At 42.0% G+C, this 144179-nt stretch overlaps 2 protein-coding genes across 20 annotated transcripts; one reads left to right on the forward strand and one right to left on the reverse strand.

Annotated features, from left to right (window-relative positions):
- Positions 1–18195: 18195 nt before the first annotated feature.
- On the reverse strand, positions 18196–81346 carry CD86 (CD86 molecule). Of its 12 annotated transcripts, none has more exons than XM_070242727.1 (8): positions 81194–81277; positions 64374–64579; positions 48577–48626; positions 35021–35377; positions 32418–32729; positions 29583–29735; positions 22088–22133; positions 18196–19924 (listed from the first exon to the last, which is right to left on the reverse strand). In XM_070242727.1, the coding sequence occupies exons 2-8, from the start codon at positions 64382–64384 to the stop codon at positions 19852–19854; spliced, it is 1002 nt and encodes a 333-aa protein (XP_070098828.1). In that variant the 5' UTR covers positions 64385–64579; positions 81194–81277; the 3' UTR covers positions 18196–19851. The 12 variants fall into 12 exon arrangements, with proteins under 12 accessions (XP_070098828.1, XP_023479431.1, XP_070098832.1 ...); XM_023623663.2 differs by having other exon boundaries at positions 35021–35356; positions 81194–81254; XM_070242731.1 differs by lacking the exon at positions 64374–64579 and having other exon boundaries at positions 22088–22143; positions 35021–35356; positions 81194–81346.
- A 22941-nt stretch (positions 81347–104287) lies between these two features.
- On the forward strand, positions 104288–136867 carry ILDR1 (immunoglobulin like domain containing receptor 1). 8 transcript variants are annotated; one of them, XM_014732857.3, is made up of 10 exons: positions 104291–104708; positions 105262–105643; positions 118473–118643; positions 120037–120186; positions 123558–123677; positions 123953–124099; positions 130335–130466; positions 130678–131507; positions 133116–133255; positions 136088–136867. In XM_014732857.3, the coding sequence occupies exons 2-10, from the start codon at positions 105589–105591 to the stop codon at positions 136272–136274; spliced, it is 1932 nt and encodes a 643-aa protein (XP_014588343.2). In that variant the 5' UTR covers positions 104291–104708; positions 105262–105588; the 3' UTR covers positions 136275–136867. The 8 variants fall into 8 exon arrangements, 6 of the variants coding, with proteins under 6 accessions (XP_014588344.2, XP_014588345.2, XP_014588343.2 ...); XR_001378850.3 differs by lacking the exon at positions 133116–133255 and adding an exon at positions 132971–133087 and having other exon boundaries at positions 104293–104708; XM_014732858.3 differs by lacking the exon at positions 130335–130466 and having other exon boundaries at positions 104288–104708.
- The last annotated feature ends 7312 nt before the right edge of the window (positions 136868–144179 follow it).

Raw genomic sequence — 144179 nt, forward strand, 5'->3', positions numbered from 1 at the left:
ATTGCCCTCTGCTTCTATGACCATGTCTACCTAGGAACATGGAAGATAAATAGGTCCAACCAGGCACCTGGGCCAGGTGAGTGGAGGAAGTCTTCTCCCTTCCATGCTTAGGGGCCTTCGCTGGGCTCAGCTGCCTTGGAATGCCTCTGGGTCACTCTTTGCAGACCCATCGCTAGGCCTCTGAAAGCCTGTGTAGGGCTGTGGAGACCACCTATCTTATTTATCTATTATTTGTGAGATGCCCCAATAATAAAACCACAGCTAATCAAAGAATAAAACATTTACTGGGCACCTGATAGGTGCTCAGCACTAAGCTGGGTGCTGAAAAAATTATATAACATTATAATGCATATATATGAAGTATTTAAAAAAAAAAAAACCCTAGGAAGCCCATTATGCTTCATATGTTATGCATGAGGAAACTGAGCCACAGTGTTTGGTTGAACAACCTACCCAAGACCATGCAGCTGGTGGAGCAGAGACTTGATTGTCAACGCCAGGCCCTGAGCTCCAGGAAGACACTGCAAGGTCCTTTCCAGCCATGTTAGGACTTCTAAGATCCCGGAATCCTGAGGCTATAATGGTTTATTTTTTAGACGACGGTGATAGGGAAAATGTGGATTTATTGACTGCATGTTCTGTCTTCTGTTTTTTTCACAGTCCGTGCATTTGAGTTTGGTTCTGTGACAAGATCTCCTTTATTACTGTAAGGGCCTTTCTCAAGGTATAGGAGGTCTTTAGATGCCCCTGTTTCAAACGGTACTCAGTGTACTTTTATTTACTTCACTATCTGTTTGTTCATCTCAGCACAGAGTATTTTATCTGAATCAGGTTCATCTGACAACTCCAGGGTGATTTTTCCACCCCTACATGCTCCAAACCCCTTACGCCAGGAGTTTTATTTTTCTGTCACCTGATGGTTGGCTCAGTTTTCTCAGAACTTCGTTTCTCAGAGCAAGAGTGACTCATGCCATGCTAAGTCAGCAAGGCAGCCTGGAGGGAGAGAGGGAAGCAGTCGGACCTGGAGTCTCTCCCTGTCAGGGATGATGGCTCAGAGGGGAACGATGTCAGACAAAAGACTTGTTGGTGACCAAAGAACGGTACCCACAGGATCGGACAGTTCGAATAAGTCCTGATGAGAGCTGTTGTGAAGATAAGCCCGGCACAGTGGAAATCCAACCCCCATCTTCTCTCACAGCACCTTGTTTTTCTCTGTCATCATGTTTGCTACCATATGAAATGAATGTGCATATTTTTTTTGTTTCTTTGTGAGGAAGATTGGCTCAGAGCTGACATCTGTTGCCAATGTTCCTCTTTTTGCTTGAGGGAGATTGTCGCTGAGCTAACATCTGTGCCAGTCTTCCTCTACTTTACATGAGATGCTGCCACAGCATGGCTTGATGAGCAGTGCTAGGTCGGCACCCGGGGTGCAAACCTGCGAACCCAGGCTGCCGAAGTGGAGTGCACGAACCTAACCACTACGCCACCAGGCCAGCCCTGAGTGTGCGTATTTAATTACTTGTTTGATGTATGTTATTCCCACTAGACTGGGAGCTCCATGAGGGCGGGGGTCTTGTCTGCTTTATTCATCACTGTATATCCAAGGCCTAGTGCTCTGCCTAGCACATGGTAAGTAGTCAGGAAGTATTAATTGAATAAGCAAATGACTGAATGGCAACCATTCCATCTTAAGAAGGACCAGAGATTGCACCTCAGAGTAGATGCAATGTAGAAATGTTTAACAGCAAATTAGACATGAGTAAATATATAGTTAGTGAATTACAATATAAGACAGACAAAAAAATGTCTAGAGGAAAAAATGCTGGGAAATATGGATGAAAAGTTAAGAGACAAGGGGCCGGCCTGGTGGCGCAGCAGTTAAGTTCGCACGTTCTGCTTCAGCAGCACAGGGTTCACTGGTTCGGATCCGGGTGCAGACTTGGCACCGCTTGGCACACCATGCTGTGGTAGGCGTCCCACATATAAAGTAGAGGAAGATGGGCACGGATGTTAGCTCAGGGCCAGTCTTCCTCAGCAAAAAGAGGAGGATTGGCAGCAGTTAGCTCAGGGCTAATCTTCCTCAAAAAAAAAAAAAGTTAAGAGACAAGAAGGATGGTGTGGGAAGGCCTAAATCAGTTAATCAGAGTTGCACTAAGAGAAGAAAGAAATTTGGCGAAACACTATGTGAAGAGATAATGGATGATAATTTACTGGAAATGAAAAAGAGATGTCAATATACCAACTTAAGAAGCTTAATAAAACTCAAGCAACATAAATAAAAAGAAATCCATACCCACACACATCATAATGAAACTTTAGAACTCCAAGACAAACAAAAGATTTTAAAGGAAGCCAGAGGGGAAAAAAGACATTGCTTTCAAAGGAATGACACTTGTCAGTTGACTTCTCAACATAACAAAGGAAAGCTAGATGATAGTGAAATACTATCTTCAATGCACTGAGAAAATAATTACCAACATAGAATTTTATATCTGTCAAGAACAAGTGTAAATAAACAAAAATTGAGAGGTTTTTCAACAGTAGACCCTGACTAAAAGAAATTATTTTTTATTTTATTTTATCTTTTTTAAAGATTGGCACCTGCACTAACATCTGTTGCCAAGCTTTCTTTTTTTCTTCTTCTTCTTCTTCTCCCCAAAGCACCTGGTATATGGTTGTATATTGTAGTTGTGAGTGCCTCTGCTTGTGCTATGTGGGACACCGCCTCAACATGGCTGATGAGCAGTGCCATTTCCACGCCCAGGATCTGAACTAGCAAAACCCTGGGCCACCAAAGTGGAATGCGCAAAGTTAACTACTCGGCCAGGGGGACAGCCCCTCACTAAAAGAAATTTTAATGCATGTATTTCAGATAGACAGAAAATAATTCTAGAGGCATCCTAGAGAGAGGATTTACAACATAAGAAGAAATACAAAAACAGTAAGGGTAGTAAATATGTGAGTAAATTGACTATATAAAACAATAATGATATCTTGTGGTATTAAAAAATATATATGATTAAAATATATGACAAAATAATGCATAAGTTGGAAGTGGTTTAAATGGTATTAGAAGTGTTCTGTGGGGGGCTGGCCCGGTGGTGCAGTGGTTAAGTTCACACATTCCGCTTTGGTGGCTTGGGGTTCGCTGGTTCAGATCCCGGGTGTGGACATGGCACTGCTTGGCAAGCCATGCTGTGGTAGGCGTCCCACATATAAAGTGGAGGAAGATGGGCATGGGTGTTAGCTCAGGGCTGGTCTTCCTCAGCAAAAACAGGAGGATTGGCAGCAGATGTTAGCTCAGGGCTAATCTTCCTCAAAAAAAAAAAAAGTGTTCTGTGGGCCTTGTATTGTCCAGGAGGAGATAGTCATTAACTGTACACCTTAATAAGTTATGTTGTAATTTTTATAGTAGTCTTTAAGATAGTGGAAACAAAGTGTTTAATTTCATGATCAGGAGAGGGGAAAACTAGAGTGTGGGAAAATACTTAATCTAAGAGAAGGCAAGAAAGGAGAGAAAAATACACACAGAACAGGTGGGACAAATAAGCACAAAATAAAATGATATTTTTAAACTGAATATATCAGTAACTACATAAGTATAAAACAATTGACAAACTGGATTTATAAAAACTAAGAATAAATGTTTAGACGTATCTAAAACATAAAGTCACTGAGAGATTAAAAGTAAAAGGCCAAAAGAAAGACACAGCATGCAAATACTAACCAATAAAAGCTGGTGTGGTTAGTTAATATCACACAAAGTAGGCTTAAAGGCAAAAAGAATTACTGTATGTAATGAGACTAACTCTCTAACAATGAAATGCTCCATTCACCAGGAAGACATCACAATTGGAAATTTATAATTGCTTAGTTACATAGTCTCAAAGTATACAAAGCAAAAGTTGACTGAATTACAAGGAGAAATAGAAAGATGTACAAATATTGTGGGAGATTTAAGAAATTTCTTTCTATAATTGATAGGATAACAATACAATGACCCTGTCATGGTGGTGTTTTTGATTTGCTGTTTAAATGTCTTGCTCCCTTGGGCTCAGAGATGCTCCTGGGACGTGAGGGCCTCACTTCATGACTCCACACTAGCACAGGCATGAAACCACCAGCTGCTGGATGACCCCTCCCACCAGCTGCCAGACCTAGACTTGGAAAGTTGAGCCAGTCAGCTCAACAGTCAGGTACCCTTCCCATGGGCCACCACTCGAATCCACAGAGTATTGCAACCTGTGTCTAGATGTGGTAGGTTCCCGGACATGGTGGATGAGAGGCTCGCTCCCACCAAGTCACCTAGGAATTCACTGTGGACTGCCAGCATGGTGCAGGGACAGCTGCCACCATACCCTACCCAAGATACTGCAGGGCACAATCCTTACCCTCTCTGTGCCCTCACCCAGGCCCCCAACAGGGCATAGGGCAGCAGGGGTCACTGGATGGGGCCTGGAGGTGGAGGCTGGGGTTTCAGGGTGGGGAGCAGTTGGCTGAGAACCTATTCCAGGAAGATGGTAAAAGGTGGGGTCACTCTGAGCCGAGGCTCCAAGCCCCCAACACATGCTGCATCGTTCCGTTGGACTTCCCTTACGAAACTCAAATTCAATGATAAAATTATTAAGCTAAGAACAGGCCCTTCTGAGCATGGGACCCTGTCTGACTGCACTGGTTGCATGCCCCATGAAGCTGACTCTGTATAGGACATTCATACAACGGAATAACATGGAGCAATTAAAATGAAGATGCTATAGGCATACATACACTATATATAAATCTTACAAACATAATACTCAGTGAAAGAAGTTAGTCACCAAAAACCATTTATATAAAATTTATATAAAAAACATTTATACAAAATCTGGAAATTGGGCCAAATTAAACTATATTGTTTAGGGTGCATACATAGGCTGTACAACAATAAATCAAACAAGAAAGGATTTATCACCAAGGCAGGATAAAGATTACTTCTGGGAGGAATGGTGGGCTGTGACTTCTATTTTCTCCTCGTTCGTTCTTGATCCCTTTTGGTTATATATATTAAGCAGGATCCCTCATGGCAGCCCATCTCCTTGCCCCTAGGAATGCTCTATGAGCCGTCTCTAGGGATCTCGAGGTCCCCCTGGCTGCGGTTCCAAACTTGCTGCCCATCACATTAATTATGCCCTTTACCTCTAATGTTTAAGCGCTGCCCCTGCTCTTTATTTCCAGAGTCTTGTCATCCCCATTGATGTGTAAAGCCCACTTCTAGATGTAACAGCATCTTCTATTGTCAGTCCTGGCCTGCAGAGAATAGCTGTTACTGGACTTCCAACAAGGCGATGTCCCCCTCTCCCCCCACAGCATGTTTCTCACCACCTTGGTTATGAACTGTCTTCTAGGCCTTCCTGAGAAACGTAGACAGTGATAGGGTTTCCAGGTTTACATAGAAGGCATAGTCTAACATTCTACCTTCTCTAAGCCTTTGCTCCACAGTTTGCATCTACACCATGTACAATGGGCCAGGACTTTTTCAATCTTCAAGCACCAGCCCAGTAGTGCTGTCACCAAGGACCCTTTAACAGCCAGGTGTTAAATCCCTTACTTAGATTTTTAATCTGCCTCCCTTGATTCAGCACCTCCGGGAGTCACTCCCTGTCAAATGTTCCCAGTTCCTGCCAGTACATGTTAGCCAGGTCCTGTGGCTCTTTTGTTATATTTTCTCTCTCTTCCCTTTGCAAGCCTCGTACTTCTCCAGTCAGGTTTTGCTGAGACTTGATCTTAATTATGCATCCAGTGGCCAGAGGGAGGTGGGGGCAGACCCTGAAGAGGGCAAGGATCACCTTGAAAATAGAGTTGGCAGATTTAGCAAATAAAAATAGAGGATACAGATTAGGATACTAAAAAATTATTCATTGTGTATCTGAAATTCAAATTTAACTGGGCATCTTGTACTTGATCTGGCAAATCTACTTGTAAGCAGGGCCTCATCTGAGACCTCTTTATAGCCCTTAAGGAGCGGAAGGGCTCTATCTTCCAACAAGGGAGAGCTGGTCACTTCTGCAGGCCTGGAGGGTTCAGGCAATTCCACCTTCTCATTAAATCCTTAGCCTGATCTTCAGCTGTGCCTCCCCTCCGGCTACAGGAAATGAGTGTCTCTTTAAATGCTGTCGAGGAGATACTCTGACTCTTTCACTGCTCAAAGTTGTTGATTAATAGAGCTGAGCCTGTAATTTTCTCTGCGAAGAATCCATACTGATGACCAACAGCTATCCAATTCCACATCCTTCCTTACAGTTAGGATTGTTCCCATACCCCTCAACTGCCTGAGATAATTCTAAAAATTATCAGCACATTGGAATCACCTGGGAGCTCTAAAAACACTGGCACTTGTGTCTTATTCCCTGAAATTGTGGTGTAATTAGTCTTAGGTGTGGTCTGGGCTTAGGAATTTTTTTTTAAAGATTTTATTTTTCTTTTTTCTCCCCAAAGCCCCCCGGTACTTAGTTGTGGGTCCTTCTAGTTGTGGCATGTTGGATGCCACCTCTGCATGGCCTGACGAGTGGTGCCATGTCTGGGCCCAGGATCTGAACCAGCGAAACCCCAGGCTGCTGAAGCAGAGCATGCAAACCAACCGCTTGGCCACGGGGTTGACCCTGGGCTTAGGAATTTGTTTTTTTTAAAGATTTTATTTTTTTCCTTTTTCTCCCCAAAGCCCCCTGGTACATAGTTGTATATTCTTCGTTGTGGGTCCTTCTAGTTGTGGCATGTGGGACGCTGCCTCAGCGTGGTTTGATGAGCAGTGCCATGTCCACGCCCAGGATTCGAACCAACGAAACACTGGGCCACCTGTAGCGGGTCGCGCGAACTTAACCACTCAGCCATGGGGCCAGCCCCTGGGCTTAGGAATTTTTAAGAGATTTCCAGGTGACTTTAATACTAGAACACCGCACCAGTTAGTGCATCCCCTTGTACCTCTATCCCACGTAGCTCACTGTAGGTAAGCCTTAGTGATCCGCTACCAGAGCATCCAGGCGGTATCAAAACCTACTCCTCACTGTCATCCAGCTGGTGAGTAATCCAACTTCAAAATCTCACCCTTAGTGTTTTCTTCCTAGGACTCTTCCTGGTATCAACCGTCTTGGGCAGGGTTCCCTAGAAGCAGAGCTGAAGACAAGGAATCTTATCCAGCTGATTTGCCAGGAATGCTCCCAGAAGAGGGTGAGTAAGGCAGGAATAGGGCAGAAAGAAAACCCAGCAAGAACTGTGGTCCTAGCTGGAGGCTAGCTGTAGAATCCAATCCCGAGGGGAGCTCTAGAACACAAATTCAACTGCAGAGTTAACTCTGTCTTGAGTCCAGGGGGGCTGACCTTTTGTACCCCCACTTCAGTTAACCATTGGCTGAGGTCTGCCCCCAGAGGGGGTGACAAAAGTTTGGAGTGCAGCTTCTTATCCAGGGCAGGACAAGGGTGAAGTGAGTGGGGTAAAATTTGATGGGTGCCAAAAAACTCACTAACCAAGATGAATCCTATTTTAATGCAATATTTTAAATAAATCAAAATTCCAAAATATTCATGATGAACAAAATCCAATTTTATAAAAAGATAGAATTAGGGGAGGAGGTTCCTATTTAGCTAAAGGAAAGTCTCAGAAAGAGGGCAGCTGTGGGGTGTTATAAGCCAACATTCACAGCATCTGGGGGGTGGGTGCATTGGCCAGGTAAAGGAGACCTGGGTGGGGCACCAACCACAACAATCACACCTCTTTTCCATGTATTTAAGTTTGGGTTGACTCTGTTCCCCTAGGATTTGGGGGAGAGAGCAGAGCAGAACAATACTTGGGCCTGTTTAATAAGGTCAAAAGTCACTGGCCATGGGGATTGCTTCAGGGATGAACTTGTGACCTAAACAAGCCTAATCAGCATCCTCTCAAGGATGTTTCTGCTGGAGCTGACAGGGAAGATGCTCTGGACAACATTAGCTGGTGCTGCTTGTGGCCATCTTTCCCAGCTGCAGTGAAGGAATGTGTCTGTAACAGGAGAGGAGATCAACATGCAAAGAAAATGTGAGCCAAAAATGAAGCTGGAAAGAGAAAGAGATTGGCCTGAAAATATTGATTGTGCCTTTGGACTCAGCTGGGCCAGAGCTTTTCCCATGGTATGCTCATTCTACGATGTATCAATTAGGAATATTTATTGTATATAACAGAAAGTCTGACTTACGGAATAAAGCCAACTTGAGGAATAAAAAAAGGGGGAGAGGGAGAGAGAGAAAAACAATTTATTGGTTTATGAAACTGAAGAGCCCAGGAGTAGATTTGTCTTAGGTGTTGCTGGAAACATGCAACCTGCATGACATCACCATGATGGATCTCTTGGATCTGCTTTCTTCAGGTTAAACATGAATCAGATGATAAGCTGAGTGACAGATACTCTGGTTTCCCCCAAATCCATGATCCCTTTTGACAAGAGTTCCATGGTTCCTGAATCAAACATCCATGCTGGATTCTCTCTTTAGGATGAATGATTTCCCCACCAGTTCTCACCTCATGATCACTTATACCTGAGTCTCAGTGCAGGACAATTGGGCCCAAATTTCACCTCCCCATCCTGTCCCAATACAACAAAATACTTGATCACTGGTGTGCTGCTCTCATAATTTTTTTCATCTTCTCTAAATTCTTGTACGATCTTTCTTTACCACACTTTCATTTTGGTTCTCCCTTCTCTTCTTAAAATAAGTTCTTAAACTTCTACACAATGGTGCAGTCTTTCTTCCTTCCTCCCAAGATAATATAGGTAAGCTGTTTACCATAGCGCCTGGCACATGGTATGCTCGATAAATAGCTATGATGATAGCGATGATGATGACAATGATGCAGCATCACGCCCTTATGTAGGTTTGGGAAGATTTGACAATTGTTTTCAACGCTTAACAACCTGATACAAGATCTTCTTCATATATCATCTGTATTTCTTGCTGCAAATAAACTATTTCTAGTAAGTTCTGGGTATAAGCAATTACTCAGGAAGAATGAAAATTGTTAAAATTCTCACTGACCTGCTGTCTTATTTCTTTAAGTTTTGCTACAATATTTTCTTTTTCCAGACTCTTTAAACCCTGAGGACATTCACACATGTTAATATGCATGGCTGGTTTGGACACAGGAACAAGATTTATTTTTAACGTTAAAAAAAGCATTCCTTCTTTTTCCTTTCCTTTTAAAGTGATAATGAGAGTCTCAAATATAACTCTGAGATTCTGGCTCCAAGAGAGTTCAACTAACAAATTGAACACTGGAGGGAAAAAAAAAGCATGAAAGGACTGATTTAATTGTTTGGATTGGGTTTTTTTTTTTTTTTTTTTTTAAAGTGGAATGGGCTTGATGTTTTCCCAAGTGGACACAGCTCAACTATTATTACTGAGGTTGTGAGGCCTGAAGCTTGAGGGCAAATACTTGATGTGTGCAGTTAAAAAGTGGCTGGGGGACTGGTGGAAACAGCATGTAACTAGTTTGTGTTACCAGTCAGCACGCCAACCGTACCCTGGCATGTTGTATTAATAGCTTCAGGTATATGCTCCAGGTTGCAAATATGAGTTTGAGAGAGTTTTGATTATTTGGTAGCTCTTCATCTCTGATCTCTCATATCTGAAATTAACCTTTGCCTTAACCCCATGCTGGGTCTATGATACAGAAAAGGATCTTTTCACTGTGGAGACTAAATCAAAAACTGTGATTATAATACTATTGTCAGTCTGCTAGCTATGCCTAAATCATCTAACCTTTCCAACATCATATTTTAGGATTTCTTTCCCCCTGTTCTGATGGTCTATCTCTCTTAAAGCAACTCCCTTAAGTTTCCATTTCTCTGTCATTTGGGTCTGCTTCTGTAATGAAATCTTCTTGGTCCTGCCCCTGATCTGATGAGCCAGGGCACCGGGATCCAGTCTGAAACATCAGGAGGCTTCCCCTGGTGCAGCTCCTTAGAAAAGCCAAACTTGTGGGGGCTAATTGTGCCAGTTTCCTAACTCGTTTTCCAGCCTCCAATTTGCACAGCCCTCCCCCAGTGACCATCCTCTGCATGACAGCCTTCTGAGACACAGGTCTTCCAAAATCTTGGCTGGGAGGACCTGGCTCTTGAGAAATGCACCTTTTCTCTCAGCCTGACTGCTCCGAAGTTCATGTTATATTTGGTAAGGACAGAGCTCTCTGCCGCCTTGACAGAGAAGTAGATATTACTGAATGTCTGGAAATAATCTTGAAAAAGGGAAAATAAAGAAGGTCTTAGACAGATGGCTTTGGCCTCAGATAGTAAGGATGGAAAAGTCCCATGTGCATAAGGTGATTGTACCAATCATCTCCGTCCTTGGGCTGAGACGCTGAGAGAGAGACTTCAAGTGAGGCTGTTGTAGGAGCGTTTCTGGTTTTCAGCAGGGTGTGGAGGGACTTCTGGGCTGAGTGTTATATGAAAGACTCCATGCCCACCACTACTACTGCATGATGGCTTCCTGTTCCCATCTCTCCTCTCCTCTCCTCTCTTCTTTTCTCTTCTCCACTGTATAATCCTCATATCTTCTGGATTGCCCTTGATGCCAGGAGGTATGTAGGTCTTACTAATCCTGTTTTACACATAATAAAACTGAGGATCAGAGAGAGTAAGTAATTCGCCCAAGGTCACATGCCATCTACAGCAGTGTCAAGTCTCTCTGGCCCGAAGTCCATGCTCTTGCCCCATTACACTCTGTTGATACCCCTTTCCCAGCTTTTCCAGCTACAGGTAAGGTGGAAAACCCCCCAGTCTGAAGATTGGGAACCTGAGTTCTGGTCATGGCTTTCTCCGATGTTTGATAAATCCCTCTCCTCTCTGCCCTCATTTGTCACATAAAATGGAATGGCTCTACTCAATGCTTTCTACATTTCTTCCATTGCTAATAGCCAGTTAGGACAATTTAGTGACTTTTTAGTCTGTACTCTGTATGTTAAGGAAGCACATGAGTTCACAGTGTTTAATCTCAGAAACAATGATAAACAATCAGGGCGTGGGAAGAGAAGCCACTTTGCCACATGCTATGAGTAGTATCAAGCTGGCACTACTACTGGGATGGGGAGCTACTTTCTGAAATAAGTTCATGCATATTTTTAAAAAGCATTTTTTCACCATAAAAACATTTAAAAGGTACTGAACGCTCTAATCATTGTCAAGTTACACGTTTATAAGAAACACTTCATTGTTCTTGTATATATATGAATAAGGAACAACATAAGTGATGCCAGGATGAGGAAGAGTAGGGTACTTAGTTTTCTCTGAAAACATCAATAGTAGACAGCCTTGACCCAAGACACAGCATCTATGGTTTTCTCAACTCTGTGCTTCTGATTTACACTCTAGAGGTGTGGGGTCCTACACATACTGAGATGTATTCCTCTCTCCTCATCCACCAAAGACAATTTATTAATGACTGTAATCAAAGTGTAATTAATAGGAAATAATTTGAGAGATAGGAAATCTTATGTGCTTTTTCATAAGACGTGAAAACTGTTGATTCTGATCTCTTTTCTGTTTCGTTCATTATGCATGTCTTTTATCCTTAATGCTTGTTAATGCACTATTTGCAGAAGAATATTTTCTTAAGAAATGTTTAGGAAAAGACAGATAACTGGCTACATAATTAGAAATGTTCTGTTACATGCTGGCAAACAAAGTGTAGCAAGGTTTAGAAATGTTGCTGTAAATTGACTTTTTTCCTTTTCTATTCTACTTTAACCTTGTGACCACCCCACCCATCTCTGAGTGAGTGTTCATTTTCTATTTCCCATCTCTCTATAACCTGCTTCTCAATTCCTGTGGTATCCAGCCTCCATCTCCCATGAGGGTCAAGGACTGTTTGACTTCTTTTAAGCTCTAAAATTATACGATTCCATCAAATGAGAGGTTTTATTTTAGTTAATAAGGGTGTCTACTAAAATTGAGGGGTAGATACGGGGCACACCTTTACCTCCTGTGTAGGGCCATGTGACTCTGTAATCTTGTTTCCTGTTGGCTGGGAAGACCTGGTCTGGTGTGAATACTCTGAAATAATGGGTTCTGAAGGCTGAGATGGGTGGGAGGATGATTATCCTGGGTGGCCAGAGGAATCTTTTTTAGGGAGTGAATCCAAGCCATACTTAGCCTGGGAAACTAAGGTTCTAACCCAGGAGGAGAAGGTAGTTGTCAGATCCAAGTGATGTGGCAAGGACTGTAGGTAATTGGGTGGTTGAAGGCAAAGCCAGAATGATTGGGAAAAGTTGACAAGTAGAGCATGAAACTGCCCAGACCAAGAGGTTTAGGACTAAGGCTGTGCAGAACATAAGAACACTTGGTTATTTGGTGGCTTGCAGTTCCCCCTGGGAAGCCTGGAGCTCCTCTATATATTGGCCAATGGTCAGAATCATGGTGCTTGGTGGGGAAGGAAAGTTTTGGGACAGGAATACATTCTTGCTGGAAGGGGTATTCTGTGATCCAAGGATATAGTGTCAATTGTATGCAGCCTGGGTATTGGTGAGCTATGTGGCCCAACAGAAGTAATGGTATTTCAGCCAGGGTTTAATGATGACCAAGAGTCCAATAAACAGAGAGAGATGGGGATAAATATTCCAGAGATACAGAATAGCATAAGTGAAAACCACCCAGGTAATACAATCTATAATTCAGAAGTGATTAGTAGCTAAATCTAGCAGGATCATGGTTTTCCAATATGAGAAGAGGGAGAAATAAAGTTGGTAAAGAGTTGAGTTAATTTCGAGTTACATTGTTAACGACTCTGGATTTTAGGCTGAGTCAATGGAAGGCTGTTAATGGAAGAGCCCTTGAAAACTTTTAATAGTGGAGTTCCAGATAAGATGGTAGATTAAACACACACGTCTAATTCCATTACCCCTGAAATCCCACTAAACCTAAAGAAAAAATTATTTTTTAATTTAAATGGAAAAATTTAATGAGTACAAGAATAGGAAAGTTGACAACAGTTTGAATCTGAAAATTAGATGGATGAGTGGTAACTAACTTAGCAAGGCGGGACAGCCAAATCTTACCTGTCTGTGGAGAAACCCAAGAAACAACCCAATTTATACCCCAGAATCATCAAAAGCCTCAGGAACCAGCAGGACTGGGACCCAATTGAGGGTGAAAGCTGAGGGAAAAGATGAGGACCAAAATAAGGAAGGTTGAGTAAATGTTGTTTGAAAAGCAGTTAGAGCTAAGCTCTCCTTTCCCACTCCACACCACCCCCTCTCCCACCCTGGCAGAGGTCTGGAGTTTGGTTCTGTAGAGAGGCTAAAGCAGAAAGTGTTTGAATTGGGAGACATGTCACACATTTGAGGGTAGAGTTACCATACTGAAAACACATGGATTAAGTAAATTTATGCATGCTGAAAAAAGACTGCAGAGACCCCAGCACTACCACACACACACACACACACACACACACACACACGTGCACATACAAACTCCTCTTCTCTCACTTGGCTCCCAAAATGCTGACAGCCAGACTTCCACCTTCCAGGCAAGATACCAGAAAAATACCAGCCCAAGAAGAAAGACCTAAAGATGGTTTCCCAAAAAAGACCCACCCAGATCCCTTTCTGTAAAGCTAAAGTTAACAAGCCCGTCCATAGACTCAGATCCTCCAAACAGATTTTTAGTTCCTCACTCTTAATCATGAACAGACAATCAAGGATGATCAGACATCTGAGGAATCTTCCAACATGGATGATGTAGACCAAAGTGAACAAACAGAAAGAAACAACTGGAAGGATACAGAGACAAGGGAGGAAGTATTAATCTTAAACAAGCAACTTATCATTAACATCTTCAGAGACTTAAGAAATGATATTGCAACCATTAAGAACAGACTCCTTGCAAAAAGAAACATTCAGAGAACAGAAAAGAACTCTTAGAAATTAAAACATGATAGCAGAAATAAAGAAATACAACAGCAAGTTTGGAAGATAAAGTTGAGGAAATCTTCAAGAGATAGAACAAAAGACAAAAAGATGGAGAAGAGGAGGGAAAGATAAGGAAATAGGAGGATCAGTCTAGGAGATCCAGCATCAGAATCCAACATCCTAGAATGAGAGGTTAGAGAAATTGAGGGGAAAAAATAATCAATGAAATAATTCAGGAAAATTTCCCTAGAGTGAAGAATATAAATTTGCAGATAGAAAAGTCCACCTCAGTACAAATCACAGAATAGGCATTTTGTTACAACATTTGCAAATGCTAGAAATAAAGAGAAGATCCTAAAACCTTCCACAGAAAAAGATAAGGAGTCAGAATATCTATAGATTTCTCAAGAGCAACACTGGAAGCTAGAGGCAATGGAAACGATTTCTAACCCAAAATTCTATATCAAGCCAAATGATCAATTCAGCGGGAGAGTGGGATAAAGACATTTTCAGATACACAAAATCTTGTTAAATTTATTTCCCACATATCTTTTCTTAGAAGGCTACTCATGGATATGTACCACCAAAGGGAAGGATTAAATAAAAAAAGACAAATATATGAAATGCAGGAAACAGGAGATCCAGTTCAGGGTGACTGCTGTTCACCAGTCCTAGGGTGTAACTTGTTCAGATTGGAGCAGGTTCAAAAATCTGTTTTAAAGACCGCGCAGGACTCCATTATCTGTAAGTATTTTTTTCCTGGACTAACAGGCAGACATGGTGAAAGCCGATGGAAGCTCATTTTTATTATAAGATCCCCAATAACATTGGCATATGGCTGAGACTGAAAACTGATACAATAGAGAAGTATTTTTTAATAAACAAATGGGACTACATCAGACTAAAAATCTTCTGCACGGTAAAGGAAATCATCAACAGAACAAAAAGACAACCCACCAAATGCGAGAAAATATTTGCAAATTCTATATATGACAAGGGATTAATTTCCAAAATATTTTAAGAAATTGTACAATTCAACAACAACAAAATGAACAACTTGATCAAAAAGTGGGCAGAGGATATGAACAGACATTTTCCATACAGATGGCCAACAGGCACCTGAAAAAATGTTCATCATTAATTATTAGGGAAATGCAAGTCAAAACTACTGTGAGATATCACCTCCCACCCATTAGAATGACTATAATTAACAAGACAAGAAATAACAAGTGTTGGAGAGGATGTGGAAAAAGGGAACTCTCATACACTGCTGGTGGTGCAGCCACTATGGAAAACTGTACAGAGATTTCTGAAAAAATTGAAAATAGAAATACCATATGAACCAGTTATTCCACTACTGAGTACTTATCCAAAGAACATAAGATCAGTAATTCAAAAAGATTTACGCACCCCTATATTCATTGTAGCCTTATTCACAATAGCCAAGAAGTAGAAGCAACCCAAGTGCTCATCAATGAATGTATGGATAAAGAAGATGTTTTATATATATATACACACACACACACACACAATGGAATACTACTCAGCCATAAAAAGATAAAATCGTGCCATTTGCAATAACATGGATGGACCTTGAGAGTATTATGCTAAGTAAAATAAGTCAGACAGAGAAAGACAAACACCATATGATTTCACTCAGATGAGGAAGATAAACAAACAAAATGGAATACTACTCAGCCATAAAAAGATAAAATCGTGCCATTTGCAATAACGTGGATGGAGCTTGAGAGTATTATGCTAAGTAAAATAAGTCAGACAGAGAAAGACAAATACCATATGATTTCACTCATATGAGGAAGATAAACAAACACAGATAAGGAGAACAGATTCGTCATTCCCGGGGGGGAGGGCACGGGGGGAGGGCGAAAGGGGCAAAGGGGCATATATGAATGGCGATGGATAAAAACTAGACTATTGATGGTGAACACAATGTGGTCTATACAGAAAATGAAATGTTACAACGTACACCTGAAATTTACACAATGTTATAAGCCAATATGACCTCAATAAAGTCATTTAAAGAAAAAGTATGTTTTTAATAACAAGAATTACACAAAAGACTGGTGTCTCTCAATCGTCTTAGCAAGAGCCTTATGTTTAGGTTGCTTAGGTGTAGAACAAAACCAAATCTGCCTGAATAAGGGGAAAAATATGCACACACAGATATTTATCATGTGTGTATGTATATGTATGTATAAGTAGACACACATTATATGCATGTATCTAATGTATACACACACTGTGCAGTAGTATAGTAGACTCGACGGTAGACTGAGATCAGTTGGATGGTGATTATCACATTCTCGGAATGAAGAAATAAGGGCCTGAACGAGACAAGAAGGGGTGGATGCTAAAGCTGGAAGAATAGTTGCCTATTCTTCCAAATGTGGCAGGAGGGTGGGCCGGGGAGTGGGTGCTGCGGGGAAGGTCAGAGGGCAGTAGTCAGAGATGACTCTGCTTTCTAGCCTGGGTTAACGAATATGAGGATGCTGAGTGGACGAGACTGGCTTCAGGATGGCAGGGGCAGGAGGGTGGATTGCAAAAGAGTAAGCGTCGGGGGCACCGTGGGAGGAGCTGGAGGCAGCAAGTGTACTTCACTTTTCCTCTGACTGAAAACTCCTTTTCGCTGGTGATATCACATGCCTTATCTTCCACAGCTTCTGGCCTTATGAAACAACGGCATGGTTTCTGGAAAACTCATTGAGGGTCCTCTGGAGGCGCCAACTTGGAGGGCTGAGGTGGTGGAGTGCAAGATACAGTGTAGGCACTCAACCTGCAACCAACCGCAATGCTGGCTCTTCTATGGCCAGAAAATACCAGGCTGGGAAATGAAGGGGAGGAGGGGGTGATACTTCACAAAATTTTCCCCAGCTTTGCCACTTACAAAGTTAGCGGCCTTGGGTAAATCACTTTGACCTCTCTGTGCCTCAGTTTCCTCATCAGCAAAATGGGCGGAATATCCCAAGACCTACATCACAGGTTATTGTGAAGATTAAAGGGGATAATGAGGTAAAAGGTTTAGAAGAGTACCTGGTACAAAGTAAACACCAGTAATGTTAGCTAGTACTATTATTTTACCCAATGACCTATTTTAACTTTTCTTGGCTTTCTTTCCCCCAAATTTGGAATACAGAAATTTCAGAGAATTTAACATACAAAGGAAGGATGTTTTCACCAGAGGGCATGTTAATGTTTTATTCAATCTTTAAACAAATAATTTTGAGGGACTATCTTAGGTGCCTGGGATCCGTTGGTGAAGTAAGACACATCCCTGCCCTCACAGAGCCCAGACAGTTTTCTTTTTTCCAGAATTTCCCTGGCTCTCCTCACATGCTATCTATCTATCTATCCACATTTATTTTTTTGTTTTGTTTTGTTTTTTGTTTTTGAGGAAGATTAGCCCTAAGGTAACTACTCCCAGTCCTCTTTTTGCTGAGGAAGCCTGGCCCTGAGCTAACATCCATGCCCATCTTCCTCTACTTTATATGTGGGACGCCCACCACAGCGTGGCTTGCTAAGCAGTGCCATGTCTGCAACTGGGATCCGAACCAGCGAACCCCGGGCCGCTGAAGCGGAACGTGCGAACCTAACCACTGCGCCACCAGGCCGGCTCCTATACCCATTTATTTATTTACTTTTAATTGAGGTATAATTGACATACAACATTGTACTCATTCTAGGTGTACAACACAATGATTTGATATATGCATATATTGTGAAATGTTTACTACAATAAGTTTAGTTGATATTCATCACCAAACAGTTACAAATTCTTTTCCTTGTGATAAGAACTTTTAAGATCCATTCTCATAGCAACATTCAAATATATAAAACAGTTATATGCATTTACTTTATAATCAAGGTATTTTCAAGGAATATTTTTACATTAAGCTTTTGTTTATGTACAATCACATAATTTTAAAATTACACAGTATGAAAGATTACAAACTGAAAAAGCAAGATCCCTTCCTTAACACTAAATTTCCCAGTTTCCCCCAAAAATGATCTCTCTTACCTGACTTTTTTATCTCTCATTACTGAAGTAAACATATAGAATCATGTACGCCCCCTTTCTTATCTGATGGTCAGGGGAAAGGGAGGAGGAGAGGGCGTGGGATGAGTCAGAGGTTTCCAGCCAGGGGGACTGGGGAAAGGGGCCTCCCGAGAGACGTTAATAGGAAGGGAGTACATCAGGAGGACAGAGTAACATCAGACTACAAGAGTTAAGTAGTACTGTTGAAGTAGAAGCAGAAAATGTAGACTTCTAAATCAATTTAATAAAAATTTATTGAAAACTCTGTACAAAACACGTTAGGAACCAGCAAAGTGCTTAGAACCTAATGAAAGCAGGGGCAGGGCGGAACACATAAATGGCAATATTACAAGGATGAGCATGGCTAGCACAGCTGTCTACAACCCTCTAGGGTCCTTTGCGTGGAGTAAAAACTATTTCTGTAGCTTTGGCCTCCACAAGTTCTCTTTCGGTTTGAACTGAGGCTGCTCCATCCCTTAGTGATGCTGCGTTAGAGCCAGGGTCTCCTAACTCATTTCTCCTGGGCTGGTATGTTCCTGGCCTATGTCCAGTTTTCCCATCATTGAGAATGATACAAAAACGGTCCTCAGACACAAGTTCGCTAGTCCTGCTCTGGGCCAGCTGATACCTCCTTAGGACATCTGCAGGCTAAGTCAGCCTCTGGAGGGTTTGCATCCTGATCCTCCTAATGCCACTCCAGCTCTTTCTCTCTTAGCAATTAGTTGAAAGAGTCCTAAGCCTCCTTCCATGCATCCTATTCTCAGGATGATGGCTCATCCTCCCCAGCTCTGCTTCCAGACAGAAAAAACATCACAAGAACTTGGGTATCATCAAAACCTCTCACCAGCCACCAGGGAAACTGCTGTCTGTCTTAAGTCCATTTGGACAGATTGTCCATGTGTGCTTGTTCCAAGGCTTGTTGAAGGGCTGGACAGACTGGACATTCACATGTATTTCTGTTGGTCAAGATCTTTTTTTTTTTTCTCTTTTGAGTATCATGGTCTCTCTGTCGGCTCTTGCACACTTGCCCCAGGCCATCACCTCCGTCATTTTTCTCAAGAAGAGAAGTAGGGTTCATGATACATAGTGCTCTCCTGCTTTATCCAATGCTCTCTGCTAAGGCTTATCAATAGCTTGTTGGGCAGGTGGATCCTGCTCAATATTAGCAACAGCTCAGATAGAAATGGCTCCAGGATCCAGAGTTGGTTCCATCTCTGTCTCTCCTAATTTTCCAAATTTTGAGTTGGTCTGCTCATTGTTGAGCACAGTAGGCCACTGCTTTCCTTACTGACCCTCACAGAGGGACAAGAACTCCTTAGCAGGGGGTGGACTCTTCTCAGGGCATAGTAATTACATTATTATAGTACACATTTCTTTATATGTCAAAATATTAATATTAACACTATAAAGGTTTAAAATATATAACTCCCAGCCAGACTGAAGAGGTAGGTATTCAGTCACAGGTATACAAGATGGAAGGAGGCGCTAAGAGTTCAGAGTAGATGAAATCCACTCTTCTAGGATTTGGGAGTTCTACATAAAAGACAATTTATAAAAGTAAGAAAAGAGGCTGAATTGCAAACATGAGGTGTTAGTCTTAAACATTACTCCTGGGCCAGGAACCAGTAAGGTGGGCTAGGCCCACAAATATACTCGGAAATGAAAAGAAGCAGTTAAAATCCGCTCCGGCCTGGGGAGCAGAGCTGGTGTTATGGGCAGGATTTCTCTTAGCGGGAGTCCTGGAGCCCCCACTATTATTAATGGTCATATTTTCTTGCCTTCCGGGAAGGTTTAGAGACAAGAAAAACATCAGCCAAAAACTGGAAAAAGAAAGCATATAAAAAATGGATAGTCATACGAATTTTACTCTTTAATTAAAAATGTGCAGTACTTTAGTCGCCTGAAGTCGTCTTCAAAATATTACCACCACACTGAACTTCAGCGGATATTTCAGGATTTTCTACTCTGGAAAAATAGAAAAAGAATGGGGTGAGATTTCACAGCAGAGCCACTTTCTTTTTCTAGATTTCAATGGTAGGGCAGAATATAGGGGGCTGTTAGAACAGCAACGAATAGCAAGGAGAAGAAATGAACTATTGACAAGAGAGGCGTTGTCCATGCTTCCTTCAATAACTACCTTTTATTTTTGTCTGGGCCTGCCCCTGCCCTTTGCTAATTCCTTGCTGCCTTCCCTCTGCAGCCTCTTCCAGACCATTTCTGAGCTGGGTCTACCAGCACAGGCAAGATTTCAGCACTGGGCTCACCATCCATGATTCCTAGACTCTCAGCGGCTGGATTATCCAGATAAGTGCTGGGCACTCTGGGGGGCTATGCACCTTGGGGTCATGACTGTGTCTCTGTGACCAAGCTTTTGACTTAGGGTTGCGTTGACCCTACGACTGTGTGGCTAGAGCCTTGATATTCTTGAGAGCCCAGTTCCTCAGTGGGGGTTGGAGGTACAGACAATCTGATTGTATCATGTTGTGAAAGGACTGAGCACCAGGAATCTTCACGTATTCCTTCATGCACACATTCATTCTTTCAACAGATATTTATTACAGTAGCCAAGATATGGAAACAACCTAAGTGTCCATTGATGGATGAATAGATAAAGAAATTGTGGTATATATATATATATATATATATAATGGAATATTATTCAGCCATAAAAAGAATGAAATCTTGCCATTTGCAACAACGTGGATGGACCTTGAGGGCATTATGCTAAGTGAAATAAGTCAGGCAGAGAAAGATGAATACTGTATGATCTCTCTTATATATGGAATCTAAAAATTAAAAAAAAATTGATCTCATAGATATAGAGAACAGACTGGTAGCTGCCAGACACAGGGGAGGCAGGTGGCAAAAATGGGTGAACTGTTTTTGTTTTGTGTTTTTAGTTTAAATAAATTGATTTTGTTTTAAATCCTGAAAACTAGAACTCTTAAAAAAGACAAACTAAAGCACTGTCCCGCATTTTGCCTTCCATAGCTCTTAATATGTGAACAAAAGATAACGTAAAGAACAAGATATACCCATGTCTCCCTATGCCATATTGAGGGGTGCTTAAGTGCTGTTCTTATTTGGATTTGATTATTAAAGCATCTAGCAAGACAACCAAATAAATGAAAAATAAGTAAAAATCAAATAAACAACTTATAACATTTCTCAGCTGAAAGGAAATGTAAGAGAAACTAAAGCCCTGATGAATGGCGTTTACTTTTCCCTGCAACTTCTTTTAACATGGTATATATTTATCAAACCACTAGAGTGTAGATTCTATGAGTAAGTCCTATCATCTCTCAACCAGTAGACACCAGGAAAATGATAACTACAGAAAATTGTTAGGATTACAATAAAGGCTGCTTTCTGTAGATTCAAATATATCTGCTGCTGCGATTTCATAATAGAAAAAAATGTATTTATTGAGCAGCTACCAAATGTCAGGCATTGTGCGAGGTGCTGGCAGCACAATGCTGAGCTTAACTGACATGGTCCCTGCCCTCTGCAGGGTTCAGTTTAGTTCAGTTTATAGAGTTTAATCAGATAATTACACAAATATGTAAGTATAACCTGGTGAAGAAAAAGCACAGGGACCCACATGACACTCTAACAGGCTGACATAATCTACTTGGGGAAGGGTTTTTAAGAAAGTGCAGCTCGAGCTAAGGTCTGAACAATGAGGTGAAGGAGTGGCAGAAAAGCATTCCAAGTCTAGGGCACAGCAGATGCAAAGACACTGAGGCTAAAGGGAGCCTGTTCTCACTCCTCATTTATTCATTCTGCACATGTAGGACACCCCCTGGTCCAGGCACTGTACTAGGTACTGGGGTTACCATGGTAAATAAGATGCAGCCATGCATACCACATCAGATCCCTTTGGTACTGGTTTTTTACTTGACCATGACTGAGCTTGCCACGACCCTTGGGCAGTGTGCATTGGACACCCTGCCCTCCATTTACAGCTAGGACATTTCCCTCCAGGTCCTAACTAGTCTCACTTTCCTTTCCCTCTCCATTAGTTCGTGTTTGTTGGGATCTCAGCATGCCTCAGATTGAAGCCTATTCAAGCTTCTGACCCTCTAAGGATCGTACCTCTTTCAACAATGTTGTTGGGTCAGGACTCACCTTTCCTCAGTCTGTTCACTCTCTTTCTCCTCCACTCTGATGGTTTCTGAAAGAGACTAAAACAACATCAGAAAATATATTGCCCATAGATACTAAAAGAGGGAAAGTTTGAAGACGTTCCAAAGTCCTAAGGACTCAGAGAGAAATCACTGTGGCCTTAAATGGGAATAGATGGTTACTTGATGCGATTTCGGGGGGACTGAGAAGGGGCTCCTTGCATCCAAAAAGTAAATGCTTTCCTTTGCTCAGGGTGCCTTAAGTTCTAATGCTGGAAATATGTTTTTCACCTACAGCTCTATTCTTTGCTAAAATAAAAATACTGCTGGGAGGGGTAACGCATTTAGTTTCAGCTATCATTTAGTGATTGGAAAAGAGTTTCCAATCCTTTTCTGAAAGTAAGGTTTAGGAGGAGGAGGAAAAGGAAATCTTAAAGATGTTGACGCCTAAATGGCTTAGCCAGCTGGCGTTACCAGATACTACACAATATTGCATGGATGGGCCCAAGTGGGAAATCTCTGGCTGGCTAGACCTCCCAAGCCTGAGCTGCTATTGGTATGGACTTAAGTACTGATGCAGCCTGGGGTGGAAGTTCCTCAAGGCTGACTAATGTGACAGTGTTATTGTTCCATGCAGAGCCTCACAGCAAGGGTATCCATGGAGGCATTTAAGGACTACAGGAATCCACTCAACATCTCTGTTGGTTTTGAACACTTCCTATCATTGGCAGTTCTCGTTTGTGTGTATGTGTGTACATTTAAAAATAATCAGCTTTAGGGGCTGGCCCCGTGGCCGAGTGGTTAAGTTCGCGCGCTCCGCTGCAGGCGGCCCAGTGTTTCGTTGGTTCGAATCCTGGGCGCGGACATGGCACTGCTCATCAGACCACGCTGAGGCAGCGTCCCACATGCCACAACTAGAAGAACCCACAACGAAGAATATACAACTATGTACTGGGGGGCTTTGGGGAGAAAAAGGAAAAAATAAAATCTTTAAAAAATAAAAAAATAATCGGCTTTATTGAGCTATAATTAATACACAACAAAATCCAGTCATTTTCCATATAGATTTTGGTGAGTTTAACAAATGCATGTCATGTAACTACCACCATAACCATACATATGATGTAGAACTTTTATATTTAGAACATTTATGCAGATGTAGCACATTTATATAAGCCCAGAAATTTCACTCCTGCCCCTTTTCAATAAATCCCTTTCCCCAATCCCATCCCTTGGTAACCATTGACCTGCTTAATGTCGCCACAGTTTTGTTTTTTCTAGAATTCATTATAAATAGGACCATATGTTGTGTTGTCTTTTTGTGCCTGGCATCTTCCACTTAACATAATGCTTTGGAAATTCATCCATGTTGTTTTATGTCGCCAGCAGTCCATTCCTTTCTATAGCTCGGCAGTATTCCATTATATGAATATACTACCATTCATTTACCCACTCCCCAAGTCATGAAAATTCTGGATGCCAGGTTTTCAGTATTAGGAAGAAAGCTGCTATAGACATTTGTGTGTGTCTTTGTGCAGACATTTGTTTATATTTCTCATGGGTAAATATCTAGGATTGCTGGGTGGTATAGCAGGGCATGAGAATTTCATTTGCTTCACAGCCTCTCCAACACTTGATACTTATCAGGCCATGTTAGTGGGTGTGTAGTGGTATCTAATTTTAGCTTTAATTTGTTATTTCCCTAATGACTAATGATGCTGTGACTGTGTGACTGTGCTTATGGCCATTTGTGTATTTTCTTTTGTGTATTATCTGGTCAAGTCTTTTGCTCTCCACCTTTTGTTAAATGGATTGTCCTCTTATTACCGAGTAGTAATATATAATTATATATTCTGGATATAAGTCCTTTATCAGATATATATTTTGCAAACATTTTCTTTCAATCTGTGGCTTGACTTCATTTTCTTAAAAAAGTCACAGGACAAAAGTTTTTAATTTTGACGATGTCTGGTTTATCAATTTTATCTCTTTATGATATGGTTTGTGCTTACTGTGTCCTCTCTAAGATTTGCTTAACCTAAGTCACAAAGATTTTCTCCTGTTTTCTTTTGAAAGTCTTTTAATTTTAGCTCTTGTATTTAGGTCTATGATCCATTTCAAGTTATTGTTTTGTGTATTTAGATTCATATTTTTCTATGTGGATCTCTAACTGTTCCAACATCGTTTGTTGAAAAGACTATCCTTTCTGCGTGGAATTGCTTGGCACCTTTGTCAAAACCAGTTGACCAAGTGAGGTTATTTTTGACTCTCCATTTTGTTCCCTTGATTGATATGTCTGTGCTTTCATGAATACCACACTGTCTTGATTACTACACTGTCTTGATTACTACAACTGTATAGTAAATCTTGAAATTAGATAGTATAAGTCCTTCATCTTTGTTCTTATGTTTCAGAACGCTTTTGGCAAGCATAGCATTTAAATTTCCACATAACTTTTAGAATCAGCTTTTTAATTGCCACTAAAGAGCTTGCCAGAATTTTGATTGGTATTACATTGAACCAATAGATTAATTTGGAGAGATTAGGATCTTAATATCTAGTCTGCCGATCCATGAACATGGCCTATTTCTCCATTTATTTAGGTCTGCTTTAATTTCTGTCAGTAGTAACATTTTTTAGTTTTCAGTCTATAGGTCTTGTACTTGTTTTTAAAAACGTATGCCCAAGCCTTTAATGTTATTCGATGCTATTGTAAATGGTATTAAAAATTTCTCTTTGGTGTCCAGTTGTTTGCTGTTAGTATATGGAGGTATAATTGATTTTTGATTTTGTGTATTGACCTTGTAGCCTATGACTTTGCTACACTCAATTAGTTCTAATAGCTTTTAACGTATTCCTTAGGCTTGTCTACAAACATGATCATGTTATTTGTGAAAGAAAAAAAAAAGACAGTTTTCCAATATGTATGCCTTTTATTTCTTTTTTTAGCCTGGCTAGCACTAGCTAGGACCTCCACTGCAGTGTTGAACAAAAGTAGTGAGAGTGACATTCTTGCCTTATTCCTATCTTAGGGTGAAAGCAACCCGTCTTTTATCATTAAATATGATACTAACTAAAGGATTTTGGTAGATGTCCTTTGTCAGGTTTGGAATTTCCTTTGTATTCCTACTTTTATGAGAGTTTTTCTTTCTTTCTTTTTAAAAATTCTGAATGGGTATTAATCTTGCCAAATGCTTTTTCTGTGTCTGATGACCTGATCACATGGTTTTTCCTTTTAGTCTGTCAATTTGGTGAGTTTTACTGCTCGATTCTTGGATGCTGAACCTACCTTACATTCCTGAAATAAACCCCACTTGACCATGATGTATCATACTTTTAATATATTGCTAGATTTTAGTTGCTAATTTTGTTAAGGATTTTGGCATCTATGTTCACAAGGGATGTGTGTAGTTTTCTTTTCTTGTAATGACTTTCTCTGGGGCCAGCCCCATGGCCAAGTGGTTAAGTTTGCGAGCTCTGCTTCAATGGCCTGGTGTTTCACTGGTTCGGATCCTGGGCGGGGACATGGAACCGCTCATCAGGCCATGCTGAGGTGGCGTCCCACATGCCACAACTGGAAGGACCCACAACTAAAATATACAACTATGTACTGGGGCAGGGCAGTTGGGGAGAAAAAAAAGTAGGGGGAAAAAAGATTGGCAGCAATTGTTAGCTCAGGTGCCAATCTTTAAAACAAAAACAAAAACAAAAACAAAACCTTAGCATAATGACTTTTTCTAACTTTGGTATCAGGGCTCCCCCTGCCTTCAGAGCAGCCTGGAAACTGAGTTCAGGCAGTCAATTGGGGGCAATCATAGGGCTCACCTCATCTTTTCCCTTCCTCAGGGACTATAGTTTTCTGCAGCCTGTTGTCCAAAGTGTTTCATTTATTTTGTCTGATTTCTAGTTGTTTACAGCAGGAGGGCAATTTCTGTAGCAGTTAATGCTTCATGGGAGGAAGGAGAAGTCTATGTCTTCTATATAATTTTAAAAGAGTTTTAATTGTTAGAAAAGTCTCTCTTATTTCCTTATACCTTCTTATAACCATCATCCATTGAGATGCCCTTTGGAGCCACAGCTGACTGTGACGTTTGTACCCTATGGCAACTCATCAGATACTTGAAAGCAGCATGGTGTCCTCCCTAAGACTTTTTTCTGCCTAAGCATCCTCAGTTACTTAAGCTATTTCTTATCTGACTGAGCTTCCAGACACTTTATAAATCTGGTTATGTTCTATTTTTGTCAAAGTTCTTCTTAACTATAGTGGGGTTTATAGCTGAATACACTATTTCAGATGCCTGCAGACCAACACAGAATAATTATATTAGCCTTTCATCCTCATCCTCATCATTTCAAGAGAAAAAAAAAAACGCTTCTATTTTAAAATGAAAGCAGATAATAAAAAAAGCCGATTTTAAACTTTTGAACTCAATTACAAATTTAGCATTTTGAAGGGCAGATGTGATGATATCACCAACTTTCCGTTTTTAAGCCCCGTGAAGGTTTCTGTTTAAATGGTGGTTAAAAATGATTTATTTTGGAAAAGACATGTGACCTTTAAGAAATCATTCCTGAAAATGCTGAAACTCTTCCAAGTTTGGTGGAGTGGGGCAAGTTGTAAAAACTGTTGGTTGCTGGGGCACTATTACATTCAGATTTCAGTCACACAAGACCCATTGAGGAAGTAAAACTTCAGGAGGAGCTATTTTGGTCTTTCTCTCCAATGGGTGAGCTGATAGGGTAACTTCTGATTGGGAAAAGACCGTAATTCAAGATTACAATTTCTCATGCCTTAGCCGCCCTATTTGACATAACAAAAAAAGAGAAGAGAGATTAGAAACCAGCCAGAATAACCATGGCATTTCCCTTTTATTCATTTAACAGCCTAAGCAGGGTAAATATGTATGGTTGAGGCATAGAAAAACTATAATTACTGAACAAACACTGGAAAGGACTTTTTATGCCAAGTCAGTTAGTTTGAGGGCTATCTCCTCTGAGAAAAAGGACTAATATTGGGTCAGGAGGAATCTCCATTGTTGCAGAAATTCCTACTTGTGTCTCTGTGGCTGGATCCTGTCTGCTTCCATGTCTGTCTGTTGGCAGAATTTGGTTCCTTGTGGTTGAAGGACAGAGATCCCCATTTCTTTTCTGGCTCTCAGCTGAAGGCCATTCCCATTTCCTGGCTCGTGGCCCCTTCCTCCATCTTCAAAGCCAGCAATGGTGGGTTGAGCCTGTCTCAAGCTTTGGATCTCTCCTCCTTTCATCTCATCTTTCTAACCCAGCTGGCAAAGGGTCTCTGACTCATGTGATTAGATTGGTCCACCTGGATAATCCAATCATCTTAAAGTCAGTACATTAGGCACATATGCAAAGTCCGTTTTGCCAAGTAGGATAACATATTATAGATTCTGGAGTATAGGAGGTAGACATCTTGTTAGGGGCATTATTCTCCCTATCATATAGCCCATGCTGGAAGTATTCACAAAGCAAGTGCAGACATTGCTGAAGTTACAGAACCCAAATTTACAAACATTTCATATCTATGTGGCATGGTTATTTGGTACATCTCCCTCCCTCCAGTGATATCAAGGCTCTTCTCTTTGACCAAACTCACTGGCACAGGTAACTGACCAAATAACTTTTTCCCACCAATATTCTTTATCTCCTTTCTTGGGGGGGTCATACATATATACGCTATGATCTCTTGTTGTCTTCTGCCTTTTACTACTCATATCTCAGTTTGACCATCTCATATGCACACACATAGCTTTTTGAACCCCCTCCCAACTTCTCTTATGTGTATACACACATCCTCTTTAACTCCCTTATCTAGTCTCCTGAATTTTTCCGATTGCCTCTTGGGGGAAGAAACATTCTTACTCTCTTTTTCTCCATCCTTTCTTCTTTGTTTCATTTGTAAGATAATCATTCCAATGTGAAAGCAAATTTAGGAGACAGCTTATTCCCAAGCTGAAGGTTGCTTTTGCACATTTTTCTAAATGACAATGACATTCTAAATTCTAAATGACAATGAGATCAAAAGAAAGAGAAGCTCAAAACTCTCGCCTTGAAAAGTCAAAACCTCAACAAGCATGACATAGCCAAACATCTGACCCTGTGCTCTGAATTTACAGTTTTACATCATAGAAATCTCTCAGCACATCCTGCACTTTGGCAATTTGAATGGCTCTGCCATACACTTTGTATCAATTTATTGAAATATGAAATTTATTGGGTAATCATGCCCCAATTTCCTGTTTTTAAAATACAGCAGGATGAAATGAATGACTGCTAATGTCATCCATCTATTTTCTAGATAGATCTTAAAATCAGTACACTGAAATCTTAAATAAGATGCTGACCAGAAGCATTATTCATCTTGTGTTTTTATCATAAGTAAGAAGGTTACCTTAATCATTAGCACCAACCAAACTTCTACTGGAGGCAATTACTGAGGTAGAGTCCAACCTTGTCTTACAACTTCATCCAAACCAGCCCAACCCACAAATGGGCATGGGATTATTATAAAGTCAGAGACTACTTGGCCTCCCATTAAACACAATGCTACTTTTGCGACAGAATGAGGAGGCTGCTTGATGCAGTGCTACTCACAACAGCAAAACTAAGGGAACAACCCAAGCGTCCAACAATGTGGAGTTGGTTAAATAAATTAAAGTGTATCCACTTAATGGACTATCTTGCAGCCATTCAAAAATGATGCTGTAGAATGATAATTAATGACATTGAAATTTTTCTTGCTACATTTAGTATAAAAAAGTTAGAAGACGGTACATGTGATATTATCCAAATTGTGAAAAAGAGTCCTTATAATATTATCCCACTTATGGAAATGATACAGATTTATTTAGACATAGAAAAATCTTGAAGATATGCACCAAAATGTCATCTGCATAGTCATTTTTTTCTTACTGGTGGAACTATAGGTGATTTTTATTTTTTGTGCATTTGGTAATGGGTGTGTAATACTTGGTAATCAATAAAAGTTAAAATTACTTTTAAAAAGTCAGTGGGGAGCAATTCATTCAACTTATTTCTCGGGCAACCTAGACTTTTAGAGATGAGAAGATAAATCTGATGGCCATCAAATCTTCCCCTCCCCCCATCCAGTATCCCTGCTTGAATACCACTAGGTCCCTAATCATTAACATTTAGAAATGTTTTCACCGTTTTACTTCATGGAATTCTCACAGTAACCTCATGAAGTGAGGTAGGTAAAGCAAAGAATAATCAGCTTTGCCTGGAAACCCAAAGAACATTTGTAAACCTTAGGTTAGAAATGCCTTTTCTAGAAATCCCCAGCAATATTATCGTCAGTTGAGTCCCATCTATATAGGCTCCAAACCCTGAAGGAAAACCTTTTCCTCCAACCACTTGCTGACTTTTTGCCAGTCTGGACTCAGCCAACGAGCTCCAGAAGGCAGCTGATCAGGAAGCAAGCTGCAAGTGATGCTCTGCAAAGAGGACAAGCAATGACTCACCACACTCATGAGAGGGGCCAGGCTGCTTCTTCTTCCATTTCCTTCGTGTTAAAAGCAACACCATCCCGCACACAACGATCAATATTAGAAGTAGAGCTGTAATCCAGCGGATGTGGTCTTGTTCATGCCGGGCTTTCTCACGTGGCTTTGTACCTAGAAATGACAAGTTTTCAATCAGCCAAGAAGGTGGATTACAAAAGGTTTACAATTGCTGCTGTTCTCTTTATTTACATGCCAGCATCTCCCCAGGGTTCTACTGCCAGATGAGTCTGAAATCCACGATATGAGGCCATACAAAGTCCTAGTCTTAGGACCTCAGCAGCTAAGAACCAAGCCTGTGCCTCTGGCCAAATGCCTGGACTGAGCTGCCTTCCTTTCCCAAAGCGGGGATGACAATGACGGTGCTCTAGAAGAAGAGTGTCAACTTGGCCCTTAGTTCTGGAATCTGGGTGAGGTCCCCATGCTGAGGCTGTGAATGAGCCGTTTGTGTGCGGCCCCGCTTCCTCAGCCCCCTAATCCCTCCACCCACGGCCCTCTCTAGGTCAGGCTTGGACACCTCTCACCTGGACAAATATGACAGCCTCCTCACAGGCCTCCTCCCTCTAGTTTGGTTTCTTTTTCCTCCTGCACAGCTTTCATCAAGTCTCACCTACTTGAAAACCTTTGTCATCTCTTCATGCCCTGAGGCACCAGGGTCAGAATCAGCTCCAGGGAGGTCAGGACTTACTTCCTTGTATGGGGACTCCTAAGTTTCTAGGAAGTCGAAAAACAAGCTTCGGGGGGAAAACTTAGAACTGAGTGGCCCACTTTATAGACATTTACAGGAACAGTTCTAATAGTTAATCTCAAATTACAGGAAAATGGAACCAACTGACCTCCTATTAGCTTAGCTGCAACTTGTGGACACATACCCTGTTCCTGGCACATTAGGAAAAGGAGCTGTTGGCATGGCAGGCTATATTCAACACTTTTTGAATCTGTCCCAGTTTACCCACTTGAGCCTGTTTGGCATTCCCAGTGAGGGGGGTTAGACTTGTTAACATGGAGACTGTCACCTTTTGATACCCAAAAAGGTTCCTTGACTCAGACTCTAACCTATCACTGATCATCCCGTAGGGTAGGGACACAGAGAGGCAAGCCCTGTCTTCCTGAGGCAGCAAAAGCTGAAACGTTTCTGAATATGGTGGTAGCTGGGAAGGATTTGGCAGTAGTTGAGAAGCAGCAGAAAGGTGAGCCGTGATTAGGGTATCATGGTAGCCAGGTCTTGTTCATCTGTAGATTGTAGGAGCCATGGCAGAGGGCCCCAGGCCATGTCATGTGTGGTGATGTTGGTAGCTCCAAGGAGGAGCTGAACTTCAGGGGTAGCTTGCGAGAGGCTTCTATCAGGCTAAGAGAGGCTACAGGAGAAACAACCAGGATAGGCTGGGCAGCCTCACCACTTACTGGACTCTCAGAGGCAGAGGTGTCTGAGCAGAAGAAAATCGTACCAGAAAAGAGGATTGGCCCACTGGTAAAGCTGGCTGGTCGGGATTGGCCCCAGAGGCTGTCCATAAGAATATGTTCATAGGCTAAGGCTAAGTTATGTTTGAACGATGACATGCCAGGAGTGAGGAGGCAGCAAAGCCAGAGGATGAAACAAGGAGCTCGATGAATGCCTTAGAAGAGGGCACACCAAAGGGCCAGAGCTGGGGAGAGGCCAAGGCAAGCAGAAGGCTTGGGTGGGGAGAGTAGTCAGGATCAGAACAAGAAGTGATGGGGGCAGCATGGGTGCAGAGTGCCTTTATTCCACGAGAGAATCTTACAGTTACTGCTCCTCAAAAGTGGTGTCTCAAATATGGATGCATTCCCTCCAGGGCGAAGACTGGACTTTAAAATGGCAGGCTCATAGATACTGCCTAGTTTCAGCCCTTTGCTCCAGCTAGACTGGTCCCTGTGCTATGCTGTCAACATGCCACAAGCATTTCTGCTTCTGAGGCTTTCCTTGACACATGTGCACTGATGCCCACTACCACCGCCTGTGCCCACATCAGATCCTGCTAATTGATTCTGGTCCTCCCACCTTCTAAGCCTGGATGCTGTGTCAGAATTTTCTTTCTCTTCAGGAAGCCACCACAAGTTAGAGTCCCTGTCATCTCTTCACCACACTTGTTAAGCTCAATTATTTCTTCTCTGGTGTGAAAAGTTCTCACTTCCTTTAGGAAGCCCTCCCTGACCCATAAGGAACTTGCCCACTCCTGAATGCCTATAAAACTGATTCTCAGTCACTCTTGTTTTACATTTAGTCACATATTTCCATGGGATATAATTTATATTCGAATTCAATCTTTTTAAAATCCAGTTTTCCATGAGTGTACATCATGGAGTTCTGACTATTGGAAGGTCCTCAAAGGCAGAGAGCATCTCTTACACCTTTTAGTTTTCATCCCTGCAACCAACAATGTCTAGAATGGTTCTGAACTCATAACAAGTGCAGTATGCATGGGATATGTGTGTGTGCGTGTGTGTGTGTGTGTGTGTTAATCAATGGAAGGATTCTAGCCTGGAGGAATCCTGCATTTTCTGACCTAAACTTCAAAATCTTCTATCCAAAGGTGCCCTAAAACTGGGTCAGTTTCAGGGCTAAGAACACGCTTCCTCAAGTGCAGCATAGGTTCACAGCCTCCTGGACCTGAAGCACTCAGATGAAGCGGGAGCCTTTTGTCTGGGTCCTTCCTAACAGTATCATAAAATGGTCCAGTTGGAGGTTTCTTGGTAAGCAGGAGACATTGGATGATCTGCCTTAACCATTTGTACATGATACCTGATAAAAGAAAGAGTCTTGGGAAGCAGCTTTACCTATATTGTAAGGTGGAGAGAGAATCAGTGTCTCCGTTGGCTCAGGCTGCAGGACACAGGAGATGCTCACATTGTTTGTTTCAGGATGGAATGAATAAGACATGCTGATAGAAACGTTGTACAGTTCTGTGATATTATTTTGAGATTTATTCATGACAGCATCATATTTAGTCGTTGAATTCTCAGTTTGTACTGAAAAATACATCTTCTTAGGTTCTGGGTAACCTTGGGTAGATGAGCAGGTCAAATTTATGATGTCAGAATTTTCTGTTCTATTAGAAATTAGCATGATTTCAGGTTGACTGAAGTTAGCTGAAAGCAGAATAGAGATACCAAAAAAAAAAAAAAAAAAAAAAAGAAAGAAATCAGTCTAAATTTAGATGTATCTAGAATAGGACAGCAAATAACTAGGTACTTGATCTGGGAACTCACTTGGGGCACACCTGGGCCTCAGCCCATGGTGAGAGTCACATAATGATCTCATATTTAGTTTTCAAGAATGGAGTTTGGGGCTATGCTTACTTCCTGCTTACCCAAATCAAAGAGGTACTCTCTGAGCCACAGGAGAGCTGAAATTGAGTCACCAAAGATTTACAGTGAGGCCACTGTTCTAGGCAGTGGGGTCTTGGGAAGGAGAAGTGGTCTGACTTTAGGACCCAAGTGTCGCATGGGATACATTCCAGCTCACCAAACTAAGACAGCAGGAAGGAATTGAGACCAAAATCCCACCAGGAATTAACAGAGTTCATGGTACTGGTATCTTCTGGGCTGTATCTTCCAGGAACCCAAGCAGGGTGATAGTACGTGAATGGATGGGGGTTTTGGATTTAGAAATTCAGTACACTGGTTTTGGGTAGAACTGTCAAGGTGTCTTCATCATATACTATAAGATGAAGGCCAAACCCAACCATTTTCAGGGAAAATATATGATCTTGATAAACACAAAGCTTCTCTTGCCTTGCTTTGCCATTCAGATTATTATGGCTGTTGTGGATGCCTGGCACCTAGTCCTCTGCCAGCCGAATCCCTTGTTCTTCTTCCATCGTCACTAGGTGGTTTGGAGATGTCTACAGACTAATTTATAACTTAGCATATTATTTCTAGCACTTGAGTGATTTGCATGCCATCTTTACAAATTTTGCTATATCAACACACTACTTAAGCACTCTTCTTGTACGAGCAGAAATCACAGGTTGGATACGATAGTTATTGTTTTCCTAATACACATTAAAATATATTTAAAACTGCTAAAGTAAAAAAAGATTGTGTCCCACCTAAGACACACCATGTTCCTCAGTGGTGCCTGGCCACACTGTGTAAGCATCAATTAAGCGCTTGGTTAAATGTTCCCACAGCCCTGCAGCCTAGTTTGAATCACATAGGGCTTAAAGGGAGCAACTCTCCCTTCTATTTCTACTTGTGCCTCTGCTTTACTCTGTAGTTTCAGAATTGATGTTGATCTGCCTTTTCCAGTTTCAACAAAAGTTAATCTGGCTCTAGTAACCCCATACATGGGTATCTACCCTAGAGAAATGAAAACTAATGTTCACACAAAAACTGGTACATGAATGTTTACAGCAGTTCTATTCATCATAGCCTAACACTGAAAACAACCCAACGTCTTTCCATGGGTTGAGTGGATAAACAGTAGAATGCTAGTCAGTAATAAGAGGGAACAGACTTTTGATACATGTAACAGCTTGGATGAATCTCAAAGGCATTATATTGAATAAAAGGAGCCAGTCTTAAAAGGTGACGTATTGTATGGCTCCATTTATGTGATGTTCTCAAAAAGACAATACTGCAGGATGAAAAGACAATACTATGGATGAAAAACAGGGGTTATGGTTATGGAGAGGGTGTGACTATAAAGGGATAGGATGGGGAAATTCTTTTAGGCTGATGGAAATGATTTGTATCCTGTTTATTGTGGTGGTTACATAAATCTATGCATAAGTTAAAGTTAATAGAACTGTATACCAAAATAAAAATAATTAATTTTACTGCATTATAATTAAAAAAAAAACCTGTAGTGAGATCTAGGTTTTTTAAGGCCTGGAAAAACAGAGGAGCTGGTTTCCAGTTTTTGGATAGTGTGTGCTGGGTTATTTCCCTCCTGTCTACTGGGCTCATGGTTGGGCAGAATACAACTAATAAGTAACCATCAGGAGGTTGGAGGGAAAACCCAAATCAATCAGCTATCACCCTTGCTAGCAGCTCCAGGCAAAGTTTTAGTGGGTGAGAAATTGTGGACCAAAGGAGAAAATGAATGTAAAAGAGATTTGAGGCCTATATGGTTATTTAAACTTAGTAATTGCCAAATTATCCATGGTTTTCACTTAGCCACATTACCTTTGGTCAGTTAGCTCTATTTTGTCCCCAAGGCAGATTCTTTCTGATCCTTCAGAAGCAAACTATAAAAAGTACAAAGGACTTTCAGTTCCCTACTCCCAAACTCTGCATTCCCTTCAGATGGACTTCCCAGAAATGGCGGCCCTCTGCCTTCTCTCGACAGGTCCCCTCCTCCCAACACCAATATTTCTCTGCTCATTGCAGTCTCATTTGAGAAGGCCAGGGATCTGAACATGCCATTGACTACATACCAAGCACTGATAGATCAGAACTCATCTGGTGGGCGGGAACCAGTCCTTTGGGCCCTTTATGATGGATGTAACATTGATACAAGCCCTTGTCCTGGATCTGAACATTGTAGAGTTTCAGGGTCCAACTGTCCTGGTCAAAGCTTGTGCGGCCTTTATACTTGGGATGAACATTGTCAGGGTTCTCTTTGCCTAAGTATAGCTCATACAGAACCAACTTATCCTGGTTCTGCCAAAATAGTACCAGCTCATCCAGGCTTATGTTTTGCGAGTTTGGAAAGAGGCATGGCAGTTCTCCAGTCTGGTTGAAATACGCTTGGCTCTTTATCGAAGCAGCACCTAAAAAAGGAAAGGTGGAGACTGGGGAAGAAGAAACAAGAGGAACGAAAATAAAACAACTCCATTTCTCTTTATACAAGACCCCGATGCTATCTTATCAGTAATGATATTGAAGAACTAGATATTAAACTCTGCAACTGTGCTTACAGACTGGCACCTGGAGAACAGGACTTTTGTCCTCACTCTACTACTAACTAAATGTGTGGCCTTATAAGAACTGCTTCTCCTCAGTTTTCTTATCTGTTTAATGAAAGGATGGACTAAATGTTCTAAAGATCTTTCCAGTACTATGGTTCCATGAATTTCAATCCCAGAACAGGGAAAACCAACAGAGTTAGACAACTCATTCGCCCCTCTGTTACCCTCCTGTACCCTTCCATTCTCTTCACCGTAGCTGTTACAGGTCCATTACTTCTACACAGTCACCAAAAGCTCCCCTTGCCCCTCCCTTCCTCCTTATTCCTTAGGCTGCCATAGTGAAAAGTCTTCTGATAATGGTAACAAATTTGATATTGCTTCTTTCATTATGCCTCAGTAGTTGGGGATCACATTGAGTAATATTTTTGAAATTCAAATAGTTCCCTTTTAGAGCTTTCCTCATGACTGCTCTTCCCATGGCCAGCTCTCCCAAGGATATAAAACAGTTTGGAAGTGACACAAATAGTCAACCAATTCCTCTATTCTCAGTGACCTCTCTAAGCTCTTTCAGGGATCAGAAAGAGAACTGGGTAAATATAATGGCTGTTTTGGGATTGTGGTAGTCAAAGACCATTTAAAGTACATGAATGAAATTCTGGATATGAATCATAGATGGGAAGGTGAGGATGTGTTTTTGGAGTATTGGGGAAACCCCAGGTGTCACAAACTTGCTCTTTCCAGTATGCATTGCCCCTGGAAATTTTCACAACCCCTGGAGGACATGCTGGGAGAGTTCAGAGAAAAGCTTTCATCCTTGAGGGCATATTGGAATTTGTGGAAGGGATTTGGGCCACCAAACTCCTTAAATGTGATTGATTATAGGGTTTTTGTAGGACCTATTCTGGGTCACAGAATTACTTGATTCTTGGCCAAGAAAACAAGTAGTCATGGTGAGAAGTGCAGGGTGAGGGTGGAAATGCTGTTTCTTAGTTAATGTGAAGTTAGACGCCACCTTGGGGAGGAAGTGACGGTGGGTTCTAAACAAAGCTTCATCATTCAGGACTTCAGTAAAGGATGTTGACATTAAGGAGAAAAGGGGAAGTAGGCTGGTGAGAGAGGTGAGAGGGGTTTCATTTGAGGTGTTCTTTGAGGGGCGGTAGGAGAAATTAAATTGATCTAATCCATGGGTTTCTCCTCTAAGAGGGAGTAGATGGACAAATAGTGAGACGCACTTGGCAAAATTGAACTGTGTGCAGAGTGGCCCGGTGAGAACATATAATCAAGCGGGTTGGTAGCGGTCTTGAACTTTAGGGGACGAGGACTCCATGCATCAGTGAGTGTTGGCACAAGTTTGAATCACTGATTGTTACATTATGCTCACTAGAACCCTGTAAAACACTTGAAAGTATAAAATGCAGCATCTGTACAGGATGCATTCCCATATTGGAGGGCAGTGGGAAATCTACCTGGGTACCTGGAACAGTGAAAGGGGGACCTTAGGAAGCTTCACTGCATTCACTAATGACCTTACAAGGCAACCCTGGGGCTCTTGCTATGCCTTTGCTAAACTCTGAATGATAACGTAACAGTGCCACCTACTGTAAAAGCTTCTAGCAGCTAGCCCTGGGGAAACTCATTCTAGTTTTATGACTAATTTGCCATATGATATAGGGCAGATAACCTAATGGAGAAACCAAACATATAGTTGAAAATTCTGCCAGTTAACGGTCAACGTTATGTTATTACTCTGTGGTTAGTTGTGCCTTCTCGGCCTGGAAATGACTTTGCCTTTGGCTTTTTCTATCTTGTTGATCCCTTGTCTCCTTCCCACCCTCTCGCTCCACTCACATACTGGTCCAACTTATACACCCCAGGCTCCCCTCCCGAAGATTATAAGGGTTTTTTCTTCCATCCATCTAACTGCTCCCCTTCTTACCTACCAACTGAAAGTGTGGTCTGTGTTCTAAAGGCACCAGCATCCCCTAGGGGTTGGTCAGAAATGCAGAATCTCTGGCCCAATCCCAGCCCTATCATGGGAGGGTCTGCATTTTCACAAGAGCTCCAGGTGAGAAGCTGCAACAGAGGATCTCTCCCTCTGTCTCCAGAGTAGAACAGAGAAGCTAATGACCGGAAAACTTTGTTTCCATTCATCCCACCCAAACCCTTTCTCCTCACCCTAGGGAGGAAATCACTCTGATGCCTGTTCTAAGTGGAACTGAAAGTATTTCACAATTTATATTGCATAGCTCCTCACCAACCACTGGCTTCCATGATATCACTCAGAGCTACGCATGCTGATCCCCTCTCTGACGCTATGGGGAAGATTTAGCTCAAGGTCTATTTTCCCTAAGTGGCTTCAGCCTCCCCTGTTATGACCGCAGACCTTAGGCACCCGGCTGCTGGACTCAGTGGGACTTCATTGGTGCGTAAGCATTGAGATTCTCTCCTTTCCCCAGCACTTGGGTAATAGAAATGGTCTGGGTCTAGTTGAAAATGGTTAATATGATGATATCAGGAGCTAGGCACTCAATGATCCATCTAGACACTTCCCTAATCAGCTGGAGGAGTTTGTTTCAAAAATATATGATGGTGGGGCCGGCCCGATGGCATAATGGTTTAGGTTCACCCACTCTGCTTCAGCAGCCTGGGGTTCACCAGTTTGGATCCTGGGTGCGGACCTACACACTGCTCATCAGCCATGCTGTGGCAGCATCCCAGATCCAGGCAGAGACCTACACACTGCTCATCAAGCCATGCTGTAGCAGCATCCCACATACAAAATAGAGGAGGTCTGGCACAGATGTTAACTCAGCAACAATCTTCCTCAAGCAAAAAGAGGAAGATGGGCAACAGATGTTAGCTCAGGGCTAATCTTCCTCACCAAAAAAAAAAAAAAAAAAGGCGAGGACTTCCTCAGCAATATACTGCTTGAATGTTTCACAGAAACTATAGTCTTCTAACCTTTTGAGGTCTCGGACCCCACCTGGGACTTCAGTCTTCCCTGCCACTACCTCAAATGTGTCTCTTATATGCAGTTCTGTGCTGCATAACAATGTTTCAGTCAATGATGGACTGCATATGTGACAGTGGTCCCATAAAATGAGTACCACATAGCCAGGGTGTGTAGTAGGCTATACCATCTAGGTCTGTGTAAGTACACTCTTTGATGTTTGCACAATGATGAAATTACCTAATGGCACAATTCTCAGAACATATCTCTGTCATTAAGTGGTGAATGACTGTATTCAAAGATCGTCTCTTCCTCATGTTACTATGCTTATCTGTACTCATGAATTTTCCTTCTTTTACTAAACTTCCTCTAAAGCTTTACTAGGCCCTCTGGAGCCTCATTCCATTGTAATAAACTCTTCCATGTCTTCAACCTCTTCATCAAATATTTCCCCCAAGGTTGTGCTTTCCTTGAGATCTGCTCCTACTCAAAGAACGCCACTTGTCCTCAACTATTGCTTGTTTCATCACACTTCATGGAGACCTTGAGCAACACCTTTTCCCTTTTGAGGTGGCCCCCTCTCTCATTGCTTTTAGCTACCAATCATTTGTCACTACTTCCTTGCACACTGAGGATTTTGGCAGTAGATGCAAGGCCTTTCTTTCCAACCAATTATTGCTATCAATTTCGGAGACTCCAGCATGGATGAGTTCACCAACAACATCGCCTCAAAGTTCTTTGATCTTTTCCACTTCAAAGATCTTCATCGACAGGCTGTTTCAGCAGCCCCTCTCCCATGACATAACCCTGACCTTTATCACCAAGAACAGCTCTGCCCCTAGAATCTTAAACCTCAATGTTCCTATCTCTGTCCACAAGATATCTTCCTCCAAGATTTGCTCTTCATTACTCCTCCTATATCTGTTCTTTGATGTCAGCAAGACCTCAGCTCTATCTATTCTAGACCCTATGGTGCAGTGCTTTCCAAAAGAACTCTCTGCAATGATGGAAATGTTCTATATCTGTGCTGACCAATATGGTACTCATCAGTCCATACTGAGCACTTGATATGTCGTTAGAGTGACTGAGAAACTGAATTTTTAATCTTATTTAATTTGAATTTAAATAACCACAAGTGGTTAGCGGCTATCTCACTGGATAGCACAGTGACAGCATAACTTTTCAATCATTCTCTTGCCAGCAAATTCAATAAACTTGACCCTCTGTGCAGAATTCATCCCAAGAACACTTTACTTTTGATCTACATCTCTGTTCTTACAACTGAATGCTTGAGCACTCCTGGAGGAAATTATTCAATTTTCAGACTGGTGACATTACAAATCAATGTCTTCTGTCCCACTTAACTTGGCCTCTGGGCCTCTGGGCTGCTGACTCTGCTTACTACCCTCTCCCTTCCTCACAGCAGTTACTTCAGCAGTACCCTCTCCTACTGCTTTTAGTTTCTCTTTCTCTTACAGTCACACTCCCTGAAAGGGTAAGGAGGAATTTCTGCCTCCACCCCCAGCCTCTGTCCCCCACCTCTCTGATGAAACTTCTTGGGCAAAGGTGGGCACTGGCTTCCCACTACTGCCACATGCAGAGCTCTTTCAGACCTCATCTTATTGGACCACTCTGTTGAATGTCACCTTGTTGGCCATCTCCCCTGCTTGAAACTGTTCTTTCCATATCTCTGACCTCCTGGTCAGTTTTCTCTGATCACTCCTTAAACGGTGATTACCTTGAGTGCCTACTCTTGATCTTCTCTTTGCTCTCCACACTCTCTGGTTTTTCTCCTCCATCCTCCTGCATTCAACTGCCAAGTATAAGCTAGTAATTCACAGAGGTTTATCTCCAGCCAATAACTTTCACTAGAATTTGAGATCTCCATGTCCAACTGCCTGCTGAATACCGCTATTTAGATAGCAACAGATACTCTCCTCCTCCCTTTCAAACCTTCCTGTCCTCTGTCTCAGTGATGGTTCCCCCACTCGCTGCTGTCAGTAGTCATCTGAATCATGTGTGGAAAACACCCAAGGGAGGATCTGCACAGATGCGGCTGAAGAGCTCTAGAACTCCCACAGCCAGAGCTGAACTCTCATGTGTAAGAGAAGGGTGAGGAGCCAGTAGGAAGCAAAGGAAAGGGGCAAGCGGAGAAAAAGAATTTTGTATTATCAAGAGATCTTGGGGACACTCTCTTTTAGGTTATGACAAAGGTTCTTTGCTTGACGAAAATTTAGTCAGGCTCCTGACCTTCTCCTAGGCCCATCTATGCACTTCCTTGTAAAATCCAGTTTTAGCAAGAACCCTGCTAAGTTAGTTTAACCAGAATCCCCCACCCTCACCATCTGATCACCCTGAAATATCTGATCGGGTTCCTCATCCTCCAGCATCTCCCAGGTGATGTCTGATCACCCTGGCCCGTCTTCAGCAAGAATCCTATTAGGTCAGTTTAGCCAGAACCCCACTTACCCCTAATGTTTCCTCTTAGTAGTTTTCCGTCCACTGACCCCCCACCCTGCTCCTTGACTATAAATTCTCACCTGCCGGTGCTGCATTTGGAGTTGAGCCCAATATCTCTCCCTCACTGTAAAATCCCTTTGCAGAGGTCCCTATGCCTATCTCAGTAGCACCCCTGCCTCTTTAATAATGTCTTCCTCACTGTGCTTTAACAAATGTCATTGAATATTTGTTTCTTTCACAGTTACTAAAGAGACAGTCTCTGTTATAGGGCACACATGGTTCTCGAGGAGTTTTCATGGCCTAGATGATATTTCTGTTAAGACTAACTTTGCTTTGATTTCATGCATACCATGTATTCTATTATTTATATAAATTATATATATAATTATGTATATTTATATATTATATATCTGTCAGAAAATATATAGCATCTACTATATGTCATATGAAATATCTATTAAAATATATAAAACATCATATAAAGTAAAATGTAAGTGTAAAATGTAAAACACATCATTATATGTCAAAAAAAACCCAGCTTCTTTGACGTACAAACCATCAGACAACACTACCCACTACCCCTTGTTGTGCTGTTGTCCATCCTCCTCCTATGTGCCCCCTTATTCACTGAGTACTTGGCTTGCTGCTACCATCTTCTCCGTCACTGCCCCTGTCTAGGTGACTTTAGCCTCATGAACACAGTGTTCAGTATCTCACTTTCATGTCCTTCTCCTCTCTAGTGATCTTGTCATCCACTCTACTCCAGCCGTCTCCTCCCTGGATCAGATCCCAGACCAGACTGTCACCACTGTACTTCCTGAAAACTCTCAACATCAAGCATCTCACCTGGTGACCACTGCCCCCTGTCTTTTCATTTCATTCCTTCTCCTACCACCACTCCGTCAATTCTTCCACTTCACTGGGATATATTATGAATTGCAACACTTCTCACTGTATCCGCAGATACTACCCCAGGCCAAGCTCCATTACCTCTTGATTGGCTAATCTCAATTGCCTCCTAACCATATCCCTATTTCCTTCCTTACCTTCAAGTCTAGCTGCTCAAGTTCAAATGATCCTTAAAAAATATCTCAGATGACATAATTCTCCTTTTTGAAAGTCTCTGATGACTTCCCACCACAGTGAAAATTATATCCAAACCCTTTCCTCTCACACTGAGAACTATATCCAAAATCCTTCCCATGGCCTGCAAGGTCTTATGTAATCTGGTCCTTGGGATTTTTCAGAACTCTTTCCATCATCTACTCTGCCCCAGCCACACTGGCTTCCTTGCTATTCCTCCAAAAAACCAGGCACACTGTGTCTCAAGGCCTTTGCTCATGTTGATTCCTCTTCCTGGAAGGCTCTTCATCCAGACAGTCTCATAGCTATTTCTTTACTTCTTACGGATCTCTCATCTTCCTATAGCTACCCTCCTGGGAGATGTCTCTGAGTAACCTATTGAAGACAGCATCTTTATCACTCTCTATTTCTTACGCTGACTTATTTTTTAACATAGTACTTATCATGACCTGACATGATATGGTATGTTTGGTTATCTCCTGAGGAATCTGGCTCCTGGTTAAAACTTATGTGTGATTTTTCAGGCCTGACCCTGGGCAATTACAAAGGCTTTACCTGGCAGGCTTACGGGGAAAAGCTGCATTCCCGACACCAGACTTGGTGCACAGCCCATGCGTGGCAGTCTCTCAGGGGAGTTGCAGTCAAGGACTCTAGTGCCTCCAGCAAGTCTTGCTCTTTTGCATATTTACATTAGTAGCTCAGGTGTCTTTGTTCCTAGGTTTACTTATTTGAGACCTTGGAAAGAGGTCTTCAGGTGCCCCCGCTGAGGCCTCATGGTGGGGAGGAGGGAGAAGCTTGGAGACGCTTTTCCCCATGTTGACTCAGTATTTCTACTCCTAGTCCTTCCCCTGCATCCTTCTCCTCTACCCCTACACTAGTGCCCATAAAACTGTTGGAGCCTTTTGTTAAGGGCCCCGTCAATAAAGAGAAGATCTCCATGTCTGTACTGATCCACCCGACCCTTGACTCGTGTGCTGCACAGAGAGAGAGAGAATTAAAAATGTAGAAGAGGTTAAAGGTCATGAAGAGTTAGTCTGAGAAGCTCTAGTAGTTTCTAGAAGAAGAGAATGGAGTAAGTGGTAGCTAAACAATATTTGGAGAGATAAAGGTCATGAATATCCAAAATTGATAAAGACATGAGACCTCAGATCAAAAGTGCATTCTAAGTACCAGGCAAGATAAACAAAAATAAATCCACACCTATGGGGCCGGCCTGGTGGCTTAGTGATTAAGTTTGTGTGCTCTGCTTTGGCGGCCAGGGGTTTGCGGGGTTGGATCCGGGGCGCAGACCTACACACCATTCATCAAGCCATGCTGTCGCGGTCTCCCACATACAAAATAGAGGAAAACTGGCACAGATGTTAGCTCAGGGACAATCTTCCTCAAGCAAAAAGAGGAAGATTGGCAACAGATGTTAGCTCAGGGCCAATCTTCCACACAAATAAATGAATAAATAAAAATAGATCTGCACCTAGAAACATTGTGGTGAAGCTGCTAAACATAAAGCATGAAATGTTTTTTCCAAACTTACAAAGAAGAAGAATAAAATCAATTATCCTCATTCTTTAAAAAATGCAGAATGAATATCTACAAAATAATGACAATGAGACTGAAAGCTCCTTAGCTACCACAAACCAAAGAAGACAATGGAGCAATAACTTCTAAATGAATATAACACAAAAAAGAAAAAGAAAGCAAATTATAACATTTTAATTCAATGGACTAATACAGTTTCAAAAATTATAAAAATGAAAAGCGTTTAGAAATTTTAGAAAGCATGTATAAAACAACATTGAATAAAACATATTCAGAGATTTGCATATATGTTGTGATCACAACTATATATAACTATTTTTACTCTCTTGTCTGTTACTTCGTAGTAAGGACTAGAAAAGTGATTTTTAAATAGTAGAGGGAGTTGAGTCCTTTTCAATAGAGATGTCTGTAGGAAGAAGGAATGAAAGAAGGTGAAAATGAAACCAAGAATGGGTAAATACTCTTAGAGGGTGTTAAATGTATTCTTGTGATTTTGAGGTCCCTGTGGCCTGGAAATGTAAGAGCAGGCAGTTCTGTGGAACAGATCAGCTCTAGAGGTAAAATCTTGGCTATAAAGAAAGGGTTACAAGTGTTTCTGTTTCTGTAAATCTCAACAGTATTCAGGAGGACAAAATCCCCAGTTGCATATTCTGAAAATGGTATTAAGATCTCCTCACAAAGGAAAACTAAGCTACGGCCTCTCAAACTCTTGCTCCTTCCCAGAGGAGTCTGTCTGCCATTGGAGCCTCTACATTCCCTACCTATTTCACTCTTGCTCCCAAACAAGCCTACACTTACCCTATTCAGTGACTGACTTCCACTAAACTAACTTGTCATTAAATGAACTTGCCCATTCTCTCTGAAACTGACTAAACACTCTACTAAAATGATCAATTACTTTAGGGGTAAGATATTCCCTACTGGCTGTCATACATGTATTTCAAAAGACTCTGAAATAGTAGCTTAACACAGAAGAGTGGCTCCACTGGGAGAACTATTGGGCTCCAAGACAATTCTTTGGGAGTTTGGGAATTAGGTCTGAACTGTCACATCCAGGTGGTGATTTTAGTGACTACCCTCAATAGCAGTAGGAAATGGGAAGTCAAAGCAACCGTGGAAACATAATCCCTGTGCAACCACCCATGTGAGAACCTGTAAAAATCTGGGAGGAAACAGTGGATCTTTCCATAGGATGTGGAATGAGGGTTTGAGCCAACTTTATGTAAGTCTTGAAGTGGAGAAAGATGCCCGACTACACTCTCAGTACATTAACTGAACCAGAGGTATTGTTCAAGAGAAATGGAAAGTCCTAGGACCCAGAGAACCCCCAGACAATAAGAGAGCAACTATCAAAAGTCAAATTAGGGGCTGGCCCAGTGGCTTAGTGGTTAAGTTTGTATGCCTCGCTTCGGTGGCCCGGGGTTTGTGGGTTCGGATCCCAGGTGTGGACCTACACACCACTCATCAAGCCATGGTGCGTCCCAAATGCAAAATGGAGGAAGATTGGCACAGATGTCAGCTCAGCAACAATCTTCCTCACCAAAAAAAAAAAAAAAAAGGTCAAATTAGAAAGAAACTTCCTCCTGCTGTGTGAACTACTGATTTTCCAAATACCACTCTGGCTCCAGCTTTCAAGTGTTACAGAGGTACTCGGTAGCCACACACAGAGCTTGATAGTTAGAGGTGCCTCTGCAAGTGGCACTTAGAAATTCCTTTAGCTTTATAAATACAAAGCTCAAATTGTAATCTAATTCTGCAAGGTCACGGCTGCCCCTCCCATCCTTTTCAATGTTAAACTCTCATACAATTTTTACCTCAATGGCAGGGGCAGCAACTATAATGTCTAATTTCTATAACTAGGGGAGGACACAAAAGATATGGGGGAAAAAGGAAAACAACAGAATTATTTCACTGTACTGTTCTATCTTTGCCATCAAATAAATTATTCAGGGCTGCATTTTGATGTGGATTATCTTGGCCAATCCATCTCCTTTCTCCTTTTGGATGCCTGCCTATGGCCAGGTCACTGCTGACCAGCCCAGTAATCAGACATGTGTCCTGAGAAGAAAGACAGGTACAAATGCCCATTGATTCTTTTCCATCTTTAAAAGAATGGAATCTGTGTTGCTGCTGTTCTTGTTTTTAATCATGTGTGAAGTGTTGACAATGTCATCTTCTAATCAGGTGTCCCCATTTTCCTATCCTAGTTGAACTTTGTACTGCCAAAAACCTAGTCACTTGTTCTCTCACCACTGTAAAACTTAAACAGTTACCATTTTGGGGGAGTTATTTTTAAGGTTTCAATATTGATAACTCTCCTTTCAGAAGCTAAGAAGTGTCCAAGCTGTTTCAAAGGCAAAGCGAGGGTGAAAGTGACACCTGGACACAGTCTTGATAGGCTTTCTCGGCTTTCTTCTCACTTTCAGCGTGCAGAGTCAGAAAGTTTGGGGGAAAATGGTACTTTAGTTCAGACTTTTCTGAAAATTCGTTTTTCGGCAATTATTTTTTTCCTTCTCTTCCAAGTGTTAAGAGCCAGGGTGGTCATTGTGATGAGAAGGATCGGGGCCCAAGCTTTAGGGACAGCTGAGGGGTCCACCGCGGGGAGGTGGAAGGCATGCTGGTGGGGAGCTCGTGAGCTTGGCTGAAGCACAAGCCACATTATCCACCAAAGTTGTTTGGTTCCTCAAGGAGCAAATCCTACCATTTATGAATTGTTCACTAGCAAGAATTAGGAGAAGCAGCATAATGTCAAGGTTAAGTGACCAGATGCCGAATCTACACCGCTGGGCGTGAAGCCAAGCTCTGCCACTTATTGGCTATGTCGGTCTTCGGCAAATTACTTCACCTCTCTGGTCTTTAATTTCCACGACTGTAAAATGGGGAATCGTAACAAGACCTAAAGCAGAGAGTTATTGTGATATTTAAATGAGCTAATATTTATAGAATTCTTAGAACAGGACCTGGTACAAGGGAAGTGCTACATCTATGTATTTGTCAAATAAATAAAATAAATGGAATGGGAAGGAGTTCCTGCTGGATCATTTCTCCAGAGCCTGGTCTTACTTCGTTTCTCCCTTGCTCTTGCCCTCACATACCTTCTACCTCCCCAAGAGCTAAAGTAGCAGGTCATTGGGCCCAGGAGGTGGAAGCTGCTGTTATGACCTGAGTCAGTGAGGTGATCAGTTGACACATCGATAGACCTCACAGTCACGGACTCAACAAGCTCCAAGGTGCTAAGCAGAAAACAGAAATCACAAAGGGCCTGTCTGGGCCAGCACCAATGTGAGGGAGCCTCTCTGCCTAGATCCCTGGCTCCTGGACTCCCACAGCAGGCATGAGTGTCACTGACTAGTTGCCCCAGGAACTCAAAGGTGGGTTTGGAAGTGTTTAACTGTTCTTCCAAATTGTTTTTTTCCTTTTGTTATGGTAAGGAGATGCAGTCACCAACCATCCTGAACCAGACCAAGCCTCATTACAAGAGCTACGCCTATGACTTTTGCCTTATTTTTAATGCTAAGATCTCTCCAGGAGGAGCTTAGGCCTCATAACCATAACCTGCAGTGGAAGCGTGTTTTCCAGCTGAGCCTGTGCAATCAAATACCCACCTCTCCCATTTGAATATTCATTCCCCACCTGAAATAAGAGGTCTCTACTTTCCTTTGTTTGGGGACGCCATGACTCTGGAAATGATTCTTCAGGGTCCCTTATTTGCTGCAAATATGCCTTATTTTGTGAGACAACTACTTCTGGTAGAGAGTATGATTTAACTCCCCAGGAGGGAACTCACTTTGGTTTCGGTAACATGAGGACAGTGGCCAAGGGCCTGGTTTGTGGTCATCTGGAGGAGGTGAGCTCATGGCCAGGCCAGCTACTCGGGGGCAGCCTGTGTGCCTCTGTGGTCAAACTGCAGGTTCAGCTCCTCTCCCTGTCTGCCCCACACCAGGACTGGGGGGCATCCCTCTCCGTGCTGAGGGTGGGGGAAAATGAGAACCAGGAAGGGGTGGGACAGGAGAAACTAAAGACACCCAGTCACAGGACGTGTGACAGGAACCTCGGCCAACCCGGTTTACAGACAAAGAAACTGAAACTCAGAGAGGAGAAGCAAACAGGGAAGATGGGCGTTTTGTGAGGCCTGACACTGCAAAAATGCCTTTGGGGTAAGGGGAGGGGCTCTTCAAGGAAAAAATATACAGAATTCAAATGCAAAATGCCTACATTTTGCCTACAATGCCACCTAACTGGAGGAGAATGTGATAGAAAAGTTGCCGTGGAAAGAGACAGTGGTCTTAATTTATTGTGGTTAAAATAACTCACTTAGGAAATTTTACCAAAGCATAAGACGTGTGACCTCACTGCTCGGGCTCCTCATGGAGTCTTGGGGATCTTTGGGAAGAGCTTGTGCAAGTGAGGAATTCTGAGGCTCAGCTTCATTAGCTTCATGGTAAATCAGCTGATGTAACTAGCTGAAGGCCACTGAAGTGGGTGGCAGCAGGGCTGGGTTCCTTGATCCTCCCGGGTAAGCAGGGGCAACTATGACCTACGGATCTGGGCTGGTGGGGAAGGCAGTGGAGCAAGAGGGAGAAGGTAGGCAACATGGAAACCAATGCTCCTTAGCCCAAGAGTTGTTTCCTAAAAGCCTGAGAATGCCAGAAATGAGGACACAGAAGGCCAGAAGAGACTATGTGTGGAACAAAAGAGTTAAGCTTCAGAGATGTCAGAGCAGGGACCTTCCCTGGCTCCCCGGGTGTCACTGGACAGGCCCACCTAGCCTACTTGGTGCATCCAGTACCAGGGGTGTGAGATGGCAGAGGAGGAGGATGCACAGAAGGGCAGGGCTCCATCCCAGGCTGGGCCTGCCATCAGCTGAGATACCTGTTCTCAATCAGGATGCTTCCTTCTTCTCCAGGAAAGTCTTTTGTGCATATGGTATTGTGCAACACTGGATAGGAAGTGAGTAAAACCCACTGTGTCTCCGGCCCAGGCTTGCAGTGGTCAGACTCATTGAGAAACAGTGGAAGAATTCTAGGACTTTACAAAGCCAAAAGTTTCTTACCAGAGAGCAGGAAGGTCATCACAAAGAGAGTGTTGCTCAGTCCCATAGTGCTAGAGTTAAAAAAGAAAAGATAAAACTTGATTAGAAAATGAAACCAAAAACCAAACACGGCAAGTGGAGTCTGGGATTCCCTTAGGTCTGTGGGAGTGGCAGGGACCATGCTATGTGTTCATGAAAGACGGTTCCTTTTCCTCCTACCTCCACAGGAACACTGTATTTCCCAGCCTCCCCTGCAGTTAGATGGGCCATGAGATTGAGTTCCAGCCAATGGAATTGTGGGCAGGAAAGACCAGTGTTGCTTCCAGACCTGCCGCTAAAGCCTCCTCTCTCTTTCCTCCCTCCCCTGTCTCCTTGGACGCAGAGGATCCAGAGGAGGAGTCCAAGGGCCTAGAGGATGGCAAAGTCTCAGTATGAAAGGAAGCTGGTGTGCCGAACCAATTAATAAAACAGCTGTCTCCACCCCACAGTGATCCACACTGGACTGTGACATGAGCAAAATGTAAACTTTTATTGTGTTAAGCGAATGAAATTTTGGGGATAGTTTATTGCAGTAGTTTGCGTTACTTATCTTGATCAATACGATGGGTATGATGGTGCAAATGGAGAGTATTCATGTTTAGAAATCAACTTTCCTTTGGTTTCCCTGTGGTTCTCCAACTTTAATGTGCATCAAAATCGCCTGGGAGAGCGTGTTAGAGCAGTTTTCCGGGCCTTGTCCACAGAGATTCTTACTTAGTAGGCTGGGTGAAACACACAGCTTACAAACCCACAGGTGTTGATGATGGTGCTGGTCTAAGAACTCTGCTTTGAGAACCACTGCCCCAGAGTATTCACTTAATCTACAAGAGGGAGCCATGGAAAATGACAGGCATTGCTTTCCAACCTCTATCCTCTCTTTCCTCCCCTCCCTCCCTCCCTCTTTCTTCACTCACCCACTTACCCCAACTTAGACCAAAAAGGCTGTAGAGAGGCTTACAGGGAAGCACAGAACAAGGAAAGATGACCGACACTGGAAACAGGTGGAAAGCAAACCAAATGCAGGAAGATAAAGTGGAGCCAAGTACAAGGCCAGTGCTAGATGCTTACCCTAGACAATCTGCCCACCTCGCATGGTGTGGCTCACAAGTTTGGCTTGTAGCTTTTTAACAGCCAAAGTGAAAAGGAAAACCTAACTGGTGGATTAATTTACAGATCTGTCCATCAGATCAAAACAAACCACAGCTCAAGAGAAGATGCACAACTCTTCCTGATGAACAACAGAAATTTCTTCCTTGGAGTTGCTTGTCTAGAAGCCATCCCTGATCCTTTTGGGCTGTCCCAGACACCCTTCCTCTCTGCTCCCTGAGCACCCAGCACAGGGCTTTGGGCTAAATGTATCTGTTATGTTTCTTCCTTTCTAGACTATAACCTCTCTTTTTTCAGTTAAAAGTTTTTGAATAGATTGTACTTGCGCATGGTGCTAAATTTAAAAGGTAAAGGTGATCAATAGTAGAAAGCAAATCTCCCAATCCTGTCCCCTAGCTATCTATTTTTCCCCCATAGTCATAACTGGAGTGACCATGTTACCTGTTAATGGTTTCTTGCCTCTACTGGCAGTTATTTTAGGCAAAAAAAATGAAAACACAGACTCATATTCTTTTTTCATTTTATTTATTTATTTTTTTGAGGAAGATTAGCTCTGAGCTAACATTTGTGCCCATCTTCCTCCATTTTTTATATATGGGACATCTGTAACAGCATGGCTTGATAAGCGGTGCACATGTGCACACCTGGGATCTGAACGGCGAACCCTGGGCCGCCAAAGTGGAGCATACGAACTTAACCGCTAGGCCACTGGGCCGGCCCCTTTTCATTTTATTTTTAAAGACAAATTGTGGCATACAATACACAGTTTTGCACGCTTACCACTACGTTAGATATTGTTCTGTATCAGCATGTACTGAGTATTCTTGTTCTAACAGTTGCACATTATTCTGTTGTATACTGTTGGATGGCAATAATTTATTTCACCAGCCCATATCAATGGAAATTTAGGTTGTTTCTAATCTTTTGCTACAATGAAAAACCTTCATCATATGCCAAGTCACATATGTGGTAATAAGCTATCTTTCTAGAAGTAAAATCTCTTGACCAAAGGGTCAAAGAGTAATTGAGGTTTTAATCTTCACAGATATTGAAAGATTGTTCTCCCCTAAGATTACATGTTTATGCTTCCACCAACATAACATGAGCATACTTATTTTCATGTAGTTTTTGCCAACATAGCATGTTTTCTAACTTGTGATCTCTACCAACAGGGAAGGTTAAAGTGACACCTCATTGTAATTTAAAAAAATTTTTTTTGTTGTGGTAAAATACACATGACATAAAACTTACCATCTTACTCATTTTTTAAGTGTACAGTGGTATTAAATATATTCACATTGTTGTGCAAACACCACCGCAACCCATCTCCAGAACTCCTTTCATCTCGCAGAATTGAAACTCTATATCCATTAAACGTAGCTCCCTATTCTCCCTCCCCCCAGCCCCTGGAAAGCACCATTCCACCTTCTGTCTCCATGAATTTGACCACTCTAGGTACCTCATATAAGTGGAATCATACAGTGTTTGTATTTTTGTGTCTGGCTTATTTCACTTAGCATAAGGTATTCAAGATTCACCCATGTTGTAGCACTTGTGTCAGAATTTCCTTCCTTTTTAAGGTTGAATAATATTCCACTGTATGTATATGCCACATTTTGTTTATCCATTCACCTGTTGATAGACATTTGAATTATGTCCACCTTTTGGCTATAGTGGATAATACTATGAACGTGAATGCATAAATTCTCTCTTCAAGACCCTGCTTTCATTTCTTTTGGGTATATACTTAGAAGTGGATCATATGGTGATTCTATTTTTAATTTTTTGAGGCACTGCCATACTGTTTTGCATAGCAGCTGCACCATTTTACATTCCCATTAACAGTGCATAAGAGTTTCAATTTCTCCACATTCTTGCCAACACTTGCTATTTTCTGTTTTTTTAATTCTATAGAATCCTTCCTAATGGGTGTGCAGTGGTTCTCACTGTAATTTTAGAATGCATTTCTTTTATTATGAGTAAGAGCATCTTTTCAAATGTGTAAGAGAGAATATTTCCTGTTCCATGTGCTGTCTGTACATTTCTTTTACCTGCTTTTAACTTTGGTCTTTGGCCTTTTCTTCTTGATTTATAGGAACTCTTTTATGTTTAAAACCTCAGTGCTAATTAGTAACTAATTAGAAAGTTAGTGCCTTATGACAATGAGGTGCAAATGTATTCAGTTGCTGAAGCACACAGCAGGTGTTCACTAGATGAATCTCATGCTTGCTCCAACTGCTCTCTGCCTCCCTTGCAGTGATGTCAGTAGTTTCAGAGCCTGGGCATTATCTGTTGGGCCAAAGCTGACACCACTTAATGGTAGAGCCTGGAAAGAGACTTCTCTATATGATTCCTGTGCACTTCCTCATACTCCATTATCTCTAGAATCCTATTTATCACAGAATCTGAGGACTGGAACCTTTTGAGTCTGAACTCTCACCAAATACAGGACATACCCATTGTTCAAAAACCAAAAATCAGTATACTTGACCTAACCAAAGATTTTTTTTCCTGGAGTGATGTGTGGAACAGGGATACAAAATCAAATTATATTTTGCTATAAATTTAACAAATCACCTTTAATTCAAATAATTACATGAAATCAGTAAGGCCCTGGGAAATCTTGGACAAATGATCCCTGTAATTCATGCAGTGGGGAGGAGCACTGGGTATGGCACGGAAGTCAAGGCTATCTTTGACTTCTCCATTTGGAAACTCTCTTCCCTTGAGTGAGAAGCTGTCTCTTCTTCACTTCCTCTCGTTGATACTGGTGTTGTTCTCTGGAACTACCCAGAGTAAGCTCAATACACTTCTGTCAAAGCCCTTCAAGGATTTGGGGACAGCAATCATGTCCCTCCTCAAAACCCTGGCCCAGCAGGGACAGTCCTTGTAGTAAACTTCAGTGACATTAATTTGGAGACTGTACACTGTCCTGGACAACATTTCAGACACTTGGCTTGTCAGAGATCCTATTAAAATGTGTGTTAAAATACTTGAGATTAACATGATTCCCTTTTATAGAGCATAAATGCCCCATGTGAAGAATTTCTCTCCACTCTAGCCATGGTGTGTGGGTGTGGGCAGGGGAGAGGGGCACGGTTAGGAAGCCAGTTTCTTCAATGTTGTTGGCTCTGAAGAAGAACAGAAATGTCACAGCTCCCTCAGGAATGAACTCTCAGCCACAACCACGAGTCATTGCTTTCTCCAGAGGCCCCGAGAAGTAGAAACTTGCTCTTGGAAGGAGAGAGCGAAAAGGGGAATGGGAAAGGAAAGAACCTAAGAATTTCGGGGCGGGGGGCATTCTCTGAGAGGAGATCTCTGTCAGCTGTGAGCAAAATAAGGCCTGTAGGTGGGTGAACTGGTCAAAACCTAAAATGTGTAGCCTTCATGTGGCTGGAGGTTCACTTCAGAAACCAAAGAAGTGCACCTACCGTCCACCACTTTCCCCTACGTTATATGCCCAGCCCATCACAGAACATGAGCGAGAGTCAGCTGGATGAGTAATTAGACTGCTATTGCTCACAACAAGGTGGTATTATCGGCCCCATGTTACACATGAAGAAAGGGAGTCTCAGAGAGGTTAAGGAACTTGCCCTAGCCACCTGGCTAGTAAATGAGCTGAAATTTAAACCTACGCAGCCTCACTGTGTTCTTTCTAACGCTAGCGTAGTTCCTTTAAAAGTTCCAGCCAGTTCCAGCTGTGCTTTGGGAGCAAGTGCAAAGGATGCTGACTCTACCCACTCTCAGGGTCCCAGGGGAGCAGCACATCACCAGGGCCAGGTGTGATGGTGGCTCCTGGAATCAGAGTGTGACGCTCAAGGAAACAGGCTGGGATGGAGTGGGAGGGGGCCAAAAGCATCCCTTTGTATCAGGGGAGATTCTGTCCTGAGGTTCCATTCGTTCCACAAATATTGTTTGAGCGCCCTTTATGCACCAGACAGAGAAAGGTCCTCTCCACTTCAGCCCTGGACAGGTAATCAGTGTCCTGGCGTGGGCCTAGCTCCAGGCACATGGGTTACTGTGTTTCAGCTATGCCTCTCCTAGAAGAGCTCTGGGGAAATGTGAGTATTTGGGACGAAAAAGGAGGGGATAAAGAAGGGATTCTTTGTGTCTCAGGTCTGAAGGAGCGTGTGGGATCTAGTTCAGGCAAAAGGCAGTATGAAGGGATTTAGTCGGGGGCGGGGGGTGGCCAGAAATGGGGTGGGACAGGAAGTGCAGATATGATGACACAGGAAGTGAGAGAAAGATTCCAAGGCAGAAGCCGGGGAGCAAGAAGAAAAATGTTTCCTATTTCACAACTTTGTCTAGAATGTTAGTGGTGATCAAGGCAGTAGGAAAAATGCTGATAAGTTTGCTGTTGTCTAAGGAAAGTTGTTCATTGAGACCATCTCTCAGGCAAACATTTACTGAATTTCCTCAGTGTGGGGCCTGTTCTAGAGGTTGTGGGGGAGTATAAAGATGTGTAGGCCTTGGTCCCTCACCCAATACTAAAAAGAAAGACAGAGTGTCCACAGATAACTACAATTCAAGCTCCAGGACCAATGTGGAAGGTGGCAATGCTTATCCCCTCCCAGCACAGGCGAGAGTCTTTGCTCCAAACAAAGCAGGAGATGCCACAGCCTCTGGGGAGGGAGGCTTAGGTCCAGCTTAGTTCAGCGCTCAGGGCCTGGCCCTTTGCCTTCTGCCGGTTCATACTGTGACTGGAAAAGCCAGACTTGCTGGACCGTGCCCTGATGTCATTCATTCGTTCAACAAATGTTTATTGAGCCAGGCTTGGTGCTAGGTGCTGGGAATATAATGATGAGCAAAACCAGAAACAGCTCCTCTTCACGTGGTTGCTTCAGGTTTAGTAGAGGAGCAAGATAATGATCAAATAATCACACAAATAAGTGTAAAATTATAACGATGACAAGTGCTACAAAGGAGAGGTTCATAAAGGAGAGGTTGAGAGCCTATAATAGGACCAGTCTAAAGTGAGATTTGAAGAGTGATGTGGTAGATTGAAGATGGACACATATTCTTTGCTACTCCTCCCATGAAGAAGGGGCATCTCCTCTCGTCTCCTTGAATCTGGGCTGGCCTTACAGACTTGTGACCAATAGAACGCGGTAGAAGGGATGCTGGGACTTCTGAGGTTAGATCATAAGAAGCCTTACAGCTTCTGTCTTTTTTGGAATACTCTTTCTGGGGCTCTGAGCTACCACGGAAGATGTCTCACTCCCCTGAGACCATCATGCTAGAGAGGCCATGTGTAGGTGTTTGGGTCAATAGTCCCAGCTGAGCCAAGCCTTCCGGCCATCTCTGCCAAACCACCAGACATGTAAATAAAACCTTGGATCCTCTAGATCAGAGGTCAGCAAACTGCAGCCTTCAGACCAAATCTGGCCACCACCTATTTTTATAAAGACAGTTTTGTTGGCATGCAGCCATACCCATTTATTTACTTATTGTCTACGGCTGCTTTTGCACTTTGATGGAAGAGTTGTGTAGCTGTGACAGAGACCATATGGCCTACAAAGCAGAAAATATTTTCTATCTGGCCTTTTATAGAAAAAAATACTGACCCTTCCTCTAGAACAGCACTGTCCAGTAGAAATATAATGCAAACCACATACGTAATTTGAAAATTTCTAGCAGCCACGTTAAAAAAACTAAAAAGAAGTAGGTGAAATTAATTTTAATAATGTATTTAATCCAATATATCTAAAATATTATAATTTCAACATGTAATCAATATATAAATTATTAACAGATATTTTACATTCTTTTTTCTGTACTAAATCTTCAAAATCGTGTGCGTATTTTATACTTACAGCACGTCTCAATTAAGACAAGCTACATTGCAAGTGATCAGTAGCCACATGTGGTTAGTGGCTACTGAACTGCACAGTGTACCTCTAGACTAGCCCATTCATGAACTCAATATCAGCAAGTGACCTCAACTGATGCCACAAGGAACAGAAAAATCACTCAGAAGCATGCTCAAATTTCTGACTCAGGACATTGTGAGAAAGAGTAAAATATTCATTGTTTTAAGCTGCTAAGTTTGGAAGCAATTTGTTATGCACAATTTGTAAACAGAACAGATTGAATAGGCGCTAACTAGTGAAGGGTTAGGGGGTGGCTTGAAAAGATTCTAGGCAAAGGAAACTATGTGCAAAGGCAGTGAGGCAGGAGGGCACGTGAGAGAAGGTCAATGTGGCTAACGTGAATAGAGAGGTAGGAGAGGAGACTGGAGAGGTCAACAGGGGCCAGACCAGGCTCATCTTATGGCTCAGGTAAGGATTTTGGTCTTTGCTCTGAGAGCATGGCAACCACTGAAGAAATTAAAGCTGATGAGTGACATAATCAGGTTTGCACTTTGAAAAGATGACCGGCTACTGTGTAGCAAATGGATAGTAGGGAAGCCAGACCAGATACCAGAAGACCAATCAGTTGGCTACTGCAGACGTTTAAGTGAAAAAGGATGGCCATTTGGTCTAGGGTGGTAGTGGCAGAAACAGAAAGAAGTAGATACATTCAAGTAATATTTGGATTATAATCAACAGGATACAGAGAGGGATTAAATATGTGGGATGAGGACAAGGTATTGATTGATTCATTCATTCATTCAACAACTGAGTGCCAGGAATCATTCTTATTTAATAGACTGATCCCACAGTGGATGCTACAGGGTTCCTTTACTTTTTCAATTTCACATATTCAGTAAAACTATGAATGAAAGCACAGCAATCATACTTCTGCTTTCCAATGTGCAGATGACACAAAAAACAGTCAGATAGCTATTAAGCTGGTCAGCTGAGTTAGTATTCATAAAGCCTGAAAAGAGATCTGATAGTAGCATGATGAATCTCGTGAGGATAAGGGTAAAGACCTGTGCTTAAGTTTTAAAACAACAACTGTAAAGCAGGACGAGTAGACAGAGAAATAGCTTATCCACAGTAAATGTAACAATCACATTTATTGAGTGTGGCACGGCTACCTAAAAATTAATTCAGTCTTAGTGTAGACTTTGGTCCCTGTACTCTGTGCTAATCAGACCACATCACTTGTGGTATCACGTTCGGTGAGGTCGGTTATACTTGAATGACGCTGACAGATTAGTTTATCAAGAGAACGAGCAGCACAATTCACCAGGGAATAGTGAAAGTATGTCAAATGAGGAACAGTTGAAAGGAGGTGGGTAATGAACCTGGAGAAGAGGAGCCTGCAAGAGCATGATGGCTGTCTGCAAATATTTAAAGGGCCCCCGCGGGATGACACACGCACTGTTGCTGAAGGGCAAGGAGCTTCAATAATTGGAAGTTATAGGGAACCAGATTTCAGCTTCAGATAGTGAAGAACTTTGAATAGCGTGCTACAACCAAGGACTAGACTTTCTTGTGAGGTGATGAGCTCCTCATCACCAGAACTGCTCCAGCAGATGTGGGGTGATAATGCAGAGGAGACATTTTAGGAGGGATTCTTGAATTGGGTGGGTAGTTGAACTCCGTAACTTTTAAGTTTACCTTTAAGATTCTCATTACATACCCAGGAAGAAGGAAAAATAAAGGAGAAAATCTGGCCACACCACCTTTCTCTGTCTGCCATCTGGAGTCCATTCCTCTCATTTTTAGCATAGTGTAGGGTACGGTGCATTTAGAGGATTCCCCTGAATGTGCAGGGTCTGCTGAGCTGACTACAAGTGGTCCAGGGCTTCAGAAGAGAGGGAGAACAGCAAGCAATCCTATAGCCCCGAAGGGTAGGGTGAAGGTGGTGATATTTGGACTGGGCCTTAAAATCGAATCAAACTCGGTTTCAGAAGTGTACCCTGGTGACAGGAACAAAGTGAGCTACGCACATTAGTGCTTGCAGGAGAGAGTGTACTTCTGTTAGAGCGGATGAGGTTTTTACCCAGTATTGGCTCCAAATGAGCCCACTCATTGTGACACTCCCACTCTGGAGGGCTGTCAGCCTAGGCCACTGCATTGCTTAACAGAATCTTCCTCAGAGAACTGCTGTCTTCCTTTCACATTAGCAATGGTTGATGTTCTAGAACTCAGTGTGGTGACCATCTACCTCTGTCCTTGGAGGCTTCGCAAGGTTCCAGCAATTCTTCCCATGACCGCGCTTCAAACAGGTTCCTGAAGAGGTACCACCCTGCATCCTAGGCATCCAGTTAACATGTCTTAAAGAACTCCTGCCTCCCGAGGAGCCACTTTTAAATGTTTGGTTGAGTTTAACTGGATAAATACCTCAGTCATATTCTTGACACACACATACATGCATGCACATGTACAAGAGCAGAGGCATAACCATGTGTTCAAGCCTTCTTATTGGTATAATCTTCTTTGGCAACTTTCTGAGCCATAATCAAATGTAATAGTCTGTGAGGACACACAGAAATGGGGGAATGACTAGGGCCTTTTTAAAGGACAAAAGAAAAGATGAGTGGACTGGAAGAGAGGTTGACTTTGGACAAATAGTGGGAAAATAGCTTCTGTGAGAAGAGTAGGATAGTTTAATGGGGCCTGGAAAATCCGAGGAGTTTATTTTTGATTTGATAGAAAACAGAGAGTTTGGGATTAATAGTTTGGAAGCAGAAAAAGTGTATAATGACAGTTTAAAGAAAATAAGCCTGTCAATGGCCAGAAGAAGGAGGTGAGGGCTGGTATCAGGGTGATCAAGAAAGCCAATATCAAAGGCTCGTGGACCTAAGATGAAGAGGCTGAATCAGGATAGGGACAGTGGGCATGACAAGAAAGAGATGAGCAGGAGCGATGCCATGACGACGATATGAACACTTCCTGGTGTCTGGTGGCCAGAGGAGATGATTCCCTATGGATACGCGTCACCCATCCTGAGCTGCTTTCCTTGAACTCTCCTGCCAGCCACGTCTCTTTCTAGCTCAGGCTGGCTCACATGTCTGACTTGGTTTCCAATCTCTTCTTGGAGAAAATCCCCCTGAGCCCCATTTGTGGAGAATTTTCTTACTTAACACCGCCTTCCTTTCATTAGCTGTCCTTTCCCTCTCTCATTTTCGAGCACGGTGTTTCCACACAGATATGAGGGGAACAGTGTCAAAGATGCATAGGTACGAAGAAGAAATGTCTTCGCACACTCATAAGGAGGAGAAGCATGCTTTTACTCACTCCCCAGGATTGTAGGTAACTAAAGAATTAAAATTGAGGCCATTCCCCTCACTCACCCAAAGGAGCATAACACGGCCATAGCCTTTAGCTTTTCCCATCTCCTGACAGCAAGTTTGTGTGAACGAGAGAGGCCCAGCTCTAGTCATATGTAGAATTGGACCTTTCTGAGTCAAGGAGCACCACTTTTTCAAATTGTCAATGATTTGGGGAACCATTTTTTCCTTTGTGCCAAAAAGTGCCTTGGGTAAGCATCATGCAAAGTTTATAGGTACCCCTCTCTCAGTCTATGCACATCAGTCAAGGTCTCTGCCTGCCGTGAATAAGACCCATAGAACTAAGGAAAAGGCAGCCATGCCAATCCTGACCCCCTAAGGGAGCCCCTTCCTGTTCTCTCAGAACTAGAGTCATGGTCAAAGAGAAAGCCAATGTTTCAAGGGCACAATATGAGGGACGTCCCCCTCTCCCCATTCCGCATACCAGCCCTACTCTGGTTGGGATTCCCAAATTAGTCATTCCTTGGGTTAAGGCATTTTTGAAAGCCCCTGTTAAAATGCAAATGATAGCTGGAAGGGAGAAGTGTTTTTTGTCTTTAGCTATTAAGATTTAAGTTCAAGTTAATTTATCTAAATAGGAAATGGAACTCAGAAAGGAACCATACTCATGAAAGGAAGGAGAAGAACAGGGAATGGGACCTTTCCCACCTTGACAGGGAAATGCAAAGTGCTGAAGACACGCTTTTCTTCCTCTACACATTCAAAATGGCGTCTGTTTCCCCAGCCTCAGCCTGAGTGTACTCTGACGTGCAGCTCAGAAACAAGTCTCTATATTGTATTAGAGATGAGGACAAGTGTCCAACAAAGGCTTGTGTGCCCAGCCTATGACCCTTTCCTCCCTTCCTGTCTCCCAAATCCTTTTATCTGCCTGACCATGAAAGGTGAATTGTCAACATTTGCCTGGACTCTGGATAACTACTCAGGAACTGCACCTGCCCTCCCCTACCCCCTTGCTTGTTTCAGATGTGTTTTGCTCTATCTCTTCACATCTTCAGTCTCCTGGCCCAGTGACCCTTAAACCCAACTCTCACCTCTATCTGATTTTTGAAACATGATATCTGAACCTTCATTTTCTCCTAAAGAATCTGGCTTGGCTCACCTTTTCACATTTTGTGTTCCCTTCTCTCCTACCCTAGCCTAACTCCATAACATCCAATCCTCACATCCGCCAGCAAGGAACACCTAAGATCCAGGGATATTAGAATAACCAAAATATCAAGATCAAAGACATAGGTATTAAACAGTGAGCACAATCACAAAGCACCATTTCCTTCCCTACAAAGCACTGTTGCTTCATGGTCATTGTTAGTGTGACTAATAGTCTTCCCATGAGACTAGAAGCTTCGAGACCATGTATTTTATGCTCCCTGTTAAAAACCCAACAGCTAGGACATAGTAAGCATTCAATAAATATATTTAGAACATATGAATGAACAGAGATTTATAAAACCTTCCATTCTACACAGGATAGCCCATGTAAATAGCATCATTTGCGGTAGCAAAGAGAAGACATAATATAGAGCTGTGAACTGGTGCACATAATTAAATAGACTCATGTTGGTCCAGAGCCTTAGTCCCAAGATTGAGGTTGCATATCAGAGAAACAGGTCATCTCCTTCATTATTACGCTTTGAGTGAAGGGGGAAGTTCCCTTGGCCAAAAATTATTTTCACCTGTCTCTCCAGACCCTTAACTATTAGTGGAGGCACTATTTTAAGCCTATTTGCAAATGCAAATATGTTCATGGTATACAGAACACGATAAACCACCGCCTGGGCTCTTTTTTGACCTAAGACTATTTCTTTCCAAATGAGTTATTGGTCTCTGATGCCAAGAGGGGCCAATATTGGGATGGGGCACTTAGATGAGACGAAGAAATGGGGAAAGGTTTCTGATAGAAGCGAAAAGCCAAATAAGAAAGCAGAGGCTACTGCAGAGCTGTGGGTTTTGCCCCCAACGTCTGGAATTCCCACTGGCAGAAGGGGTTCAGGCAGGGCCATCAGCCTCCGATAGCTTCTCCGGGAGCAGAGCTACTTGGAGCCCCCAGCACTCCAAGGCCAAGAGCAGCTGCAAGTTCTCTGGTAAGTGGTGCCTTCTGTTTCCTGCGTGTCCTGTCTCCTAGCTCACCAGAGCAGATCAAGGGATTTGGCTGGCACAGACAGGATTTTTTAATGTCCCACCTCCAATGTAGCCAGCCTGAGAATAAAGCCTGACTAACGATCAAAGGTTTTAAGCATGTACTCCACACTCCCTCTTACCCACTCCCTTGCCGGCCGTTAGCCCCACCTCTGAACATCTGCCCGAGATGCAGCTTTTTCTCACACCATGCTCCCCCGGCACCCGAGTATGTAAGAACCTACCTGTCACAAATGCCCATCCACCGCAGCTTCTGGAGACCAGAGGCATAAGCCCAGTGGCATTCCCGAGGAACACAGAAGCAGGGTATTAAGGATAAATGAAGAGGAGCCTTTGTGAGCTCCCCATACCTCCTAACACTCCTTTGTAGAGAAAGAAAATAATGTTAGGGCTGAGGCTAGAACTCAAATGCAGAAAGGGGAACTGACTAGAGAGAAACAACACCGCAGACGGGGCAGTGTTCTTGCTGGTTCCAGATAACTTCTGCTGTCAGGTGGGCATTTCCACTGATGAGAATGACTACACATGCACTCTTGGAGAGTGAGTGAGTGTAAAGCCCTGAGGAAACCCCCCAAAGACAGCCCCAGCCACAAACAAGACAAAGACACCTTGCCTGACAGATTGACAGAGATCTGGGAGCGCAGCCTTTGAGGCCCGTAGGTAAAGATTCAGCTCAGTTCAACAAATGTTTTACTGAGCAGCCATGTGCAAGGCACTGCGTCTGGCTCGGCAGGGCGGCTGCAGACAGTCCGCAACGAGAGCGAGCATTGAGACCCGGGTTCCACCTCTCGCCTTCCCCCGAAACCATTCATTGAGTACCTCTCCATGGATCCTGCTGGAACCCAATTAACAAACACAGCCCTTATTTTCAGATTATTCTAATCTAATCCTAACTGTCCTAATCTAGAATGTTTCTATTACCTTGGTTTGCTATTACTGGAAGAGGGTGGTGCTCTTGCATCCGGGACAAGTCAGAGGCAGAAGTGTGAACGGGTTGTGAATGCCGAGTGGATTTTCCAAACCTAGTGCTTCAGCAGAGACAGGCGTCACTAGTATAACCCTGCCCCAAATGCATGGGTGCTTATTCTGAACCGATCAGGCCCTGCAAAGCCCTCTGCCCAACGTGCAAGCATTTACGTGCCTCTGAGGCTGCAGGATTTGAGCTCAGGAGAGAGGCAGCCCCCTCTCAGCAGGCCTTCCCTGCTGTTGTGGAGGCCAGCAGTGCCCTGAAGAAATTAAAAGTGACAAAGTGAAAGGCCTTCGTTGTTGTCTGGGTTGCGCAAGGACCTGAGGTGTGGGGGAAGTAACGCAGGTTTGGAACCGGTGGTCCAGGGTCAAATCCTGGCTCGAGCATTGGACCCCAGGCAAGTTATTGAACATCTCCCAGTCTCAGTCTTCTCACCTACAAAATGTAACTAGTAATAGCTTCCTTGCTCACTGTTGTGAAAAACAAATGAGATCGTACATGTAAATTACCCGCCACAGAGCACGCTACGCCCCTATTTAGTCTTCATATTTCTTTCCTATCTTCTTTTCTTCGGACTTTCCAGTTCTCAATTTGAGCTTTCTGCAAAGATCTTCCTTCTGTCACTGAAAAGGTGATGATCGTTCTTCCCCAAAAGGGTCTGTAAACCCCTCCACCTTCCATCCAGGGCTCAAACCCATCAGGCTCCTGTATCGTCCTGTTCTCTGACTTACAGAGTCCTCACTTCCCCTCAGCTACGCTATGTGCACACCTTGGAAACTTCATCCTTGATTCAGATAGGCTCCACCTGGGGTTTTCCTCTGGATTTTACAATCATCGTTTTTTTATTTAAGTGTGTCCATTTGGTTTCCTTATTGTAACACATGAAATTACCCACCTATCAGAGCACAGGAGTTAATTTACATTCCACTGAGTTTACAAGTTTGCTTTTTTTTTTCCCAGTGGTTTTTTTTTTGACTACTGTGTACTCAGCAGTCAAAATATAAAATAGACTGACTTGACAAGTCCTGCTTTGAAAATATTTGGAATAGTATTTCCCAACCTTCAGTCATTCTAGCTCCTAGCATCACTCAAGATCTATGTAAAATCTGTACCACTCTTCATAGGATATTTTTCTCTTAACTTACTTTATTTAAGTAAATTTATTCTAAAAGGAATCTTTATGTCCATACTAACATTTTTAGAAAGCAGTATCAGTTGCTATAAATGAAGGCTGAGTAAAAATAACATGTCACCCTGGGCTTTGGAATCACAGAGCTGTGTTCAAATCCTAGCTCCACTAGTTAACACCTGTGTGTTCTTGGGGAGCTTCCTTAACTTCTCTGGGCCTTAGTTTCCTCACACAAGTAATACTAAATATCTCATAAGCTTGCCTTGAGAATTAAATAGGATAACATACATATGGTGCCTAGCACAGATCCTGGCATTTAGTAGGTTGTTTAAAAAAAGTTGTTTTATCATTTTCTCGTTTCTATATCCCTTCTCTCACCTGCTTATGTCAGTTCCTGCCTACAGCAGCCTCCTCCAAGGCTGTAACATAGAAGTAAAGGCAGACAGGTGGTACGGCAGGCCACAGATATAAGGGACGATACGGTGTCGTGCGACCCTCTTACTCTACGACTTAATTAGACTTGCAAGGCTGTTTCAGGGACCTCAGAAGTCATTCCAGTCTCTCACTCAAGCAAAGACCCCCCTTCAATGTCACTTCTGATAGATGGATGTCCAGTCTTTGCTTTCTCACTTATGTTAGAAAATTCACTACTGGATAATATGGTTATAAGAGGAAAGTCTTCTTGATAATAACCCCAAATCTCCCACTCCTTACTCCCCACACCCATAAGTACCATTTAGTTGAACCTCTCCTGTTTTCTAGAACTACTAGAATACATATATATTTACCCCTTTATATAAACCCTTCCTAATAGTTGAAAGCAGTTATTAAATTTCCTTCATAGCCTCTTCTCTTGGCTAAATATTGTCAGTATCCTCAGCTGTTTCTCATATGAGGTGGTCTCCAGAACCCTAACTAACTTGGTAGCTCTCCCACTGGTACCTGTCTCCCTGAGTTTGTCAACACACCCCCTTGCAGAGAGGGACTGAATGGAACAGCCAGTGACACGATCACTTTCCTTAATGAGTCAGAGATCAAATTAGCCTGTAAACGACTACATTGGGAGGTTGGCTGACCGTGATGTTTTTTCACTTCTCAAGTCAGATCTTGAGTCCCTGGCCCCATCTTGTTTGTGTCAGTGTTTGGGGCCAGTGTATAGCCAATCAAAGTAACTCTGTAGCGCGTATACATTATCCACTGTATTAGCTATCCCTCCAAGCTTTGCACCACTCAAAGATCTGATAAGGAGGCCTTACCCAAGGGTCATCGGAGCCAAGGACAGGCAGAGTTCAATAGTGATGGTGGTCAACAGTATCACATGCCGAGAAGAGGTCAAGCAGAATAAAGAAGATCAGTTCCTTGGGTTTATTGAGGAGGAAGTTGCTGGTAAACTCAGAAAGCTGCTTTTGTGTGAGGCTGCTTCCTCGCTGCCTCCCTCCCGGATGTTCTCAGGTCTGAGAGGCTACAAGGAAAAGCAGCAGGAAGGGAGTGGCTGTAGATGGTAACTGGGTGGGGGAAACAGATACCTTCCTGATGGCTTTGCCCAACCTTGCCCAAGAGATATTCTCCTGGGACCACATAGTTAGGATCTACTCTGGGAGACAAAGCTGGAAACCTATGGGTGCTTAGAAACATCCAACACTTAGCCAAATTTTCCAATTCCAGCCATATATAGGTTGCTATACACAAATGGCTTCCTGTGACCAGTAGTCAAGAGACAGTCTAAAAGTATTCCGGGGATGGTGTTGGTGGTGATGGTGGTTCTGATATAGGATAAAATAGTTTCTACAAATAATTGTAGCAGCATTGTTTATTGAAAGGTTAGTTAGCGTTTATTTCCTGAGCTTTCTTGACACAGAGACTTTTGCAGGGAGAAAGCAGAAGAGACCTGAATTCAAAGGCATTTCTGGGCTTTTGCGAAAGTCCATAGAAGAAGCCCATAGAAGAGACAATACAGGTGTCCTAGAGGTTGAGAGAAAAGGGAGAAGAGCGCCTTTGAGATGCAAGAGGAAGGAAGGGAAGGGCAGAGGTGTGCGGGCCCTGTGAGCAGTGGGTCCCTCTCAGTGCTCCCAAGGGGGTAACAATCTCAGGGGTGATGGCTCATGCCTAGAGAGGTAGTGGCCTTGGCTCAGAGAGCCCAGCCTTAGCAGATAATCCATTCCCCACTGTGGCATGAAGGAAGAAAGCTGCCGGACTTCACAGACCACTGTAAGCTGGGTAGTGAGGCTGCCAATAGCAAACAGGACAGACTAGGACTTGAGGTGCTTCCAGCACTTTCTAGGTACCAAGTAAGCTTCCAGAATTCTGACTGGGCTTCAGGAGGGGAAGCGCACCCCTGTATGATCAAGATGGAGTCCCCTGTCCAACTGGCAGAACGGGGGCTTGGAGGTGGGATTAGGTTGAATTAAAGGAAATAAGGAAAGTGATAGTATCTTACACACTTGATTCATGGACAGCAATTCACACCCTATGCATAGTGTAATCCATGCAAGGGGGCCCAGGATTGGAGTGTAAACATGGTTCCTGAGTTGTTCTTAATTTAGAAGAGACGCAGCTCAGGGCTGGGTCCTGTTCTTATCCCCAGCTCTGCTGTACAAACTCTAACAGCACAGGACAGTCAGCCACAGCCCTCAGGACCTGACTCTCCTCCTGTTTTCGTTTTTGTTTTTTTAAAGATCTTATTTTTCCTTTTTCTCCCCAAAGCCTCTCCCCCCACCCCGGGTACATAGTTGTGTATTCTTTGTTGTGGGTCCTTCCAGCTGTGTCATGTGGGACTCTGCCCCAGCATGGCCTGATGAGTGGTGCTATGTCCGCACCCAGGACTCCAATCGGCGAAACCCTGGGCTGCCAAAGCGGAGCATACAAACTTAACCACTTGGCCACAGGACCGGCCCCTGACTCTCCCCTTTTAACGAATCTCTGCTGGGTCCACAGATAGGGTTCCCTGACACCACCCCAGAAAGAGCATAAAACATCTGCTATGAAGTTTTCCATTTACTGCTGTTATAAAATTGTATTTTTAGAACCCTTTCTCCTTAAAGCATAAACACGCTAACCACTAGGAGAATGAAAAGACCAGCCACAGACTCGGAGAAAATATTTACAAAACATATGTCTGATAAAGGACTGGTATCCAAAATGTACAAAGAACTCTTAAAACTCAAAGAGAAGAAAACAACTCAGTTTAAAAATGGTCAAAAGATCTGATCCTATACCTCACCAGAGAAGATATACAGATGGTAAATAAGCATATGAAAAGATGCTGAGTACCATACATCACTAGGGAAATGCAAATTAAAACAACAATGAGCTACTACTACACACCTATTAGAATGGCTAAAATCTGAAAAACTGACAACACCAAATGCTGATGAGGATGTTGAGTAACAGAGACTCTCATTCATTGCTGGTGGGAATGCAGAATGATGTAGGCACTTGGGAAAACATTCTGGCAGTTTCCTACAAAACTTAACAGAAGCCTACCATCTGATCTAGCTCCTAGGTATTTACTCAAATAAGTTGAAAACTTATGTCCACACAAAAACCTGCGCACGAATATTTATAACAGCTTTATTCATAATCACCAAAAACTGGAAGTAACTAAGATGCCCTTCAACAGGTGATGGATAAACAAACTATGATACATCCATACAATGCAATATTATCCAGTGATAAAAAGAAATGAGTTATCAAGCCATGAAAAGACACGGAGGAACTTTAAAAGCATATTGCTTGATGAAAGCAATATGAGTCTGAAAAGGCTGCATACTGTGTGATTCCAAATAGATGACAGTCTGGAAAAGGCAAAACCATGGAGACAGTCAAAAGATCAGCGGTTGCCAGGGCACATGAGGAGGGATGAACAGGTGGAGCACAGGGGATTTTTAGGGCATTGGAACTATTCTGTATGATCCTGTAATGGTGGATACATGATATTATAAATTTGTCAAAACCCATAGAACTGTACGACACAAAGAGGGAAACAATGTAAAGTATGGCCGCTAGTTAATAACAATATATCAACACTGGTTCATCAACTGTAACAAATATGCCACACTAATGCAAAATGGTAATAACAGGGGAAACTGTGCAGGGGAGAGGGTATATGGAAATTCTCTGTACTATCTTCTTAATTTTTCTGTAAGTCTAAATTGTTCTAAAAATAAAGTCTATTAATTTAAAAAAAAAAACAAAAAACCACACTCACTAACCACATGCACTGATTCCTGGTAAAGCAACTAAATTAATGATGTGACATTTTAGAGAGCTTCTAGACTAGTGGGTAAGAAAATTAGCACCAATTTCACAGTCCAAAGCTTCACTTCTCCACATTGCACGCTTGTAACCAAATGCCACACATAAAATGTTGCTGTGAAAAATCTCCAGTTTTGTATTTCTGGCCTCTGTTTTAACATTTTCTGCATTTTTCTGGTGCAGAACCATAGATTTTTTTAATGTCAATTCCTTAGGTAAATTAAAGAAAAAGCCCCATTGTTTTCTAAGGGCCAGATCAATAAAAAAAAATAGCTCTCAGTTCCATGTTTCTGGAGGAACATTCTTAGAAAAGTAGTACGTTTCTTTTTTCTTTGGGGGGGAGATACAATCTTGACCTCCACTTAAAAGCAAATTTTATACAGTTAATTGTTAGAGGTTGAGTCTTTTTCTTTGTCTGAGTCAAAATTTTTCAGCCTCAGTATTTATATCCTACAAGTGGGTTGCTGAGGTAGGGAGAGACCCTCATCCTTACAACCTCTAGCATAGACCCCCCTCTCATCCTAGGCTGGCTTGTTCCGTCTCCCCAGCTGCCCGGGGGTAGCTTCTTCTATTCACTTTCTCCTGATGCAAATTCATAGTCATCATTCATGCGTGCTAAGAAAGAGGCAATGTGCATTATTTCTTAAGTTGTATTGGGTCAACTTCTGAACACAGGACCTAGGACCCAGTGACACCCTTTTGCTTAGATGTCCTCTAAGAAGAAGACAGAAAGGCAAAGCAAGGGACTCCAACAGTTATTTGCAAGAGTCTATCAAGTGAATGCAAAAGATTCCTGTCTGCACTTTCTCTCAAAATCACATAGTGGTTTGATAAAACATACCCGAAATTCAGCAGCAAAATACATTTATTTGGATTGAAGATTACATTAGCATGTGCTAAAAGGTCCATTAAGGAAAAATTGTCAAAAGGGTAAGCATCAGGATGCATGCATTTCAGACAAAGATTTGTACCTGGGATGGGTGTGGCCTTTAGATGAGCTGCTGTTTTAGCAGTCTGGGCGAGCAGCGGGGGAGACGAGGAAGGTGGGGCTGAGTAGAGCTCAGGCGGGAGACAGCAACCTCAGCAGGTGAGCAGCCAGCCATCCCACACCCAGGGTCTGTGAGGGGCGGTGTTTGGGATGGCAGCTGGGGGTCAGGTGCTGCAGAACACAGAGTCAGGAGCTTCTGGGAAGCACGAGCTCTGCAGTGTGGTGGGTGGAGACACTTCAGCGTCTCTCCCCGTGGATTGAGGCCTATCCCAGGGGGATAGGCCCCATAGGACTGCACCACAGCTAAAGCCAAGGCCACGCCAGAGGAAAACCGTAGCTTGGGGAACCAAGGGACTCATGGTTTACCCCAAGGCCACTAGAGACAGGATTATAGCAGCAAGACCACATCCAGAGCACCCCTCCCAGCGTGCCTGCCTGCCATGTGTGCACACTTCAAGAAGGGGGCTAGGCAGAGTTTCAGGGGTAGTGCCAGGGTGTACATGGGTACTGATATAACTATAGATTCTAGTGACACACAAATACACATTTGGTGTTTTTTCAGTCAGGAATACATTGGGTTTTTTCAGTCAGGAAGATTGTCCCTGAGCTAACATCTGTGCCTGTCTTCCTCTATTTTGCACGTGGGATGCTGCCACAGCATAGCTTGATGAACAGTGCGTACGTCCATGCCCGGAATCCGAACCCGCGAACCTAAAGCTGCTGAAGCAGAGTGTGCAAACTTAACCACTACGCCACTAGGGCGGCCCCCAAATACACGCATTTTTATGCTCTACCTTTGTGCCTACCATCTTTGGATCTCGGTAATAATTCCCATTTTCCAACAATACTTTAAAATCCACAGATGTAATTGCACCATTTGGAATTTCTACTTTTTAATTTGCCTTCATTCATTCAACAAATGCTTAACCAGCCCTGATTGAGTGCAGGCCCTGGGCTGGTCCTAGGATCCAAGGTGAGCAAAAGCAGAGGGTCCCTGCCCTCCCAGAGCCTGCAGGTGAGTGCAGGAGACACCAATGTCATGATGTCAAGGTATGTCCTTGCCACCAAGTGATTTTCAACACGAACAACTTCACTTATGATGTCCTACTGATTAAATATCATCTTAAGAGCATGAAGTAGATTCTGATTAGATCGTGTAGGTCACAATATTTCCCCAAGCCCTCTGTCTCAGGAATAGGCTTCTCCAAGAGATATTGGTTCTCCTTCACTTCCTATTTTAAACGGCCACGGCGTCTGCATGGCCACCAGTCATGGACGGCACAGTAGAGAGCACTCACTTGAGGGGAGGGTAGACTAGGTATGCTTAACTTCTAATTTAATTCTATATTCTAGCTATTCAGTGAGGTTTACATTCTTCTTACAGTCTCAGGACTTCCTCTGACAGTTTACACAGAAGATGGCCGATTAGTTAACAAAGAACAAAACTACATAAAATCTTTCCAAGGCGGGTGAAATACACACAGTGGCAGGTCTAAAAATAGATCCCAATAAACTACCAGCATTGGTGATGGTGCTTTTCAGAATTCAACAAAGTATCTGACTCCAAACTCACTATCCTTTGGATCTCTAATGTTAGCTGTGAACATTAAACCCAAATTCAGAAGACTGCGATCACTGAATTTACAGGGGCCTATTTGCTTAAGGGTATACACTTACACATTCTGAGAAACTGTCATTTCTGTCACAAAAGCATCTGACATTTCCCATTTCCTTTACAACTTCAGTTAGAAGAAATAAAATGAGATAATATTCTGAATGTAAAGTTTGCTTGAAGAGTTAAGTCCGTATGTTTTTTTCCTCTGCGTGCTGAAGGATGCATATAGTACATAACAAAACTAACACATTTTAACAAATGGCAGCAGCTTTCAAATTTAGGGAAGCACGAAGATCTGCGAAACCACCTTTTTATGCAAAGTATTTATATAAGAGTATAAATAAAATGTTCACTACAAGGTACAATAAAATAGATTGGGGCATACAGAACACAGTCAATATGACTAAGCTTGTTTTAAAAAAAAACCACTGGATTTTTTAAAGCTTCCATTTCACAACAGGGTTGAAGGAGGGGGCATCGTACACCCAAAGGCTCACTTCCCTGTGGCATCTTTGTAACCAAAAGCAATGCACATAAGACTTCTGTGAACCCTTAAAATATGCATTTATTAAGCTGGATTTGTAATTTTCAAGCTGGTGGTGCAGAACGATAGAGGTGTAATTTTTGCAGCTCCCTTCGTACACCTTTAACTGGAAGATTCTAAAGGTCCACCACCACACAGAAATTTTGCTATTTGAAAGAAATTTCCCAGTAAATCAAGATATCGCTCTTCCTGCTCTTCAACAATATGAGTAAGGGATGCCCTCTTTTGAAAAATGCCTTAAATAACTTTCCTCAAATCTGGTTTAAAATTGAAAACAACCTCAAATAAGCCTTGCACTGGTTAGCTACAGTTTTAATGTGAGGAGTTGGAATTTTTAAGAAGGACAGCATTTGTAAGTCAATTCAATCTTTGTGTTTCATGGATTGGTAACAAAATATTGCAATTGTCATCACACTTGAGTTGCATTTTCACTGTGCATGGACTATTTGCATATAAACAAAAGAGATTATTTTTGAAAGAGGTCTTCTCTGTTTTTGTTTGGGTCCTTTGGGATGACTGTGGTAAGAAGGCACCGAGCCATTTTCATACCTTGGATTTCACACATTGTGTTTATGTCGTCCTTCCTTCCTCCTCCTCACCACCCGTTTCCAATTCACTGGCAGCCAGTTTTGGGGTCTCTGTCATCTCTTGTCTGGACTATTGCAACAGCCTCCTGGCTGGTTCCCTCTCACTATCCTTTACTCTATCATTATCTTTCTTCAAAGACAATCTGATTATGAAACTTCCTTGCTTTAAAGACTTGTCCTCTATTCCTCATGGGCTAGAAGTCACTCTTCTTAGCAAGACACATGAGGCCATTTGCAGCTTGAATCCTATTTTTCTCTTCTGCTTTTATCCATCAACCCATACAACTCACCGTCTAGTCACGCTGAACTGTTTGCTATCTCCTGACCCTCCCAGACCATTGTAAGGCTGTTTGCTTTCTTTGCCTTTGCACAAGCTGTTCCTTCTGCCTGGAACACTTTTCCTGCCTTCTTTGTCTGCAAAGGACTGCTCTTCCTTTGAGATCCAGATCACTCCACAGGTCACAGTTGAAACCTTCCCTGCCAGCCTTCTCTTTTCTTTTCACCACATTTGTATCTTCCTCTCCCCCAAATCCCATTATTTATTCTTCTATTAGAGCAATTTTCTCATTGCATTAAAATGTCGCTGCTATGTGGCTGTCCTGTCCTGAGTTCCACAAGGGCAGGGAACACGTTTCATTCCCCTTTGCATTCCTGGTGCTTAGCACAGTAACGTGTCCAGTAAATTTTATTAAAGTTGATATCTGTTAGCTGATTGCTTATAAGCTAGGTACTCTGCTAAGTACTTTAAACAAATTAGTTCATTTAATCTATACAATAAACGTAAAAGTTTTTCAAATGAGGAAACTGAATTTCAGAGAGGTTAGGCCACTTGCCAGGGGACACAGCTGGTGACCTCAAGGTTTCAGTGGGATATAGAACTGAATCTGTTTTAATTTCTAGCTGATAATGCTATATGACTATCATTAGAATGTCAGATAGATGTGTACTTTTTTTGGTATGGTTTGGCACTTTTTGAATAAGTCTCTTCACTCTGCCCCTTACTAATTGTGCAACCTTGACTAAGTTACTAAACTTCTCTAAACCTCAATTTCCTCATTTGGTTTTTCACTGGGGAAAATGATACCTAACTTACATGGTCATTGTAAGGATTCAGGGACAACACCTGTTGAAGGTTCTGAGCCCCGTCACTGTTCATCACAGCAATCACTTATTCCATCCTACTCTGAGCCACACATTTCGTATCCCTCCATTTACTCTCTTAATCCTTAGCCTCTGAAAACTGGAAACTATTAAACCTTCTAACAGATGGAGAAACTGAGGCTTAGAGAAGTAAGTAACCTGCCCAAAGTTCCTTTAATCTAAGGAAATGTCTTTTTCTAAGGCCTCCCAGAACTGAATGGATCAATACCTAAGTGGTGTGTAAAGGGATCACTGTGTGTGTGAAAATACCACTAGAGGCATTAAAGAGACTGGGTTTGGGTTTGCTTTCCTTTTCTTCTAACTTTTTTTTTTTTTTTTTGAAGATTGGCCCTGGGCTAACATCTGTTACCAATCTTCCTCTTTCTTTTTTTCTTTCCCCAAAGCCCCAGAATGTAGTTGTATATCCTAGCTGTACAGCCTCCAAGTTCTTCTATGTGGGATGTGGCCACAGCATGACTTAGTAAGTGGTGGGTAGGTCCCCGCCCCGGATCTGATCCAGAGAACCCCGGACCACTGACAGGAACGCCCGAACTTAACCACTATGCCACCAGCCGGCCCCAAGATTTTATTTTAACGGTTCTGGCATCCTACCTTACATAAAAGATATTTTAGGTGGCTTTTTTTTTGAGGAAGATTAGCCCTGAGCTGACATCTGCTGCCAATCCTCCTCTTTTTGCTGAGGAAGACTGGCCCTGAGCTCACATCTGTGCCCATCTTCCTCCACTTCATATGTGGGATGCCTGCCACAGCATGGCTTAGCCAAGCAGTGCCATGTCTGCACCTGGGATCCCAACCAGCGAACCCTGGGCTGCCAAAGCAGAACCTGTGAACTTAACCACTATGCCACCAGCCCGGCCCCTCAGGTGGCTTTTTTGTGTGGCTTTTACCTTATTCATCTGTATCAAGCCTGCCCTTCTCTTGTCTATAATTAGGAGATCCACTATAGCAGCTTCTGGGTTCCAGGTAAGAATCCATTTGCTAGATCTGAATCAGAAAAGGCAGAGCTAAAGAAATTTAAGACTTAATTTAAAATATAGGAAGTAATAGATTTTAAATAAAAGAATGTGAAGCATAAAATATTTTAATTCCACAAGACATCCATTATAAATCCTTATAACCCACGTGGCATTGGTAAGTGCTCGTAGCCGCATTGTACAGCTGTGAGCACAGGGAGCTGGAGAGCTTGCCCAAGGTGATCCCGCTAATAAGTACAGAACTAGTCATTAACTACTTATTATTAACACTGGCCTGACTCAAAACTCTGGCACTTATCTAAGACACAATACTTCCTATAGACAAATAGAAAACAGCTACTTCTGTGCTCCTGTGGAAACTTGCACACCTACTGTTACAAAAAAAATTATCACATTTGATATATTTACCACTAAACTGAGCTCCTTGAAGACAGAAGTTATGTTCGCTCATCTTTGGTGTATTTCTAGGTATGGCAGAGCACTTGGAGAAAAGGTGCTGAATGAACTGAAAAAATTACTCAGAACATAGATAAAGAGGCAGTGGCCAGAATGAGTGTCTACTTGTATAAGCGTTTTTAAGACTCTTGACACGTGTTGACTAATTGCTTTCCAGAAAGTTTATAGCCATTCGTAATACCACAGTCAGTAGTATATGAAAGTACCATTCTTCTTGTACACTCATTAGCATTATTATCCTCACCCCCCTGCAACAAAACATACATTGTTAATTTGATAAATGAAAATATCTCATTGGTGTTTGCATTGGCCTTTCTTTAACATTTAGTGAAGATGAACATTTAGTTTTTTAAAAATTACTTTTTAAACTTTTTATTTTGAAATAATTTAAAATTCAAAAGAAGCTGAAAAAAAAATATGTAGGGAGGTCCTGTGTACGCTTCACCAAGTTTACCCCAATGATAACAGCTTGTATAATTGCAGTACAATGTCAAAACTGGGACATTGACATTAGTATAATCCCCAGAGCTTATTCAGATTTCCCGTTTTATGGGCACTCATCTGTGTGTGTGTGTGTGTGTGCAGTTCAATGTAATTTTATCACGTGTTGATTCATGTAACAACCACCATTATCAAGATATAGAACATTCCATCACCACAAGGCTCCTTGTGCTATCCCTTTGTAGCCACAGACCTTCCCCTTTCTCCACCACCCCTAACCATGGCAACCACCAATCTGCTCTTTTGTCTCTATGATTTTGTTATTTCAGGAATTTCAGGGGCCGACCCAGGGGCACAGCAGTCAAATTCACACATTCTGCTTCCCGGCCCAGGGTTTGCTGGTACGGGTCCTGGGTGTGGACCTATGTACCGCTTGTCAGGCCATGCTGTGGCAGGTGTCCCACATATAAAGTGGAGGAAGATGGGCACGGATGTTAGCTCAGGGCCAGTCTTCCTGAGCAAAAAAGAGGAGGATTGGCAGCAGATGTTAGCTCAGGGCTAGTCTTCCTCAAAAAAAAAAAAAAAAGAATGTTATATAAATGGAACCATACAGCATGTAATATTTTAAGTTTGACATTTTCACTTAGCATAATTCCCTGGAGATTCACCCAAGTTGTTGTGTGTATCAATAGCTCTTTCTTTTTATTGCTGAGTAGTATTCCACCGAATAAGTGTACCACAGTTTGTTCAACCATTCACCCACTGATGGACACTTTTTTCCCCTAGTTTTTGACTATTATGAATAAAGTTGGTATGAACATTCATGTGCTGGTTTTTGTGTGAACATAGGTTTTCATTTCTCAGATAAATGCCCAAGAATGCAATTTCTGGGTCATATGGCAAGTGTATGTTTAGTTTTGTAAGAAACTGCCAAACTGTTTTCCAGAGTGGCTGTACCATTTTACAATCCCAACAGCAATGTATGAGTGATCTGGTTTCTCTGCATCCTGCCAGCATTCGATATTACCATTATTTTTTATTTTAGCCATTCTGATAGGTGTGTAGTGTTATTTCATTGTAGTTTTAATTTTCATTCCCATAAGGCCCAATGACAGTGAACATCTTTTCACGTGTTTACTTGTCATCTGTATATCCTGTTTGGGGAAATGTCTTTATTTTTTGCCCATTTTCTAGCTGGATTTTTGTTTGTTTACTTTTGAATCTGATAAATGAAAATATCTCATCGGTGTTTGAATTGGCATTTCTTTAATATCTAGTGAGAATGAATATTTTTGTCATTTATATATTTTTTAAATCACCTTATTATTAACTGCACTGGGTTGCTTTTGGTATTTCATAAGTGTTAGTTTCTATTTCCCATTAGACTATAAAAAATTACACGTTGGCTATTTCTTCTGTATTCTCCACAGTGTCTTTAAACTATCAGTTCTTGATAAAGATTTATTGTTTACTTGGTTGAAAATAGTTGTAAGATGGGAATGGTGATCTCTGTTTATCTTTTGGTAGTTATCTATTTCAGGTTTTACCCCGTGGTTGGTTTCTGGCTAGTATTGACCAATTGTTTACTTAACTAAATGTTTATTCTTTTTTACTTTTAGTAAAACTTTCAGTACAGTCAAATCTGATTAATTTGATCCCCAACAATGTAGAACTGTGACATTTGGGTTGTTTGGCCAGTAATATCCTTGCACCTACAGGAAGCAAATTTTAGACTCCTTTTGACTTCAAAGCTTTCTAAGAAACTGCTTTAATACTTCTCTATTCCAGTTCTACTGGTTTTTACTCCTTTTTGATGGAAATTATAAGCGATTCCCCCAAACCACTCGGGCTTGTTGTCTTATTTACATCACCAGATTCACCACAGACTTCATCTCTGAGAAGCCTTGAACACCAATGTTTTTATACTTTAACCAAACAGAATGGAATCTGTGTCAGGATCAAAAATCCCACACATAGAATAACAGTTGCAAAATTCTTTTCTTCCCGAAATCCTTCCCAAGCCAGTTTTGGATGGAAAAAGTAGTATTGACTTTTCTCTCCTCTGTTTGGCTATTAAAGTAGAGAAGACTCCAGGTCTGGCTGACTTGACTTGAAGTTGTTCTCATGCGGCTCTTTATAGATGGCGGGGGTGAGTTTGGTCCAGTGAGAGGTGCCCTTTCATCACCAAACATTTTGCAGGCGTGGTCTGTCAGCTGTCTCCATGTTCTCAGCTCTCTAAGGTCCACTCCTTCTATTCAACTGGGCATGCTCTCTGCAAAGGTCACTGAGGGGTTTCTGGACTCACATGATCAGTCATTCTGCTAATTCACCTTTCTGGAGAATCTGACACTGTGACTCCTCTCCGCTTTGTGAAATATTTTTCTCCTCTTACCTTAGGTGACCTAATCCTTTTTTGGTCCCCCCTCCTCACCTCTCTGAGACACTTATTCAGTTTCCTTCTCTGGCTGTATGCACTTTCACCAAGGTGTTATGCACACTCACCAACTGTATTAGTTTGTTAGGGCTATAGTAACAAAGTACCAGAAACTGAGTGGCTTAAACAGCAGAAATTTATTATCTCACAGTTCTGGAAGCCAGAAGTCCAAAATGAAAGGATTGGCAGTGCTGGTTCCTTCTGAGGGTTGTGAGGGCAAGATCTGTTCCAGGCCTCCATCCTTGGTTTATAGATGGCCATCTTTCCACGTCTCTTCATATCGTCTTCTTTCTATGCAGGTTTCAGTGTCCAAGTTTCCTCCTCTTTATAAGCACACCAGTCATCTTGGATTAGGACACTCCCTAATGATGTCATTTTAAGCTGATTATCTCCATAAGGTCCCTCTGTCCAAACATAGTTACATCCTAAGGTACTGAGGTTAAGACTTCAACATATGAATTTTGAGAGGACACAATTCAACCCTTAACACTTAGTCCCTAAAGTCTCTTTTTCTATTGTATCTCATGTGCTCAAAGTAGAAGTTTGGTAAATATTCTTTCTCTTTGCATGGACACATCCTCCTCATTCTTGTATCTCTCTCTTCCTTTGGTTTCTGTGACACCACTTTTCTCTTGTTTGGCTCCAATCTCTCTCTAGTCCCTTCTTGGTGTCTATTGTGGACTCTTCATCCTCATCTACCTCCTTAAAAGTCAAAGTTTTCCAGGGTCCATCCTCGGCTTCTTTTCACTCCACCATCCCCCCTCCCTAGCGATCTCACCCACAGCAAGAATTTCAACTGTCAGCTGTACTTATGCTGAAGACTCTTAATGTCCACTTCAGCTCATACTTCTTTCTTGAGTTTTGCACCTGTATATCTACTTGTCTACTTGGACATCACCGTCTAGCTGCTCCACAGGATCTCAAATTCAGCATGTTAAAAAACGAACTCAACTTCTGTCCTCTCTTTCCCCCAGCCCAAACCCCATCCATTTCCTATATCCCCTATTTTGTGAAGAATGTCACTCAGATCTCTCTTTCTAAGCTCCACATCTGTGAAAACCCAAATCCCATCAATCCTAGTCTTTAAATATCTCTTAAATGAATCCTCTCCTCTCTGATCTCACAATAACTACCCTGGTTTCACGTCCTCAACACCTCTCCTTGGATTATTCCAATGGTTTCCTAAATGATGTTCTTGTCACCCTAAATCAGTTTTGCACTCTGCTGCCAGAGGAACTTTTTAAAGCAAATTTTATCATATCTTTGCTTGTTTATGATTCTTCAAGCTTAGGCTGTGACTTTAGGATAATCATGACTGGATGCCTGGGCTCCGGGGGCTCCTTGTCTTGGCTCCTCCCAGGTTCCACCTCATCTTCCATCATTACTACCCATCAGGCCTCTTCTCACAGTTATACTTGCAATTCCCCCGCAACTCCATTTGTCTATTTAATCACCCAGACCTTGGGTCTTTAAACCATGCTGACCTCTCATGAAGCCCAAAGCTTTTGGTCTATAAGAGCCTCAGCAGGGTCTCTGAGCCATCTCTTCCCTCCTGCCCTAGCTCTTTGTTCCCTGCTTCATCCTTGCACCTAACTTGGCTCTTAGCTTCCTTAGCCTCACCCTCCTTTCCAGCATTTGACTTACCACTGACATCAGAGTCATTCTCTGTGGCTGACCTTGTCCTTGAGCTCTGCCTATTTCGGGTCAGCTCCTCTGGGAGCCCTGAGTCCTGACAGGCCCAGAGACTATTGAACACTTCTGGTGGGAAAAACCTTCCTGAATTCTAGTCCTAGCACTGCCATCAAGTAGTTGCGTAATCTTGCACAAATCACTTCCCCTCTTGTTCTTGATCCTAACAGTAACAGTAACAAAAACAGCTAATAATAATAATTACTGAGTACCTATCACAGCAGGGTTCTAAGCATTTTACATGGATTATCTCACTAAAATCACACAACTACCTTGTGACACGTCACAATTATCCCCATTATACAGATAAGAAGCTGAGGATTACAATCATTTAAGCAGCTCATCCAAGGTCACAAAGATAGAAAGTGGGAGAAGCTGGAATTCAAATGCCAGCACTCTGGTTCAAAGTGTGGTCACTTAGCCACTGCACTGTTCTTCCCCCCAACATGCAGCTCACTCTAGAGCCAGGCCATCACATCCGTCAAATAAGGAAATGAGAGCTCCGGTCTCTCCCACATGGAACAGTATATGAAAACAGGCCTATTAGGATCTAGCGAGTTATGAGTAGAGTGCATATATTTTGAAAAGGAGTCAAGACAAACAAGTTAAACACAAAGGGCAAAAGCCGTAACAATGGAATTCCATAAATTATGAGTGATCACATACCACTAGAGAGCTGTCTGCTTTTCTGAGAGAAGCCAGCTATTGGTTTCTTTTCCTTAAATATCTATGTTTATTTTTCTGTCTGGAAATGTGATCCAAGTTCAAAAACACAAAGTAGAAAATAAAAATCAGCTGTATTTCTGATTATCACTATGTGTATACAGGTACCATGTACGGAAGTAGGAGCACTGTGCATTCTGCTTTTTTTCTCTTAAGCTAAACTCATTAAGAATTGTTCTACAATAGAATTTTTAATGATTGTATGGTATTCCATTACGGATGTTACATAATTAACCAATTACCTATGTTTAGACATTTAAATTGTTTCTAAGATTGTCCCTATTAGAAACAATGGCAAGAAAACATATCCATGTCACTAAAACTTTAGAAACACATATGATTATGTCCTTACAATAAACTCCTGAAAGTTGACCTGCTTGCGTACAGGGCATAAACATTTAAGGGCTTTTGATATCCATCACCATATTATTGACCAGGAAGATTATATTACCATCAGCAGATAATAAGGGTATGAATGTTCCTCCCTTCTTAGCAATATGTAGGATTTTTGCTAGCTTGCTTGCTTTTTAAACAAAATATTTGCCACTTTGATAAAAAGAAAAGTGATATTTCACTATTGTAGTTTGCATTTGTTTTATTTCAGATGAGACTAAACATTATTATTTTTCTTTTTTGGAGGAAGATTAGCCCTGAGCTAACTACTGCCAATCCTCCTCTTTTTGCTGAGGAAGACTGGTCCTGAGCTAACATCCGTGCCCATCTTCCTCCACTTTATATGTGGGACGCCTGCCACAGCATGGCTTGCCAAGCGGTGCCATGTCCGCACCCGGGACCCCAACCAGCGAACCCCCAGGCCGCTGAAGCGGAACACGCTCACTTAACCACTGCACCACCGGGCTGGCCCTGAGACTAAACATTATTTATCAGCCATTTATACTTTAAAATTTCCTGTTATGATCAATTTTCAAGAGCTGTAAAACAAAGAGAATCGTAACAAGAGCCATATAGATGTGGCCTGTGGCTCCACAGACGTCGGCAGGCGGTGTTAGCATAATTAAGTGCTCCCACCTCTACGGCTCCACAAAAATTGTAAATTCTGTAATTGTTTTTTTTCATATATGTGTAACATTTCAAAATTCCACTTAAGGGAAAAGGATTTTTTACTTGGAAATTTAACTCCCGATCTTCTGAAATAAAAGCAGCAAAGCAGTTTCCCAAACCAGTAAGCACCGGCTAGACGAGGGGTGCTTAGATTTTCAAAGAACAATAGTAAATGATGGCTGACACCAACTGCCACCATCCAAGAGAAGGGTGGGTCTGACTCCTTCCAGTAAGTCACTGCCACGGGGACCTACCAGGGCATGAAGAAACCTTGTGGTGCAGAGCAAAGTGGCAAGAAAGATTTTAGCACTACTCCTTATGAGTAGTGTGACCTTTAGCTAGTTATTTAGCCTCTCTAAGCTATAGTTATCTCATCCATAAAACGCAATGATGCTATTATCTGTCCGAGAGTCATTGCGAAGATTAAAACTCTGTGAAATAACAGCCGTAAAGTACACAGCACGTCATGCATGTTCAATACCCACTAGCTAATTGAATTACTCTCGTCTTTCCACTACCTCCTCCTGCTCAGAATCTCCCATGGCCTGTTTGTGATTCATTATCTGGGTTCTGCATTTTCTTCTTCTATCTGTTCTTCCTCTTCTTTTCCCTTGACCCTCTCCTTCTACCTTCTCTATCTCCTTCTCTCATCCCCATGTCAAAATTTACTTTTATCATTTGTCACAATTGTGCAAACATTAAAAAATTTCCTGATTCTTAAAGTCAACAACTGAAACATTTCAATATTTGAAAAACAAATTTACAAAATCAAAATTAATCACTTAAAAAAATGCCGACAAACAATAAAATTTGGGGGAGCTCAAATAATTCTCACATTTGAGTGGCAGTCAAATGTCTTTGGTAGAAGTTTTTTTAAAAAGCTTCCCTGGCTTGGAGTATGGAATCAACCTAGAGTGGATGATCCAAGAAGGGGGGAATGGCTTCGGACTTCAGCTAAACTTTCACACTACAGACCTTTCTTTCTCCCAGATGTTTCTGCTTTTGGCTTCTACCTAAATATGCCTTTAACATATACTAGTATTCTCAGGCAGGAAGGACAAAAAGAGCACCATCCTCAACCTCAGTCTGCCGTTGAGGTCACTTAACTCATAATCATCTTTCAAAGAATAATAAGATTGGTCACTCACCATCCGAGATCCATCTTGGCTGCTTCTCCTGTTGGGCTAATGTCGAAGAATGACCCTGCTTGTCTTCTGTTTGTGCTAGTTCACGTCGCAGTAGGAGGAGCAACGCCTTCTACGCCTGTGAAAACCTTCTTCCTCAATGACTCTAGACCCTGTAGCTTTCTTTCATAAAGCCTGTTCCTCTTTTCTCTACAGATTTTGCCAATGCTTGGGGAAGAAGTTTAACCCTTTCCTTGCATTTGAATTCATTGACCTAGGTCTGAATATATATATATATATTTTTTTTTTTAAAGATTGGCATCTGGGCTAACAACTGTTGCCAATCTTCCTTTTTTTTTTCCCCAAAGATTGGCACCTGGGCTAACAACTGTTGTCAATCTTTTTTTTTTTTCCTGCTTTTATCTCCCCAAACCCCCCCCGTACACAGTTGTATATCTTAGTTGCACATCCTTCTAGTTGTGGGATGTAGGACGCTGCCTCAACGTGGCCCCACGAGCGGTGCCATGTCCGCGCCCAGGATCCGAACCCTGGGCGGCTGCAGCGGAGCACAGGAATTTAACCACTCCGCCATGGAGCCGGCCCCTGAATATATTTTTAAGAAATAATTCCATGGCTTGAGTTCCAAACATGACATTAAGATGAGGCTGACTAAAAGTCCTCCCTTTTGAAATTTCCTCAAAAAACCTAGAAAATAAGCTAATTAGAAAGAGAAAAAATATCTCTGCATTTATAAGATAAAAGAACATTCTACAGATTTTGGTAAGACAATAAAAAGTGTGATTTCTTATGGATGTGGATTGGGAGTGAGTAGCCTCCGTTTGCTGATTTCCACCACCAAGATGATGGAGGATTTCACTTCGGGGGCAAAGTGATGTACACCCGTGACAGCTGTACAACCAAGGAGGGCAAACAAAAACCACTGCTTCTGTTATTTCATTCCTACTATAGCCAAGGGTTAAATTGGCTACAATTAAATTAAAGAGGAATCTTTCTGAAATAGAGGCCTAAAAAAAAAAAAAACCAGCATTCTAAAATTAAGAGATGTACTTGAGAGAGAAACATAAAATTCATCAAGCAAAAACTATTACCAGAAGAAAAGAAATTTCCGTGTATACACTAAAAAGGGCACTATTAAGGAACTCAAAGTGTTCAGATTGTCAAAAAAAGTATGAAAATGGATTTTCATCCAGATAAATCATTGTGAACACTTTAACTTCCGAAGATGAAGAAAGCTCAAAATAAAATGATAAAGTAGAATGACTGCAGAGAAAGATAAATGAGCTTGACTTCTTACTCAACCCCAAATGTCAGAAAAACACAGAATGACATCTATAGTTTTGAGGTAGCATTCTCTATCCAGATAAGATGCCAGTTAAGTGTGAAGTTAATAGAAATAAATTACCAAGAAGCTAACCCCCCCCCCGAAAAAAAACCACCACCAAGGTAACCTTTCTAAATAACTTACTTAAAGAGGTGTTTCAGAATTGTAAGAAATAAATTAAAATTGAAAGCCTAAGGATGGAAAAGCTATGATTGGAAAAATACCACCAAAACAGTGGTGAGTTGAAGGCCAGTTAAACATATAGAGATAAGACTAAACAATTATTGTAAATTGGTTTAGAAGATCAGAATGTTAATAAAGAATTATTAGAAATACATTGCCTACACTGTTTTTAATGAGGCTTGAAAATAACAGGTGATAGAGAAGATTCTGGGAAGACGGCAGAGTAGGAAGCACCAGGAATCTGTCTCCCTGCCTGGACAATTGCACTGGCAGAATCTGATGTAACTATTCTGGAACTCTGGAGTCTATTGAAGGCTTTCATTTTCTGGGGGAAGTCTTGGACTATAAATTGTGGCTAATTTCAGTCAATTTCAGCTCTTAGCGCAGTAGCAGATATCCATCCCCCACTCCCAGTTTTACTGCAGGCAGTTGTGCACATGTTCCTGGAGCAGCTTGTACACAGCTTGCAGGAGTCAGGGTGGGAATAAAAGACCCTGACCCCCACATATCTGGGATCTATGCTCTGATCCCTGATTGCTGCTTCTGATACAGAAGTGCAGACAAAAAGGTGGGCCCCATTGTTGTTGCACCTGCCTCCATTGTTGCAAGATCTTCCTGCTCCAGCCGAAGTGACTTACAGGGGATTTGAAGGGCTGGCCCTTTTCTGTCCCTTCATTTTTCTCTTTTTTCCCTTTTTGGAGCCAGACATTAAAGACTAGGACATTCAAAAGCAACTGCATACATGGAGAACATTATAAAGTGACCATGCTTGCCCAGGGAAAGGCACAGGCTCAGAAAACACCTGAGAAGACCTTAAGTTTATACCTCAGTCTGACCTTTGGCACAGAGACAGCCTACAACAATCAAAAAACCAAAAATAATAACAAAACTCCCCCAGCAAACAGTGGGGAAGGTGGATAATCTGATTCCCAGAGTTACCACATTATTGGATTCAAATGTCCAGTTTTCAGCAAAAATCACAAAGCATATAAAGAAACGCAAAAGTATGGCCCATTCAAAGGAAAAAAATGCATCAACAGAAACTGCTCCTGATAAAGACTTGATGGAAGAGCTACTAGACAACTGTCTTAAAGATGCTCAAAGAACTAAAGGAAGACACAGAGAAAGTCAACAAAATGATGTATGAACAAAACGGAAATATCAATAAGGAGACAGAAAACCTAAAAAGAAACCAAAAAGAAATTCTGGAACTGAAAAGTATAATTACTGAAACGAAACATTCACTAGAGGGATTCAAAGGAAAATTTGAGCAGGCAGAAGAAAGGATTAGTGAACTTGAAAATAACACAAAAGAAATTATTGAGTCTGAGGAACAGAAAGAAAAAAAATTGGAGAAAAATTATCAGAGCCTAAGGGACCCATGAAACACCATCAAATCAACCAACACACTCACCATGGGAGTCCCAGAGGAGAAGAGAGAGAGAAAGGGGCAGAGGGAATATGTGAAGAAATCATTATTTCTTCACATTTGTGAAGTGAAAACTTCACAAATTTAATGAAACACATGAATATAATATCCAAGAAGCTCAACAAACTCCAAGTAAGATAAACTCAAAAAGACCTACGATGAGACATATTATAATGAAACTTCTGAAAGCTAAAGACAAAGAGAAAGTCTTGAAAGCATCAGGAGACAAGTGACTTGTCATATACAAGGGATCCTCAATAAGATTATCACCATATTTCTCAGCAGAAACTTTGGAAGCCAGAAGATCAGGGGCCGATATATTCAAAGTGCTAAAAGAAAAAAACCCTGTCAACCAAGAGTCTTTTATATGGAAAAACTATCCTTCAAAAGTGAGCAAGAAACTAAGACTTCCAAGATAAATAAAAGCTGAGGCAATTGGTTACTGCTAGGTCTTCCCTGGATGAAGTTCTCAAGGGAGTCCTGAAGGGTGAAATGAAGGCATACTCAATTTTCTCATACAGTAACTCAAAGCCGTATGAAGAAATAAAGGTCTCATAAAGGTAAATGCATGGGAAATTCTAAAAGCTAGTAGCATTGTAACTTTGATTTGTAACTCTGCATTTTGTTTTCTACATAATTTAAGAGACTAATGCATTTAAAAGATTTTTTTTACATAATTTAAGAGACTAATGCATTTAAAAGACTTAGTTTATGTTTTTGGGCACACAATGTATAAAGATGTAATCTTGTAACATCAACAACTGAAAGGGGTGGTGACATAACTGTAAAGGAGTAAGTTTTTGTATGCTATAAAGTTAAGCAAGTATAATTCAATTAGAATGCTACAGCTTTAGGATGTAATGTAATCCCCATGATAACCACAAAGAAAATGGCTACAAAATATACACAAAAGGATATAAGAAAGGAATTTAAACATTCTGCTACAAAAAATATCAGCTAAACACAAAAGAAGACAATAATGCTGGAAATGAAAGACAAAAAATATCTGTAAGGCATATAGAAAACAAACGGCAAAATGACAGGAGTCCCTCCTTATCAATAATCACTGACATTTGGAGAATTCAACAGACCACTTTCGGTAATAGGTATAACAACCAGACAGAAGATGAGTAAGGAAATAGAGGACACAATAAGCCAACTAGATCTAACAGACATACACAGAATACTCTACCCAACAACAATAGCATACACATTCTTCTCAAGTACACATAAGACATTTTCCAGGGTAGACCACATGTTAGGTTATAAATTAACTCTCAATAGATTTAAAAAGATAGCTATTGGGGCCAGCCCCGTGGCCGAGTGGTTCAGTTTGCATGCTCTGCTTCCCACAGCCCAGGGTTTCCCTGGTTTGGATCCTGGGCAGGGACATGGCACCACTCATCAGGCCACGTTGTGGTGGCGTCCCATGTGCCACAACTAGAAGGACCTACAACTAAAAATACACAACTATGTACTGGGGGAATTTGGGGAGAAAAAAGCATTAAAAAAAAAGAAGATTGGCAACTGTTGTTAGCTCAGGTGCCAATCTTTCAAAAAAAAAAAAAAAGATAGCTATCATATGAATTATCTCCTCAGACCACAATGGGATGACATTAGGAATCAATAATAGAAGTAAAACTGGAAAATTCACAAATTGGTGGAAATTAAACAACATATTCTTAACCAATGGGTCAAATAAGAAATCACAAAGGGTATTATAAAATACTTAGAGATGAATGAAAACAAAACACAACACACCAAAACTTATGGGACACAGTGAAGGCAGTGCTAAGCTGGAAATTTATAGCTATAAACACTTACATTAAAAAGCAAGAGAGATCTCAAATCAAAAACCTAACTTTGAAACTTAAGGAACTGGAAAAAGAAGAACAAACCAAACCCAAAGACAGAAGAAGGAAGGAAATAATAAAGATTAGAACAGAGATAAATGAAATAGAGAATAGAAAAACAGCAGAAAAAAATCAATGAAACCAAACGATGGTTCCTTGAAAAGATCAAAAATTTGACAACCCTTAGGCAGATGGACTATGAAAAAAGAGAGAAGACTCAAGTTACTAAAATCAGAAGTGACCAATGAGTCAAAGAAGAAATCAAAAGGGAAATCTTGAGACAGAGAAAAATAAAAACACAAATTACTAAAACTTATGGGACACAGCAAAAACAATTCTAAGGGGGAATTTTATAACAATAAACGCCTACATTAAGAAAACAGAAAGATCTCAATTAAACAATCTAACTTTACCCCACGAGGAATCAGAAAAAGAAGAACAAACTAAGCCAAAAGTTAGCAGAATGAAGGAAATAATAAATATTAGTGTAGAAATAAATGAAATAGAGACTAGAAAGACAATAGAAGAGATCAAGGAAACTAATAGTTGGTTTTTTGAAAAGACAAACAAAATTGACAACCTTTAACTAGACTAACCAGGAACAAAGGAGGGAGGACTCAAATCAATAAAATTATAAACGAGAGAGGAGAAATTACAACTGATAGTACAGAAATACAAAGATCATAAGAGAACACTATAAATAATTATACACCAAGAAATTGGATAACCTAGAAGCAATGGATAAAATTCTAGAAACCAATACTGAACATTAGAAATATAAAATCTGAAGAAACCAATAACGAGTAAGGAGATTGAAGCAGTAATCAAAAAACTCTCAAGCCCAGGACCTGATGTCTTCAGGGGTGAATTTTACCAAACATTTAAAGAGGAATTAACACCAATCCTCCTCAAACTCTTCCAGAAAATTGAAGAGGAGGGAACAATTCCAAACTCATATTACAAAGCCAGACTTACCCTCATTTCAAAGCCACTTAAAGACACTACAAGAAAAGGAAATTACAGGCCGATATTCCTGATGAACATAGATACAAAAATCCTCAAAAAAGTACTAGCAAATTGAATTCAGCAGCACATCAAAAGGATCATACACCATGATCAAGCAGGATTTATCCCTGAGATGCAAGAATGCTTCAATATATGCAAATCAATAGATGTGATACACTACATTAACAGAATGAAGGATAAAAATCATATGATCATCTCAATAGATGCCTAAAATGTATTCGACAAAATTCAACATTCTTTCTTGATTAAAAAAAACTGGACAAATTAGTATAGAAGATATTTACCTCCACATAATAAAGGCCATACATGACAAGCCCGTAGTTAACATCATATTCAACAAAGAAAGCTAAAAACTTTCCTTCTAAGATCAGGAACAAGATGAAGATGCTCACTCTCACCAAAATCCTAAAATTTTTATGGAACCACAGAAGACTCCGAACAGCCAAAGCAATCTTGAGAAATAGAAACAAAGATGGAGGCATCACATTCCTGATTTCAAACTATATTACAAAATTATAGTAATCAAAAGAGTATGGTCCTGGCATCAAAAAGGACATATAGATCAGCGGAACAGAATAGAGAGCACAGAAATAAAACCACGCATATACTGTCAACTGATCTTTGACAAAGGCACCAAGAATACACAACATGGAAATGATAGTCTCTTCAGTAAATAGTGTTGGGAAAACTGGATCTCCACATACAAAACATTGAAATTGGACCATTATATTACAACACACAAAAATTAACTTGAAATGGATTCAAGACTTAAAGGTAAGATCTAAAACTGTAACACTCCTTAAAAAAATATGGGCTAATCTCCTTGACATTAGCCTTGGCAAATATTTTTTTTAATGTGACGCAGAAGCACAGGCAACAAAAATAAACAAGTGGGATCACATCAAACTAAAACGTTTCTGTACAGAAAAGCAAACAACAAAATGAAAAAGCAAGCTATGGAATGGGAGAGATATTTGCAAACCATATATCTTATAAGGGGTTACTAACCAAAATTTATAAGGAACTCAGACAACTCAGTAGCAAAAAATTACCATAATTACAAAATGGGCAAAAGACTTGTACAGACAATTTTTCAAATATGACATACAAATGACCAACAGGTAAATGAAAAGGTGCTCAACATCACTAATCATCAGGGAAATACAAATCAAAACCATAATGAGATACCACGTCACACCTGTTAGAATGGCTATTATCAAAAAGATAAGAAATAACTAGTGTTGACAAGAAAGTAGAGTAAAGGGAACCCTTGTACACCATTGGTGGGAATGCAAATTGGTACAGCAATTATAGAAGTTTGCAGTTCCTCAAAAAATTAAAAATAGAACTACCACATGATCCATCAATCTCACTTCTGGGTATATATTCAAAGGAAATAAAAATCAGTATCTCAAAGAGATAATTGCACCCTCATGCTTATTGCAGCATTATTTACAATAGCCAAGGTATGGAAACAGCCTAAGTGTTCATAGAGGAATGAATGAATTAAAGAAAATGTGATATATATATATGTATATAATGAAATATTATTCAGCCATAAAAAAGCAGGAAATCCTGCCACTTGTGACAACATGGTGAACCTGGACATTATGCTTAGTCGAATAAGCCAGAAACAGAAAGACAAATACTGTATGATCTCATTTATACGTGAAATTTAAAAGTTGAACTCATAGAACCAGAGAGTAGAACAGTGATTGCCAGGGACTGGAGGACAGGAGAAACGGGGAGATGTTGGTCAAAGGATGTAAACTTTCAGTTATAAGATGAATAAATTCTGGGTATCTAATGTACAGCATGGTGATTATAGTTAATAATACTTATTGAATACTTGAAATATGCTAACAGAGTAGATCCTAAGTGTTCTCACCAGACAAAACAAGATAACTATGTGAGGTGATGGATGTGTTAATTAACTTGATTGTGATAATCATTTCACAATGTACACATATATTAACTCATCGTGTTGTACACCTTTTAAAAAATCACCTAAATATGTATACAACCTAAATATGTATACAACCTAAATATGTATAATTTTTATTTGTCAATTTTACCACAATAAAGATGGGTAAAAATAATCAAAACATAAAAGAAAATTACAGAACAGTTACATTTACAATATCATCAAAAAGAATTAAGTACTTGGAAATTAACAAAGGAGATGAAAGACTTGCACAATGAAAACTACAAAACATTTCTTAAAGAGATTTAAGAAGACATAAATGGAAACATATTCCATGTTCATGGATTGACAGATTTAACGTTGTTAAGACGTCTACACCACCCAAAGTAATCTAAAAATTTAATGCAATTTTCTTCAAAATCTCAATGACATTTTTTGCAGGAAAAAAAAATCCTTAAAATTCATATGGAATCTCAAAGAAGCGGAAATAGCCAAAACCATCTTGAAAAAGAAGAACAAACGTAGAGGACTCACACTTCCTGATTTCAAAACTTACTACAAAGCTACAGTAATCAACACTTTGTGGAACTGGCATAAAGACAGACATGTAAACTAGTGGAATAGAATAGAGAGGCCAGAAATAAATCCCCATATACATGGCCAAATGATATTTGACAAGGCACCAAGACCATTCAATGGGGAAACAACAGCCTTTTCAACAAATGGTGCTTGGAAAACTGGATAGCCACATGTAAAAGACTGAAGTTTCACCCTTATCTAACACTATATACAGAAATTAACTCAAAATTAATTAAAGACCTAAGTGTAAGACCTAAAACTATAACACTCTTAGAAGAAAACATAGGGCAAAACCTTTATGACACTGAATTTGGCAATGATTTCTTAGGTATGACACCAAAGGTACAGGCAACAAAAGAAAAAATAGACAAATTGAACTTCATAAAAATTTTAAAATGTTGTGTATCAAAATAGTAACAGAGTAAAAATGCAACCCACAGAATGGAAGAAAATATTTGCAAATTACATATCTAATAAAGGATTAATATCTAGAATATTTAGAGAACTCCTCGAACAACAACAAAAAACAAACAATTCAAAAATGAGCAAAGATCTTGAATAGGTGTTTCTCCAAAGAAGATATACAAATGACCAATAAGCACATGAAAATATGCTCAGCACAACTAATCATTAGGGAAGTGCAAATCAAAACCACAGTGAGACACCACCTCACACCTATTAGGATGGCTACTATCAAAAAAGAAGAAAACCAAAATAACAAGTGTTGGTGAGGATGTGGAGAAATTGGCACCTTGTGTATTGCTGGTGGGAATGTAAGATGGTACCACTGCTATAGAAAAAGGTATGGCGTTTCTTCAAAAAATTAAACATGGGGCTGGCCCCGTGGCCGAGTGGTTAAGTTCGCATGCTCTGCTGCAGGTGGCCCAGTGTTTTGTTGGTTTGAATCCTGGGCACAGACATGGCACTGCTCATCAAACCACGCTGAGGCAGCATCCCACATGCCACAACTAGAAGGACCCACAATGGAGAATATACAACTATGTACCAGGAGGCTTTGGGGAGAAAAAGGAAATAAATAAAACCTTAAAAAAAAAATTAAACATAAGGGCCAGCCCAGAGGCATAGCAGTTAAGGTCGTGTGCTCTGCTTTAGCAGCCCAGGGTTCTCAGGTTCGGATCCAGGCGCAGACGTAGTCATCAAGCCATGCTGTGGTGGCATCCCGCATAAAGTAGAGGAAGATTGACACAGATGTTAGCTCAGTGACAATCTTCTTCAAGCAATAAGAGGAAGATTGGCAACAGATGTTAGCTCAGGACCAATCTTCTTCACATACACAAAATAAATTTAAACAATAGAATTATCATGTGATCCAGCAATTCCACTTCTGGGTATATTCTCAAAAGGAGTGAAAAGCAAGGTCTTGAAGAGATAGTTCTGCCTCCATGTTCATAGCAACATTATTCACAATAGCCAGAAGATTGAAGCAAACCAAGTGACCACTGAGGGATGAAGGGATAAACAAAATGTGGTATATACATACAATGGAATATTATACACATTAAAAAGAAAGAAAATTTTGACACGATACAACACCGATAAACCTTGAAGACATTATGATAAGTGAAGTAAGCCAGTCATAAAAGGACGCATCTGATTCCTTCTATATAAGGTTCCTAGAATAGTAAAATTCATAGAGACATAAAGTAGAATGGTGTTGCCAGGGGCTGGTGGGAGCGGGGATGGGGAGGTAGCATTTAATGGGTACACAGATTCAGTTAGGAAAGATGAAAAGGTTCTGGAGACGGATGATGGGGATGGTTGGACAACAAAGTGAAAGTACTTATTACCACAGAATTGTACATTTAAAAATGGTTAAAATGGCAAATTCTATGTTATGTATATCGCTGCCACAACAAAATGCCAAAGACTGGGTGGCTTGAACAACAGAAATGTATTTTCTCACAGTTTTGGAGACTAGAAGTCCAAGATCAATGTGTTGGCAGGTTTGGTTTCTCCTGAGGCCTCTCTTGGCTTGCAAATGACCACAATCTCACTGTGTCCTCATAGGGTCCTTCCTTGGTGTGTACTAAGGCCTGCTGTCTCTTCCTCTTCTTATAAAGAGAATAGTCCTATTGGATTAGGACCACACTCTATGACATCATTTAACCTTAATTACCTCTGTAAAGGCCATATCTCCAAATACAGTCATACTGAGGGTTAGTGCTTCACCATATTAATTTCAGGGGAACACAATTCTGTCTACATCACAATTTTAAAAAATATTTATTATTTCACAGTTTCTGTAGGTCAGGAATTCCGGAGAGACTTAGCTGGTTATTCTGAGTCAAGGGCCTATCATCTCAGGTTGCGGTCAGGATGTCAGCGGGGGCTAGAGTCCTCCGAAGGCTTCACTGGAGCTAGAGGAGCTGCTTCAAGAGGGCTCACTCAGGGGCTGGCCCAGTGGTGCAGTGGTTAAGTTCTCACATTCCTCTTTGGTGGCCTGGGGTTCACTGGTTCGGATCCCAGGTGCGGACCTATGCACTGCTTGTTGAGCCATGCTGTGGCAGGTGTCCCACATATAAAGTAGAGGAAGATGGGCACTCATGTTGGCTCAGGGCCAGTCTTCCTCAGCAAAAAGAGGATTGACAGCAGATGTTAGCTAAGGGCTAATCTTCCTCAAAAAAAAAAAAAAAGAGAGAGAGAGAGCCCACTCAGATGGCCCTTCGCTGAAGACCTCTGTTCCTTGCTAGCTGTTGGCAGCAGTCCCCAGTTCCCCATCCTGTGTACTTCTCCTCCAACATGGTACCTGGCTTCCCCCAGGAGAAATTATCCAAGAAAGAGAGATTAAACTACAGTGCCTTTTATGATCTAATCTCCAAAGTCACATACTGGCCATTCTACTTTGCATTAGAAGCAAGTCACTAAATCCAGACCATACTCAATGGGAGGAGAATTAGATGTTATCTTTTTTTTTTTGAGGAAGATTAGCCCTGAGCTAACATCTGCCACCAATCCTTCTCTTTTTGCTGAGGAAGGCTGGTCCTGAGCTAACATCTGTGCCCATCTTCCTCTACTCTATACGTGGGACGCCTACCACAGCATGGCTTGCCAAGCAGTGCCATGTCCGCACCCAAGATCCAAACCAGCTAACCCTGAACCCCCGAAGCAGAACGTGTGAACTTAACCACTGTGCCCCCAGGCTGGCCCCCTATTTTTTTTTTTTTTTTTTTGATGAGAAAGATTGGCCCTGAGCTAACATCTCTTTCCTATATTCCTCTTTTTGCTTGAGGAAGATTGTTGCTGAGCTAACATCTGTGCCAGTCTTCCTCTATTTTGTATGTGGGATGCCCCCAAAGCATGGCTTGGTGAATGGTGTGTAGGTCCACACCCAGGATTCGAACCCACAAACCCCGGGCCGCTGAAGCAGAGGACACAAACTTAACCAGTATGCAACTGGGCCATGCCCCAGATGCTATTTTTTTAAGGCAGGAGTATAAAAAATCTGTGAACATATTTTAAAACCACTACTGGAGGAAATATATTTATAGAACTGAAATTACAAGGAAATATAGATACAAATATATTTAAGGTCTTTCATACATTTTGCCAAACTGATATTCAAAAGAATTGTGTCAGCTTATGCTTTCATGAGCAAAATGAAAATTAATCAATTTCACCAGTCAGGGTAATTTTCCCTTTCATGAATTGTCTTTTTAAGAACTTGTCATCTCCTGAAGAAATTCTCATTAATTTGTGTATGATTTTATATATTGAACATACTCATTTCTATATTTTCTTTCCCCATGTTTGCATTAAGGACATTTTTAAGACACTTTACATATTTCATAGTATAAAAACTATGGACTTTTTTCATATGACTTCTTCCACTCCTCTTAAGTTGAGAAAACCTGTTTTCCAACTAGAACGGTAACTTTTCTATTCTTTTTCTAGTTTTTGAGATTGCTGTTTTACATGTAACTTCAATTCATGCTGAATTAACTTTTCTAACTGGTGTGACTTGAGAATCTACATCGCTTTCAAATTTTAACCGGTTGTTTCAATATCATTTATTCAATTCTGGTTCACTCCTTCACTAATTTGTGAAGCTTTCTTAATAATGTATTAAAATCTTACACGTGTGTGAAATAAGGTACAGTTTGGAGACTATCATGTTCTACACTGTTTTAAACTTACATCGCTTTCTAGTCTTTTACGATACCATATTCATGTGCTCAGCCTACCATAACAGAACACCACAGACTGGGTGGCTGAAACAATAAAAATTTATTCTCTCACCGTTCTGGAGGCTGGAAGTCCAAGGTCAAGGTGCTGTCAGGGTTGATTTCTGGTGATACGTCTCTTCCCGACTTGACGACAGCTGCCTTTTGACGGTATCCTCATATGGCCTGTCTTCTGTGCGTATGTGGAGAGAGCTCTCTGGTGTCTCTTCCTCTTTGCATAAGGACAACAATCTTATTAGATTAGGGCCCCACCCTTATGAACAGACTAAGACAGCCTCCTAATTTTTTGTTCAAAGTCAGGCGTGTTATATAAGATAATAGATACTGAGGTAAATAAGTTTTATGCTTCGAGAGGAGCGTGCCTTTCCTTCTGCTGGGCCCTTAGTACTGTGAGGATTTGTGTTTTGTTTGGAGCTGAGTTGGGTCTGCAGTTTCCCCTTGCTATCGTTAGCTTCAGTGCACCACAGGCTTCAAACGTCTGTAGCTATACCTCGTGTGGGCTATTTGCCAGTGTTGTTTCTCTCACTGTCTGTCTACTCTTGGTTTCACGTCTCTCTGCTTTGTTTTGAGTCTTCCCTTTAAACTACTGCCCAGGAAGAATCCGCCTTTTGCAGCTCTCCTAGGTGTATTCCATTCTTCTTTTTACTTGATGCTTACTAGAGTGGCTGTGGGGGGAAGAGGTGAGAAAGACACAGTTCTCTAATGTTCTAACTGTTTCAGTTTTAGTCAGACATGTGAAGCTGCTCCTTGCGTGTGTTCACTAGGGTTCCTGCCCCTCCTCCAGATCTAGTGTTGGGTCAGAACCTATTCCTGACTTTCTCTCACAGGCAAACATTTTTTTTCCTATTTTACTCCCCCAGTGGCTATGGGTTTCCACTAGAGCCCTAAGGAAACAGTTTTTATTTCCATTACCACTGCAGATTATGCCTTTTGTTCCATAGGGGAGATAGCATAGATGGGTTTGGGCAGCGTTTTGGCAGCAATTTCTAGTCCCCATCATCCAGCCAGCCATCCCTGTGAAGAAAATTTCCTCAGGACTTTATCCAGTTTTCCTTGTGAGCTGCTGGTGAAATGCTCACAGAGAAACTGCAAGAAGGTGTGAACCTCCAGGGGCTTCACTGTGTCACACTCGCCCACACTCGGCCTTTAGCAATTTCTTAGAATGTTCTGGCTGATTCTTGTTTCTGACTTATATGGCATCTGGAGGCATGTGCCCCAGGTAGTCAAATGCTCTGATCCTGTTTTTCCATTGAAGAGCTTGTCTGTCCCCAAATTTTGCCCTGTGACAATAGTTCTCTTAACAGATCAAGATCTTCATCAGTCTTCAGTTTGTCCAGAATTTTCTTGTTATAAGGATGGGAATAACACTCTTTCTAGCTCTCTACATCTCTGAGGTAAAACAGAATTAACCTCTATAATTTTTCATATACAATTTCTGGGATTCAGCAAAAATAATCAGATACAAGTTTGCTGATTACAAGGTGAGTATAAAAATCAAGTGAATGTCTATATATACTAGTCACAAACAAGAGAAAATAAAAATTTTGAAATAATATAATTTACCATCAAACTATATCAATACCTAGAAATAAACCTCATGAAGATATGTGACATTGCTATCCAAAAAACTAAAAAAAAAAATCATTAAGAGAAATTGAACAATATAAAAATAAATGGAGGTATATATTAAGTTCATAAATTGGAAGGCTCAATAATATAAAAATGGTAATTCCTCCAAAATTGGTCTATCAATGTAAGGCAATCCCAATTAGGATCCTAACTGATTTTTGTGGAAATTAGCAAGCTGATTCTAAAATGTGTGTGGAAATGCAAAGGGCTAAGAATAGTCGAATTATTCTTGAAAAAGAAAATAAGATGGAAGAACTTGCTCTAGTAGATATCAAGATGTTATAAAGCTACAGTAATTAAAATAGTGTGGTATTGGCACAAAGATAGGCCAATCAATAGACCAGTGGAAGAGAATCCAGAATCAGATATAAGCATGTATGGGCATATGACTTTTGGAAAAGCTGGCACTGCTGAGCAGTGGGGAAAGGAAGTAATTTTCAATAATTGGGCTTGGTCAATTGGATATCTTTATGAGAATAAAAGAAACTTAACCCCCTACTTCACATCTCAGTTCTATGTGGATTGTAATCTAAATGTAAAAAGCAAAATATAATGCTCCTAGGAGATGATAGAGGAGAATATCTTCATGACCCTAAAGAAGGCCAAGTATTTCTTAAATAAGACTCTAAAACCTTAAGGACATTAAAGGGAAAGATTGATTAGTTAAACTTCATTAAAATAAATATAAAAATATCTGTTCATCAAACAATATCAGTAAGAGAGCAAAAAGGCAAGTCACAAATTGGGAGAAGATATTTTTAACCTATGCCACAAAAAGGACCATATTCAGGATACATAAGCAACGCCTACAAATCAAGAAAAGGATAGAAAACTGAGTAGAAAAATGAGCAAACGATTTCACCAAAGCCAAAAAAAGGATATCCAAAAGTCCAAAAGGCCAATAAACATGAAAAAGTGCTCAACTTCATTAGTCACCAGGGAAATGCAAATTAAACCACAATGTAATACCATTACACACCCACCAGTAGAGCTATAATTGAAAAGACTGTCAATTTCAACTATTGCCGAGGGTGTAGAACAATTAAAACCTTCACACACTGGTGGCCTGTAGGTAAATTTGGGAAAATCTTTGGCATTTTCTGCACCGTTAACATGTGCTTACTATACTAGTAACCTCTTGCTGCGTAACAGCAATAATGTTTCAGTGGCTCAAAACAACAGGCACATATTCTCTCACTCTGTGGATCAGGAATTTGACAGTAGCTTAGCTGTATCGCTTTTTTCTCAGGGTCTCTCATGAGTTTACAGCCAAGATGTCAGCTGTTCTGAAGATTTGACCACAGATAGAAAATTCCCTTCCAAGATGGCTCACCCACATGACTATTGGCAGGAGGCCTAAGTTCCTTACCATGTGGACCTCTCCATAGGACTGCCTGAGTGTTCTCATGATATTGCAGCGGGCTTCCCACAGAGCAGGCAAGGAAGAAGCTCTAACGACCTTTTATGATCTAGTCTCAGAGGTAACACACTGTCACTTCTGCTATTCTATTCATTAGAAGTGAGTCATTAAGTCCAGCCTACACTTGAGGGTCATGGATTTAGACTCTCTTTTTTGAAGGGAAAAGGGTCAAAGAATGTATGGACATATATTAAAATCACTATACATACTCTATGACTACACAATTTGACTCTGAGCTATAGAAGCAAAAATGGGTGGGTGTATGGTCCCCCAAACATTTACAAGAATGTTTATAGCATCATTATTCATAATAGCTAAATAGTAGAAATGTATCAAATGTCTGTCAACAATAGAATGGACAAATAAATTGTGGTATATTCTAACAACGGAATACTCTTCAGAAATGAAAATTAATAAACTACGAATACATGCAAAACCATAGATGAATCTCACTAATATAATATTGAGCAAAAGAGACAAACTCCAAAAATGTGTACTACATTATTTCCTTTATGTAAAGGTTGAAAGAGGCAAAACCAACTATAACATAAGAAGTCAAGATGGTGGTTCCCTTTGGAGAAGAGAAAGGAGGGAATCATTAAGAGGGCTTCTGGGAGGGTGCTTCTGGAATGGTGATAAGGTTCTATAACTTGCCCAGAGTGGTGTTTGCAAAGGTGTATTTATTTTGTGATAGTTCATTGAGGCATATCCCTCTGATTTGTGCAGATTTCAGAATCATCTTGTATTTCAAATTTGGAAAGCTTAAAAAAGATATCAAGGAAAGTAAAAAGAGCTCTTCAGGCAAAAACAAAACAGGTCTGTGTGCTGTATTTGGCTTGCAAGCAGCCAGTTTGTAGTATCTGTTTTAGGCCAGGGTTGGTAAATATGATCTTCAGAAGGCCTCAAAGCATATGAGTCATGGCAGGCTTTGGTAGTAGCATAAATCTATTCCTATAGAATTTAGAATTGTCGAGGCCGGCCCTGTGGCCGAGTGATTACGTTTGCGTGCTCTGCTTCGGCGGCCCAGGGTTTCGTTGGTTTGGATCCTGGGCGTGGACATGGCACCGCTCATCAGGCCATGCTGAGGTGGCGTCACACATAGCACAGCCAGAGGCACAACTCACAACTAGAATATACAACTATGTAATGGACGGCTTTGGGGAGAAGAAGAAGAAGGAAAAAAAAAAAAGATTGGCAACAGATGTTAGCTCAGGTGACAATCTTTAAAAAAAAAAATTTAGAATTGTCAAACGTTGGTTCTGGGAAAGACTTTCTGGATTCTTTGATCCAGTAATTTTTCCAACCGACCTCTCTGGCAGAGGCAACCCCTTAGTTACCAAACAAATGCCAAGCTTCTCAGAGTATAGTATGAAAACCGCTGATCTAACCTAACTCCACTTGTGTTACAAATAAAGAAACTGAGGCTTCGAGAGACTGAATTGCTTGTTTAGAGTTACTCAGCTACTTGCTGAGATTCACTTCCCTCTAAAGGTACCAGGAGTATGTTATGCTGTCCTGGTGGAGAAACGAGAAAAGGGAAAAGTTACACATCTCAGGCCCATGGTCTTTGGAGTAGAAACTCTCTTAGTCTGTCACTCGAGGTGGTGGCAAAGAAAGTTGCCAAAGAGAAGTGGAGATAGGAAATGTGTTGGAAAGTGTTCCATTTAGGGACTGCCCTGGGGAATGCCCTGTTTAGTAACAAAGATGTGGGGCATTCTCTCACCCAGCTCACTCTTCAACTGGCTTCTCAGCTCTGACTACACATTAGAGCCACCCGGGAACTTTTGAAAAAATACTGCTTCCTGGGCCTCCCCACAGAGTGATTGAATCAGGCTTTCTGGAGTGGGCTGGAAAGAACTGGATATTCTGACCCTTACTGGGCTTTACTGAGATGCACATGGGCTGAGCTCATCATCTCAGAGGAGCTCTGAGTCTGAATAGCAAACTAGGCCTTGTGACAAGAGGAATAAACACTAGAGAGAAAAAACAATCCCTCTGGTGGCAGCAAAACTCCAGCCTCTCTACCTTTGATGCTATCATCTGAGGACTTAGACCTCTTCTCTATGGCTCCAGTCTCAGGAAGACAGCCCCCTATTTGTCCCCGGTTTCTCTCTTTATAATAAAATATTGAGAGAACCAGATTCTTGGGTCTTGCATGACAAGTGCAATTAAAGTACCTCGGTATTCTGCATGGCTTTGACAGAATATGGAGTCTACACCTCTGCTTAGAATAAGAGTCCAACAATGCCCTTCTCTGACGGAGGTCACCCTTAGAGAGCTCTGTATTCCTCTGTCCAGCCAAGGGATCTGATATCTTCCTAATCTGGGTCCTTCTCACCTTTGACCTGTAGAATGCCAGAGGTGGGAAGGATCAAAGAGGTTGTCTCATCCAGTTTCCCATTTGATAGATAAAAACATTCTTGGCCAAAAGTGATTTACATAAAGTCACGCTGGATGTCAGTGGAAAGGTCATGGCACAAACACACTTGATTTTACACCAAGTGCTCACCCTTTTTTTGTCTTACAAGTATTTTTAATTACAAAATATGCCTAAGATACAGAAAAGCACACAAAATAATATAATCAGCTCCACTTATGCCAACTAAATTTAACTGTTTTTACATTTTTAGTGTATTTGTTTCATATATTTAAAAAAAATAAAATGTTACAGATTCAGCTAAAGTTCCTCCCAAACCATTGCTCTCTTTCTTCTTTCTCAGGAGTAGCAACATTCTAAGATTGGTGAATCCTATTCTCCTGAATATTTTTATACTTTGTTCTCCACTTATAGGAATCTTCCATAATACTATATGATATTATTTTGTGTCTTAACATTTGACAAAATACTGTAAATAGTATCTTACAACTTCTTTATTCATATAACATTATATTTTTAATATTCACCTATGGTATAGATCTAGTTAATTCATTGTAACATGGCATGTTATCTCATTCCATTGGTAAACCCCATCTTATTTATTTATTTCTCCCTGATGGAAAGTTGTTTGCAAGCTTTGCACAAGTTGCTTTGCAACAAACATCCTTGCACATTTATCTGTGTGCATAAGAGTGAGAATTTCTCTAGTGTGGAGACCTCTTAGAAGGGAAATCACAAGGTCCTAGGATACGTGCACCTTCGACTTTTTAAGGTTTTGTCAAATTGTTTAGTTGAACCAATTTAAACTTCTCACATCCTCATCAACATTTGGTTGGCTTAGACCTTTACATTTTAACGAATTTGTCAGATGTGGAATAGCATTTATTGTTTTCAATTTACAATTTCTGACTGCTAGTCAGGTCGAGCCTTTTTTACTATGTTTAATAGTGAGTCAGGTTTCCTCTCATGTGATTGCCTGGTCATCTCCCTTACCATTGGGTTGTCTCCTTACTTTTAGGAGTTTTTTTTTTTTTTTAATATATGCTGGTTATAATTTTTTTTGCCTTTAAAATGCACAGCAAATGTCTTTTTTTCAGTTTGTGGTTTGCTTTTTCATTTTGTATATATGTTTTGTTTATGCAACTTTTTAATTTAATATAGTCTTCTGTATCAGTCTTCCTAAATGAATTATTCTTTTTGTTTTCTGTTGAAGAATTCATTCTTTTCTTCAAGATCCTATGGATATTCTACCATATTTTCTTCTAAAAGCTTGAAATTTTTGCTTTTAACATTTTGATTTTAATCAGTTTGGAACTGTGTATGTGGTATGAAATAAAGATACATCTTATTTTTTAACATAACAAACTAATTGTCCCAGCATCACTTATTAAATAGTTTAAGGTTGTCTCATTGAATTATAATGCCACCTGTGTTACATATCAAATTCCCGTCTACATGAGTGTCTACTTTCAGAATTTCTTTTATGCTCCATTTGTTTATCCATATGTCAATGCCACATAGTTTTAACTGCTCTAGCTTTATCATTTGAAGAGGCAAATTTCCCTCTTCCTCCTTATTTTTCTTCAAAATTATCTTGGCTATTTACCACCATTTAATTTTAGGATGGCTTGTTAAATTCTGGGGAGATTTTTCAGATTTTTTGTTAGAAATATACAAAACTTATTGATTAATTCGGGGGAAAATTATCATCTTTAGTGATACTGAATATTTGTATCCATGAATATGGTACATCTTTACATTTATTTGTGTCTTTACAAAAATGTTTTCCATAATCTTTTACAATTTTCTCCATAAAGCTGTTCCACATATATTGTTAGATTTATTCCTAGTTACTTTATAGATTTATTGCTATTGCAAATGTATATTTTAAAGTCACATCTTCCAGATAAATGTTGCTCCCTCTTTCTCAGTGACATCAATATATTGACCTTGTTTCTAGCAACCTCTCTTGTTAATCCTTATATATAATGTACAGATTCTCTTCAATATTCTGTGTAGATAATCATAATACTGTGAATAACATCTTTATTCTTCTTGTCAAGCCTTTTAATTTTTATTTTCTTATTGTGCTAGTTAGAATATCCAGTATAAAGTTGAATAGGAGAGGTAATAATAAATATATTTGTTTCCAAAGTCATTTCACTAGACTACACCACCTCCTGCTCTTAGCCCTACTCTGAGATGAATTGTCTTGTTATAGCCCACTAACCAAAAAGGAAGTCTCCCAGTCTACTGACTCAGACCTCTGTATACAGGCATGCAGCTCCTACCAACCCCATTCAACCAATTGCACTTAATACAGGTGTCCAACCATCCATAGGAGTTTCATTTGAATAGTCCACTGTTCTCTCAGGTGCAATGTGTCTGAAGTGATTCAAAACCTTTCTATATATTTATTCTCTTTAAAGGCATCACCATCCACCCAGGCTCACTGGTCAGAAACACATATTCTTCTCTCAATCCCCACATCTAATTTATCATCAATCTTGTCAATTCTACATACTAAATATCTGCCATAGTATTCTCTCCTTTCCATTCTCAACACAAGAATTGGCTTTAGACATCAGTATCTCCCACCTTGACTCTAGTAAGTGTTTCCTAACTTGTCTCCCTGCCTTTCATCTCAATTCTCACTTACCATTCTTCTCACTGCTGCCAAGTTTATATTTTTAAAATGCAAGTCTGATCATGACTCACTCAGCTTAAAACCCTTCACTGGCTCCCCATTGTCTACTGTATGAAGTCTTAGGTCTCCAGCTTGTCATGCAAGGCCCTTTATTTACCTGGCTACCTCTCTAACATACTTTCCTACACTCCCCACTTTGCTCTAGAGTCTAGCAAAACTGACGTGCTTACAGTTCAGCTATGCTATTTCCTGGTGCCATAACTTTTGCACATGCTGGTCTCTCTGCTTGGATTGCTCTGGCAAAGTCTTAATCATTTTCAAACCCAGTTCACATGTCACTTCCTCCAGGAACTATGGATAAAGAGCTCAACAAATATTTACTGAGCACTACCTATATGCCAAGTACTGTGCTAGATGCTAGGCATTCAAAGATTAATAAGATACACTTGAAATGTTGCGGGATCAGTTAGCTGCTTTCATTTCTTGCCTCCCTTTAGCTTTAACTGCCTGGAGCATGATTTTTACTTACACGTTTCTTTATTTTCTTTCCTGCCATTTCTTTTCTCCATTTTTGATAAATGCTTATGTAGATGTACAAGTATCACATTACCCTTAAATACAGATGCACGTGCATATATAGATGCAATATTTAGAAACATTCATTGAAACAAGTTCAACTAGAAAGTGTGATTACAAATGATGAGATCATAAGCTCAGTACTTTGTGCTTAGACCCTAGACCAGCCAACACAAAGAAGCACAGTATGTCTAGGGTAGTGATTAACGATGTGTGCTCTGAAGGCAGATCACCTGAGTCTGCATCTCAGCCCCTACTTACAAGCTGGATGACCATAGATAAGTAATTGAACCTTTGGGCCTCAAGTGTCTCAGCTGTAAAATGGAGCAATGATAGTGCCTGCCTCATAGTGTTGTTGAGAGAATTACTGAAATTAATACAAAAAGTGCTTATAATAGTGCCTCGCAGTATTCTAAGAGTTTAATAAATGGTAGCTATTATTATTACTTTGTATTTGAGGACAATTTTGTTTCAGTCACTATCAGCAAGTCAAGTGATTTTCACTTCTATATCTAGGTATGAAAGAACTGTTTGTTGGTTCTGAGCCAAATGTATACTCTTATCTAATCTTTATTGAACCAATGGCACATATTGGCAGAATGACTGGCCCAGGAGAGCTCATGGCAGTGGAATGCAATTTTCCTTTATTTAGAGATAATGACATATGTGCAAAGAAGCTGGATTAGTACACACTGATAGAGTCAGCTAGCTGTAAATACAGATGAAGACAAAGCTAGGTGAGAGTGTGTGTTGAAATAGCTAAAGCACAAGGTCTGGAGTCAGACGGCCTCACTTAGACTCATAACTCCACCACTTACGAGCTTTGTAACTTGGGCAAGTTATTCCTTTGTACCTCAGCTTCCACATCCATAAAATGGGATTGATAATAAGACCCTATTTTATATAGTTATTGTGGGAATTTAATAAGATAATACATGTAAAGCACTTAGAACATTGCTTGGTACATAATATGATAAGTGGTGAAGAACAAAAGATGCATGTAGTGGAGGAACAAATACATAAAGTCAACCTAAGTGTCCACTCTCAGAGCACAATGGAGGTAGAAGTTCAACGGAAGGAACGATTCCCCAAAGAAAATAAGGAAACACTAATTCTACTGCACTTGAGATAACCTTTGTGAAAGTCATATTTTTTTGTTCCTATAGAAGTCTCCCACATATCCCCCCAATTACAGTTGGGTTAGACCACCAAGATTACCTGAAATATGTTCCATGGAACATCTGCCCTAAGATATGTGTGAGAAAAAAAGGGTTTTGTCATTGAATAAGCTGGGAAATGTTATATGACATATTCCCTTGGAAATTTAAATGTACAGTAGCACCCTAAGGGTTTGATAAGTCCTGAAAACATGCTTCATTTAGTTTAGTCTGGCATTTCTTGAATTTATCACAGTCTTTTTTCCATATACTATTTATTAACATTCCATGGAACTACCGTTCCACAAAATACACATGGAAAGACGCTGGCTTCGATGAATATTAAAATGACCTTTATACCAAAGCAAGGGCCGAGGGGCATGGGAGGTAGATGTGGGAAGGAGAGGGCTCATATCTTTTTAGACTGGAAGTGAAAATTTGCCTAGAACAATTCACAAAGCTAGGAACCACACAAACCCCTCAGAGTCACAAACACTCAAACATGTACAGTGTTCCTAGGAGCATGTGCAAGGTCTCTGGAGGGGGTTAGAGGACCATCCCTCACTCACTTTATATCCTGCTGCTGTGGCTGCGCCTGCAGTTGCTGCTGTGCTGGGATCCCACTGTGGAAGATCTAAAGGCTCCTAAACACACTGTACCATCTGCCTTTGGCCATGCACTTCCTGAATTTACTTTCTACTTTCTGGAAAGGAAGAAGCTACAAGAAAAACAAAGTGGAGAGGCCCAATTGGGGAACCAGATGCCAGACCCAGGAGTGGAGGAGGGGAAGAGAGATGGGGAGAAGAGACTGGGGTGAGACCTCCAATCAGATTCAGGACAAGGAAGCTCTTCTTCGTGGAGGGGAGATGATGGACACCAGTAGCCCCAGGGAAGAGGTCCCTTTACAGTAGAGCAGGGCAGGAGATTCACTCAGGAGGAATAATGTTGACTTCCGAGGTCAGTGGCCAGAACGAGAGCTTCCTGAGGGGCAGAAACCACGTTTAATGTATCTTTATAATTCTTTTCCTGAGAAAAAAGATGGCGGCTGAGAGGGAGGAGATGGTTTTTGCTACAGAAGGGGGAGCACAATGAAAAATCCCTGATAAGGGAGAAGTGTATAAAATGGCCTCTGTCTACTTAAACTGACCAGTGTATGGAGACTTTCCAAGTTAACATGGTTGGTTGGTTCCTGAAGGTGAGTGTGCCTTCCTCCTCTGCTTTGCTTTATTCCTCCGTGTGGGATCCCACCAAGGAAGGAGAGATGGGATTACATCCTAAGCGGCCTGGTGCAAAGACACCTAGAATCTTTGCTCTTGTGAGGGCTGAGGTCTGTGGGGGTTGCTGAGTGCATGCAGGATGGGAAATAAAAAGGAATATACCAACATTAACAAGCCTAACGCTGCGTGGTGGGAGCAGATTTTTTTCCTATTTCCATTAATTTATATTTTCTAACTTTTCTATAATAAGCATCTGTTGCTTTTGTAATTGTGGAAAATTAAACCTATTTCTCCAGTTCATTTCCTACATCTTTAGTTTCTAGAATCTGAAAAGATATTACGTGTAAACATATTAAGCGTGTTTTTAGTGGAAAAAAGTTTTCCAAGAACGTATGAGTGAATGAAAATATAATGCAGGAAATACTCCGTAGAAAGTTCTAGCCACATAATTCTACCAAAAAAGGGGGAGAAACTTGCTAGGGGTAAGATTTCCAGAGAACTTGTGGAAAAAAACGGTAACATTCTCTGCAGGCGGGAGGGTGCGTGGCAGGAGACGGCGTTTGAGCGAGGAAGAGAATTACCCGCAGCCGGCAGAGGCGGTGGCAGGTGAGGAAGGTGGCGCGGCTGCCCGGGGGCGGGGCAGGAAGCCCGGGAGCGCGGGGGGCGGGGCCGCGGCCCAGGTGGGGATGAGCCTGCCGTACCTGCCGCCGACCCGGCCCGCCCTCCGCCGCTCTGTGCCGAGCGAGGGGACGTCGGAGGGGTTCCTTGCAGAAGTGGTGCGTCCTGGGCGGCCGCTGATGAAGGAAGACACGGTGCCCCCGGAACCCCTGAGCTGAAAGGGGCCAGAGAGGGGCCGGCATGGGCCCTGAGCTGCCTGCACCTTGGCTGCTGCTCTTCACCTGGCTCCCAGCAGGTGAGCGTGGGAAAATGGGTCCCACCCTGGGCCCAAGGAGACAGGAAGCCATTGTTGCCTGGCCTTGCAGAGCTGGCCGCAGGCAGGGCAGCGGAGGCCTGGGCCGCGCTCCGGTGGCTCTTGGCATGGGCGCCAGGACGAGCGGGGAGTGGATCGAGTTTCTGCCTGTGGGAACCTGTTTTCTTCTTTTATTAGCCCACGCCCTTTCGAAACAGGTGCAACTAAGAAAGAAACCAGGAGCCTCTGGGCTTCCCCTCCTGCAGTCGTGAAGCACCTCTTGGTCTCTTGGCACTAAAGCTGAATTGATAGAGGCGAAAACGCCACTCTTAAAATTCCTAATTTTTTCCTTTCCTCTGATACCTCCTTTTAGGTTTTAGACATAGTGACAACCATATTGGACCAGAAATACATTTATTTCCCTCCTGGGAGCTTATAATGTATCCTCAGTATGCAATGGAATGTTGAGTATGATTCAGAATCTATTTTATGGGACCAAAACATGTGGTTCTTTGCTAACCATGTTCAGTCACTTTTTTTTTTTACTTTCTCTGTGTCCACGAACTTCCCTGACTTTCACCCTTGTTCAGTATCTCCCCATTAGGTGCTCAACCACCCCCCCTCTCCTTCATTCTCTTAACCTGCCGATCCCCTATCTACTTTGGAAGCATGGTTTTGGGTGTCTCCGTGTTTTTCTTGGAAATACGACAGGAGCGTGTATCTGCATGAGTGACACAAGGTAGCGAAGGATAGCTGAGTGAGGAAGGTGCAGGCTCTTTCGGCCCTTGTCAATTAGGATGTAGGCGGGACCTAGCAAACAAGCATGTGTGAGTTCCCTTGGAAGCTCTGCCCTGTTTTACTTCATTTTACCTCCCCCCCCTCCCCCTTTTAGGAATAGCTGCCCTCTTACCTCTAAGCTGTCAGTGGAGGTCAGCTCAGTTGGCTCACAGACCAATTTGAGTCTTGTATTTTTCTGAGGGAAAAGATGTAATATGAAGGTAGAGGCAGAATTTCATTTTTACAAGCTTGATAGGACACGAAAATCATTCAGATGCAACCAAATCAGACAAGATTTGACAATAAAGCTTAATGCTGGGAATAAAAAGGAAAGAGAATTGCAAAAGGGTAGGAAAACTGCAAAATTGGTATTCCTAAGGTTCTCTGGCTTACAGCGTTTCTTATAAATTGTGAAGCTGACAAGACTAGATGTTGGACGCCTATGATACACAAGGAAATGGACTAAACCTCACCTAAATTGAAGTGCCGAGATTCCACCAGAGCAGTCACCAGTTTAGACTGCAAGCAAATTCATGAAAATCCCACAGTTTTGCACAGACTTCTCTCCTGGGCCTCCTGTGTTCAGCTCAGACTCCTCAGCCCCTAGAGATTTCCGAAGCTGCATAAGCTGCCTTTTCTGGAAAATAGAAGTTGACTCCCACCTCTGCCCCTGGGCATCCCATCCCCGGAATTAGGACTTTGTAGCCAGCAGTCATCCAGAGCCTACAGAATAAGAAAAGAAGCCTTATAGATAAAAATCCCGTTACAGTATAACCCCTAATCCTTAAATCACCAACATAATGTTTTAAAAGCTATTCGATTTTTATGAAGAGTGGTGAACACTGAACACTTCTCAAATACAGTGATTATAACCAAAGGGTATCTTCTTACGGTAAGCAAGTTGCTAAATGGACAGGGGCCTCAGAAAGCGGAGCTCCAGGTGTTCTTGAACCAGCCATGCAGGCTTAGTAGCCGGGATGCTGAATGGTAATAATACCGACGGCCACGCTCGCCTGGCATTCTTTACATGGAAGCCCACCTGCATGACACGTTTTTAGAACCAGAGAACGCCGAACGCGAAGAAGTCCTAAGTGAACTTCTAAACTCACTTTTATTTCATAGGTGAGAAATTGCGATTTCAATCGTTTTGACTCCAACACTTCAAGGGGAAGTAGCTATTTTAGCAAATATCTATTTTAGCAGATATTTTCGCTGAATATGTGTAGGAAGTGTAAACAAAACTGCATTCAGCTATGTAATGTGCATTTGGATTTTGCATCCACGATGTTTGTGTGGCTCTGGTCAAGTTCCTGAACTGCTGAAAGCCCCCAGTAAATGGAGATGATTCTAGTGCATGTCTTGTAAGGTTTCTGTGAGGATTGAATGAAATGAAGGCTTTCAAGCACTTAATACAGAGCCTGGAACGAAGTGAGGGCTTAACAAATGTTAGCTGTGGTGATAATGTAGTCATGATCTAGACCCAAGTAGGATTTTTTTAAAGCTAACTTTAAAGAAACAGTTTAAACTTCCCCCTACTCCTTCCCCCACAGCTAAGAAACTGCGCTGACTAGTCCGATGACATGCAGGTTGTAATTCAGAACCTGCCTCTTATTAGCTGTGATTTTGGAGGAATTCATCTCCCCTCATCTAGAAAACAGGTGAAATTCCTGACAAGCCCCTCCCTGCCACACCTCACAAGGCCAACCCTCGCTGGGTGGGTTCACTTCAAGCACAGAGTGTACAGCATGGTCACCACTCAGGAAATACTGGGTCCCTCCCCACTTCCCCACCTCTTTATTTATTTTTTAAGCCAAACTTCCTAAAATGTCTCTAAGATCAAACTGAAAATCAAGCTTCCTCTCTCACTCCCAGTATCCACCAAAACGGTTTTCAAACTTTTTTTCACAGCTCCCAGTAAGAAAAACAGTTTACATTGTGACATGTACACACATATATAAGATTTATAAAATAGAAAGAAAAGGTGTACACACAGAAAAAATTACTGTGTTGGGTAAAAAAAATAAATTGACATCAAATATTATTTTAATAACATTTAAATTCATAGACAATAGTCCTCAAATTAACAGTAGTAAATAGAAAAATCCAGTAAGTTGATTTTTCTCAAGATCCGCTGCAAAGTGTGATAAGAACTTTGGAAAACCCTCTGCTAGAGTGCGTTCATTTTGGTCCACCACCTTGTTCTCTTCTGTTTCTCAAGAAGAAGCAATCCAGTCCTCTGATTAGCATGCACGTTTCTGCAATTGCAAAGCGTGGGCTGGGAGTGAAATTAAGTCAGGTTCGGGTACTCACTTCCTCAGCATAGCTTGGGGCCCCTGAGGGAGCCTTTGAGGTCAAGGAGTCCTGGGAAGTTACTACAGTCCCTATGCTTTGAGCTTTGGAGACATCAGTTGTCAGATTTTTTTTTTTTTTTTTTTGGCCATTCTCCAAAGTTTTTTCCTTTAAAAAGAAATAAATTGTTATCACACAACTCATACTTGCTCCTTAAAAGATTGAGATAAAGCTGAAGTACCTTCAGCCGTTAGTATTACTGGCTAAGAGCTCTAGTTACCTTCATCCAACCTCAAAGTTGATTCCTGGAATGAAAGGTTAGTTTCCCCCTCAAATTCTAAAAGAGTGTTGTGTGTCATCTGTGCTTTTGTGGAAAGTTTTTAAGATTGTAGTTAACTTACAGACCCACACAGCTCTCAACTTGTGTTATTATTCTTTGGGAAATCAGACAGCTGACTCCGCAGGGACAAGATTCTTAGCATGTAGACCAGTAACTTTCCCTCAGTGGTGAGGTTGAAGGTTGGGATCATACTGAAGACTTAATGACATCTTGATCCCTGAGATAGTAGATAGTAAAGTGAGACTTCTCCGAGTGAGGGTGGTGAGGGTGGTGGATGGGAGACTGCCCACTTGGCTCCTCCCTTGCCCCCTTGGGCCCCTGAAGTACCTCCCCAGAATCCCAGTGCTCTGCCGAACACAAGTAGAATCACTACCAGTCCCTGTCTTCCCCTCTCAGCCAGTTTTACAGATTAGGAAATCTGTGTCCAGGGAAGTCACACATCTCAGGTTGATACAATGGAGTTGGTTTGAGAGCGGGGACCACATCACTGGCATCCTCACTCTTAGTCCATTGCTCTTTCACCTGTTTCATGCCTTGGAGCGGGTTTGTTTTGTCTAATGGAATCCTGCTATGCAGAAAGAGAAACAGACTGCCTCCTGGATGTCTAAATGCGAATTGTTGAACATCTTGCCCCAAAACAATGCAGTGGATGAGATACTGGATAATTAATGTACCCTCTGCCTGGGTTTCTTTCAGCCTAATAACTTTATTTCATTATTCAAAGTCCTTGGGAGAGAAGTAAAATTGTGTATTTTAAGAATTGGGAAGACTCTGATCATGTCTTGTCTCTTCTAGTCCTTATTTCTGGATCTTCTAATCTGCAAATCTTAGGATAAGATGGGGTCAGAGGAAAGCAGTTTTGACACTTTCTTCTTTTCTTAAACCCAGTTAATCACCAAGTTCTGTTGCTTACTCCCAGAATCTGCCCCTTCTTTTCTATTCCAAGTGACAAACCTCACCCTAGCGTACCTTATCATCTTAACCATCTCCTTCCCTCTAGGCCTGCTACCTCTCTGTCTAGTTATAACCATCCTCTACCCAAATGATGGGTTAACGTACCTGGGTTAATCTTTTCCACCTTCACTTTAATCCTCCATCCAAGAACCTCCAAGAGATCCCCATAGTTTATAAGAGTGAGTTAAAGCTCTTTGTTTGAAATTCAAGGCTCACCCTTTCTGGCCTTGCTAACTTGGACAGCCTTGTCCTCACTGATATGGGCATGCATCCTGTACCCCCTCTCCTCCTGACATTCACCCTTCTTCCTGTTTTTTTGTCTGGCCATACTACAAATGGTTAACTTTAACCATTTATTCTCTGTACTTTTAGAGCACTTAAAATTTGTTCCAAGCAGTTTAGCTTTGTCTTGCATAAATTTATTTGTTCTTTTATTCAGCAAATGTTTAATGCGTACCATATACAAGGCGTGATGGCATCCAAAGTGGACATGGCCCTGGCCCCCATGGCGCTTATGGTCTAAAGGGAATACAAGCAAATATAGAAATCATACTATGATAGGGGCCATGAGAAAGAGATTACAAGATACCACAAGAGCATAGCGCATAGATGGATTCTGCTCATTTGGGAGGCCCTCCCTGAAGAAGGGATGCGTGACTTGAGAGCTGGGGAATGATTATTCCAAAGTAAAAGAATAATATGTGCAAGACTGTTGGATAGGAGCTCGGACAGTGTGTGGGGTGGGAAGAATATCAGCATGACTGAGTGGAGGAAGTCAGGTGGAAATGAGGCCGGGGGTGGGCAGGACCACATATGCATGGCTTCATGGGTCATGATAGCAGGCTTTGTCTTTGTCCTAAGAACAAGGGACAGCTTTTGGAGATTTTTAAGGAGAAGGAGTTGGGAGACTGACAGCAGTGTGGAATCCATGTGGAGGAGAACCAGAGTATGTCCAGGTACCAGTTAAGCTGAGGCAGTATCCAGGCTGGGAATGATGGCAGCCTGAACTAGGGTGGTACTGAAGATGGAGAGAGGGAGAGAGAGTCCGGAGATAAATAAACCAAATTTGATAATAGCTTGTATATAGAGAGTGAGGGAGACAGAGATGTCAAGGACGATTCCCAGTTTTCAGTCTTGTCCATTCACTGAGATGGGAAACACAGATTTGTGGTTTGATTTAGAATTTGAAACAACCAAGAAGAGCTACCAGGAGCATTTGGTTATGTCTGTCTGTCTAGTCCCTTATTATACAGTAGTGGGATTTGAGTTTTAAAACTCTAGCGGTTTCTGAGCAACCCTATAGAGCTTATCCATGCCAGGAGTGACCTTGTCTGTGTGTTTACTTGTTTTATTGTTGACTCTCCCACCAAGCGTATTTAAATCCCAGAAGTGCAGAGACCTTGTCTCTCCTTTTTGCTACTGTGCCCCCATCATCTAGAACAGTGCCTGGCTCATGGCAGGTACTCAATAAATGAGTGAATGAGTGACCTCTGAAGGCCTAGGTCACATAGAAATTTGTCATTTTGGTGAGACCTAAATTTGCATGTGCTCTGAGATTAGCGTTTGGGGACACGGATGAGTCACTGGCCCGAGTGACTGACTGTGGGAAACCCCAAGCATCAGCTTCTCAACCTGGTCTTGTTGTCCTCTACCCCAATCACCAAGGAATATCAAGTTTAAACTACCTGAGTGGCTATTTTTTCACCTAGTAGTTTCTAAAAAAATTTTAAGATTGATGTCTTCTCTTGTTGGAGAGATTGTGGTGAAACATGGGACTATGACACACCACTCATGGAAATATACATTTCTTTCCTGAAATATCTATTAAAATATAGAAGCCTTATTCCCTTTGACCCAGCAGTCTCCCTTTGAGAAATATATCCTACTGGAATAAAAGCATGCATGTGAAGAGATACTTCATATAAAGATATTCATTTAACACTTCATTTCAGCATCGTAGTAGTGAAAAATCAGAAACAACCAAAATGCTCATCATTAGGAAAATGGGTAAATAAGTTATAGTTCACTCATGTAGGGAATTTTCATGCAGCCACTAAAAAAATATATATATAAATCTATATATAATGATATATCATTAGTTTGAAGAAAAAACAAAGTTGCAGATCAATGTACATAAAATAATAAAATCAAATAACAACATAGGAAAAGATCTGGAGGGATATACGCCGAATTATCAAGAGTGGTACCTCTGGGGAGTAGAGTTCTTGGCGAGCAAGGAGGAACTTTTTACTTTATACCCTTCTCTATGTTTGAAGTTTCTTATTATTTACTTTATATTTATTAACAAAAAAGGAAAAAAGTATTTCTATAGAAAATGGCTAAAATAAATTTGTGAGTATCCCTTAAATTTGTGAATATCCCTTAAAGGGTTAAAGCTCCCCTATTAGAAAACTTATCCAAAAGGCAGGAAGCAGTGTACGCTGGAAACAGTGTAGGCTTTGGAGTTTTAGAGGTCTAAGTTTAAAGCTAGCTTTGCAACTCAGTAAGCTGTGTGACCTTAAACCAGTTAATTAATCTCCCTGAGGATTTTCCTCATGTGTAAAATTGAGATAAAAATAAGGCTTATCTCATGGTTTTTTTGCAAAGGTTAAAAGAGATACTGTATAATAAAGTGCCCAATATCATGTCTAACAACATATCTGTGCTCAGTATGTGTCAGTTTCCTCCTCAGGGTCACCACATGCTTAGCACCACCCCAGCACTATTGAATAGCACACGCCAGACCTTTGTTAACATGTAATATGTAGACATATTTCCTCCCCCCACCCCATGCTGCTTCTCTTTGTACCCTTCCTCTTCCTGACTCCCTCAATCCCTTGCTTGTCTGGCCTCACTGCCAGTCCCTCTGTCCCCTGATTCTTCTCGTATTTGCACTGTTATCTAAGGAAATGTAACCAGGACCAATGGCAAACAGACTTGGGGAGATAGCTTGCTCAGACATAAACTCTGATAGGATTAATCCTGTGTACTTTTTGTTAACTTGCTTAGTGGGGCAGAGGTGCCTGGGCACCTGAAAAACTCTCAGGAATTGAGACCTTCCGTCAGAGCCAGCACTATGCTACTGCCCCTTGCCAGGAAGCACCATGCCCTCCCTCCCCACCTGCCGCTCCCTTCCAAGCAAGACCCTTCACGTGGAAAGGAAGGGAAATGCCATCCAGTTACCTGAAAACAGTTCTTAGTTAAAAGAAAAAAATTTTTTTGTACGTATATCCCTATGCTGTATGAATAGTGTGTTTAGAAACTGTAAAGCATCATGATCCATCTGATACTACAGAGGGAAGACAGACTGAGTAACTAAATGTGCAAAGATATGCGTATATTTGGGAACACATGGCATTTAGTTGTAAAGATACTCTTTCGTTGGTGTGTTTTCCTTCCACTTTAATAAAGGATGGTAGTCCCCACTCTGCACAGTAGGGTAGTCTTGGAAAGTACCTCATGGCGGGAAGCACAGAATCCCCCTCCCCATACCTCCTTCCCGTGAGCTCTGGTATCTCATCTGAAGTTACCTTCCTACCCTTAAATGACGGGTCTCCCTCCCTTCCTCTTTCACAGAAGAGACAAACTGTGAATGGGTTTGCCAGGGTACAAAAGGACACAGCTTTAAAAGCTTTTAATGCGCTAACTCATTTTGCAAAGAGAAAACAGTAATGATAGTTTACATTTGTATCATTTTAATACTTTCAAAAAACTTTCATGTGGGTTTCTCAGTTGATCTCAGTCTCTCTCTTAAGGTAGGCAAGATCTGTACAAATGATACAAAAGACTGCTAATGTTTACTGAGTATCTCTTACATGCCAGGCTCTTTGCTAAATGCTGGACATCTATTGTCTCATTTAATCTTCACTACAACCCTATCAAGCAAGTATTATCATCATCGCAATTTTGCGTATAAAGAAACAACTGTAGTTTGGAAAGAAATTGTCAGATCTTTTAGCTGGTGGGAGAGTGGAGGCAGAATCTGAACTCAGGAAGTCAGTCTCCAGATTTAAAGTTTTCAAGAGAAAATTATAGAGACAGCTAGGAAATTAGGTGGCTGTGAATTGGGGAGGAGGAGATGCCACAGGATGAAGGAAATCTAAGAACAGAAAAAATTTAAGACTTTGAAAACTCACAGTATTAAGTTTAAAAGAGCAAAGATGCCCCAGGACGTCTTATAAACAGGGCATTTATCTTTTTGAATCTGTTGATGTTTCAGCCCAGATTCTGCTGTCTTTGGTCTCTTCTTGAAAATCTTTCCTGCTTAGTAGTGTGCATACCCAATGTGGTTAGTTTTACAGAGAAGTTAGAGGCTAAAGAAAAGAAAGATGGGAGGTTTTTGCTTTTGCAATGAGCTATCTTGCTACTTCCTTTCTCTTCTTCCCAATCTGGAAAATCCTCCTGCTTTTTGAGAGTCTAGTGCTTGACCTCCACTTAAAAGGTCAAGCTTACCTGCTTAGGAAAGATTGGGTTTTGGTGTCAGCACAACCCTAGTTCAAATCCTGAGGCTGAGAGGGCTTGGCCTATTATAGTCTTGGAACTTTGGCCCACATTCATGAGCAGAGTTGATGCCACTCTAGGGGGTTTTGTGAGAAGTAGAGATAATATATGCACATCACCTGGCACACAGGAGAGGCTGAGATCCAGAGCAACAACTGAGAAGAAGGGAGAAGGATTTGCTGGTTGCTCAGTACCTTTTGTCCTGGGACCCTTTCCCACTTTGTGTGTAAGGGTGGTAGTGGGCATGGGGCGAAGGTCTGAGAGCTGTGCAGGATGCTGTGGGGCCGGCAGACCCTTGGAGGGAGTGTGAATGAGCTCAATATGGCCAAAACATGTGGGAACCTGGCATATTTCAAGGCTTGAAATTCACATAAGGGATGAAATTGAAGACAGGAAAGAGAGTGGTAACCAGGCAGCAAAGCCAGTGCTGACGTTGGTAAAGGTGAGTTGTGTCACCTCAGGTGTCGTTTGCCCATAATAAAGGTGTTCATGGAAGGGGAGCTGAGTGAAGATTTGGTAATAAAGGCGATCACCTTTGTCCCCATTCTCCTCCCTCAGAGTGTCAGATTCAGCAATCTTCAAAGCTACCCCAGAGTAGCTTCTGCCTCCAACAAAATTCCCTTCCCGACTCCTAGCAAACCCAACCCTCCCCACAAATGTTCCACCTCTGTACAAATAATGTTGACTAGAGTCTTTTGAATAAACTGCTTTTTATGTTGAATTACCATTCAGCAAAATAAAGAACATGTAGGTTAATAATCATTGTATCAAAGTGACTGCTGCCATTGTATATTAATTATGTCCCATGTTGCCTGGCCCCATACTCTGATTATTTGCAAGCTAATGAATACGAAACATCTCCCCTTATTTAAAGAAGAGCCAGGCAGAGTGACAAGAGCACTGCTCAGGGGCAAAATCTTGACTCTGACTCTCTTAGAAATTAATGACTTCAAACAAGCTACTTACGTTTTCCAGTCCCAGATTTGCTGTGTATAAAATGTCACAGCCTGTCTCCTTCCAGGGATCATATTTAGGCTGTAAAAGAAAATATTTGAAAGTGCTATGTGGACCTCAGATTTTGTTTAGACCACAGATCAGTGTTTTTATCTCTATTCCAACCCATATGTGTTACTGAACAAAATAAGCTAATGTTGACAATGGCATCCTATTCAGTGTCAAAATTTTACCTGTAGCTGCTTCTGCTGTTCAGTTAAAGCTGTGTTGGGCAAAACCTCCAAGGTCAATTTCAGGTCAATTCTGGAAAAAAAACAAAGGAGTGGTGAGGGTGGAGAAGCAAATATAAAAGAGCAAATTATGGTGGGCTTGAGATACTGGGCTGGCTCGTCCCTTCTGCTTGAACTGAATTCCAGGAATCCCACAGCTGGTAAAGGTAGCAGCTATTTTTCCCCAGACTACTCAAGGCTTATTTTCAAAATGAAGTTCTTTTTTTCATTCACAGCTGAATAAGGAAGTCGTCCATCTTCCTAAAAACACCACTTTCACCCTATTACTCTTGTTCAGAAAAACCTTCAGTGATTATCCATTAACTAGAAATAGATGCTGGAGTACAATTCACACTCCACTCCCTCTCCACACCTCCCACTCACCATCACCAGCCCCGCCTTGTTTACCCCTCTGGCTCCCATAAAGCAGGAGACGCCAGCTGGGCTGGTTCCCTCCAGGTTCCCCAAGTAACTGCTCCTTCTGGATAGGGGCCTTTGCTCACTCCTTTCTTCCGTCCTGAACTGATGAGTTTCTCTGCCCTCTCCCTATTTCTTATGTGTAATCTTAATCCTCCCTGAGTCTTAGTGTCTGATTTAAATCTCTTGCCTCTATGATGTCTTCCCCACCAATAGGTTTCGCCTCCACTTCTGCAGACCCTCTCTCTAGCACTGCTGTCACGGGCACATCCTCATTACAGCCCAGCCCTGGAGATGGCCCAGTCCATTTCTGGGGGCCAGAGCCTGTCCTGAGCAGCATTCTGCTCTCTCTCCATGGACGTGAGATAAATGGTTACAGGTGCCCATCATAAGCCACAGCAGATTGTCTTATGAGTGCTGTGTCTAGAAGGTGAGGCAGGACCCAGAACCATGTGATTCTGGCCATGGATCCAGTCCCACCCAGCTGCTCTGTCAGGGGGTGACTATATTTGTTTTGTTTGTGGGAGTAACTCAGTTAAAGTGAAGGTGGCTCCACCTGAGTCTCTATTGGAGAGAATCCCAGCTTGAACCCCTTTCTCCTTGGCCCCTGTAATAAGGGAAAAGAGGGAAAGAGACTCACATACTGACACTAACACAGCAGCGTCTGGGCCTGGCACCATGCTAGGACTATGCCAAGCGCCGGAAGTAGATTATTATCTCATTGCCTTCTTGCAAGGACCTGAAGACATTAATACTATTATAATCTCCATTCATAGCTGAGGAAACAGGAGCTCAGAGAGAATAAACAGCTTGCCAATGTCCAAGTAAGTGGTAAAGTTTGATTTGAACCCAGTTGTATCTGAGTCCAAAGCCTGGGTTTTTTTAATCTAGTCTACACCAGTGGTTCTCAAACTATGGTGTCCAGAGCAGTAGTAGCAGCATCTCCTTAAAATTTGTTAGAAATGTAAGTTCTTCAGCCTTGCCCAAGTCCTGCTGACTCAGAAACTCCTACTGATGGTGATCTGGGCTGTCACTGGTCCTCCTGGTGGGCGCATGCTCAAGTTTGAGTGGTGGTGTTCTGCTAAACCTCCCATGAGAAGATTCCTTATAACTCAGACTAGAAACCATATTGACGTGGGAACATTCTAGTATGTTGGGAACGTGTGGACCTCTGACCATGCCAAAGTCCCGTCTGACGTTTCTGTGCAAGCTGGTTCCTCATCAAGGCAGACCTGGAACTTTAAGTATGCCTGTAGATTTGGAGGGTAGGGAGACGGAGTTTTAAAAAAGAGGAAAAAAAATCTTAAATTCTTCAAGTCTCCTTGATAAAGTTTATCACAGTCCGATCATTTTTGTTTTATTTGCTTTCTGCTTATGTTGACCACCTGGACTGCCAATTCCACTGGTTAATGTATTGTTGGTCATTCATTCCATCCTTTATTCAGTAAACATTTGTTGGGTGCCAGGGAGGTGACACGCACAGTATGAGGTGCTTGTGTTTGAAGAGTGAGTTAGAGACAAACCCAGTCAGCTTCTCAGAGCCCACAGTAAACAGGCAATCACCGAGAAGTGTGAAAAGTGCTGCCCAGGGGTAGGACGAGGCACTTTGGGAAAACAGAGGGAGGTCCCTTTCCCAGACTTGCAGTCAGGAAGGCTTCTTGAGGAGGTAAGGGTGCCGCTGAAGACCTAAGGAATAAAGAGTAATTAACCTAGTGAAGGGAATGGAGTGGTGGCTGGTGATATGGAAGAAAAGTCTGTATCACCAGCTGAGAAATCCACATGTGGGAAGACCTGGAGAAGACAGTCACCCTGGCATGGGAAGGACTGAAACAAGTTCAGAGTGGCTGAAGCCCTGAGTGTCGGGTGGGGCCAGGAGGGAGAGGAGGTAACAGAGAGAGGCTGAAGGCAGATCCGATGGGCCCCATAATCCTGGTTATAGAGGTTGAACTTTATCCTTAGGGAAATGGGAAAATGTTTTAAGAAAAGACGTGATATGAAAAAATATATATGTTAGCAAGGTCACTCCAGTACCTAGATGGCCTTCTTTTAATATAATTTCTTTATTGTTGTTGGATGCATTATCACTGTCGATGGACCATAAGCTCCTTGGGAGTCGTCCTTGCACTTCTCCTCAATGTCACGTGGGTGTCTGCAGTCTCTACTCCACACCCTGTCCAGGCCAAGTAGGAACTCAGACTCTGCCTGTGAGTTTCCAACTGGTCAGGCGGTGTGTTTGCTCATTTGCATTGCTTTTATCACCCCATGAACAGAAGTAGGTCACCCCTCAGAGACCTGATCTGCCTTCAGCATTATCTTCTACTCTTGGCTGCAGGGTGCCTCTCCTTGCTGGTGACAGTCCAGCACACAGAGCGCTATGTCACCCTGTTTGCCTCCATCGTCCTCAAATGTGACTACACCACCTCTGCCCAGCTCCAGGACGTGGTGGTGACGTGGCGCTTCAAGTCCTTCTGCAAGGACCCCATCTTTGACTATTACTCTGCATGTGAGTGCCCTCCCCCTTCTCTCTTCCTGGGTCCCTCTGTGAAGTTCTGCCGTTAGGGGGTAGGAATTATTTCAGATCACAAACCCTTATAGTGAGAAGAAGCCACAAAGATTACTTGAAGCAGTCCTCTCATTTTATAGATAAACAAACTGAGGCCAGGTAGATGAACTAACTTATTCAAGGTCACGTATAATTTATTTTAAAATTTATGTCCCACCTTGTTCTAGAAAGATTTAAGGCAGTTCAGACATTAATTAAAAGGCAGAGCAAGTCCTGACTCCTAATCCACTCCTGGTTGCATGCCAGTGCACTGAGATGGGGTTGCAGATCTGCCTCCCAACACCGCCCTGATCTTGGAATGCAGTCAAGAAGACACCCCCCAGGATGCATGAGGAGCGGTCATTTGTGAACCTGCCCACTGCCACCTTCCCTCCTACAGCCAGCCTTCCTGGTGGACGGTCATTTCTCTGCTGACTAAACACTCATAGTGATGGACGCTCACTGGCCTCAGGGAACACACTCATTGTTGGATATCTCTTAGTGCTGCACAACTCCCCCCACATTTAGCTGAGTCCTTCCTCTCAATCACAGCTGCCACTCTCATGTCAGTTCTGCTGTCTGGAGCCAAAGTTCTTCCTAGCTGCCCAACTCTGCCCTCTCGTAACGAACAAACCCCAGATCCCTTCCATCAGCCCAGGACAATTAACCTTGTAGAAATTTTGAGAATAGATGTGGACACCCTGATTGTAGGAAGGAAGTGAGCTTCCTGAGATGAGGAAAAGGAGGGGGGAGGCATCAGCTTTACCTCTTTCAGCCCTGACTAATTTCTCCCGGTGTGAATCCCAAAACCTAACTGTCTGAGCCACCCACAGAGCCGGACATTGTCCCCAAAAGACCCCTCTCCAAATCGAGGCATTGTTTCCTGGGGTTACTCTTAAAATGCCTGGGGCAAATGGGAAAGTAGGAGACACTAGAGTAATAGACATTTGCCACCAGCGGATTTAACAGCTCTCAAGCATTGTATTATAAGGGCAGGTGGGTGGACTCCATCGGGGCAGAGTCCAGGGGACTGAAAATGAGGCAAGGGAAGTTGGGATGGGAAACAGGGGGATGCAGCCAGGATTTGGAAATGATGGCCTATTAGGATGGTCTGGAGTCTTGCTGCTCAAAGTATAGTTTATTGGTGTCACCTGGGAGCTCATGAGAACTGTAGAATCTCAGATTCTCACTCTAGACCTACAGATGAGAATCTTCATGTTTAACAAGATCCCCAGGGGATGCGTAGGCTCAGGAAAAATTGAGATGCTTCACTGCCCCCAGGGAACAGTAAGGGCACGTTTCTTCACGGGAGTTCCCCCTTGCTGTGTGACTTGGGTGTGTCCTCTCTCCTCAGCGTACCAGGCCGCTTTATCCCTGGGACAGGACCCATCAAATGATTGCAATGACAACCAGCGGGAGGTGCGCATCGTGGCCCAGCGGCGGGGGCAGAATGAGCCTGTGCTGGGGGTGGATTACCGGCAGCGCAAGATCACCATCCAGAACCGTGAGTGTGGGGGAGGCAGCAGGGTACCTGGGGTGGTGAGAGGTGTAGATACCAGGCCTGGTAGGCTGAGTCATTGTGGGGATTTCCCCTCTTTTCTGCTGCCTGCTGTCTACTTGGTCACTGTCGTTGTTTGAGGAAAGGGCCACATACATAGAAAGTGCTGCATCGTCTGAAGTCACTCTCCTGGAAGTTGGTTTCTGGATGAGAGGATGTCCTACAGCTTTGGCTAATGGTCTGAGAGTGGGTGGTTTCCTTTGCTTCTCTGAGATTCAGGGCTAAGGTGTGGATCAGGCTCCTTTGATCCCTTCCACAAATTGCTCTCAGGGCCCCCTCAAACTCCAGGCTCCTGAGTTTTCCTCTAGCCACTCCTGTTCTACATATCTAAGGAAATAGGGGCTTCCAAGTAGATGGCCACCTTGAGACCATCACCCTCCATTGGTAAAGGAAAGAGCATTGGGCTTAGAATCTAAAGATCTGGCTGGTATCCTGTTGCTTCTGCGTGCTAGCTCAGTGACCAGCCGCAGATAGTTTCTCTGGCCTCTCTTACCTCATCTGAAAGATGAGCATAATGGTCTCTATCCCCACACTGAAGTGAATATCAAATGTGATATCTCAGAGCTATGTGGAAAGCATATCTATTCTTTGTGCCTCGTACAAGGAATGTGGTTAGAGCCCTCACTGTGCGGTCAGATTCAGGTGAAGGTTCCCATTCTGTACCTACAGGGTGTGTGAACCTGGGCAAGTCCCCTCAATTTTTTACCCTCAATTTCTATAAAATGGGACTTGCCATAGTACCTATCTTCTGGAGAGTTGTCTACATTAAGTGAGAGATGACACACATAAAGCACTTAGCAAACAGTGAGTGTGCAGTGAACTTTAGTTATGATCGCTCAGTACACTCTTGGATGGATGGGTTAGCGCCCCACATTCCTATCTTGTAATCCAAGGTTGCTGCAATAGGTTATTGGCACAGAATTCAGAGCCTATTTCAGTGAGCTTTGTGTACTGTGTCAAATAAATTTTTGCTGTTTAGAAGGGAGAAAAGGGGGAGAATACACCCAGCAGGCCACTCATGGTACCCATAGCAATAATGTGAAGACATCAGTGAATATTCTCTGATGACTTAAAGGTGGATCATTTACAGAGGGCCAGTTTAATGCTTGTGTCCAATTTTGTGTATAAGACCTTGGCTGTAATCCTTAAGTCTGATGTTTTTACATTCAACCTCAGATTTCCCCAAGCCAGCCCTTGCACTCTCGGCCTTAAGGAACATCTGTCTTTCTTTTCCAATCTCTAGGTGCATCCTCAAAGATTCGGGGTGGTTCTACTTTCTCCAGAGCCCGCAGAATTATCTCTGATCTGAACCCAGAGTCTAAAGTCTCTTTAATTAGCAAGTCTCCTTTACAGTTTTTGAGGGATGAAAGTCCCCATAGGTGATAGTCCTTGCTTTTCTGTCTTTTTTTCTAATTCTGAGCAGTGCTGTCCCCTACCTCCACTCCCAGCCACCTTTGGATCAAACTCTGCTTCTTTCTTACTCCTGTGAGAAGGTAGTATTTCCCCTCATTTCTTATTTTTACTTCTAGGCTTGTTGTGACTTCCTGGCGCCTTTGTTTTCTGACACTTTGATGCCCGTGTTTGCATTATTTGGGATGATCTGTCAAATCAGTTCTTGGATCATTTAAAATATTAACATACCCAAATGCCCTCATTACTCTCACATCCCTAAAGTAATCTTTACATCTTTAATAAAAATTGGGGCAGATTTATCACACACATTAACCTTTGAGAGGGAATTTCCCCCAAAGCACTCTCACCGTTCTTCCAAGTCTGGGGTAAGCTTGCTTCTGGGAAAGACAGAGGGTTTGGAAAATCATGGGTAGGAAAAAAATTGTAGGGATTGACGTAGAAAGAGAAGGAAACAGAAGTCAAAGTTAGCTCCAATGTTGCATGACCTCGCAGTTTTGTTTCATTTCCTCAATAAGTGTTTTTTGACAAACAAATAATAAAGAATTGCAGATATGACTGCCGACTAAGCAGGAGCAAGTCTATAATGCTCAGGCCTTTAAGAATTTGAAGATGTCCCCTGGTACCTACTATGGCTGAAATAGGAGGGACGTGAAGGCTGCCCTGATGCCCCTGACCAGCCTTTAAGCCCCTTCAGGACAGAGACGGATGGGTTTTGTTCCTCTTCAGGTCTCCCACAGTATCTGACATAGTGATGAACCCACAAAAGGTCTTTAGTGTACATTTGTTGCATTTACTAAACTTGAACATATCATTCATCTGTCTTAATGGGGTAGCACAGCGCTTGTTGCTCACGAACTGGAATTCTTTTCTTGAGTAACATTTAAAATATTGACATTTCATCCTTTCTTATTCAAGTTAATCTCATAACCTGTCCCTTCAAGATCCAAATGTATCCATTTGTAGCAGGCTGTGGAGTTTTCCACCCAGTTTGGAGAAGACATCGGACCTTAGCGGTTAGCAGCACCAGCTGTGAGGTGGAGAGACTTGGGTTTGAACCTACGTCTGCTGAGCATTATGTCTCTGTTCTTAGGCCATTTTTTTAGCCTCCAGGAGTCTTGGTTTCCTCATCTGAAATACAGCTAATAATCACACCCACTGTAAGGGGATTAAGTTTGACTGCGAGTGCAATGCCCAAAATATGAGTGACTTAAACAATGTAGAAGTTTATTTATTCTCACGTATAAATATGGAGGTGGACAGTCCAGAACTAGTGTGGAGGCTCTGTCCCATTAAGTCCTCAGGGACCCAAGTCCTCAGCTCCTTCCAGCTCAGCAAGAATATCATCTTGTTCCTCACAGTCCAAGATGGCAGCCATCACATTTGCTATCCAGATACCAGAGTAGAAAAAGAGACGAAGAAGAAAAGGGCAAAGGTGTTCCCAAACTGTTTTTAAGAAAGTTCTTAGGAGCCGTCATGTGACCTTTTTGCTTACTTTCTATCCTCCACAACTGAGTCACATGTCTGTGTCCATCTGTAAGAGAGGATGAGAAACACTGATTTTATTCTGGGCGGCCACGTACATGACCAAAAATTCTATGACCATGAGAGAAAGGGAGAATAGACACTGAGAGACAGCTATCTCTACCTCACCCAATTAGAGAGTTGTGGTGGGAATTAAGTGAGGTGATGTATCCAAAATCCTTTCAATCCTTACCTAGCAGGGCTCAGTGAGTGAATGGTCGGTTCCAGCACCACTATACTGTTTGAAGAAAGAGGAGGGTCTCACAGGAAGGAACTTTCTCTGAACTACAAGGGGCCCTCTTACGATGTGGAAGGACAACGCTTGGGTCTTGAAGCTACCATAGGCTAGAAACCACTGGTACTTTCTCCCTCCTTCTTTGCAGGAGCAGATCTTGTGATTAATGAAGTGATGTGGTGGGACCATGGAGTGTATTATTGCACCATTGAGGCTCCAGGGGACACATCAGGAGATCCAGATAAGGAGGTGAAGCTCATCGTCCTGCGTAAGTGCTGCTGGAGCTTTCTCTTTGGCCACCCCACCATCATGACACTTTTACATCCAGAAAAAGACAAAACCAGAAACCAGCAAGCCCAGGTGGTGCTTGTTGGATTGCCAACCTCCAAAGTTCCCTTATCAAAGCTAAACTTTTTTTTTGCCAATATATTGGTCAACCTTAACCTGTAGGTCAAGAGCTATGTTTATTAGACCTCCAGAATGTTAGAACTGGAAGCATGCCTCACAGATTTAGTTCAACCCCTGCTTGGCGTCTCCCTTCAGACTGGCTGACGGTGATCTTCATCGTTCTGGGAGCCCTGCTCCTCCTGCTGCTGATTGGAGTGTGCTGGTGTCAGTGCTGTCCTCAGTATTGCTGCTGCTATATCCGCTGCCCTTGCTGTCCCACCCGCTGCTGCTGCCCTGAGGAAGGTGAGAGGGGACAGACAAGCAGTGGGACAGGGTGGTACTGGAGCTTGGTGCCCCAGACAGATCAGCTGCACGTGCCCAGATCAAAACCTCAGGTTCTTCCAGGATCTCCTCCATGCCCTTCTCCCATCACAGGCTCAGAGGACTTTGGCCTCAGCCCAGAAAAATGATGCTTGGGGAAGCTGTAGAGCCAGGTGAGAGGACTTCTGTCTGTCTGCTTGCTAGCCTGCCTGAGGCCTCCTTCAGATGGCTCTGCCTACGGAAAGCAATGATTTTTTTGATATCGTTTTGAGTGAGTGCGCAGATTGCTGTGAATAGTGTGGTGATAGCTCCTAGGCATACGGATGGCATTTCCTCAGTGGCCCTGAGAAGCCTGTGCTCCAGGATTTGCTCCTAGCACTGACCTTGCTTGGACATGAGGTGGCTGGAGGAAGTGGTTTGAATGTAGCAGAGAGAGAGAAGCCCACTCCTTAGAGACGACTTGAAAAAAACAGACCAGAGGAGAGAGGTGTTAGAGCAGTGGTTCTCAAACTTAAGCTCACGTGAGAATCTCCTGGAGGGCTCATTAAAATGTAATTGCTGGCTCCACCTCCAGAGGTTCTGGTTCAGTTGGTCTGGGGTGGACCCAAGAATCTGTGTTTTTTCAGAAGTTCCCAGGTGATGTGGTGCTGCTGGTCTAGGGGCCACACTTTGAGAACCTCTGTGTTTAAAGGAAGGGAAGAGGGAACAGAAGAAGATCTTGCCCTTAACGTGATCCTTCTTTGAGGTGAAAATTGCCCTTTTAAAACAGAATTATGACATGCTCTGAAAATTTGGCTGCAGAATGCATGGTAAAGGCAAAAGAATAAAAATTATTTTACAAATCTTTTCTTAGTAAATAGATGGTGTGGAATCAATTGCTTTAAAAGGAAGGAGATTTTGTGTTTTCTAAGTAACATTTCCTTTTCCTGATGATATAAGTAAAGTATTGCATTGTAGAAAATTTGAGAAATTCAGTAAAATGTAAAGACTAATCTGAGTACCCAGAGATAGCCACTTTTATCATTTTGGTCCATTTGAAAGGAAATTTTTTTAAAGGAAAAATAAGAAATTGCATCTTAAGATAGAAACAAAACCTAATCTACAATGTCAAGAAGGTCAGTGGGCTGAGTCTGGTTTCAGGCCTATGTTCCGAGGTTGCTTTCTTACAGGAAAAGAGAACTAACTTTTTTTGGATGTTTGCTATTTGTAGGCCCTTTGCATATATTTCCCTGTTGAATCTTCACACCCCTAGAAGGCAGATATCATCACTATTGAACAAATGAGGAGACTGAAAGTCAGAGAAGTCACACAGCTAGTAAGTAGCAGAGGCAGTGTTGAATCCATGTTCATCTGACTCTGGAGTGCCTGACATTCCCACAGCAGCGGCTGACGCTACCTCTGTGTAGATCACTATGAGATTGTTTGAGACACCAAGGAATTCCTTAAAGAGAGGAAAAGTAGCAGAGAACTCAGTTTTGGGTCATGGAGCTTCCTACCTTTCAGGGCCTCTGGGAAAGATGCCGTGGAGAAGTCACCATCACTGAAGTAGGAATATGCAGAATGAGATGAGAAAAACCAAGATGCTTCTTAGAGCCCCTAGGTCAGTGGGCCACTTAAAACAGGCAGGACTGGGGACAAAGTCAGCACAAATGGTAAATATATCTGCTGTCCTTGAGCTGATAAACAGGTTCTGGGAGAGAGAGGTTTCTCCTAAGTGGTTAGAATTCATTTAGAAGAAATGGTAAAACAAAGAAATGTAGGCCACAAATAAAGGTCCCTGGACTTGAGCAGATGACGTCACTTTCAAAGTGAGCCCCTAGGGCAGACTGTCCTAAGTTTGGTGACAAGAGGAGATTACATGGAGGGGGCAAAAATTGTTAAGGAAAGCTCGGGGATGGGGTAAGGGAGGTGTGTGACTGTTGGTTTTTAGAATAAGATAACCCTAAGCATATTTGTAGGCACAGAACCAAGGCCAATAGAAAATGAGTAAAACGCACGATGAGGAGGAGATCACTGCAGAGTGGTGGAGCTAGTGGGAGAGACATCAGGCTTACAGTGAACGGACTACCTTTAGAAAGGAAAGGAACGGCAGCCTGACCTCTGAAGAGAGGGAGATAGCCATCAAAATGTGGAAGATGATTAAAGTATAAGGAAGGAAGCTGAGAGAGCTCACATCAGCCGGACTTGCTTCCAACAAAATTCTAGACACAGAAGGAAGCTTTGAGAACGACGTCAGTGGTTCTTGAACTTCTCTGACCACAGCCTGCCTTCCTAACTTGCTCCCACTTTCCAGCAAGAGTTAATAGAGGACCTGAGAGGAAAACAGTGAAAATGACGCCAAATTTTAGTAACCCTTGATAATTCACTTAATACTAGTAGACAGCCCACAGTAGAACTTAAAGATGAAAGTTATTGAAACTGGATCTTAGTTTTTCCATGAGAACTGGAGAAACAACTTTCATCTCTAGATGGGTTATTGGCCCTCGTCCTCACAGAAGCTCTAAGTGCGCCCTGCAGTAGACCACAGGCCACATGAGAATCTCTGATCTATGCCACCCACTCCCCAACCCCTCACGGCGGAAGGAAGTGAGGCCTAAAGAAACTTCTCCACAGTTACACACAGCTTGTGAGTGGCGGGTCCTGGAATAGATATAGGTCTCTTGATTCCATGCTCAGGACTGGTTCCTCTTCCTCAACAAAGATGATGCCATCAGCTGAAAGTGCATGGGGTCGGGGGGAAGGCAGAAGTGGGGCATGTTTAAACTGTGGCTCTAGAGGAGGGAAGCAGGGTGGAGAGATCAGTCAAGGAAAGCCAGGTTGGGAAGGAGGGCTATTTGAGGTTGGTTGCCTGACTGTACAGTCAGTTCTGGCAGTGTGGGCCCAGGAAGCATCTACTGGTGGTTCCCTAAAACTGAAATGGTAAGAGTTCAAAGGGTATGGGATTCTAGGAACTCCTGAGGATGTTGCTGAAGTAACTGGTCAGTCCAGTCAGAGGAGACTGGTAGAATGGGAAAAAGCAAAAGGACTATGTGACCATGGGTCCAAAGAGGGCCCAGAAGGGGTTCTGTGAGAGTGGAGAGGAGCTGGTAAGGAATGATAAGCAGTTACAGGCTCGTGCGGAGGGAGGTCTTCAGGGGCACTACAGGTGACGCTGGCTGCAGGGGAGGAGAGGCACAGGTCTCTGCAGAAGGGCTGGTGTTGGCTGTCATTTCTGTCACAAATATTAAAGAATATGCTCTGAGTTTTCCTCAGAAATGAGGATAAAATGCCTTTGGTAATTTAGTCTCCAAATGTGTAATTTTGTCTCTCCTATGGGATCTAAGGCAAAAGAAGAAACTTCTTATAACAATTTCTTATAACAAGAAGAGCTAGTATCTATTGACTGTGATGTATTAGGCATTTCGTGTGTATTAGCTCATTTAACCTTGATGACCTTGTGAAATAGGTATGACTGCCCCTAGCTTCCTCCTCCTACATGAGGAGACTTGGCTCAGACGCTCTGGAAACTCACTCAGAATCACACAGCTAGTACATGCTGGGATTCAAGTTGAAGTTCATCTGACTCTCATAGCCCATATTTAAGGACACCTATCCCTGAGGACCATATTTCTCAGAAGGTTATTGAGAATCCTCAGTGGCCAACTCCACTTTGACTCCCTGTATTGCAATTAGGGAATTGGTTGAAAACACAGATTTTCTTGTCTTGCATTAGACTGAAGGAGAGTCCCTGGCAGTGGGATCCAGAAGTCTGTATTTTTAACAAACTCATTAAAGGTGACCAAGGCAGACTGTACTCCAGTGAGGTTCAGAGATAACTTATTAGGAGGCTTTTGAAGCTTTGCTACTTTCTCCATGTTTCTTATTTTATTGTCCATCTGATTCCCCATTAGGTGAATGACAGGAAACCCTGATAGTCTGGACATCCCCATGGAGCTGTTTTCTGGAACAGGAGGGCAAGGGAGAAGCTCAGAGGCTGTGTTTTCTACTCTCATTTTACCAGTTCCAGTGCATCAGGGAAGGGGAGGACCCTGGTAAAAACGTTGTAGCAGCTAAGAAGGGAGCCAGTGGGTTAATCTCTGGAGTTTGTGAAAATTTGACAAGAAAGCTCATGGAGGATCTGGAAAGGTCTCTAGGGAGTAATCTGTGCAGGGTGTCCTGTTAATTAAAAAAGTCATTTGGGGAGCAAGGAGTAAGCCCAACTCCCCCTTGCTCTCCCATTGAATTAGGGAAGTAGGGGAAGGAAGTGGCCAAAAGGGAGAATGGTACTCTCTGGAAGAAGCCGGGATTCAACTAAAGTGGCAGGGCATGGGAGAGTTTTTCCCAGTGGAATCAGATGTCCCCCAGGCCTTGGAGGCAGTGACTAATCTGGAGTGGATTTTGAAAGGTGTGGAACTGAGCTGGAGAGAAATAAGGTGAGGGGTTACTGCTGGAGAAGGTTTTGGGGTTTGTGAGTGTTTTTTTTTTTTTTTTTTGCTTCATCACAGAAATAAAGGAGTCTGGGGACTCGGTGGTTTGGCAGAAGGAGCACAGGCTTGGGCGTCAGATAGACACAGGGTCACATCCTGCCTCTGCCGGTGGTTACCCGTTGTGGGCCCTTGAGCTGGGAAGGTAACCTCTCTGAGCCCAACTTCCTCATCTGATTCCCACATTAAGGGAGTTCTCTGAGGACTAGTTAGCTAATGTAAAATGTCAGGCATGTGTTAATCAGGGCATCAGGTGTGCCGATGGTGGCACATATAGGGAGCTCAGGGGAGGCATCTGTTAGCAAGAGGGCGAGGAAAGTGCTGAGCATGTGGGCTTGTCTTTGGAGGGTCAGGAGTGCCGTCTGTCTGTTGGCGTGAAGGTGTGGTAGCTGGCTGAGCTGCTATAAGTTTCCATCCGATTTCCTCTGGGCTAGGCTGTGACTCACCATGAGGGCCATAGCTCCAGGCATTTCTGGGGGTTCTGCTGCTACCACTTCCTGTTGTGCTGGAAGTTTGTTTCACGCTGGAGCCACCGGGCAGCCATCCAAATGGCCCCTTAACTGCTGGCCTCAGTAAATCCCCCACCCTGTGCAGCCGGGTCCGGAATGCCTGCCTTCTCCCCCTCCTACTTGTGGCAGGAGGAAGCTTCAGGCAGAGCCCTGCTGCTTCAGGGGTGCCACAGGGCTCGAGGACCCCAGAACATGGAAAGAGTGCCGAGCTGGGGGCCTGAGGCAGGCACTTCCTGCACTTAAACACACAAGTACGTTTCCTGTATGCGTGACTAGACAGCGACTTCGGGAGACATGTGGCACTATCACAATGACCTCAAAATAGAAATCGTGAACAAAAACAACTAAATGCTTTTGTTTTTAATTTGCGCTCACTGTGGGTGGTGTGCTTCAGACCACTTGCACCTAAGGGACTGCAGTGACATTTTCTATGGATCCCTTGTGCTGCTTTTCTATATTGTTTTCTTTGCCCTGAAAGGAAATGGTGTTTCCCTTCTCCACCTCCACCCTACCCCTTAGAGATTCCCTCTAAGAGATTCTCCCTAAGTAGGGAAAACCCCAACATTGAATAAGGTGAGGAGCAGAGTAGAAAAGATCCACTGGGATCCACTTCAGCTTTTTGCATTCTCTTGCCTTCCTCCCACTGGTTTTCTCCCACCCATGGCTGATGTATTAGAAATAGAAAGAAAGAAATAGAGCAAAATAGAACTAGAAATGTTCTTCGATCCTCCTCCTTTTACCAGATATTCTACCCATGGACCTCAGCATCTATGTCCTTCTCTTTTTCTTTTTCTTTTTCTGCTCTGAGCAGGCAGCCCTGAGCTTCCCTGGCAGCCCCTGGCTCACAGCCTCCTCTAGGCCCTTTGCATCTGTACCTTCTAGACTTGGGCTGAGATTTCATGGCCTGCTAATATCCATGTATCTACCTATACTTTTTAGGTGACCTTGGGAATGGGCAGGAAGATGAAATGTTTTCGAGACCAGGAAGTCAAGTTTTCAGAGTGTACTTTCCTGGGGTGCAGGCGTTGCCATCTTGACTAGGAAATTTATTCCTAGCTCCTTGCCAGAGGAACAATCGATTCGCTACTCTCTTAACTCTTACTCCCGTGCAAGATAGGTAGGTCATCATGAACTTTGAGGAGAGAAACTGGCCTCTTGTCAAGGCCGCTAGGTGGAGAGAAGTGAGGTGGGAGGTGTGGGCTTTGCCCTGGCTGAGGGTCTCCGTTTCTCCTTTTTCCCCTGCAGCCCTGGCCCGCCACCGCTACATGAAGCAGGCTCAGGCCCTAGGCCCCCAGATAATGGAAAAACCCGTATTCTGGGGGGCGGACAGGAGCTCCCAGTTTTCATCTTATCCAATGCACCCACTGCTGCAGCGAGGTAAACCTTGTCAGAGATTTGGGGTGGGAGAGGGCAAGGGTAGGAGCATTGGCTGCATCAGGCCTTCATGATCAATATGGTGGGTATCTTGGTGATTGAGGATGGGAGGGGACGGATGCAAGCTAAATAATGTGGCATTTTCCTGCCCTGATTCTGAGGAGCATGTTTTGGGCCAGCAGTTCTGCATGTTCTTATCCTTGTTTCCATTCAGATTTGTCCCTGCGATCCAGCCTCCCACAGATGCCAATGACCCAGACCACCGCTCACCCTCCCATCACCAATGGTGTCCTAGAGTATTTGGAGAAAGAGTTGCGGAACCTCAACCTGGCCCAGCCTCTGCCGCCTGACCCCAAAGCCATACGTGGCCAACCCTGGAGCATGCTGTCTTCCCTGGGCTCTGAGGTGGTGGAACGCAGAGTCATCCACCTGCCCCCGCTGATCGGAGACCTGCCATCCTCGCGGAGGACCAGCACCACCTCCCGCCAGCCACGGCTCAGCCCCCTTCCCCCGGGACCCTGGGATCTGAGGGAGGGAGGACGGCAGCGCCACTCTTCTGATTTCCACCCGGAGCTCCGGGACCGGGAGCCTAAGCACTGGGCGCTGGAGCGAAGGGAGCTGAGCCAACAGCGGAGTGGAAGGCACCACGGCTCCAGGCTCAAGGGGTCACCCATGCCCTGGTCGGACGGGGACAGCCTCAGCGACGGCCCCTCGTCCAGCGAGGTCCGCTGGCGGCCCAGCCACCGGCCGCTCTGGAGCCGCTACCCCGAGCGAGAGCGGCGGCGCGGGCCCAGCCCCCGGGAGGGTGGCCCGAGGCGGCGCGGGCGCAGGCCCCGCAGCTACTCGCCTCCGCCGCGCGCGGGCCTCAGCTCCGGGAGCTCCGACGGGGACAAGGAGAGGCAGCCCAGGAGCTGGGGGAGCCCCCGCCCCCGCCGCCGGTCGCGCTCCCCACCCTGGCCTGAGGAGAAGCCACCCAGTTACCGCTCCCTGGATGTGACCTCAGGCAAGAATGGCAGGAAAAAAGGGAGTGTGGAGAGGCGCTCGGTGAGCCTGGGCATCCTGCTGCGGTCGGGCGTGGGCAGAAAGGACCCTTCCGTCGGGCTGGGCCACGGCAGACACAGGCCACGCCGTGCCACCACTGAGGGTACCCCCTCCCTTTTTGCACAGCTTGTCCTGTGGGCTTGGTGAGCCCCCGTGCTAGAGCTAGAAGGACGCAGTGAGGGCGGAGGGCGGGAGGGGTTCATGCTGCTGCTGACAAAGAGCCTTGTCATCCTAGCGCAGCCCTCATGTGTCCCGTGAGGCAGGTCAGGCAGGGTCCCCCCATTTCACAGGTGAGGAAATGAAGCTCAGAGTAGATAAGCACCTTGTGCATAGAGGAGCTGGGACTTGAACACGTCTTCACAGCTAAGGCTTTACTTCCTGTCATAGCTGCCTTGCTTTACTTAGCAGCCCTATTTCCATACCCCAAATTAGACCACCGACAGAGGACGTTTGTGCCGCTGCTGGGTGCTGCAAGTCAGTATGCAAGGCCCTTTTGCATTTGATGAGGCCCTCTGAGTCCTCCTGGAAAGGATCATTAGGCTGATTTGAAAAAAAAAAACACACATGATATCTCAATTATGGGTCAAAACTTTAAGACTCTGAATAGGTAAGGTACCAATGGGTGTCAGTCATAGCTTCCCAGCCTAAAAGGGGCACAGAGGCAGACATAGGCCTTTGGGGCCTTTGAATATAGACTTTTTTTTTAAGATGTGACTTTTAAAAAATCATGTTATAATTAATATACCTAAAGGATGGTATTCCTTTCATGTTGTCATTTTGCAAAACTATGCTGCCATTGCTCAAAAATATTTATGAATGGGGGGCTGCCTGGTGGTGCAGCGGTTAAGTTCGCATGTTCCGCTTGGGCCACCAGGGTTGGGGTTGGCCAATTTGGATCCCAGGTGCAGACTTGGCACTGCGTGGCAAGCCATGCTGTGGCAGGCGTCCCACATATAAAGTAGAGGAAGATGGGCACGGATGTTAGCTCAGGGCCAGTCTTCCTCAGCAAAAAGAGGAGGATTGGCAGCAGATGTTAGCTCAGGGCTGATCTTCCTCAAAAAAAAAAAATTTATGAACTGCCTTCAGAGCCAACTTACAAGCTACCCATGAAAGTCTGTTTCTCTATTTGACCCAAATCTCTTTTTGTTTCGCTTTTGTTGAGATAAAGGGATATGCAGTAGGCTCTCAGGGAAATTCCCAGAGGAGAGAAATGTTATAGCAACAAGAATTTTAGTCTCTCACACATTTTGAAGGATATAACTCTCATCAGGAAATGCAAGTTCTGCTGCGATTTGTTTAAAAACCAGTCACGCACACGGTCTGTGCAAAGGAGCAGGCACATTATGCGAGCCACAGTGCTGGTCTTTCTAGGGAAGAACCTTGATGAGAGAGATTCAGGAAGAAGGCAGCAGAGGCCCTCAAGCATTTCGGAAATAATCAATGGCAATGATATCATATTCTCACAGATGGCCCATGAGAGGCGAAGACCAGTAATAATGAAAATTAGCAGTACCCTCACTAAGTGGTACTGAACTATGGACATTTATGCAACATCTCATTTAATCCTGACAACTCTCTGTGAGGTTTGTATTATTATCTTCATTTTTTCAGTGGATACAACTCTTTCTTCCATGTTACCAAGTAAGAAAATTACATCCTCAAAGAAAACAGAGTCAGTCAAAGCTGAGACAACTACTGTTACTTCAGTCGTATAGTGACCAAACTATCTATCTTCATTTTAACAGAAAAATGTAAGTTAAAAGCCAGTTTTGCACCCCAAATCCAAACACCGTTTTCTTCTAAGTTAAGTTTTTTCTTTTCTTTTCTTCTAAGTTAAATTATGTGACTTCTTATAAGTGAGAGAAGGGTAAAAGGAACACCAGTTACTTTCCAGACACTGGGGTAAGCCCTTTCCAAGCCTTGTTTCATTTAATCTTTGCAACACCCCTGTGACACTCAGAAAGATTAAGTAACATGCCAAAGTCACACAGGCAATAGGGAGTGAAGCCAGAATTTGGACATAGCCCTCTGACTCTTAAACCTGTGCCCTTTGCAATAACTCATGCTGCCTCATTAGAAAGAGAGAAGAAAATTATGTGGGGCAATGATGTTTTCTGGTGACTATTTCTTCCTCATTTTGGGGAAGTATCATAGCTTCCTTTATCATCAAGATGTACACACCAAGAATTCTACTGCAAGCAAACCCTATTTTCAATTGTAAAGTTGCTCATGAGAAGCAAATAATTTGCTCAAGATAACTTTAAAAGCCTTTCTTGTTTTGCATCCATCTGAGCTTATCTGCCAAAGAGTTATCACTTTATCACATTCAACTGTCTGCTTATATTATGAATGACCTGAGGCCCAGGACCAAAGCTTGATTTAGAAGATTAGTTGAAGAGGACAATGTTTTGTTTGTAACTTGCATTGCGAATTCCTTTAGTGAAGCAGAAGTCTCCAGGGCCATAGTCTCGCTCTTCCCTCCTTTCTTTGGTGGAGCTGATGCTTTCCACACGCTTTCCCAGCCTCCAAAATCTGTGGAGCTTGCAGCCAGCTTCAGAAGTTATAATACAAGGGGCCACTAGATGGTGATCTTTGATTATGTATAACGAAGTTTCTGTTCACTCCTTGAGTTCACGTGTCAGTATTTTCTGAAATCAAGCTTTCAGCAGTTACAGCTTTACCATAACTTTTTACAAAACTTATTGAAAATACTTTATTAAATATTCATAGCAATATGAATTAATTGAAATCTTTTGGCGCACATGCACCTTCTCTCTCAAGAATAATGTTTAACAAGTAGATAGCAACAGACAAGGGCCTCCATGTAGATGATCTCATGGGAACCCGAAATAGGTAAGAACTAGTCTCTGCCCAGTGCCCGTGAGAAAATGGGAGTCATATTGAGAAACCTCCTATTTGACTCCAGAACCAGGACTCCAGCCAAGGTCTTCTCACTCTAGGTCTGGTGGTCTTTTCATTCCACAAAGGCTGTAACCTCGGAAATATAAGAAGCTGTAACGTCAAGCTTTAAGCTCCAGTGGTTTCAGACTGAGTGGCCTCTGTGTTCCTGGCCTCCTTCAAATCAATCATCTTTCTTTCTAATCCTGCCCTATCAGATACAGCTTTCCAAGGCATTTCTGATTTGTTCCAAACTTGGCCTGTGCACACCTGTTCTCATAGCAGAGAAAGCAACTGTGTCCTTTCCTCTCCAAGTGAGCTCAGACTTTCTGCAGAGAATCCAAGATTTCTGAAAATTCCTTCTTGACTCTTTGATTTAAGAAAGAAAAACTTTTTAGATCAGGATACTTAATCTTCTGCTTTCAATAAATCTTCTTTAAAATCTACTTTCTTCTACTTTAATCTTCTACTTTCAAAATGTCTATTCCTTGAGCATGTCTAGGTTTTTCTTCAGCAAGCCCTGGACAAATTCCTTTGGCCCCATTTCATGCTTTCCTTTGTGTCAGAAAGCATTCATCCCATAGCATTTTGATTAGAAACTGTGCCCCCTAAAACTCACTTTCCTGATAAAATGGAAACACTCAAATTTTTTTTATAGCAACCTGAAATATGTGCATATGCAATGTTTTAAACAGTATGTTTTGGGACAGATATATTATTTTTCCATTTCAAATAAGGTAAGAAAGGTCAGCTTCACAGACTGCAGCTGTAGATATTCAAAACCTAAATAAGGGGCCGGCCCCGTGGCCAAGTGGTTAAAGTTCTGCACACTCCACTTTGGTGGCCCAGGTTTGCAGGTTCAGCTCCCAGGTGCAGACCTACTCCACTCATCAGCCACGCTGTGGAGGCATCCCACATATAAAGAGGAAGAATGGTGCAGATGTTAGCTCAGGGCTAAACTCCCTCAAGCAAAAAAAAAAAAAAAAGGGATTAGCAACGGATGTTAGTTCAGGGTGAATCTTCCTCACAAAAAGCAAAGCAAACCCTAAATAAAAATCTTCCCTTGTAACACTTAGAGAAATATGAGACATGCAAACCAGAGTCCTTGCCCTCATAGAGCAAGTTGAAAAAGCCCAGAGATCAAGTGGAATAACTTCTGAGTAAAAGCCACTGAGCTGGGTCAGGAAGGGGTTAAATAGTGATCTTTGAAAAATAACTTCAGAGAAAGACTAAGGTATGAAGCTAAACTCTTTACAATAGGGCTGAGAAGGAATGGTTCAGGAGAATACAAATCAATCGGGAAAGTAGAACTGGGCGTGTCTTCATGCACGAATAGTAGGGAGATGGACTGATGACTGAAACAGGGTACCTTTCTCAGTCTAAGGGAGACTTGAAGATGTTAAAAATCTGCAAGAAGCAGAGTGAATGAGTCTAAGAAATTTTCAGAAATTGGAGACTTTGAGGGAAGCTCCAGAGAGGTAGGAAAGAAGAGAGATCTAAGTCTGGGGGAGAGATTGGCTTCATGAAGAATCAAGATAGATGTGATCTGCTGTCCCAGCACCAGCACCCCCCCCCCACCCCCGGCCCCAGGATTTGCACCAGAATCAAGTGTACCTTGTGTATTGTATGCATAGACAATGGCTCTCAACTGATTGGAATTTTTTCTGTGTTTTTCTATTCCTCAGGAGAGGGAGAGCTCCCATAGTGGAAGGAGTGTGGTCATTTAGTCACCGGGCACAGCACTACTTCTGTGGCTGCTTCTCGGCACGTCATCAGCATCACCCAGTTTTCCAGCTGACGTGGGAGGGACACTGCAAGTCTGTATCTAACAGTTTTGGCTTAGATTCTGAGAATCAAATAGAAGAATATTAAAAACAAGAGTTTGAGAAATTGATGACTGTAGTTTTAGCCTTGGTTCATATTCTCTGCATATTTAGATAGTCTCTGACTTGTAATGGACCCTAAGTGGGATGCGATCCCTCTGGAACTTAGTAGCCTGAGTGTTCAACTAGGTTACCCTGCTCAGAACCATGGCCATTCTCAAAGGGAGAACTCAGGAATCTTTAAGAAGAAATCAACTATGTTTCAGGAGTGGGAAATCTATGGAGTACTATACGGAAATGTCCATGGGAACTTGTCTCTATCCCTATAGTGCATCTCCATGTTAGGATTCCACCTTGCTGCACCATGCCCAGTCCTGAGTGCTCCTGAGGGTCCAGCCAGAGATGGCACAGGAAATAGCCCAGCGATATGCCCTCTCATGGGTTATTTATTACAAGTGTAGAAAATCACAAAGAAGCAGTTTTGCACCAACCTTATTCATGTTCCTTGTTTTCCTCATGTTGCTCTTTTTTTTTCTTTGCCTACATCTAATTTATATTTTCTTATATATTATGTACCCATTAAAATCACTTTAAATGTTTCTTGGGAATCACAGTATATAAATAAATAGAAAAGAAGTAAAATGTACTGGCCTGAGGATTCTGCCCCAAATAAATATCTACTTTGGTGCCCTTGACTGGGTTAAGCTTTCTTCCCTACTAAAGCTTGCAGAGGAGCCAGGCCAACTTGGGTAGTTCTGGGGCCACCTTTCTCCTGGCACCACTCAGCTTTGCAGAGTTGAGGTTTCCCAAGCAGAAGCATCCAGGCAGGTTTTGCCACTCAGAGAGCCCCAGGAGGAGGGGGCCATTTTACCCAGCCCCTTTGGTGGCTTTATGAATCCATTTGTGCTTGATGTAGAGACCCTCCCTGAGCAGATTGGAAGGAGATGGCCTGAAAGGAGGGGTGTGTGTGTGTGTGTGTGTGTGTGTGTATGTATGTGTATGCCTCAACAGTATCTTTATGCATATGGCCTTAAGCTCAATTTAGATCCTGTTGTGTTGATATATCCATTTTTTCCCAGCCTCATTGTGTGTGGAGAAAATAGTTTAAATGTCTGCATTGGGCAAAGGTTTCTTTGGGATTTTTTTTTTTTTTTTTTTGAGGAAGATTAGCCCTGAGCTAACATCTGCTGCCAATCCTCCTCTTTTTGCTGAGGAAGGCTGGCCCTCAGCTAACTTCTGTGCCCATCTTCCTCTACTTTATATGTGGGATGCTTACCACAGCATGGCTTGTGAAGCAGTGCCATGTCTGCACCTGGGATTCGAACCAGTGAACCCCAGGCTGCCAAAGCAGAACGTGCACACTTAACCACTGTGCCACCGGGCTGGCCCCTCTTTAGGATTTTTGATATCCATAATGTAACTGGGTCTAAATTAGCAAAAAATAAATAAATAAAAATTTTAACAGATGATGAACACATAAAATTCAGTAGGTGAGAGACTTCTGGTCTGGACAAGATAGCATGGACCTTTTTTTCCTTGCTCTTCCCCACTGAACACAAATTTATAAACCTTGGAAATGGCACAAGAAATAGGCAAAGGGGAACTCTTAAGAATATTAAGAAGAAGGCGAGCTGATTTGGGAACCTAGGACCAGAGGAACAAGATAAAGGCAGGGCATCTTGCATCCCCCAACCAAAAGAAGGTGGCCACCCAGATCTGGCATTTTCCATCTTCTCATCTAGCAACAAAAGGTAGCCCAGTAGCTCGTTCTTCCTCCTGGATCTAGTGGGAGTCCCTCTGACAACTTTAGGCAGGGGAGCCCTGCCAAATATAAGTGACTGGGGGAAGTATTCTCCTTCTCTGCTGGGACAGAGACTCTTCCATGGGGACAGACTGCAGTGGGTTGGAGGAACCAGTAAGAGAGACTGAGGTAAAGCAGGTGGTACAGCTGGGGGAGCCTCTTTGTCTCTGAGGGCCAGAGACTCTAGAGCTGACTGGTAGGACTGTGAAAAAAGACCTGTCACAGCTAGCAGTCCTGTAGCTAGCAACCTGGTTCTGGAAGCCACTGTCTCCATGGAACTGAGACTCTCCTCTCTGGCCCAGAAAAACCTGGGTAGCTGGGGGATATCAATAGAAGGATTTCTCCACACCCCTCCCTCACCAAGAAATAGCTGGTAACCCAGCCAGAGGAAATTCCTGCCACCCCCTCAGGCAGCACCAACAGAGACTAGTGCAAGCCCCAGCATCACTGAATACATCATGCAGACCAAAATAACACCACAAAGGCTCTGAAAATTAAACAGCCATTGGAATTACAACCCACAAAGTAGGCTAAGATTCATACGTTAAACCTAAATAGAGTAACTCCCTGTAAAATAAATCGTTAAATAGGGCTCAGAGGGTCCTAACATGATAGACAAAATGTCTAGAATACAAACAGAGAACTAAGAAAACCACAACGTGAAGGAAAAACAAAATCAACTGATGCCAACACTGAGATGAATCAGATGTTGGAATTATCAGATAAGAATTTTAAGGCAGACTTTATAAAAGTGTTAAAACAATTGATTACAAATTCTCTTAAATGAAAAAATAGAAAATTTCAGAAAAGAAATAGAAATTGTGCAAAAAAGAAACAAATGGAAATGATAAAGCTGAAAAATAAAACAAAAACTCACTGGATGGGTTCAAGAGTAGAGTGGTGATGATGGAGGACAGAATCAGTGAACTTGAGGACAGAACAGTAGAATTCACCCAATCTGAACAATAGAAAATAGACTGGAAAAAATGAACAGAGCCTCAGGGACAATATATTCACTATGCATATATTTGGAGTCCCAGAAAGTAGAAGAGAAAGAGTGGGGATGAATGAGTATTTGAAGAAATCATGGCTGAAAACTTCCCAGATTTGATGAAAGACACCAACCTAGCGATTGAATGAATCTAGAAGCTGACTGAATACCAAACAGGATAAACCCAAAGAATCCATGCCAAGACACATCTTAATTAAACTTTTGAAAACTAAAGACAAAAAAAAAAATCTTAGAAGCAGCCAGAAAGAAACAATGCATTCCCTGTAGGGGAACACTAATTTGAATGGATTTCTCATGTGAAACCATGAAGAAAGAAATGGCAAAATACTTTTTAAGGGCTGAAAGAAAAGAACTGTTTGACCCATTATTCTGTATCTGGCAAAACTATCTTTCAGGAATAAAGGGACAATAAAAACATTCACAGATGAATGAACACTAAAATATTTTGTGAGTAGCAGACCTACCCCTACAGGATAAAGAAGTTCTTCAAACAGAAGAAAATGATAAAAGAAGGAAACTTACAGCATTAGGAATCAGGAAGAAACAGTAGGAAGAGCAGAAATATGAGTCCCCACAATAGACAATTGTTTTCCTTATGAGTTTTATAAATAATATTTTATGATTGAAACAAAAATTATAATACCACCTAATACTCAAAACAATGATACTTAAAGGTGGGGAAGGTAAAGGGACCTATACGGAAGTGAGGTTTCTAGACTTCATTTGAAGTGGTAAATGTAGATACTAGTACATGGTTATAAGTAGCACCCAGAGCAACCACTATGAAAACCATACAAACAGACAAACTCAAAAGTGCTATAAATAAATCATGATGGAATCCTAAAACATGTTCAAGTAACCTGTAGAAAGGCAATAAAGAGAAAAAACTGCAATGAGAAGCAGAGGAAGCAAATAGAAAATAAACAATAAAATAGCATACTAAAGTGTTAACATATCACTACTTACCTTAAATGTAAATGGTCTAAATACACCAATCAAAAGACACAGATTGGCAGCATGGATTAAGAAAAAAAAACACTATATGCTGCATATAAGAAATTCACTTGGAACACCAATTTCAAATTCATACACAGGTAGGTTGAAAGTAGAAGGATGGAAAATGATATGCCATGTATACATTAATAATAAAAAAGAAGAGCAGGAGTGGCAACATTAATATCTCACAAAGTAGGTTTCAAAGCAAAGCAAATTACCAGAGACAAAAGACATCATATAATGATAAAAGGATCAAGACACAATATACTAAATGGATACAAACTAAACCATGGAGCCTCAAATACATGAAGCAAAAACTGATAAAGCTGCAATGAGAAAGAAGGATCTACGATTATAGTTGGAACTTCAACACCCCTCCTCTCCAGCAACTGATAGAACTATTAGGGAAAAAGTCTTAAGAATATAGAAGATCTGAACAACACAATCAATCAACAGGATCTAATTAGCATATAAAAAGCAGACTACCCAACAATAGCAGAATACATTTTTCTCGATTGCCCCTGGGTCATTCACCAAATAGAAAAAAAACAAAACAAAACGTAAGATATACCATAAAAGAATCCTTGACAAAGGTAAAAGAATTGCAGTCACAGTGGAGTGTGTGCTCTGACTGTAATGGGATGAAACTGAAAATCTGTAACAAAGACAACAGGAAACTCTTGAAACACTTGGAAACTGAGCAAACACATTTCTAAATAATTATGGGTCAAAGAGGAAGTCTCAAAAGAAATAAAGTACATAGAACTAAAATAAAAGTGAAAACACAACATATCAAAATATGCAGGATTCAGCTAAAGCAGTACAGAGAGGAAAATTTATAGCACTAAAATGCTTCCATTAAAGATGAGGAAAGGTATCATTCAATAGTTGTTCTTACTTCAAGAAATTAGAAAAGGACAAAATAAACCCAAAGCAAACAGAAGGAATTAAATAATAAAGAACAGAAAATAAAATTGGAGATAGGAAAACATTACAAAAACCCAAGGAAACAAGAGGCTGGTTCTTCAAAAATATCAGTAAAATTGATAAACCTCCAGCAAGACTGACAAAAATAGAACACAATTACCAATATTACAAATGAAATAAGAGACATCATTCCAGATATTGCAGCCATTAAGAAAATATAACAGAGGAGTAGTACATACAAGTTTATGCTCATAAATAGCTTAGAATAAATGGGATAATTCCTTTAAAACCATAAACTGCCAAAACTGAAATGAATTAGATGAAATAGATGATCTGAAAAGCCCTATAACTGTTAGGGAAATTAAATTTTTAATTAAAAAGCTCTCTAAAATGAAACCTTCAGGCCCAGATAGTCTCATTGGAGAATTCGATCAAACCTTTAAAAGATAATTAACACTAAGTTTACACAATCTTTTCCAGAAAATAGAAGAGGAGGAAACATTTCCCAACTCATTTAGGAGGCCAGTGCAAAGTTGTTATAAAAGGCACTGCAAAAAAATAAAACTACAAACATCCCTCCTGAACTTAGATGCAAAAATCATCAACAGAATATTACCAAATATTTTAATACATAAAAATAATTATACACCATGAACAAGTGGAATTTATTCTAAGTATGCAAGGCTGTTTCCCAGAATAGTCAAAACAATCTTGAAAAATAAAATCAGAGAACTTACACCTTTCAATTTTAAAATGTACTATAAAGCTACAATAAGTAGGATAGTGTGGTATTGACATGAGGACAGACATATTTGATCAATGGAACAGAATTGAGAGTCCAGAAATAAATTCTTATATTTATGGTAAATTGATTTTTGACAAAGCTGTTTAGATAATTCAATGAGGGAAAAGATAGTCCCCCATGGTACCCGAGAGACCCATGGTGCTAGGTCATTTGGATATCCACATACAAAAAGATGGATTTAGATCCATACTTCATACCACACATGAACGATTAACTCAAAATGGATAATAGACCTAAATCTAAGAGCTAAAACTCTACAACATTTAGAGAAAAAGATAGAAGAAATTCTTTGTGTCCTTGGATTAAAGAGTTCTTAGATATGATACCAATAGCATAATCCTTAAAAGAAAAAAATTATAAATTAGACTTCATCAAAATTCAAAACTTTTGCACTTCAAAAGACACCATTAAGGAAATGGAAATACAAGCCACAAATTTAGAGAATACATTCACAAATCATATTTCTAACAAAATACTTCTAACCAGAATATATAAAGAAATCTCACAACTCAATAAGAAGACAGAACCCAATTTTTAAGAAAAGGCAAGACTTGAATAGAGATTTCACCAAAGAGAACCTAAAGATGACTAATAAGCACATGAAAAGATTCTCTGTATCATATCATTATTCATTAGGAAAACACAAATTAAAACCACAATGAGATACCACTTCACACCCACTAGAATGACAATAATAAAAGAGACAGACATTTATTTGTGGCATAGATGTGGAGATGTGGGGATCTTCATGTTGCTAATGGAAATGTAAAATGTTGGGGCCACTTTGAAGAGCCTTTGGCAATTAAAAAAAAATCTTAAATTTACCATATGACTCAGCAATTCCACTCCCTGGTATCTACTGTAGGGGAGGAATAATAATTTCCTCTCCCCCTAGGTCCTTCTGGCTGGCCTAAGAAGTAAATTGACAGGAGACAGAGAAACAGGAGAAAAACAAACAAAGTTTAATAATATGAGTACATGGGAGAAACCCAGGAAAACTGAGTAACTCACCAAAATGGCTGAAGCCACCGCCTTAAATTCCATCTTTACCTAAAGACAAAGGAGGATGTTGTGGGTAGTGGTTTGGGATTTCAAAGGGGAGGAAGGCAACTCACATGGAGATGGAAAAGCAAATGTTTGATAAACAAATGTTTGCTGGGCCATCTATAGACAATGGGACCTGAAAGAGATCTTTTGAAAAAGTGGCCCTTATTAGATTCCTTCTGGTCTTCCACACCTAGAATTATCTATAGTGATAGCCCCTTCCTCTCAGGGCATTCTGTCTGAAATTCTTTTAGGCAGTTAGAGGGAAGGTCAAAGTTTCCTTCAGAGATTTTTGTCCTTAAAAATAATCAAGCCAAAGAGACACATTTTGGGGTGGCCAATTTTGATCCCCTACACTACTCAAAAGAAATAAATATCTACATAAAGACTTGTACATAAACATTCACAGAAGCCTTATTCATAATAACTTAAAAAGTAGAAAAAAATCTAAATTTCCATCAACTGCTGAATGGATGAACAAAATAGAGTATATCTATACAAGGGAATTCTATTTAGTAATAAAAAAAATTATTGATGCATACTACAACATGCATGAACTTCAAAAACATCATGCTAAGTGAAAGAAGCCAGATGCAAAAGACCACATATTGTATGATCCCATTTATATGAAATGTCTAGAAAAGGCAAATCTATCGAGACAGAAAGTAGATTAGTGGTTGCCTGGGACTGGTGTTGGAGAAGGAATTGACTGCAAATGGACAAGAGTTTTCTTTTTAGGGGGATGGAAATGTTCTAAAATTGGGTTATGGTGATGGTTGCACAACTTTGTAAATTTACTAAAAGTCATTAAATTGTACACTTATAATGAGTGAATTCTAGGATACGTCTACTATATCTTAAATATAAAAATCTTAAGTATGGTAGATGAACATCATTCCAAAATGTGTTCTTTGCATATATAATGAGTGACAGAAATCCTTTTAAAATGTGTTCATATGAATGCTAGTCTTTTTTTTTTTTTTTGAGGAAGATTAGCCCTGAGCTAACTACTGCCATTCCTCCTCTTTTTGCTGAGGAAGACTGGCCCTGAGCTAACATCCATGCCCATCTTCCTCTACTTTGTACGTGAGATGCCTATCACAGCATGGCTTTTGCCAAGCGGTGCCATGTCCACACCCAGGATCCAAACCGGCGAACCCAGGGCTGCCTAAGCGGAACGTGTGTGAACCTAACCGCTGCGCCACCGGGCCAGCCCTGAATGCTAGTTTTAATTAAATTTTTTTCTACTCTAACAGAAGAAAAGGAAAGTGAAGTGAAACTGGAGGAATTGTTAAACTTCAAATCTTTCAATTGAGGAGATTTTATTTTTGAAAACAGCCCTCCCAGATTATGGGAAAAAAACAATGGA

This window comes from Equus caballus, chromosome 19 (assembly GCF_041296265.1).
Source record: "Equus caballus isolate H_3958 breed thoroughbred chromosome 19, TB-T2T, whole genome shotgun sequence".
NCBI classification, from domain to species: domain Eukaryota; kingdom Metazoa; phylum Chordata; class Mammalia; order Perissodactyla; family Equidae; genus Equus; species Equus caballus.

Excerpts from the sequence above, each read along its gene's own strand:
- CD86 (XM_014732853.3), bottom strand. Across the intron at positions 29,736-32,417 it reads CTCTCCACCTTACAATATAG|GTACAAAGCCACGTGAGAAA; the intron begins GTAAAGCTGCTT and ends TGTCATTTCTAG. Across the intron at positions 22,134-29,582 it reads TGGCCCCTCTCATGAGTGTG|AAACCATCAGAGTGGAGGAG; the intron begins GTGAGTCATTGC and ends AGTCTCTTTCAG.
- ILDR1 (XM_014732857.3), top strand. The coding sequence starts at position 105,589 with ATGGGCCCTGAGCTGCCTGCACCTTGGCTGCTGCTCTTCACCTGGCTC. Across the intron at positions 130,467-130,677 it reads GCACCCACTGCTGCAGCGAG|ATTTGTCCCTGCGATCCAGC; the intron begins GTAAACCTTGTC and ends GTTTCCATTCAG. Across the intron at positions 131,508-133,115 it reads GGAGTGTGGAGAGGCGCTCG|TGGATACAACTCTTTCTTCC; the intron begins GTGAGCCTGGGC and ends TCATTTTTTCAG.